The 130,746-nt window shown below is 44.2% G+C and overlaps 3 protein-coding genes across 9 annotated transcripts in view; all 3 read right to left on the reverse strand.

Annotated features, from left to right (window-relative positions):
- Positions 1–22,868, reverse strand: part of LOC137341792 (striatin-interacting protein 1 homolog) — a 30,923-nt gene extending 8,055 nt beyond the window's left edge. The window contains exons 1-12 of the mRNA XM_068005295.1: positions 22,739–22,868; positions 20,295–20,364; positions 15,986–16,060; positions 14,231–14,365; positions 12,947–13,067; positions 10,833–10,901; positions 9,871–9,977; positions 7,229–7,356; positions 4,419–4,601; positions 3,768–3,976; positions 3,281–3,346; positions 2,895–2,958 (exon numbers count right to left, since the gene is read on the reverse strand). Coding sequence (XP_067861396.1) covers positions 2,895–2,958; positions 3,281–3,346; positions 3,768–3,976; positions 4,419–4,601; positions 7,229–7,356; positions 9,871–9,977; positions 10,833–10,901; positions 12,947–13,067; positions 14,231–14,365; positions 15,986–16,060; positions 20,295–20,364; positions 22,739–22,837 — 1,326 coding nt within the window. The 5' untranslated portion in view covers positions 22,838–22,868. The remainder of the gene's footprint in view (positions 1–2,894; positions 2,959–3,280; positions 3,347–3,767; positions 3,977–4,418; positions 4,602–7,228; positions 7,357–9,870; positions 9,978–10,832; positions 10,902–12,946; positions 13,068–14,230; positions 14,366–15,985; positions 16,061–20,294; positions 20,365–22,738) is intronic.
- A 9,946-nt stretch (positions 22,869–32,814) lies between these two features.
- Positions 32,815–115,388, reverse strand: LOC137341748 (putative adenosylhomocysteinase 3). Of its 7 annotated transcripts, none has more exons than XM_068005205.1 (17): positions 114,968–115,387; positions 70,121–70,229; positions 58,481–58,624; positions 56,857–56,957; positions 54,936–55,038; positions 52,671–52,765; positions 51,478–51,584; positions 48,771–48,887; positions 47,535–47,598; positions 44,218–44,306; positions 42,186–42,256; positions 41,551–41,645; positions 40,721–40,819; positions 40,157–40,225; positions 36,261–36,339; positions 35,459–35,579; positions 32,815–34,674 (listed from the first exon to the last, which is right to left on the reverse strand). In XM_068005205.1, the coding sequence occupies exons 1-17, from the start codon at positions 115,274–115,276 to the stop codon at positions 34,668–34,670; spliced, it is 1,779 nt and encodes a 592-aa protein (XP_067861306.1). In that variant the 5' UTR covers positions 115,277–115,387; the 3' UTR covers positions 32,815–34,667. The 7 variants fall into 7 exon arrangements, with proteins under 7 accessions (XP_067861306.1, XP_067861309.1, XP_067861305.1 ...); XM_068005208.1 differs by having other exon boundaries at positions 58,481–58,609; positions 70,121–70,232; XM_068005204.1 differs by having other exon boundaries at positions 70,121–70,232.
- Positions 115,389–124,420: 9,032 nt separating this feature from the next.
- Positions 124,421–130,498, reverse strand: LOC137341750 (protein smoothened-like). Its single transcript, XM_068005212.1, has 2 exons — positions 130,332–130,498; positions 124,421–129,468 (listed from the first exon to the last, which is right to left on the reverse strand). The coding sequence occupies exons 1-2, from the start codon at positions 130,393–130,395 to the stop codon at positions 129,242–129,244; spliced, it is 291 nt and encodes a 96-aa protein (XP_067861313.1). The 5' UTR covers positions 130,396–130,498; the 3' UTR covers positions 124,421–129,241.
- Between the last annotated feature and the right edge of the window lie 248 nt (positions 130,499–130,746).

The following is a 130,746-nucleotide window of genomic DNA, read 5'->3' on the forward strand; positions in this document are numbered from 1 at the left end:
CAGCCATGATCTCATTGAATGGCGGAACAGGCTCGAGGGGCTGAATGGCCTCCTCCTGTTTCCTATGTACCGACCCAAACCCCACGGCATTTAAATCCAGCAACAAGTCTGTGCAAATTTCGAGGACTTAATTGTAATGAGCTATTTAGTATTTTGAAAATACTGCACCGAGTTTGTTTAGTAAAATGGAGCATTTCAAACAGTTTAAAAGCAGATTACTGTGCTGCTTTTGTTACTGTATAACAGAAAGAAACCCAGCCCTGCACCTGAGAATGAGCAGGGGGTTTAGCATTCAAAGCACTGACCGAACCGAGATTTTCTGCCAAATTAGAATTCCAACCAAGCACCTCCCACCCCCCCCAATCCCCGCTCCCCCCCCATTCTCTCACTCTCTGCCCGTTAAGATGTAAAAGATCCCACGGCAGTTTCTCAGTGAAGAGCAGGGGTTTTACTGGCTAATCATCTCTCCCACAAACACTGCACACCAAAACAGAACATCTGGTCTATTCGCCACATTGCTGTTTGAGGGACCTGGTTCTGAGCAAGACTGGTCTGCGACCTGAAACGTTATCTCTGTTTCTTTCTCCACAGATGCTGCCTCACTCGCTGAGCTTCTCCAGCGTTTACTGTTTTTAACTTTAAAACTAACTAATTGGCTGTGAAGTGCTTTGGGACGTGCCAGGGGATGTATAAGGCCCTTTCTCTTGTTCTCAGTTAAAGGGCCAGTGAGCTGGTTGCTGGCTGATCGAGAGGAAGTCGCTGGTGCCACGTTCAAAGGGGGGTCATTCTGACCTGGGGCGACAGTGCGGTATCAGTCGGCCGCCTGTTATACACCTCTCCCGATCGACTCCAACGGAAACGCAACTCAGGAGCGGTGTTTAACGAACGGCCGCTCCTGATATCGCCCGTTATCCATTTCTCGCGTGCGGTCAAAACTACCCCCAACACGTGCTCGGCTCACGGACACATTAAATTAATGCTGTTTGTAAACGCAGCCACTTTAAAACATTTCTAACACCAGGGTTGGGCTCTCGGCTCTGCAGATTCAGTTGATCGAGGACCAGTGGGATCAGAGCGGCCTTTCTTGCAGGTGAAGCCTGCACGACGCGAATCGCAACCAGACCGACGAGCCGCAAGCCAATCGGGATTGGAAGACTGGTGCCAACGGTTGCCAGAATACCGGGAATTTATTCCAAAACAAGTCTCAAAAAGGAGAAAACTGCTCAGGGAGAAATTCCACGGTGGATCGGGTGGGCGTGGCATTTGCTGCCCTCGTGTCCGAGCAAAATAAAGTCGCTCCAGAGGACTGTGCAGCTGCTGTGAATCTTCTTCTAATGGAAGAAGAAACCTGCATTTATTTAGCACCACTCACTCACTCAGGACGTCCCAAAGCCCTTCACAGCTAATTCATTATTTTCAAAGTGTAGTTGTTCGTTATATCGGCAAATGTGGCAGCAAAATTTTCACAAACAGGAAATGAATGATTAAAATTCTTAACTTTAATTTTATGTCGAAGAGGCAACAAGGAGATGTGTCTGTATGTTTGAGCTTCCTAAAAGACTGGTTTTATTTCCAGAAACCTGGCTTATCCTGTAGGATTTGCTTTTTTCTAAAAAAAACAAGTGAGGCCTCATTATCGACTTACCAACACTCCCTATATTCATTTTAGCAGCAAAAACATACTCTTGGCACGGAGCTGAAAGGTGAGAGAGAGTTCCCTACCGATCTCGGACAGCACTGCAAAGCAGGCATTGTCTTGTAAGGAATCTTCTGAACGTTCCTGCCCGCAAACAATATAGGAACTAAAAATAGCATGGCAGGAATGTGCAGACCGGTCACAGACAAAACACAGATTGAGAAAAGCATCTAGACCTCACGTGAGAGTGCTCGGTGTGGACAGGGGTCACAAAAATTTTCAAAGGGTTTAATTTCCCTTGCTCACACGCAGGCACACGCAAAAAAAAAAAATCACCAAACTTTAACAAAGATAAGTAGAGATGAGGGAGACAATTAATTCCACCTAGCTCATCCTGCCACATAAAACTAATCTCACCAACACAGCATCTAACTGCCTCCCGAATGACTCCAGAGTTTTCCCCACCACTGTCCCGCCTGGAAGACCATCTTACTGATGGATTCCCATCATTTCGCCAATCTAGGACTAATGGGAGTTGTTCCCGCCCAGCTTTTTCTTGTCACTTTTTTTTTGAAAGTAAGTAGCATGTTGGCTTGCTTCCAACCCAGGGTCTTTCCCTGAATTCAGCCATTCCCTCGTGAGGAGCGTCAGCACTTTATAGATTTCACTCCCGGGTACATAAACCGTCCACCCCCGGGCATTGATTAGTTTCCAGCCTGTGTTCGAACTCCGGGTAAGTGATGTCGGTGTCATTAAGTTTAGTCGTAGAGCCTCAGATGTTGGGTGATTTGGTTATTGGTGTCTTCTCTAGTGAGTACTTCCAGGAAGCAATCATTTAATTTGTTTTTTTTAGTTCCTCCTTAAGAGATATGCCTCCCATTTGTCTCCTTAAGGGATCCCAATATCACCACCTGAGAGAGAAAAGGCAGTTTAAGGTTTCAGGTATAGATCCTTCATCAGGACCGGAAACAGAGAAACGTTTGCAGTTTTGATGAAGAGTCCTCTCCTAAATTATCACCCTGCCTTTCTCCGCCAGATGCTGACTCACCTGCTGTGTGTCTTTTTCTTACAGCATTTTCTGATTTTGTTTTGCTAAAATATTTACGTCTGTGTGTGCGCGCGCACGTTTGTGTGTGTCTGTGTGTACGTGTCTCTGTGCGCGTATGTGTGCGTGTCTGTGGTTTCTTTTTGAAGAAATAAAGACTACATAATTCGGAGGATGCAGGTTGTGTCTGTGTTCCAGCATTTGCTCTCCTACCTGTTTCAAGGTTTTTACACTTTCATGGATGGGTCTGGGCAAACCCACTAGAGTATCAACGTCGCTGGAAACAGATAAAAGCACAACATTTTAAATCAACGAGTAAACAACACTTAAAATATTTGTCAAGTTGATCGTATTCACTATAAAAATACACATGTTATTTGGGAGCGAGCTACATACAGGTTCAACAGAGCTGGGAGCAGGTTTCTCACAGGGTAGAATCACAATCATAGAAATTTCATTACAGCAGGAAGCCATTTGGCCCATCACACTTGTGCTAGCCCTTCAACTGGAGCTCTCTACGCACGCGCGCACACACACAGATATACACGTGCGCACGCACTATATGTACATATATACACACACACTGTTTTGACACTCACTTCCCCAGTGTGAATCCGATGAACTTGCTTCTGCTGACTTCCAGAAAATCTTCAATGTCCTTCTCCCTGTCGAAGAGAGAGAGAGAAACAGAACTGAGAGACACGTCCATGTCGTTACGGCTTTAAGCTGGAAACGTGCAGCGTATAGTAAACGGCAGCAGCGTGTTCCAACTGAAGCAAATCAAGCATTTAAGAAGGAGCAGAATGGAGATCGAGGGGGGCGGGGTCTCTCGCGGAGGGGAGGGAAGAATGGAGGCGGGATATTTCCCTGGACTGTCACGGTGTCCAGTCAGCAGTGGCCGGGGAGCAAACTGTCCAGCACCTTTTGCTGCGAGACACGAGTACCTTCGGGGAACGAGTGGCCAGCGTGGGGAGGAGGTGAGTGTCGCTCACAGGAACTTACACAACCAAACAAAAAACAAGTTCTTAAAAAAAAAAAAATGCTTTTCCCGAGACGGAGCAAATACTTGGCGTTGATTATACAGACCTGACTTTAGGGGCCCAGGGCAGGCACCGGGGGAAGAACACTCTTTCCGGGGGCAGTCGGGGGGAAGGCAGGGGCTGGATCAGGGCCTCCCTCTCCAGCGGATCCACTTCTCCCTCAATCCCACTGTCACCATCATCGGCCTCGTCATCGTCCTCCTGAGCCTCGTCCCTCTCACTGTAGATATCCAGGCTGTCCTGCTTCACCAGAACCTGCCAGTGACACCTGACCATTAGTTAACGCCTTCCCCGACCGGTAGTTAGTTGGTTAGTGTGTGCGTGCCTTCCCTGACCGGTAGCTAGTTAGTTCGTGAGTGCGTGCGTGCGTGCCTTACCCAACCAGTAGTTAGTTAGTTAGCGCCTTCTCCGACCAGTAGTTAGTTAGTTAGCGCCTTCTCCGACCAGTAGTTAGTTAGTTAGCGCCTTCCCCGATCGTTAGCTAGCTAGCGCCTTCTCTGACCAACAGTTAACGAATTCCCTGACCTTTCTTTCAAGGCTGAGATTGATCGATTTTTGTTGGGTATCAAGGCAGGTAAGTGGAGTTGAGGTACAGATGATCTGATTGAATGGCGGAGCAGGCTCGAGGGGCTGAATGGCCTCCTCCTGCTCCCGTGAATCACGAGAGAGGATCGGCAGCTCCAAAGATGGATCTTACCCTCCTGCCCCTGCGGCCTCGCTTCTGCTGCTGCTCCAGGACGTCCATGGCCGAGGCTGGGGGAGAGGCCGCTCGCAGCGTCCGCATCACCTGGATACTGTTCTCCGGCAGCGGGGGGAGGCCCAGCTTTGCTCGCTTCTCCACTTTCAGGGCCTGGAGTTCCTCGAAGCCTCCGAGACAGAACTGGGGGCAAAGCAAAGTTGCTAACCAAACGAGCACATCCATCCAACACCACCAAATAACAACCTGAGCACCGAGAGGGTGGTGGGCAGGGGAATGTAACGGTACACGCTTTTAATTAATGTCACAAAACAAGGCCTTGGAGAGGGTGCAGAGGGGATTTACTAGAATGGTACCTGGGATGAGGGGCTTCATCTACGTGGAGAGACTGGAGAAGCTGAGATTGTTCTTAGAGCAGAGAAAGTTAAGGGGAGATTTACTAGAGGCATTCAAAATGATCAAGGCTTTTGATAGAAACTGCTTCCACTGGCAGGAGGGTCGGTAACCAGAGGACACAGATTTCAGATAATTGGCAAAAGAACCGGGGTGGGGGGGGGAGGGGGGGGGGGAGATGAGGAGAAATTTTTTTAGGCAGCAAATTGGTTATGATCTGGAATGCACTGCCTGAAGGCTGGAAGCAGATTCAATAACTTTCAAAAGGGAATTGGATAAATATATGAAAAGGAGACATTTGCTATAGGGAAAGGGACTAATTGGAAAGCTCTTTCAAAAATCCGGCACAGGCATGATGGGCCGAATGGCCTCCTTCTGTGCTCTACGATTCTATGAAGTACACTGAAAAGTTTTTTTCCTGTTCATATTATGCAGATACAAGTGCCTAGTTCATCTCATCTGCACATTATTCTGCAAAGACACAATAATACATAGAATTGAATCATTAACACACTTGTTCTCAATGTGTTCAACCTTTATTTGTAAAAAAAAAATAAAGACACAATTCATTTGTGGCCACTTCTCTGCACCCAGAAAAACTCCCTTTGCAAATCCTACTGGACACGGAGGGAGGTGCCGTGTCCAGACGCAAGGTCAGCACTGGTGGCTGCAGATAGAGCTGGGTTTCACTCCGAGCCCTACTTGCTCTGTTTCAGTGCCCGGGGCGGATTAACGCCCGGGCCCTGTGGGGCTTGTGTCCAGGGGCACCAGCCCAATACGGGGCCCCCTGGTAAAACTCACCATAATGCAGAAAAAACGCATACACCCGCTGGATCCATTTCATTTAAGCGTACTACACTGCGACATGATTTGTCTTATTATTAATGCAGCGTAAACATTCTATGTGCCTATTTCCACAGATGTTGTGATGTAATGGATCGGGGGGGTGCCCAGACCCCCCCTGGTCAGTGCCACACAAGCCAGGCTCGTACCACGGAGCCATCGGGGATTTAAGAGACATTTACGACGAGCGTAGGGTTTGTAGATACCCTTCAAGTTACAATTCATAGAAAGTCCGATTGTGGTGCCCACTGGATTGTATCGGAAAAGTTCAATGGCACAAGCACTGGCACTGAGTGGCACAATAAAGGTCACGCCAGCAATTCCCGGACTCCCGACGAGGAGCAGAACGAGTGGAGCTCCCTCACGTGAAGGGAGAGGCGAGGAGCAGCTCCCAGCTCAAGAGCAGGACCTGGTGCCCACTCAGTCAGGGGGGCCGGTGCGAGGGTATACCAGGGTACAACAACCTACACTCCCCACACGCAGGAAGCTGTCTCAAAGTGTTTCACACTCAGGAAAAGCAATATAGTGACTACTGAGCAGAAAATGGGGAAGAGAAAACAGAGGTTTAGGTTTGGGGGTGGGGTGGGCACAGTAGGAGAGCGGTTGCTGAAAGCAGAGGGGAGGTGGCAAGGGAAATTGGGAAGTGGGCAGTGAGTTCCAGAGGGGAGGAACATGGCAGCTGAATGAGCAGCCACTAACTGGTGGAGTGAGAGGTCAAGGGGGGGGGAAGGTGCACGTGACTCACTGATCCCGTAGGTAGGGTAGGGAGAGGCCCTGCAGGAATTTAAAGGAGCAGTCCTACGCCACACATCTGTGGTTCAGGATTCAAAACCCCAATCTGTGCCGAGTTAGTGGTAGTGACGGATGATTTGGCCTCATTGCCCTGCGACAGGCCTGGGTGGGAAAATCGGCCATGGCTCCCGCACCTGACGGCCACCCTGCTGGAAAGTGTCTGCAAGACGGACGTCGGGCGCGAACAGGATCCGGACTGGACTTGCCTGTGATGCTCTCCACGGCCAAGTAGCTTGCCGACCCTCACTGTCTGAGCCGACCAGTCGAGGGGAGCTACTCGGCCGAGATACCGGGAGGTCTGGTGCAGCCGTGGAACTGTGTCCCAGCAAGAATCAGCACCTTCAGGAGGTGGGGGGGAAAAAAAGAGAGGTGGGCGGGAGGGACTAGGTGGCTGCAGTGCGTGCACTATCCACAGGATGCACTGCAGCACCTCCCAAACCCGCGAGCTCCACCGCCTAGAAGGACAAGGGCAGCAGGTGCGTGGGAACACCACCACCTCCACGTCACGCGCCATCCCGACTTGGACGTATATCGGCCGCTCCTTCATCGTCACTGGGTCAAAATCCTGGAACTCCCGACCTAACGGCACCGTGGGAGAACCGTCACCACACGGGCCGCGACGGTTCAAGGCAGCGGCTCACCACCACCTGCGCAACGAGGGATGGGCAATAACTGCCGGCTTTGCCAGCGTCGCCCACACCCCGAGAATGAATTTTTTTTTTTTAAAATAGAGGGAGCAAAAAAACGAATGAGCACAGAGAGGAAACTGCAATGAGACCTACCAGCACCGTCTTCCACAGGAGCAGCAAAACCTTCTTAATGGGGCAGTGTGGAGTGTGCCCACTGCAGAATTTGTTAACGAGAGAGAAGAGGAGGACAGTAAAGGGCTCACCGTTATACACCGGGGAACCTAAGGAACAGGATGCAATTGATCAACGCTGGACACACATTATTTACCGCGTGAACTGTCTGAGAAACCCATTCATCGGAACAGGAGGAGGCCATTCTGCCCCTCGAGCCTGCTCCGGCATTCAATTCGATCATCGCTGATCAGCACCTCAACTCCATTTACCACTCCAATTACAAACACCATTCACGCAACACACGACACGATATTATTTACCAGGTGAACTATCCGAGAAACGGTCCCATTCATGCAACAGTCGCTCTATGTCACACGGAGACTCGCAAAATAGTCGGGGGCGGGAGAAGAGCAGGGAGATTTCAGAGGGACGGAGAGCGGTGAATCCCGTTGAAATTCACACCTGAACCATGCGGATATCCGGTTCCATCCCGTGCGATTGCCCAAAGACAACAGCAGCAATAAAAAGGAACCCTCGCGTCCGTCTGCAAGCCAGTGCCCTCATCCTGGCCTTGGCATCTGTATGGATTGTAGAAATGGCCTGGGGTGGGGGTGGGGGAGAGGGCGATATCAGCTCGCCATCCCATGACTCCTGCTGGAAGTGCACATGTGTGGATCATGGAAAGGACAGGATAGGACTCAGCTAACACGCCCTCTGTGGTCGAATAGCTTGCCAATAATCACTAAGTCCTGAATCACACCAGGGTATGGTTCTATGTGCCAATCAACCTCCAGCTCCTCACCAAAGTGGTCATTCTTCATACGTGAGCCCAGGCGGTGAACAGCCGGCTATTCGACTACAGGGTGCATCACCAGAGCCAAGCCGGATCCCATCTGCACCTGGTGCCCAGCAGAGGTCACTGGATAGTGATCAGCAGCAGGAGCCCTGGCTGACTATTCCCGCCCTTAACCCAATAATCGCACTGCAGTTTAATCCTCTTATTTTTTTTCTCTCAAAAGTCTACCTTTGCCATTTAACAACACGCAGGACCATGCTTAAAACTACACAGGAGCACTTTGGTACGCAGCACCATGCCCTGGTTATGTCTTCCCAAATTCTCTATACGAGTTTCTGGGTCAGCACCTCAAGAGAATACAAATTATATCAAAAATACATTCCAGGGCATCACTCGTTTTACAACTGATGGAACCGGACTTGGTCCCTGCAGTGGGCACCCTGCCTTTATTTTTAACTAGTTGACACAGTTTCGCATTTATCTCTCTCTTCCCCCACCCCCCAGCCCCAACACGAGCCTCAGCTTACACGTGTACACAGCGCTTGTCGCTTGTGGAAACATTAAAATAAGAACAAGCTGCAAATGCTGGAAACACACGGCAGGTCAGACAACACCGGTTTTTGTTGGGGGGGAAGCGGGGGGGGGTTGAAAGGGCAGGGGAACGATGATTCGGACGTGTACCGTGTTCCACTTTCATCGGAACTCACAAAGCTCCAGACGAAGCGTCTACCCCTGAAACGTCAATAATCTATCTCGTGGGAGGGGAATATTTTTTCTCTGCATAAACTCATCGTTATCTTGCACACTTCTGTACAACTGATGCTTCTGGACGACCTTGTACCTGAGCTTCCTCTGATGGTTCAGGGGGTCAGGCACTCTAAATGGTGATTCCGTTCATTGCTGTCAATGAGATGTTGCTGCCATGTTGGTTTATCTAATAGTTCGTATAGCCTTATTAGGGGTTACGGGGAGCGGGCAGGAAATTGGACATGAATTTAGATTTGAGGTGAGGATCAGATCAGCCATGATCTTATTGAATGGCGGAGCAGGCTCGAGGGGCCGATTGGCCTACTCCTGCTCCTATTTCTTATGTTCTTACAGCACTGAAGGAGGCCATTCTGCCCATCATGCCTGTGGCTGCTCTTTACAACAGTGACTACGCTTCAAAAGTACTTCATTGGCTGCAAAGCGATTTGGGACGTTCTGAGGTTGTGAAAGGTGCTACATGAATGCAAGTCTTTCTTGCCTTGAAAGAGCTATCCAGTTAGTCCCACTCCCCTGCTCTTTCCCCTTTCAGTTGGTAGCACTCTTACCTCCGAGTCTGAAAGTTGAGAGTTCACATCCCACTCGAGCCTTGGGCACGTAATCTAGGCGGGCACCTCAGCGCCGGTACCGAGGGAGCACTGCGCTGTCGGAGGCGACGTCTTTCGGATGAGACGTTAAGCCGAGGCCCCGTCTGCTCTCTCGGGTGGATGTGAACGATCCCATGGCCACTATTTCAAAGAAGAGCAGGGGAGTTCCCCCCCCCCCGGTGTCCTGGCCAATATTTATCCTTCAAAATCAACATCACTAAAAACAGACTGATCTGGTAATTTATCTCATTGCTGTTTGTGGGATCTTGCTGTGCGCAAATTGGCTGCCGCGTTTCCTACATTACAACAGTGACTACGCTTCAAAAGTACTTCGTTGGCTGTAAAGCGCTATAGGGGGTCGTGAAAGGCCCACAGAAATACACAAGTTCTTTCTTTCTATAAAAAAGTGAAAGCTATTAAGTGGAAGGTGAGTGAATTAATTCCCACCACGAGGGGGAAGTGGCCATACTCACTCAGTTCAGTCCGGAATCCATCTCGAGCCAAACTCCACTCCGGTTTGTCGTCCTCCACCTCCCTGCGCATGATCTCGACCATCAGGTACATAATATTGAGCAGCACCCTGGAATATCGGCCACGCACAAGAGTTAGGATTTTATAGAACTGGGGTCATATAAACACCAAACGGCAGAACACTAACTGGGACTCTCCGGGATGGTGAGGGAAGGGAATTCTCTCAATACCCAGTTGAAAAATACAGAATTAAAGCCCTTTCTTACTTCCATTTAAAGGGACCTCCCCGCTACATCAATCAGCGTGTACGTACACCACCCAGAGCAGGAAGTTTGACCGTGGTCAGTTAGCTGATCCGAGCTGGAGTGGGACTAAGACTGTCCTCGCTAACCTTCCCATTAGCGCGGAAGGAAGAAAATGGAGTCAGCAACCTCCTCACTCCGGACTGCGATCCGGCCGGAAACTGGTCAGGGTGAGGCCTGGCTGGGTTAAAGAGTCTGGCAACACTCATCGCCCACGGGCACACACGAATGTCATGGACTTGGGCAAAGTACCACAGAGTGGCTGACAGCCCAATGTGAGCACCCACCCCCCCCACCCCAGGAGAAGAAATAGACCCGAGACCCCTTTGGAGAGTAGAAACATCTGTAGGCAACAGCTGGAACATGCTTCCACAGAGCACAGTACCCAGGAATACATGTCAGTAACAGCTGGAACGTGCTTCCAGAGCACAGGAACACCTGTAGACAACAGCTGGAACATGCTTCCACAGAGCACAGAGCCCAGGAATACATGTAGCCAACAGCTGGAACATGCTTCCACAGAGCACAATGCCCAGGAACACGTCGCCAACAGCTGGAACATGCTTCCAGGGCAATGGAATAACAGACATATTTTCCAATACATGCTACCTCTTCTCATGCAGGGACTATTGTAATTCGGGACGGGTGTGTATGCCCCTTACCTCAGCTCAGTGCTGTCTGCCAGGGAGATGGCTGGTTTCCTCAGGGCACTGCTACACGCCTGAGTGTTACTGCATGTAAACAGAATCATAATTACATCCAGGCTTCCATTAACAAGGCAACAGTCAGAAACTATACAGTACATACAATAAAAGGTGAATCTTCATTCTTCCAGGGGCTGCCTTGATGGCTCAGTTTGGCATTGATCAAAAGGTCCAAGGTACAAACCCTGGTCTATTATCTGATCTCAGCTGGCAATAGTTCACAAAGATACGTACAAATGAAGGAGACCATTCCTCCCATCTAACTCATTCTATGATTCTCCCTATTACAGCATCTAACTTCATGAATGACTCCATCACCGCCCTGCCCAGAGACCACTCCAGGTACTGATCACTCCTTGTCTGAAGAAGTGCTTCCTAACATCACTCCTGAACTGGTCTTTCACCAATTTGTACCCAAGTCCCCTTTGTCCTACATTCCTGGTTTGGTTAATTAGCATTAACCTTTTCCAGTCCACTTGATATCATATAGACTTCATTTGAGACTCCCCGTCAATCACCTCCTTTCAAGGCTGAAGGTTTTTCTAACCTTTCCTTATGACTAGGGATCAGCTTCTCTGAACTGCTTCCAGAGCTTGAGTACTTCCCTGTGTCTCAGTGACCAGAATTAAAAGGCCTTGGTCAAGATAATGGCCTGACCAGAGGACAATACAGCTTCAGCACGAGAGCCTCAAACATAAAGTCTTCTGATCTGGCCATGTAGATCAGCATTTGGTTTCCTTTGTTAACGGCTGCTCTGTAAAGACTGGACATGGTCATGTTGAGTCTACTCTCACTCTTAGATCTTTGTTTCAGTCTCTCCCCATGACATTCATTATGTCCCCAAATTTCTCTTCCATTTAAAAGATCTTGCACTTGTCTGCTTTGAAGTTCCTCTGTCGTAGTTCTACGCACTTCTAAAATGTTGTCCAGGTTCTGCTGTAACTCCTTAGTTGCTTTACCAGACTCTACTGCCCCTATTGGTTTAGTATCTGTGAACTTGTGTTCCTAATTAAGGCCATTTATGTAGATCAGAAATAGTAGAGGCCCCAGCGCCAAGGAACTCCAGTCAGTACATCTCCTCAGTCCATCATCATCACTGCCCGCTTTCCTTCAGACAATTCCTTATTCATCTCCTAATTTTGCTCCAAGACTTTCATGTGGAACTTTATTAAAAGCATTCTGGAATCTAGGAATATTATACTGTTGGGCTTTCCAACATCCACTTGGTACGTCACTTTCTTAAACAAAAAGTCAAGCACCTTGGGTCAGTGCTGGCTGCCGTTAGCTAGACTATTTCCACACAGGTCCTCTACATTGACCCAAATGCCCAGTTCCATTATCTTGCCAGTTACTGATGCAAGACTAATGGGTCTGCAGTTACCCACGTTTGCTTTATCATTTTACTTAAAAATAGGTATCACGTTGCCTTGTTTCTAATCCAGTGACCCCCCCCCACTCCCGTATTCAGTGACTCCATCATGTGGACAGTCACTACTTTGCAGGTTCCATCCCTAGTCTCACTTCTCCCTTTAGATACAATCACCACCTGGGAATTCACTGGTTTTGAGCCTTCAGGACAAGGGATAAGAACGTCACACAGTGGGACGCTCATTATCCACACTCCTAACTATCCACCATCCTAATCATCCGTCAGAATATTTGTGGGATAAATCCTTGTGCAAGGCATTTCATTGGTCATTATTTATATTTCATCTTTTCCTCGTGAATAAACTACCTCATGTTTCTTTCTGTTGTTCCTACTGCACTTGTTTTCACTTCCATGCCCAGCATATTGATACACGAATGTATAAAATCCAAATTTGAGGCCACCCCAGTTGCCATTATCCACACTGTGGGGTGGGGGAGCCCTCTCCATTATGACAGAGGGCAGGCCCTCCATTATGGTGGAGGCCAGGAGATCCCGGGGGGAGCACATGGCCTGGCCCCGCGGTCTTTTTTTTTTTTTTGGACGCCCCTCGAAGTGGGCTGGTTTCCTAAATCGACCTCAGCCTGAAAAGAAATATAATCGAGCGACTGTTCATTAACACCAACCGGTACTCTCCGTCACTCACTCGATCTCCATATTGAGGAGCTCCACCAACGCCCCAAAAGTGCCCATCTCGTAGAGGAGGAAGACATTGTACTGGGCCCAGTGCACTGCTTCGGGGTCCGTGTAGCAGTCGTCAAACACACCTGCGGAGGGTATCGAAACAGACAGGCCAGGTACAGCAGGAAGGCGGAGAAGACAGTCCACTTTATCTTTTTTTTTAAAAACTTTGGGAGTGTTTTCTGTTCATTAACATAAATCATGTCATTGCTGTGGTGCGGGAATGATATGCAATTCTGGCACCCGAGGTCAGTGCCAACTGCTTTCAAGTTATAGGCAAACCGGATGCAAAGTTTCGTCTGCCACAAATTCAGGAGAACATTCTAAGCTTTCAGGACGTTTTACTACGTTAAAGGCGCTACATAAATGCAAGTTGTTCTTCTACATACGAACATACGAATTAAGAGCAGGAGGAGGCCATTCGGCCCCTCGAGCCTGCTCTGCCATTTGATAAGATCTCAACCCTACTTTCCCGTCTACCTACTATAACCTTTGACTCAGGAATCTCAGCCTTAAAAATATTCAATGATCCTGCCTCCACCGCTCTCTGGGGAAGGGTGTTCCACAGACTCACGACCCACTCTTGTCCGCTGCACCACTTAGTTTTACATTTCCCGTGCCAAGTGGTCTGCATCAGATTGGCAACTCACTGCACCTTGTGAGCCGTTTTCCCCCTCGCTCTGTGCTTGCTTAATATTGTGGCCCCAATTGGCCACTAGCAACTGAGTCGAGACCATTCCAATCTCCTTAAATTCTACCAGATCTCCTCCGGCACTGGGCGTGTAGAGACAGAGATTACGGGTTTGGAAGAGTGGTGGGTGCTGGGGTGTGGAAATGGGAGAGAGATGCACACCTCCACTGGGAGACTTCTGGAAAGAAGCTTGTTAGAGATTCCCCCAGAGACAAAGTCCGGCCTCAACACTGAGTCCTACAACTTTAGATCATAATCACCGCTCCCATTTGCTTAAAAACTATTAAATCGCTAACTTCTGATGAAAGGTCATCAACCTGAAACGTTAACTCTGTTTCTCTCTCCCAACAGATGCTGCCTGACCTGCTCAGTGTTTCCAGCATTTTCTGTTTTTATTGCAATGAAGTGTGTGTTGGTTGTTAGATCCTCGTGTTTTACACTGTTGGGTGAATCCATGCTGCCTGCTTAATTTTTCCACTAGATTTACACAACAGAACAGCATTAGTGCGGGAGGTAATTCAGCAAAGAAAGAAGTTATACTGTCACATCGCTAGTTACCTTGGGCCAGGTAAAGAATGGCTCTGGCAAACTTAAGTCTCTTCTCCCTGTTTATTACCTCCAATCCGTCCAGCAGTCTCATTAAGTAGGTCTTATGTTCAGCCTCTTCCAGCTCTACCCATTTCTTGCCCTTCCCTGCAAGAGACAAAAGGGCATTAAATTATGCTGACCCCAACAGTCGCATCCCTCGCCCCTCCCAAGGTTGAATAAACCTCTCTGGGTCCCCACCGATTCTCAGACTCAGCTCCAACCCAAATCAATCCATTCCCCAGTGGAATAACATGACCCCTAGTCTGCAGAAACTGGAGACCAACCATGAGAAAAAAAAGGCAAAAGAAAGACTGGGAGTGGGGGGAAAAAAGAGGGAAGTTCTTCATATTCAACTTATTCCTCCTCCCCACTCCCCCCCAAAAAAATGGCACAAAAAAGCCATGACAGGAACCTGCCATTTTTGGTCTCCTCTCCTTAGCCACTAGGATGATGTTAAGGGAGGGGGGGGGGGGGGAGGAAGAGGGGGAGGGGGCAGCTTCCCGCCCTTCACCCCAAATGACCCCATCCCCATCCACTGCAAGGGAATCCGACACACAGCCCAGCCTGGGAGGCGGCCCAAAGCCACCCAACTCTAAAATCTCTCTACTGCCAAATATACCACAGTTTCCAGATGGCAGAGCATTTCCGTGGAGTGAGATGACATAATCAGGTTTATCTGTGATGCCCTCTGCAGTCGAAGAGCCAACCAAGACTCTCCATCAACGTTGACCCTCGAGTGAAGTAACGGAGGGCTACAAGGGTCGGTGAGACTCTGCGGCCACAGAAGGGGTGAAATTCGGATTGGGGTGGGGGAGAAATGAAGCCTAGAGTTACCTGGTCCCTTGGTCGGCCTGTGCGTGTTTATTAAGCACATCTTAAGACTAACGGAAATGAGCTAGTAGAACCAATGTTGGACATGGAGCATTGCACTGGCACTCGGTAGGTTGTGATCTTACTGAACGGCGAGAGGTTCGGTAACCAGTCACACATTCAATGTCAAAACCTGCTGTGCATTATGGAGTAAAGCTCCATCACATTTATTCACCAGCACAGTGAGCACACTACAGGGAAATCGGCAACAAAAACATGACACAGAATGGATGCACAGAAAACGGAAACGTAATCGAATGGTTAAAATGGGAAACGCCTTGTACTAGTTCAGGAAACAGAAGATGTTTCCACTTGTGGGGGAGACCAGAACTAGGGGCCATAAATATAAGATAGTCACTCATAAATCCAATGGGGAATTCAGGAGAAACTTCATTATCCAGAGAGTGGTGAGAATGTGGAACTCGCTCCCACAAGGAGTAGTTGAGGCGAATAGCATGGATGCATTTAACAGGAAGCTGGATAAACACATGAGGGAGAAAGGAATAGAAGGATATGTTGATGGAGTTAGATGAAGAGGGGAGGGAGGAGGCTCGTGTGGAGCATAAACACCGGCACAGACCAGTTGGGCCGAATGGCCTGTTTCTGTGCTGCACGTTCTATGTAACCAATGAAGGACTCAGCCCGTCCGTCCTCAAATCCCTGGTACGGTTCAGACCATCGTTCACCATTAAAGGTTTTTGCAGATGACTGGAGTGTGTCCAGGCCAGGCTTCCCCAACCCTTTAATTCTGGGATATCTGTTCTCATCAAAATCCTGCTCAAAGGCGAGCTTTTATCCAGCGGGCGCGCTGCGGGGACCCCCCCTGGCCGCTCCCCCTTCGCGAGCGCCCACTACCGTGAATGGTGAAATCCTCTTCGAAGCAATCCCTGTTAACAGTGAACTCGGGCCCTTCGGTGTAACTGTACAGCTCTGTGGAAAGAGAAGAGGGAGGATTGTTTAACATTGTGACTGCTGGAGGGGGGGGGGGGGGGGGGGTGGGGGTCTCCTCCAAATGTCCACCTCTCAGGGGGTCCTTCTAAAACTAAGGTTTTAGTCAAGATTTGCTAATTCATGTTTTGGGTTCAGCAGAAGGCAGGTTTCAGAACCAGCTTCTCAAACACGTTTTTAAACATGGATTTCATCTTTCAATTATTTTTAAATGTTATTTTCCAAGGTTATGTGCATGTTCACTTGTTTCCAACCTCTGTTTGCCAGCTCACTACGCCCTCCTGCTATCTCCAGCCTTCTTCCAGTCCCAGTCATTCATTCCTCCCTTGTACACTGCAAAATGCCCTCTCTCCTCTCACCCCTTCCTTCCCATGCAGTGCTTCTCCTATCACTTTCCTTTTACCACTGCCCCAAGCTCAAGTCCCACCAGGATGGACCCTGCTCCTACCTGGGTATCATTTGCTGCGCCCACCCGCCACTGGTTGTCCTGAAGTAATGGGACCCAAGCCACCTCGTCCTCCCCTCCCAGCACACACCTGCCTGTTCCATTCCCCAGAATTAACTCTGCCCCGTTCCTTTCTCAACCCCACCCCCCTCTCACATTGATCCCCCTCGCTCTTGGTGAGCCTTCCCCGACTGATTGTCCACTCACTTGCAAAGGATGCTCTTCCCGACCGTGGCCTCATTGACGTCCTGGGCCTGGCTGAAACTGCGATCACTTGTCGAGACCACCAGCCTGGCTAAACACTCCACGTACCCCATCCAATTTGCTGCAGTGGGGGCCTGGCTTTCATCTCCAGGCCCCACCCGGACCTGCCCCTTTACTCTTGTACCTCCTTCTCCATTCAAGCACCTCACTCTTTACCACTCCCCACCCTCCCATCTTGAAGCCCTCGCGTGACTTCCCCACTTAAGTCTCTTCCCCACTTCCCTCGCTCAACCTTTGCACCGAGCAATTCCTCGTCCTCAGTGGTTGCAAATACACCTAAATTCCTCCTGCCCCCTTCTCACACCTTACTGACCCTATTCAACCTCATCCTGCACATCAGCGCTCTCCCTTCAACCCCACCCATGCCATTACGCGAGGCTTCATCACCTTTGGGGTCCCCCCACCAGCCAACTCCTGTTCCTCTGCCGTATCCATTAGAACATAAGAAGTAGGAGCAGCAGTAGGCCATTCGGCCCCTCAAGCCTGCTCCGCCATTCAATAAGATCATGGATGAACTTCGACCTCAACTCCACTTTCCTGCCCGATCCCCATATCCCTCGATTCCCCTAGAGTCCAAAAATCTGTCTATCTCATTCCTGAATATACTCAACGACTGAGCATCCACAGCCCTCTGGGGTAGAGAATTCCAAAGATTCACCACCCTCTGAGTGAAGAAATTCCTCCTCATCTCAGTCCTAAATGTCCGACCCTGTATCCCGAGACTGTGTCCCCTAGTTCGAGACTCCCCAGCCAGCGGAAACATCCTCTCAGCATTACCCTGTCAAGCCCCCTCAGAATCTTATATGTTTCAATGAGATCACCTCTCATTCTTCTGAACGAGAGAGAGTATCGGCCCATTCTACTCAATCTCTCCTCACAGGACAAACTTCTCCTCCCAGGAATTAATCAAGTGAACCATTCTTACATCTAATTACGGTAGTGTAGCGGTTATGTTACTGGACTAGTAATCCAGAGAACGTGAATTCAGATCCCACCACAGAAGTTTGGGAATTTGAATTCAATTCAAAAAATCTGGAAATAAAAAAATAAAACCTTTTTTCAGTAAAAGTGACCATGAAGCTGTCAACTTGTGGTAAAAACCCAACCAGTTCACTGATGTCCTTTAAGGAAGGAAACCTGCCGTCCTTACCCAGTCTGGCCCATATGTGATTCCAGTTCCACACCAACATTGTTGACTCTTGACTACCCTCTGAAGCAGCCGAGCCGGCCACTCAGTTGTATCAAATTGCTACGGAGAATAACTGCAGTCCAAGGTGAAGGTACCATCTCAGGGCATCTAGGGATGGGCAATAAATGCCGGCCTCGCCAGCGACTCCCACATCCTGAGAATCAATAGGACCCCCCCGAATATGATCCGAAGCCAGTCTGTGGAACTCATGAATTTTTGTCTCCAAAATTGAGGCTAACTACTTGGCTGTCTCCGCCTCGACACCCAGCTCCAAACTCTCAACATTCTATGGCTTCTCCCCGATCTCCACCTCAGTCTTCACCAGACTCCTCTCCTCCCCGGGACCTTGTGCGCCCTTTACCCCTTCCCACTCAGCTCCTGAGCCCTCATCGGCCTAACGCTCTCCAACCTCATCAACTGCTCCACTGCCTCGGGCCATGTGCCACTTATAAGTTTACCATAATCATCCTGCTCCTTAAAAAGTCTATAGTTGACACCTCTGTCCTCTTCGACAACTGTCCCATCTTAAACTTACCCTTCGCCTTTAAGGTTCTGAAGAGTATCCTCACTCAACTCCATGCCCACCTCTCCTTGTTCAAATCGGTTCAGTCCACTTTCTGACCCTCCCTCGACACAAAGTGACCGACGGCATTGAGTGCGACTGTGACGTGCTGTTCCACTTTGACCTCTTGTGTGTTTTACACCTTAAACATTCACTCCCTTCACCACCGGCGCACTGTGGCTGCAGTGTGTACCATCTACAAGATGCACTGCAGCAACTCGCCAAGGCTTCTTCGACAGCACCTCCCAAACCCGCGACCTCTACCACCTAGAAGGACAAGGGCAGCAGGCACATGGGAACAACACCACCTGCACGCTCCCCTCCAAGTCACACACCATCCCGACTTGGAAATATATCGCCGTTCCTTCATCGTCGCTGGGTCAAAATCCTGGAACTCCCTTCCTAACAGCACTGTGGGAGAACCTTCACCACACGGACTGCAGCGGTTCAAGAAGGCGGCTCACCACCACCTTCTCAAGGGCAATTAGGGATGGGCAGTAAATGCCGGCCTCGCCAGCGACGCCCACATCCCATGAATGAATAAAAGAAATACACGGTCAACCATATCACCCTCCTCCATGTTCCACATGTATGACACTGGCCTCATATGGTTCTATTCTACCCCTCCCAGCCAGCACATCTCTTGCAGTGGCTTCTTCTCCCACACCTGTGTGGTCACCTGTGGTTTGTTGCAAGGTTCCATCCTTGACCCCCTTCTATTCCTCAGTTATATGTGGCCCCTCAGCAATATTACCCATAAGCAAGGAAGCAGCGTCCGTATGTACGCCAACAATGCCCACTGTTACCTCTCCACCATGGGAGGGTGGAGGGAGTGCTGCACTGTCAGAGGTACCGTCTTTCGGAGGAGACATCACACCGAGGCCCCGTCCACCTTCTCAGGCGAATATAAAAAAGCCTATAGCACTACCCCGGTGTCCTGGCCAACATTTATCCTTCAACCAACAGATAATCTAGTCATTTATCTTACTGCTGTTTGCGGGACCTTGCTGTGCGCATGTTAGCTGCTGCACTTCCTGCATTACAACAGTGATTTGTATTCAAATCCCTCCATGGCCTCGCCCCTCCCTATCTCTGTAACCTCCTCCAGCCTGACAACCCTCCGAGATCTCTGCGCTCCTCCAATTCAGGCCTTTGGCGCATCCCCGATTTTAATCGTTCCACCATTGGCGGCCGTGCCTTCAGCTGCCTGGGCCCTAAGCTCTGGAATTCCCTCCCTAAACCTCTCCACCCATCTACCCTCTCTCTCCTCTTTTAAGGCGCTCCGTAAAACCTACCTCTTTGACCAAGCTTTTGGTCACCTGTCCAAATACCTCCTTATGTGGCTCGGTGAGGAATTTAGTTTGATAATCGCTCCTGTGAAGCTCCTTGGGACATTTTACTACGTTAAAGGCACTGTATAAATGCAAGTTGTTGTCGCTGTTTGCTACACTTAAAAAGCACTTAATTGACTGAAGAGCTTTAGGACGTCCCGAGGTCTTGAAAGGTGCTATATAAATGCAAGCTCTTCCTTTCTGAAAGGCGGTACACAGACGTGAGTTATTCTTCTAATCAAGCACACTCATTGTCTCCGATTACATCAGCCTCTGGGAGCACCATCTCCAAAATAGCACCATTAAAGAGAGACAGAATTCCCCACAGATGCAGAGACAAGAGCCCTATCCAAAAAAAAAGTTACATTCACGCTGATTAAAGAGGAGTGAAATATACAGAGTAACTCAGGCGCAAAACATCTTACCTGACAGTTCTGCAACAATGCTGTCTGCGTCTCCATATTCAAACTCTAGGTTAAGGGAATCCACTGAACCCTAAAAATTGGCAAAAGGAGGATTCGTTTGGTTTCAATTCTATTGTTATCATTGCAAACGTGCCACAACCCCGAGCAATAAGTTTAATGTAACTATAATTCAGGGAATAAAATGAATAAACAGCCAATCCTCCTGTGTGGGGCTGGCAAAATTAAAACTTGGTCAAGCAGAGATTAATTGCTGCCTACCTCTGGGATAAGGACATAAAGTGAGAACCGTTCGGCCCATCAAACCCATTCGTGCCACAAGCCACTGGTTTGGGATTTGCACAGGAGGATCCCATGTAATGTACCAGTGGCCCTGACCATGCACGATCCACTCTATCCAGTCCACGTCATCGCCAGAGGTAGGTTCTGGAAAGTTGCTCCCCGGACACCAAAAAGGCAAGTCACAAATCACCCCAGCCCATCTGTCTAACCTCACTTCCTACATTTCAAGGCCTAGCCTGTTTCTCCTGCTTAGCAATATTGAGTCACTTGAAGTTGAGGAGCTGGCAGAAAGCATCACTCAAGATGGCACAGCGTCATTTGACCTTACTTTAGCAAGCATCGAGCTCAGAGACCGGCACTACCCCCCAAGCAGAGGTTAGGCTAGATCGCTAGATTTTTGTTAGGTAAGGGTATCAAGGGAAATGGAGCAACCGCGGGTGAATGATGTTGAGGTGCAGGTCAGCCATGATCCAATTGATTGGCGGAACAGGCTCGAGGGGCTGAATGGCCTCCTCCTGTTCCTATGTCACTCACCATGACACATGCACACGGCACACATGGCACTGATGCAATTTATGGAATTACGTTGCGTGTTTGGAAATAAATGAGATTTTTTTTGTTTTGTTAAGTTGACTGCCTTCAAAATTTGACGACTACCCCACAATCTTCTCATGAGCCACATGCAGGCCCTTGTTCAGAACATAAGAAATAGGAGCAGGAGTGGGCCATACGGCCCCTTGAGCCTGTTCCGCCATTCAATAAGATCATGGCTGATCTTCGACCTCCTCTCCACTTTCCCACCCCATCCCCACTTATCCCATGCCACCCGGGGTCCCCAAAAAGGGACAAATGAGAAGTGACACTGATCTGTACCTCAACTCCATTTGCCCGCCTGCCACAAACACAAACTTTCACTCACTACCGGCTGCAGGAAACAAACCACCAACAGTTCACCCCAAGATCATCAATTTTAACAGCATGGTCTCCATGGGCAATATGCAATCTACAATCCATGCAATATGTAATCTTCCCATAAAATGGCAGGCCATCACAGGTTGGCACACAGGGTAGAAATGCCAACTGGAAAAAAAGTGGATCTAGGGGAAGACACGTTGGCACTCACCTTCTCTCAAACAAGCTCAGACGAGAACCCTTCCCTCAACCAACTCCTCATCTCCCCCTGCATTATGATGATCGCAGAGAACATGTAACATCTTCCCAAAGGTCAGCTGACTATCACATATTGAACAGGAACAGAGAGGTGGAAAGTGGAAAGAGAGCAGGTTAGAGAGAGAAAGGGGACAGGGAAAGAAGGGGATGAGGTATGAAAGAGGGACAGGTGAGGGGAGGCGAGACACACACATACAGAGGGGGGGGGTGAAAGGGAGCGAGTTGAGAGGGTGAGAGCGTCGACAGGAGGACATGAGAGAGAGACACACACGAGGGGGGGGGGGGGTGATAATGAAAGAGAGACACACAAAGGGGACAAAAGAGACGGGCGAGAGATGATGAAAAAGGGAATGAGAGATACAAGAGGGAGACAAAAGCGATGAGAGAAAGGTAAGAGAGACAGGCACACACAAGGGGGGAATAAAGAGACATGGGGGGGGGGGGGGGAAGAGAGATGAGAAACACAAATAGAGAATGAGAGAGACAGGGAGGGATATACTCCCCAGATACAGTACAAGACAGATTTTAAGTCACATTAATTAGCTTGGTTTCAACACTATTCACAGGGTAAGCTTCAGTTACAGTGAGAATGTTAGTAAATCTTCTAATACCCGGGTATATTTAAAATCTGAGGCTCTATCAGCATACAATTTTGAAAAGTTGGCCCAACCCAGTTTTTGTGTTTTGTTTTAAAAGCAAACAGAAAACTTTGGGCTTCTTACACAATTTTTCTTGAGAAAGTTGTATGGATCCATTTTGACCTCGTCACGCTTGTGACTGAGCGGCTGTTTCCATCGCCTTGTGTGAGTCTCTCTCTCTTCCCTCTGGGTCGACGTGTCGTGTGTGTGTGTGTGTGTGTGGAGCAGACCGGGGACAGCCAGCTGCTCCCGCCCGCTGACAGACACAGACACCCCCACCACCCACCCACGAGTTATTTTTAGCCGCTGTCACCTGTCGGTGTCAGTCTGCTGTCCGAGCCCGGGGTTTGCGCTCACCTCCGAGTCCTTGCGCTGGTTTCTGAAGAGCTCCTTTGCCCGGGGGGCCGAGCTCCCGGTCCCGGTCCCGGTCCCGCCGCCGGGACCCGCCGCTTCCATCCTCGGATACTAAAAACTGTTACATTCTGTAACCAAGTGCCAACGTTCGAGACCCCGCCCACTCTCTCCTCATTGGGCCATTCTCATTTGGAGGCGGGAGGTAGACGCGGATTCGGCTCGTGATTGGATGCGCGGGGTGTCAATCAGTCCCGTTGAGGCGGTGGGTTCTTCTCCTCTGCACTTTGGAACTGCAAACATTTTGTGTCAGTGAACGGAGCTGGGAAATCAATGAATCTTATTTTTTTTTGTCAGACCTGGGGGTTTTTTTCTCCCCCCCCCCGTCACTTCTGTGAGGTATAAATTTAGCCGGACTGGTGCAAGAAAATAGCCATGTTGTTTTCCCAACGTTAGGAATTTTACCAAAAGTTTCCCACCTTAACACAAGAAATAGGAGCTGGAGTCAGCCATTCGGCCCCTCGACCCTGCTTCGCCATTCAATAAGATCATGGCTGATCTTCGATATCAACTCCACTTTCCCGCCCGATCCCCATATCCCTTGATTCCCCTAGTGTTCAAAAATCTATTGATCTCGGTCTTGAATATACTCAACGACTGAGCATCCACAGCCCTCTGGGGTAGAGAATTCCAAAGCTTCACAACCCTCTGAGTGAAGAAATGTTTCCTCATTTCGGTCCTAAATGGCTGACCCTTTATCTTGAGACTATGAACCCTAGTTCTAGACTCTCCAGCCAGAGGAAACAGCCTCTCGGCATCTACCCTGTCAAGCCCACTAAGAATTTTATACATTTCAATGAGATCACATCTCATTCTTCTAAACCCCAGAGAATATAGAATCATAGAAGAATCAAGGAAATTTACAGCACAGAAGGAGGCCATTCGGCCCATCATGTCTGCCAGCCGAAAAAGAGCCATCCAGCCGAATCACACTTTCCAGCTCTTTGTCCGTAGCCTTGTAGGTTACGGCACTTCAAGTGCACATCCAAGCACCTTTTAAATGCGATGAGGGTTTCTGCCTCTACCACCCTTTCAAGCAGTGAGTTCCAGATCCCCACCACCCTCTGGGTGAAAATTTTTTTCCTCAGCTCCTGTCTAATCCTTCTACCAATTACTTTAAATCTGTGCCCCCTGGTTATTGACCCCTCTGCTAAGGGAAATAGGTCCTTCCTTTCCACTCTATCTAGTCCCCTCATAATTTTATACACCTCAATTAAATTTCCCCTCAGCCTCCTCTGTTCCAATGAAAACAACCCCAGCCTATCCAATCTTTTCTCATAGCTAAAATTCTCCAGCCCTGTCAACATCCTTGTAAATCTCCTCTGTGCCCTCTCTAGTGCAATCACATCTTTACTGTAATGTGGTGACCAGAACTGTACCAGAGCTGTGGCCTAACTAGTGTTTTATACAGTTGTAGCATAACCTCCCTACTCTTATTGTCTGTGCCTCAGCTAATAAAGGAAAGTATCCCTTAACCACCTTACCTACCTGTCCTGCTACCTTCAGGGATCTGTGGACATGCACACCAAGGTCCTTCTGTTCCTCTACGCCTCTCAGTATCCTCCCATTTATTGTGTATTCCCTTGCCTTGTTTGCCCTCCCCAAATGCATTACCTCACACTTCTCCGGATTGAATTTCATTTGCCACTTTTCTGCCCACCTGCTCAGTTCATTGATATCTTCCTGCAGTCTACAGCTTTCCTCCTCACTATCAACCACATGACCAATTTTTGTATCATCTGCAAACCTCTTAATCATGATCCCTACATAATCATGTCACAAAACACCTGTCGACCATTATCCTTTGCTTCCTGTCACTGAGGCAATTTTGGATCCAACTAGCCACTTTCCCTTGCATCCTATGGGTTTTTACTTTTCTGACCAGTCTGCCATGTGGGACCTTGTCAAAAGCCTTGCTAAAATCCATGTAGACTACATCAAACACGCTACCCTCATTGACCCTCCTTGTTACCTCCACAAAAAGTATAGGCTCAATCTACTCAATCTCTCCTCATAAGGCAACCCTCTCATCCAAGGAACCAACTAGTGAACCTTCGTTGCAAGACAAGTATAACCTTCCTTAGGTAAGGAGACCAAAACTGTACACAGTACTCCAGGTGTGGTCTCACCAGAGCCCTGTATAATTGCAGCAAGACCTCCTTACTCTTATGCTCCAACCCTCTTGCAATAAAGGCTAACATACCATTTGCCTTTCTAATTGCTTGCTGTACCTAGATTCATAGAATCATTTCAGCATAGAAGGAGACCATTTGGCCCATCGAGCCTGTGCCGGCTCTTTGTAAGAGCAATCGAGTTAGTCCCATTCCCCGGTTCTTTCTCCGTAGCCCTGCAATTTTTTTCCATTCAAATATTTATCCAATTCCTTTTTGAAAGCCACAATTGAATCTGCTTCCACCATCCTTTCAGGCAATGCATTCCAGATCTTAACTACTCGCTGCATAAAAAAGTTTTTTCTCATGTCGCCTTTGGTTCTTTTGCCAATCACCTTAAATCCGTGTCCTCTGGTTCTCGACCCTTCCGCCAATGGGAACTGTTTCTTTTTATTTACTTTATCTAAACCAGTCATGATTTTGAACACTTCTATCAAATCTCCTCTTAACCTTCTCTGCTCTAAGGAGAACAACCCCAGCTTCTCCAGTCTATCCACGTAACTGAAGTCCCTCATCCCTGGAACCGTTCTAGTAAATCTTTTCTGCACCCTCTCTAGACTTCAAATCCTTCCCTAAAGTGCAGTGCCCCAGAATTGAACACAATACTCCAGTTGTGGCTGAACCAGTGTTTTATAAAGGTTCAACATAACTTCCTTGGTTTTGTACTCTACGCCTCTATTTATAAAGCCCAGGATCCTGTATGCTTTTTTAACCACTTTCTCAACCTGTCCTGCCACCTTCAAAGATTTGTCCTTACATACCCCCAGGTCTCTCTGTTCCTGCACCCCCTTTAGAATTGTACCATTTTGTTTATATTGCCTCTCCTCATTCTTCTTGCCAAAATGTATCACTTTGCACTTCTCTGTGTTAAATTTCATCTGCCATGTGTCTGCCCATTCCACCAGCCTGTCTATGTCCTCTTGAAGTCTATTACTATCCTCCTCACTGTTTACTACACTTCCAAGTTTTGTATCATCTGCAAATTTTGAAATTGTGCCCTGTGCACCCAAGTCCAAGTCATTAATATATATCAAAAAAAGCAGCAGTCCTAGTACCGACCTCTGGGGAGCACCACTGTACACCTCCCTCCAGTCCAAAAAACATCTGCATGTTAACTTTCTGTGATTAAGGACACCCAAGTCCCTCTGAATACCATCTTTTCTTAGTCTCTCACCATTTAAAAAATATTCTGCTTTTCTATTCCTACCAAATTGGATAATTTCACATTATACTCCATCTGCCACCTTCTCACTTAACCTGTCTATATCCCTTTGCAGCCTCTTTGCGTCCTCCTCGCAGCTTACTATCCCACCTAGCTTTGTATCGTCAGTAAACTTGGATACATTACACTCGGGCCCCTCAACTAAGTCATTGATATATGTTGTAAACAGCTAAGGCCCAGGCACTGATCCTTGCGGCACCCCACCAGTTACAACCTGCCAACTCGAAAATGACCCGTTTATTCCTGCTGTCTGTTTTCTGTGAGGCTGACTGGCCTGTAGTTACTAGGTTTATCCCTCTCCCCTTTTTTGAATAGGGGTGTAACATCTGCAATCCTCTGGCACCACTCCCATATCGAAGGAGGATTGGAAGATTGTGGCCAGAGCCTACGCAATTTCCACCTTTACTTCCCTCAGTGACCTAGGACGCATCCCATCCGGACCAGGTGGCTTTTCTACTTTGAGCACTGCCAACCTTTAAAGTACCTTCTCTTTATTTTTATCCTATCCAATTTCTCTACCTCCTCCTCCTTTACTGTGACATTCGCAGCATCCTCTTCTTTAGTGAAGACAGAGGCATAGTATTCATTTAGTACCTCAGCTATGCCTTTTGCCTCCACAAGATCTCCTTTTTGGTCCCTAATCAGCCCCACCCTTCCTTTGACTACCCTTTTACTATTTATAGGTTTATAAAAGACTTTTGCGTTCCCTTTTATGTTACCCATTAATCGATTCTTACACTCTCTTTGTCCCGATTTCCTTTTTTAGTTCTCCCCTGTACTTTCTGTATTCAGCTCTACTGAATTACAAACCTGACATTTACCATAAGTCTCCTTTTTCTGTCATTTTAATCTCTATATCTTTAATCATCCAGGGAGCTCCAGTTTTGGATGTCCTTCCTTTCACCCTTGTGGGAATGTGTCTAGTCTGTACCCGAACCACCTCTTTGAAGGCCTCCCAGTGCATGTGGTAAATCTTCAAAGTTAGCTTTCCTGGTGGTGACAGTTCCACTGCACAGATCAGTAACCTACCGTTGGCTTGTCAACATTTTACTGAATTGTTCTTTCTTCAATTTATTTTAAAACCAGTATCCAATTTCTTTGGCAACCACCAGAATTATTGCTGCACAGTTGGAGGTGCTGTCTTTTGGATGAGATGTTAAACCAAATCCGCCCTCTTGGGTGGACGTAAAAGATTCCATGGCACTATTTTGAAGAAGAACAGTGGAGCTCTCCCCAGTGTCCTGGCCAATATTTATCCATCAACCAACATCACTAAAAAAAGATTATCTGGTCATTATCACATTGCTGTTTGTGGGACCTTGCTCTGTGCAAATTGTCTGTCACATTTCTTACATTACAACAATGACCACACTTCAGAAGTATTTCATTGGCTGTAAAGCACTTTAGGACATCCTGAGGCCCGAAAGGTGCTATATAAATGCAAGTTTTGTTTTTTTTCTCATAAAAAAGGGGATGGATAAACTGGCAACTACAGGTCAGTCAGTCTAACATTGGTGGTGGGGAAACATTAATCCAGGACAAAATTAATTGGCACTTGGAAAAATATGGGTTAATAAATGAAAGTCACCACAGATTTGTTAAAGGTAAATTGTGTTTGACTAACTTAATTGAGTTTTTTGATGAAGTAACTGAGAGGGTTGATGAGGGTAGTGCGGTTGATGTGTATATGGACTTTCAAAAGGCGTTTGATAAAGTATCACATAGACTTGTTAGCAAAATTGAAGCCCATGGGATTAATGGGGCAGTTCCTGCATGGATACAAAATTGGCTAGCTTCGGGACATAAAGCAGAGAGTAGTAGTGAACGGTTGTTTTTCAGACTGGAGGGAAGTGTGCAGTGTCCCCCAGGGTCGGTATTGGGACCACTGCTATTATTTGATATATATGTTAATGACATGGACTTGGGTATACAAGGCATTGTTTCAAAGTTTGCAGATGACATGAAAGTCAGAAATGTAGTAAGCAGTGACAAGGATAGCAATAGGCTTCAGAAGGACGTAGATAGACTGGTGAAATGGACATATGGCAGATGAAATTTAACGCAGAGAAGTTTGAAGTGATTCATTTTGGTAGGAAAAATGAGGAGAGGCAATATAAACTAAATGGTACAATTCTAAAGGAGGTGCAGGTGGTACGTGCACAAATCTTTGAAGGCGGCTGGACAGGTTGAGAAAGCAGTTAGAAAAGCATACGGGATCCTGGGCTTTATAAACAGATGTATAGAGTACAAAAGCAAGGAAGAAAGGTTGAACCTTTATAAAACATTGGTTTGGCCACGGCTGGAGCATTGTGTCCAATTCTGAGCACCGCATTTAGGAAGGATGTGAAGGCCTTAGAGAGGGTGCAAAAAAGATTTACTAGAATGGTTGCAGGGATGAGGGACTTCAGTTACGTGGATAGATTGGAGAAGCTGGGGTTGTTCTTAGAGCAGAGAAGTTTGAGACGAGATTTGAGAAAAGTGTTCAAAATCATGACGGGTTTAGCTGAAGTAAATAAAGAGAAACTGTTCCCATTGGCGGAAGGGTAGAAAACCAGAGGACACAGATTTAAGGTGATTGGCAAAAGAACCAAAGAACATGAGGAAAAACTTTTTTACACAGCGAGTAGTTATGATCTGGATCGTGCTGCCTGAAAGGGTGGTGGAAGCAGATTCAATTGTGGGTTTTAAAAAGGAATTGGATAAATACTTGAAGGGAAAAAAATTTGTAGGGCTGCAGGGAAAAAGCAGGGGAATGGGACTAACTGGCTGGCTATTACAAAGAGCCGGCAGAGGCTCGACGGGCCGAATGGCCTCCATCTTTGCTGCAACAATTCTACGATTCTAAGTTATGCTAAACCTTTATAAAACATTGGAGCATTGTGTCCAATTCCGGGCACCACACTTTAGGAAGGATGTCAAGGCCTTAGAGACAGTGGGGAGGAGATTTACTAGCATGGTACCAGGGATGAAAGACTTCAGCTATGTGGAGAGACTGGAGAATCTGGGGTTGTTTTCCTTAGAACAGAGGAGGTTACGGGGAGATTTTATAGAGGTGTTCAAAATCATGAAGGGTTTTGATAGTGTAAATAAGGAGAAACTGTTTCCAGTGGCAGAAGGATCAGTAATCAGAGGACACAGAGTTAAGGTGATTGGCAAAACAGCCAGAGACAATATGAAAAAAAATGTTTTACGCAGTGAGTTATGATGATCTGGAATGCACTGCCTGAAAGGGTGGTGGAAGCAGATTCAATAACTTTCAAAAGGGAATACTTGACGTGGAAAAATTTGCAGGGCTATGGGGATAGAGCAGGGGAATGGGACTAGTTGGTTAGTTCTTTCAAAGAGCCGGCACAGGCACGATGGGCCGAACGGCCTCCTTCTGCGCTTTATCATTCTATGCTTACTCGAGCATTGTGTTAAACGCACAAGGTCATTCACGGTGGCAGATGGCTGTGTCCGATATCTTCACTTTGTCCAAACATGACATCAGGTCCAGCACCATCGTCCAGTACAGAGACCATGAAGCTATTAAAGGGCAAAAATTGAAAAGTGAGCCTCCTGAATGCAGCCGTCTCCACGTGGTCCTGGGTGAACTGTTTGCGATCTTACCCTGATGCTAACGCCCAGCCTGGCACCTGTGCTCCACTAGCTCACTCAGTGTGATACCTCTGGCATTGTCTAAATCTGCTCAGAACTTTCTGCACAGCAACAAAAGGCTCTGCAACCACTTCCCCGCGCACCCCGCCCCAGCCAAAGCCGCACCCCAGTCATGAAATAAGCAGGCCTTCGCTCATTTATTATAGATCTGCTTCCCTACTCACATTGGGGCAACCTCGGAGCAATCTTTCAAATTCCTGGGGGATTGGGGAGGCAAAATCCCCAGTTTCTACTCCTAGGTTGCCCTTCCCAAATGGCAGGAGCTGGTGTCTATAGTGTCCATCAACTTCTAGATTTGTGAACTCGAAGCCCCCCGGAAGAGTTTTTTGTTCAAAATCGCACAACCAAGCCAACTCCCGTTTGATTTTTCTACTTTCATCAGCTACAATTCTACAGTCAGCTGTGGCTTTTAACTGGAGAGAACATCGCCCAGCCAATCTCCACAGTGTGAATTAGCAACCAGTTAGGCCCTCTACTGAATCAAAAGCAAAATGCTGCAGATGCTGGAAATCAAATAAAAACAGAAAATGCTGGAGAAGCTCAGCAAGTGAGGCAGCATCTGTGGAGAAAGAAACAGAGATAATGTTTCAGGTCGAAGACCTTTTGTCAGAACTGGAAGATGTTGAAACAGTTAAAAATTTTTAAGGAAGTGCAGAGCCAGGGAAAAGGGGGTGGGGGAGGAAAGAACAAAAGGGAAGGTCTGTGATAGGGTGGAGGGCAGGAGTGATTAAATAACAAAAGGGATGATGGTGCAAGGCAAAGAGGGTGGTAATGGGATTGGTCAGGAGTAGCTGTAAATGGCAGCAGCAGAACCATTACCAGCACTTGCTGTCCAAAAAAATGGGTACAGTGGTTATGATCGGAAGTTATTGAAATCAATGTTGAGTCCGGAAGGTTATTAAGTGCCTAAACGAAAGATGAGGTGTTGTTCCTCGAGCTTACGTTGAGCTTCATTAGAACAATGTAAGAGGCGAGGACAGAGTAGGAGTGGGACAGGGAATTAAAATGGCAAGCAACCGGCAGGTCAGGGTTATGCCTGCAGACAGAGCGGAGGTGTTCAGCAAAGCGATCACCCAATCTCCGTTTGGTCTCCCATAATGTAGAGGAGACCGCATTTTGTGCAGCGGATAAAATATACTAAATTGGAAGAAGTACAAGTAAACTGCTGTTACACCTGGAAGGAGTGTTTGGGGCCCTGGAAGGTGGGAAGGGAGGAGGTGTTGCATCTCCTGCGCTCGCATGGGAAGGTGGTGTGGGGAGGAGAGCAGGTGTTGGGGGTGATGGAAGAGTGGACCAGGGTGTCGCGGAGGGAGTGGTCCCTTCGGAATGTTGAAAGGGAGGGGAAGATACGTTTGGTGGTGGCAGAAATGGCAGAGGATGATACGTTGAATGTGGAGGCTGATGGGGTGGAAGGAGAGGTCAAGGGGGACCCTATCATGGTTCTGGAAGGGAAGGGCAGGAGTGAGGGCAGAAGTGTGGGAAATAGGACGGACACGGTTGAGAGCCCAGTCAACTACAGTCGAGGGGAATCCTTGGTTGAGGAAAAAGGAAGACATATCAGAAGCACTGGTGTGGAAGGTGGCATCGTTAGAACAGATGCGATGGAGAGGGAGAAACTGGGAGAAGAGTCCTTACAGGAAGCGGGGTGGGAAGAAGTGTAATTCAGGTAGCTGTGGGAGTCGGTGGGCTTATAATAGATATTGGTTGACAGAAATGGAGATACAGAAGTTGAGGAAGGGAAGGGAAGAGTCGGAGATGGACCATGTGAAGGTGAGGGACGGGTGGAAATTGGAAGCAAAGTTGATGAAATTTTCCAGTTTGAGGTGAGAGCAGGAAACGGCATTGATACAGTCATCAATGTACTGGAAAAAGAGGTGAGGGAGGGGACCCCACCAGCCTTCTACTGAATTTGTTGGCCAATGTTATTTTAAGTAAAAAAGTTTAAAATTGTTGAAAGGGTTAATAAAAGACTGTAGAATTGATATATTTAATCTTTTTTTCTCCCCTCTTCATTTCAACCTTCTTTTTTACCACACACCTTTCCTGAGCCTCGGCCACTCTGCATCTGGCTATCAGGTGTGCCGTGAATTAATTTGTCACCTCCTATTTCTACGTGGCAGTGAAGATGGCAAAGGGGTCACAACCCAATGGTTAATTGGAAACTAGTGCAAGCCACATTGTAAGACAACAAAAACATGCTTGGTCAAAGAGGTAGGTTTTGATGAGGCTTTTGGAAAGGAGAGGAAGCAAGGCAGAGGAATTTAAGGACAGCATGCAAGAAATGTGGGCCATAATGGCTAAAGGCTTTGCCAACAAAGATGGAGTAGATAGGTGTGCAAAGGAAGCCAGAGTTGAAGAGTAAAGGGCATTTGCATTTAGGGTTGGAGCAATCTGCAGAGGTAGGGACGGGCAAGGATCGAGAGATTTGTAAACGAGGATAAAGATTTTGAAATCAATGCTTTGGGGGGAGGGGGGGGGGGATGAGAAGCCAATGAAGGTTGTTAAGCACAGGGGTGAAAGGGAAGAGGGACCTAGTGTGGGATAGGGTGTGGGCACTGGAGTTCTGGACTTAAAAGCCAAGTGAAAATATTGGAAAGATTCAGCTTCTTGGTGTCTGGTTTACATTTTAGAAATTTGGAGTGGCAATCGTAGCCCCACTGGAGCTTTAAATCTTTAATTAACGACTCAGCGTCAGACTTACTCTTGAAGAGTTTGGAAAGCCTCAGTCGGTCACTGCTGGGGGTGAAGAAAGATGCCTCCTGGTTTGCAAAGGCACAACCCCTGGTGGGTTGGCTAGAGACTGTAAGCCCAAAGGAGGCGCCCAAAGGGCTGGTCTGTCTTACCCTCTGAATATGGACAGAGGAAGGGGTGAAGAGGAGGAAAAAGAATTTAAACGTGATTGGATACCAAAATTGGGCTCATTGGAGAATGAACGAGGTGCAACAAGGAAAAAATAACCCGATGGAAAACACTTTGAATTTATCAACACTTTATTTGGGTTTATGATTACAGATTCATTATTGCTCATCTACTACAATACTTGACCATTAATACAGTACTTAAAATAGTTACCTCAATTTTAAAACTCAGTTTGTGCAGGTAAACAGATGATTTTTCTTTTAAAAGTTGACTCATCTGCTCTTCCGAACAGGCTGCTGGTGTCCTTTTGTCCTCAAACTTTTATTTGTTACATATAATAATAATAATCACATTCCTTTCCCCACGATCAAAACAATTTAAAAAATCATAAACCACTAAAATTGGCTGGAATTCACATATAAGCAACAATTTTGGGGAAAAAAAACCAAATATAGCAGCTTGCAGAAATGCATAGGATCAAGATATTTGTTGGAATCTTAAAACAAATGTGGTAAACTGTTTTAAATAAAACAGCACATGTTTATCTTCACATATTCTGACAAATAATTTGTCTGGGAGCCATCGATAGGGCAAGTGATTTGTCAAAGAGTACAAAGAAGAAAAACCTAAAAAGTGCAGAGGAATGGGGCGACGTGAAAAGCTCTCTGAGAGCTGGGCACAGGTGCAATGGGCCGAACGGCCTCCTTTGGTGTTGCAAAATTCTATGGTTCCAACCGGTGACAAATCCTGTAACATTTCTCCATTTACTGCCTGGACAGTGACTTGCTGCACAAGTACAACTTGCACGAGAGTCCCAAAAACTGCTGGTTTGTGAGAGAGGACAAATCATGTGCCCTAGTCATCAGCTAACGGTTTGTAACAGTTAGTAGCATTTGAAGGTTCCGGGGATGGTGGGAGGGGGGTGGGGTGGAATAATAAGTTAAATCAAAAACCAAAGACTATCTTTCACTGTGTTCCACAATATAAATCCACCGATCTGCAAACAAATGCAGGTTTTCCTTTTAAAACGGCCGTTATTCCCCTCTTCCGTTTAAGAGCCGCCGAGCCAAAATGCAACTTTATTCCACTTGCGAGTCAAAAAGAGTCACAGAATAACCATGCAGCACACTTTTTTTTTCTTAAGAAAAAGGAGAAATAAGGGTGGGCGAAAGGTTTGCAGATTACCTGTGCAACTTTAGGCGATCCTGTCAGTCCCACAGACCATTCTAGGCTTCACACGCTCCACGACGGAAAGCTAGTGCCCCAGCTGAGAGTGGAAGAAGCTCACGCTCGCAAGAGGTGAGGCCAAGTATCAAAAACAGTGCCAGGGACTTGAGCGCTGTAAAGAAGGAATTTTAAGTGCTACACTACCCGACCAGTCACACACCATCTGGTGTGCTCGACCCAAATTTTTTTTTTTTTTAATTCAAAAACTGAACATAAATGACGTGAGTTATAGTTTGCGAATTCTCCAAGCTCATACTGCTAGGTTTTGTTTAAAAAAAAATCTTTGAGGAATTCCATAATGATATTCTAAATCTGAAGTATTTAACCATTTCTTTACCTTACTCTCTTTTCTCAACAAATTACAAATAAAAATAAAAAACTAACTTAAAAAAGACTGGAATATGTGCACCTTAAAATTTTTAAAACAGCTGACGGTTTGATTCTTTGTTTCCATGGTTTCATCTCTGCGGTTAACAGCTAGGATGTTACTAATTATTTATTTTAAAACACTACAGCAATAGAAGAAGAAAAAAAAAATCACATGAAACGGAAACACTTTTTTAATCTTCTAGTGCGGTAAAAACCGTCTGCTGGGATTATACACATTCTATTTAAATAAATAAATGACTAAATACCTAAAACTACTTAATCAAGGCCAGCTCTAAATCAGAGGTTTTGATCCTGTACAGTAGTGATGAAAGGCTCCTCCTCTTGTTTGTTGCTCTTATCTTTTTGCGTTTTAATACCTAGGACAAAAAACAAAAATCCAATGTATCAGCAATGTTTCATTCAATTGCTGGCCTTACTGCAATGTGGGAGAGAGGAGGCAGCCCTATACAAAGTTTTTTGCCCCTCATCTATGTAGCATTGTTGCTTTGGAGATCTTCTGGAGTGACAGGCTGAATCTTTCCTCTCCCTATTCTTCCTCCTTTGATGTTTTTTCTCTGTCTCTCTCACCTCCATGCAATTTCTCCAGTAACTTTGCTGTATCCACAGTTGCAATGGTGTAGCTATACTGGATTTGAAAACACTTCACCAGGCACTCGAGAAGAAGCGTTCCTCTGCACCGAACTCAAGCTGTGTATGACCTGGAGGTGCTTGCTGGGGCACTGTAGGAGATGTACTCTGTATAAGACCCATGCTGTAACTGACCAGGGAGTGATTCATAGTGTAGAGGGGGCTTTACTCTCAATCTAACCTGTGCTATCTTTCTGATCATAGAGTGTTTGGTGCTGGCCTAGATGCAAAAATTAATCATTGATAAATGCAAAAAATGTCACGAACAAATTGAGAGGCCATTGTGGATGTTAACTTATAAATCAGAAAATGCAGTGTGATCATCTCAAAAAAAAAGGTCTTTCTCTTCCAGATGCTGACTGACCTGCTGTGCATTTCTGGCTTCTCTCGATGAATTTATAAACAACTTGTTTCAATCACAGTTCTAGTCAGAATTTCCAGACACTTCCCATTAATAGCTGAACTTACCATACCGCAAAAACGGTAGTTTTAACAGTTTTTTTTGCCTCTTACCGATAATAGTTTGGCTTGAAAGGCCCGTTCTTGTTCAAACCCAAGTATTTTGCCTGCTCGTCCGACAGTTCTGTGAGATGTGCATCGAATGTGGGCAGGTGAAGACTTGCTACATATTCATCTGAAAAACACGAGTTAACAGTACATTCAGCAGCAGCAATTCCATAAAACAAATATAATGGAAAATTTTGAAGAAAAGCTATTTTCTTAAAATCAAAAAAAGTTTCAATAACTTCTAGACTGACAGCAGCCCAGTAACAGTTCAGTCCACAAAGCTTGCTTAACTGCCAACTGACCCGTAGGGGCAAAGTTGAATGGTTTTGGGTGGCCTGTGGAATAACACGGGTCACAAATCACCAGAGGACAAGCTCCTGATATCGGCTGTGTCACTGTTGTGGGGGTGGGTCAAGCAGTTTCCAAATAAGGATGAATTAATGAAGCAAGAGAATCCGCTCTTGCTCTCGCAGAATCAATGGGCAGTTACAGAGTAGCAACAGAAGCTGGTGAGCAGGCCCCTTCCCCACCCTCCCACCTGGGGTGCAGTGTACGGAGAACTAAAAAGGGATTTTTTTCCCCCTTGGGGCCAATAAATGAGAACATACCATGTAGAGGTTTCAGAATCAAATTATTTCTTGGTTATACGGAGTTCTCTTTTTCTTGATTCTCTTTTATCCGTTCAGTTTACTTTAATACACAAGTCTTTCAAAGCTGTGGAATTTTTGAATTCAATCCCTGGATCCGCTGCGCCAAGTCACTAAGAGCACGGAGTGCAGCAAATGTGCGTACACATTCTGGGACTTACCCATCTTCTTAGGCAACAAGTAAACGTCTTGTTTGTACCGTCCCTCCGGGGCATTGTACAGCTCTATCATTGCCAGTGCCTGAGGTCAACAAAGGAAATAAAATCAGAAAATGCTGGAGAAGCTCAGCAAGTCAGGCAGCATCTGTGGAGAAAGAAACAGAGTTAATGTTTCAGGTCGAAGACCTGTCGTCAGAACTGGAAGATGTTAAAAGAGTTAAAGTTTTTGGGCAAGTACAGAGCCTGGGAAAGTTTTCATTGCGAACTACCAGCATAACATCGGCCGTCTCAATTTCTCTATTCCCCTCGCTCACTCTAACCTACCTCCCTCTGAACTCGCAGCACTCCGTTCTCTCAGGTCCAACCTTGACATTGTCATTAAATCTGCTGACAAGGGCGGCGCTGTTGTTGTGTGGTGAACAGACCTCTACCTTGCAGAGGCTGAACGCCAACTCTCCGACACCTCCTCCTACCTCCCCCTGGACCCTGACCCCACCGCCGAACATCAAGCCATAGTTTCCCAGACCGTCACTGACCTCATATCCTCTGGAGATCTTCCCTCCACAGCCTCCAACCTCGTAGTCCCCCAACCCCGCACAGCCCGCATCGACCTCCTTCCCAAGATCCACAAACAGGACTGCCCTAGAGACCCATTGTTTCAGCCTGTTCTTGCCCCATGGAATTTATTTCCTCCTATCTTGACTATTTTTTCTCCCCTTGTGTAGTCTCTTCCAACCTACATCCGCGACTCTTCTGATGCCGTCCACCATCTCCATCCCCCACCAGGACGGCCTGCGGGCCCTCTGCTTCTTCCTTGAACGGAGGCCCAACCAGTCCCCATCCGCTACCACCCTCCTCCGCCTGGCTGAACTTGTTCTTACGTTGAACAACTTCTCCTTTGACTCCACTCACTTCCTCCAAGTAAGAAGTGTCGCTATGGGAACCTGTATGGGTCCCAGCTATGCAGGCCTTTTTGTGGGATATGTGGAACATTTCGTGTTCCAGTCCTTCTCAGGTCCCCTCCCTCACCTCTTTTTCTGTTACATTGATGACTGTATCGGTGCAGTTCCCTGCTCTCGCCCCACACTTCTGCCTTCACCCCTTCCCTTCCCTCCCAGAACCACGATAGGGCCCCCTTGCCCTCATCTTCCACCCCACCAGCCTCCACATTCAACGTATCATCCTCCGCCATCTCCAGCGCGATCCCATCACCAAACACATCTTGCCCTCCCCTCCCAGCATTCTGAAGGAACCGCTCCCTCTGCGACACCCTGGACCAAAGATTGATCAGGAGTAGCTGTAAATGGCAGCAGCAGAACCATTACCAGCACGAGCTGACTGAAAAAATGGGAGCAGTGGTTATGATCTGAAGTTATTGAAATCGGTGTTGAATCCGGAAGGATTCCATCACCCCCAACACATGCTCTCCTCCCTACAGCACTTTCCCGTGCGAGCGCAGGAGATGCAACACCTGCCCCATCACCTCCTCTCTTCCCACTGTCCAGGGCCCCAAACACTCCTTCCAGGTGAAACAGTGGTTTACTTGTACTTCTTTCAATCTACTATACTGTATCCGCTGCTCAACGCGGTCTCCTCTACATTGGGGAGACCAAACGCAGACTGGGTGATCAATTTGCTGAACACCTCCGCTCTGTCCGCAAGCGTGACCCTGGCTGCCGGTCGCTTGCCATTTTAATTCCCCTTCCCACTCCTACTCTGACCTCTGTCCTCGGCCTCCTACATTGTTCCAATGAAGCTCAACGTAAGCTATAGGAACAGCACCTCATCTTTCGATTAGGCACTTTACAACCTTCCGGATTCAACACTGATTTCAATAACTTCAGATCATAACCACTGCTCCCATTTTTACGGTCAGCTCGTGCTGGTAATGGTTCTGCTGCTGCCATTTACAGCTACTCCTGATCAATCTTTGACCTGAGACGTTATCTCTGTTTCTTTCTCCACAGATGCTGCCTCACTTGCTGAGCTTCTCAGCACTTTCTGTTTTTATTTCAGATTTCCAGCATCCGCAGTATTTTGCTTTTGACAACAAAGGAAATGTTCATTTCTACAGTTTGTACACAGTGAAAATACAGCTACAACAAATGTGGCTGGGTGAAAGTTACCTGATCTCATCCAGAGTAGCAACTGAGGCACAATACTTGGCCTCAGTGCCACTTTGGCTACAGCAATGGGGAAGGAATTGGCCAGGGTCCCTGATCGCTATTTAGACAAGTGTGTTTGTCGACATCGGGCAAGAACAGGATTGGACTCGGCTACAATCTCTCTCCCCCCACCATGATCAAATAGCCTGTTCATCACCTAGCCTCACGCATGAAGCATGGGTGAAGTACCAGAGGGCTGCCATCCCCGATGGAATTGTAGTATAGCAAAAGTCAGCACCTTCAGCATAGCAGAGGGAAATATCTGGGTGGGGAAAAACGTAACTACAATTTATAGTTCAGGTTAAAAAGTGGGGAATGGGAAAGAGAATATAGTAATGTACCAATGGGAGTTCAAAACTCAAAGCTTGGAAAGGAAGAACCAGACCAGCATTAAACTGGGGCAGAAGCTTTCATTCGACTGCCAGTTTACAGCCACAGGAATTACAGCCTCAAGGTTTCTAGTAGCTCTTCCAGCTACAATGTTTTCATCGGCAACACTGCAGAGTCCTTCCTTATCTAGTCCGGAGTAGAGGACCTTTCATTATCTAGCCACTGGCACATACACATGGATATCATAGTTACACTCAGGAAGCCCTTAACTGTTTACGCTGGAAAATAAGAACTCAGAGTTATGACTGCAATATTCTGCGTCTGAAATAAATACTTAACCAGTTTTAACAATCAATATGTTCCCCAACTACAATAAACAGCCCACAACACAAGCTTTGCATAAAGTACTGTGAAATTAAACAAAAGCGAGAAGGGAAAATTCTTCTTTTTTGTCTTCCGCCCCGTCTACGACTGAAGATACCAACTCACGCTGGGGTATAGTTGCTGGCTGTCCTCTAGGGCCTCAAACCAGTAACCGTTCTTCACATATGAGCACAGACGGTGAGTGCTGGTAGACCATTTTAAAGTGGAACCTATTATAGCCAAGCCAAATCCTATCCTCATCCAAGAGCAATTTTCAGCAGGGGTTTAACTAGAAAACGATCAGGAGTAAAATTACTTACTGAGATTTCTTCTCTCTAGCTCAGGGGCACTGAAGCCAATTGTAGTGCCCTTATTGTTATCCCAGCTGAGATCAGCTAACTGTGGTCCAGATAGCTTAATACCACAATGGACAGTACATTTACTAACTGTTATTTTGTGCCATCTTAGCACAATAAGATCTGGCAAACAGGTACAATGTGTAGTACGTATCGAGCGTCATACTGTGAATAATGCTGTGCCATCCCTGTAGAAGTATACATTTAAACAAACTGATCAATCAAACGGGATCAAATGGGTTTTACAGTTGAGACTCTGGTTGATTTGTTCAGCAGGGCTGTCATTGCTGCCAGAAAGCTGTTGACCCAAACCCGGGCAACCCACCAACCCCTACAGACTTCACTCCATGCAGACCACAATCCAACTCACTGCACAGGATGTTAGACGTCCGAGTCTCTCTGTTCTGGTGACTGGTACAGACCACAATTTACAAACACGCTGTGCAACACTTGCTTCAAAAGTTTCAAAAAATATGATTTTGGGAATTTGTCACTTTCTTTTTGAAATCTGTAATATAATAGCAATAAGTGCCTTTTGAATCAGTGTTGGAATTAATTTATTTGGTGAAGGCGTTCAGTGCACCTGTGTCACCCACTAGGGAGAATAAAACACAGGACATACCTACATCACCTGTTGATAATTCAGCATTGTAAAACACGAGCAGAATTTCCTGCCATCCCTTACCTGCGTGGTAGCAGTGATCGACAGCACGAATGTAGGGACTGTGGAACAGCTCAAGTTAAGCAGTCGTCCCTAGATTAAAAAGCAAAGTGGGGCACCGGGTTACTCAGCTGCAAATGCTTTCCCCTGAAACAAGATTGAGCACAGGACATATCTCAAGAGCCAAGGTTCAACTGCACAAGGTTACCTGTATTAATTTCTCAATTTTCATAACCAGATCATGTTGCCTAAAAGCAGCATTTTGTATCGGAAGATGGATACGGATGAAGGCGACCATTCTGCCCACCCAATGCCATCCATCCAGGAAGAATGTACAGTCTCCCCATTACAGCCTCAATGAGCTCCCCCTTGGTCACCTTTTGAGGAGGAATAGGATGGATTCTTACCCCCCCCCCACCCAATCCAAGAATCATCACCAGTATCACATTAGAGCAAATAAGTTAATGAATCAGATTCCAACCTGTAATAAGATAGCCTCCAGAGTTGGCACTGAAAAATAGTTGGACAGGTTTTAGCAAATTGTATAAACAAGTGGTGAACTCGTCTGTTTGCTTAATCCACGATTACCTCAGCTAGCAACACAATCCTCTTCCCATCTGGCCAAATGACATGATCCACTTGTGACCTAACACGCTCCCATGTGAGCTCTGGCGTTCGAAGGCTCGCCTGAAAGAGGAGGGGCGAAATAATGGAATTATTGTGGCAGCAATCCATAGCAGCTCTTCTCTCTGTGAATATTGGTCTGTTGGGAGGTTACATCCACACCAGCTCAGGGCATTTAAACTAAACAACCACTTGATAGGCCAGAAGGATGTTGGTATCCACGGAAATGTACCTATCAGGAGTCAGGGGCACCTTTGACTGGAGGGTGAGGAAGTAATTGTGGAAAATTAAGCAACATATAGGGATGTGCTTCACAGCTTACAGGTTCAGGACAATTTTATCATTAACTGAAATTTTGAGTTATTCTACACTCAATATGTATCACATCGGTCTCAATATTGGGATGATTTTGTTCAGTTATTCCACACCCAGTTATGTACCACATTGATCTCAGTATTGGAATGTCCTAAGGTGAGTTATTCTATACCCAGTTACGTTCCACATTGGTCTCAGTATTGGAATGTCCTAAGGTGAGTTATTCTATACCCAGTTATGTTCCACATTGATCTTAGTATTGGAATGTCCCAAGGTGAGTTATTCTATACCCAGTTACATTCCACATTGATCTTAGTATTGGAATGTCCTAAGGTGAGTTATTCTATACCCAGTTACGTTCCACATTGATCTTAGTATTGGAATGTCCTAAGGTGAGTTATTCTGCACCTAGTTACATTCCACATTGATCTTAGTACTGGAATGTCCTAAGTTGGGTTATTCTATACCCAGTTACATACCACATCAATCTCAGTATTGGAATGTCCCATGTTGCAGACGATACAGCCGTTCTTCATGCGATCCAGGTGTTCTCTGGTCACTACATTTTTGTTACCTAAGACAAGGTGGATGTCCAGCATTAAAACTCACAAGATATAGTTATTGAGTTGTAAATGCATTACATTGTGTATGTGTTATGGATGTTGCGACTGTCTGGACCTGGATGACTCAAAGTAGTGAGGTGCAACACATGGATTGTTCTTTGACACCTTCTGGTTATTTCAGCAGTGGAATAGGGAACAGTACAGGTAAAGCTTTGGTAAGCTCTCCTGGTTTCATGTTGGAGCACAGAACCTATGAAACTTCACTACAGCCGTAGGCTGATATTCCTGGCGTTCCGTTTTACAGATGAGCTACAACTAGAGAAATTTCTACAAAGGAATATTTAAAATCTTTCCAATGAACTTTAAAAATCTGAACAAACACATCATCTTCTCCTAACCAGGATTAAAGCAGTAAAAAAATAAATCAACCCGGCAAAAGTAGACTTTAATCAGTGAGTGGTCAACTGTAATTCCAACTTGTTATAAAGAAACTTCTGCTGGTTATATTGAACCTGTATCAACATTAAATAATGTGATTATTAATACTTTACCAGTGCAAGTAATGACAATGTCCACCTGTCGAATTACTTCATTCAATTTGACAAGTCGGAATCCATCCATACTGCAAAGGAAAGGTAGAACTGCATCAATGCACACGTGGGTTGAATCACATTGGTAAGCACAGAGCTCAGAAACAAGTCTGTCTCATTTGGTGCTTTTGCTTTTAAACATTGTCCCAGTCAGTTTTGATTGTGACAGAATGTGGGACACCATTTGCCAAATAACGAGTTGTGACTGGGGAGATGGTGCACGGCAGGTCAGAGGTGCGGTGCACGGCAAGGAGAGGAGTAGGAGAGAGGAGAATAAGCTGTGAGCCAGGTGAGGTTTTTTTCTGTAGCAGGAGTAAGAGCTGCAGGTTTACGACTTTGTACCTCTAACCATGTCACTCAGTAGCTGATGTTTGGAGGGGCACAAAAGCAGATTGGACATTCTCACATGCCAATTTCCCCTCCATGCTGTTGTTGATTGTCCGAGTGAAGTGATTGCAGATGACAGATTACATCAGTTGCTATATGGAGAATTGCAGCTGTGTTGCAGGGTCCTACCACATCACAATACAGTGCACTGGTAAATCGACATGCTGTGTCAGCAGGCTTGTTTCTCTCTTTCTGATGGTGATGATGCCTCATACAAATAGCCTCACACATGAAGAAAGGCCAGTGTGTTGGTAGGCTATTCGGCTATGGCAAGGATCGCTAGCCAGCAGCTTGGACTTGGAACTCTAGCTGACCTCCGCCTGTCCCCAACCTGCTGACACTCTAGGCTTAACCACGAAGAACGATCACTTGAGTGAGATACCTGAGGGCTACCAGTGACTATATCTCAGCAGGGTTAGCACACTTGCGAGAAAAGACAGTTTACATTTCTATATAAAGTGCTCGTGCATAAGACAACTTATTACTTTAAAGGGTGGAAGACAACAGTGGATGCTGAACAGGAGGGAAAACAGAAAATTTAGCCAGTGAGGCTGAATGAGAGAGTTTTTAAAGGAGGCTTTCAAGGCAGGGAGGGAGGTGACAAGGAGAAGAGATTTAGGGAGGGAGTTCAAGAGGGTAGGGGTGCAGTGGCTAAACACTGGCAACTGATGGTGAGGAGGAAACAAACAGCAACCCAGTGTTGGACGTGTGGAAGGTGTGCACGGGGAAATATGGCTGGAGATCACTGCTGAAGTAGGGTGGGACAAGGCCACGGAAGAATTTCAAAGTGAAGATGAGATGCGAGCTGGGATACAGGGAATCAGTGAAACACAGGAAGGATGGGGTGATGTGGGTGAGGACACGGGCTGCAACATCCTGAATGAGTTAAATGTCTCGGACCATCCTGTTCAATTTCCATGCACCTCATTTTCAAGATTTGGGGTCCCTGGAATCTCTTAAGCCTAAGAGAACTCACTAAAAAGGGCAGTGCTATCTCGATCTCTTCACAATTCCATCAAACTGAGGAAAGATTGGAAGGAAGAATAAGGCCAGTCCTCTATTTAAAAAGGCAACATACAAATAGTTTAAACTATACCCTACAAGATATAAATGTCAAAAATTACAGCGCATTCTTATCCAGGACCTGCAGAGAGAACCCAGTACAGCATTAAGATATCCTTCAAACAACTGTCAATTGAGGTTAAGTTCTGGTTAATCACAGCTTTGAACTATTCAGTCAGTTGTAATTAAACACTAGGACAAACTCACCTCAATCTGCCAGCCTTTCCAACAGGCACACAATTGTCTCCAATCGTGTTACTGCTAAAGACACTATTTGCAGTGACTGCTATTCAAGTTCTTGGTGTCAGGTTAACACCAGCTGTTGTCTACATTACAGACCTGCACTAAAGTGACTTCAGTGTGTGTGTGTGTGTGTGTGTGTGTGTGTGTGTGTGTGTGTGTGTAAGAAATCAAATGCAGATCTGTCCCAGTCAGAAGTAAGCAAATTTTCCGTAACCGGATTCTAAGTTTTCAATTCCTAATGTATGTCTCCATTACCAAATATATACAAATATACTCAGCCGTTCTAATTCCGGGTCCTTACCAGGCTTGCAGAGCACAAATTGGATCAATCTCTGTGACATACACTATGGACCCCATCGCCTTTAGGGCAGCACAACAGCCCTTTCCAACCTGGAAAGCAAAGTTTGAATGGGCTATGAAATGGGCAGAATAACCGTAGCCATAATTATAGCATCACTTACCCAATCAAAATCACTATAGGTAGTTCTTGCTGATTAAACAAAATGTTGCAACCATTTTGATGGCTTCTAGGTTTACAAAAGAAAAGCTCCATGCTGCAAGGCCAGTGGCAGGTTTCTTTATACTGGTTGTAAACCATTCCGTTAGGATGTTAAAGTTGGATCATTAAAAGGCCATGTAGTTCACCCGTTGAACCAGATACAAGATGTTAATCTTCATCTAATCTCAGTGTCAAGTCCATATCCCCCTACACCCAGCTAAACAGGAGCCAAACTTCACGCAGCTTCTACAGCTGCACTGGAAGGATACAGGTTTGAGTGGATGGACTTAATGTTTGTTGAAGATTTTCTTTAAAGCCAGCATATTCTCTTTCATCACAAAACACAAAAGTAACGAGGTGCCACTTGTTTTGCTACTTATATCTTATGAGACTCAGTGCTGCCCTCCAGAGGTCTATTCCTATTAGCTGACAGCTTCATGGTTCGTTCTTTAACTATGCACTTATGTGGATTCTGTTCCCCCGAATGCTTCTGGTAGTGCACTCCATATCCTAACAATCTCGCTCTTTGTTCTTAAATTTATGCTTTCTAGTTACTGACTTATCAACCAGTGAAAATAGCTTATCCTGCATTATATTTTGAATACCTGTATCAGATCTTCTCTTAACCTCTTTTGTAATGAAAAGATGTAAGGAATCTTACAACACCAGGTTATAGTCCAACAGTTTTATTTGAAAATCACAAGCTTTCGGAGCTTACCTCCTTCGTCAGGTGAGTGAGGGGTTCTAAAAACGCATAGCATATATTAGGCTGGGAGACAATCACAGCAATCAAAGGTGTCGTTGGTGTTCAGACAGGTTAGCCACGGGAAACATTACATCCCAGAGCCTCAGTTGCTCCAGTCTTTCCTTTTAACTAAAGCCTTGCATCACTAGTGTCATCTTTGTGAAGCTTTTCTGCACTCTGTCCATGGTCCTAACATCCATCCTAAAGTAAGGCACCCAAACTGGAAATAATATTCTAAATGCGGCCTAATCAATGATTTGTCAGGTTTTATAAATAGGGGTGTAGAATACAAAGACGTAATGCTAAACCTAAGATCGCATATACTTTATTTACAGCTCTATCAACTTGTCCTCCCACTTTTAAAAAAGACCACTTAACTTCTGCTTCCATTATGTACTCTTGATCGCTTTATGTGTTGCAGCCTGTAACATATCCCAGTCTCTGCATTATTCTATGTTGCAGACTGTAACATATCCCAATCTTTGCATTATCCTATGTTGCAGCCTATAACATATCCCAATCTTTGCATTATTCTATGTTGCAGACTGTAACATATCCTAGTCTCTGCATTATTCTATGTTGCAGACTGTAACATATCCCCGTCTCTGCATTATCCTATGTTGCAGACTGTAACATATCCCAGTCTCTGCATTATCCTATGTTGCAGACTGTAACATATGCCAGTCTCTGCATTATCCTATGTTGCAGACTGTAACATATGCCAGTCTCTGCATTATCCTATGTTGCAGCCTGTAACATATCCCAGTCTCTGCATTATCCTATGTTGCAGCCTGTAACATATCCCAGTCTCTGCATTATCCTATGTTGCAGCCTGTAACATATCCCAGTCTCTGCATTATCATATGTTGCAGTTTTGAAACATGCTTCCACTAAATCTACATCTGAAACATCAACTCCTCTGTTCTCTCAGCAGCTGCCTGACCTGATGAATGTTTCAAGCACTTTCAGTTTTTGTTTTGGATATTCAGCATCTGCAGCATTTTGTTTGTGCCCCCAATTTTCACTGCTCCTCCTCTCCTTTTAAAGTTTTACTATTTAGTGTCTATTTCCTCTCCTATTCTCCCTCCCAAAATGTATCACCTCACATTTCTCCGCATCAAATTTCATCTGAGATCTTTCTACCTAATCTATTTACCTGTCTGTGCCCTACTGAAGTGGTTTACAGTCAGGCTCACAGTTAACCATGCTCCCCACTTCTGTGTCGTCTGCATTTTGATACTGTGCTCCATACCCAAGTCCAGACTACTTATATGTTGGGTGGGTGTTGGAGGGGTGGCAAGAGAAGGGGATTAAATAAAAACTGCAGCATGTGCCTGTGCTGTCGTACTGATGAGGTGGTTCCTGATTTAAACATCACTGGACACATTTCGAGCACACTGTTGGGTCGAACAGAATGTAAGCAAGGATCGCATGAACTCTAGAATTCATGTATTTTACCAAAATACCATCATCTCACCCCAATTTTTTTTCATTCATGGGACGTGGGCATCGCCAGCAAGGCCAGCATTTATTGCCCATCCCTAATTGCTCGTGAAGGTGGTGGTGAGCCGCCTTCTTGAACGCTGCAGTCTGTGGTGAAGGTTCTCCCACAGTGCTGTTAGGTAGGGAGTTCCAGGATTTCGACCCAGGACGATTGGGAGTGCACATTAGTTTGGGATTTGGGAGTGCATATTATTTTTAGAACCAACTTAGGAACTAAAGAAAGAAAAAAAACTATATAACATGTAGACAAACATCAAGATAGACTTCAGAACAATGTTTTAGATGTTGGAACATAATGAAAACAAAATCAAATTTACTGCTCAATTTGTTTGCAGTCACATTTTCTCAGACTGCAGGAGTTAAAATGTCTATTTTAACTGCTGTGGTAAATGAACACCATAGGCTTTTGAAAATTGTAAGGGGAGCACTGGTGCCATCACCCTGTCATTTTGAAGTAAACAATATCAAACCCACAGAATCTTTGTGGCCTTTGCCTTTTTTGAACCTGCACATAAAATCTGAAATGATGATGATTTCATCAGAACTCCTGATATTTTAGTGTGGGAAATGGTTATAAATTGCTTCTCTCAGCTGCCTGAAGCTCAGTTATGGTTGAGAAAACAGATTTCGCTGCAGCCTGCCAATAAACGTCTACAAATGAACTGTTTAAAAGAACACTGATGGGAAACAGAACACACTACTGACGTCACAGTACACGCTATGGGCTGCTCAAAAGGAAAAGAATGCAGGTTTGAGGCTGGTTAACGAGGCTCACACTGATAGCACGTGGATCTCGATAGTTTAGGACAGCAGGTTGGTGGCTAGTTGAGTTTGAGAACCCCCTCCCACCCAAAAAAAAATAAATATTTACCTCCCCATATCCACAGACGACGACTTGTTTTCCTCCAAACATCACATCTGTTGTCCTCTTGAGGCTTTCATTAAAGATGCGAAATTCATACAATGAGCTCTCAAAATAACATAACACTAAGCAGAAATGTAAAATCGTTCACTCTTATGACAATCATCCATCTTCTTCAAAGACAAACCAATTAAGACCACAATTAAGTTCTTTATTAAAGATTTTTTAAAAACACACGTTGCTAAATAATTTTCTTTTTTCTTTCCCCGAGGCAGTAGACGGTGATCTGACCCCAAGCCTTTGCTGGTGCTGCTGAGAAATGGACAACTACTTCAAAGTTTTGTTCTCTTTCAGCAGAAAGGACTGAGTGCCCAACTCTGCAGCTCCCTCCTGACCTCCCCACGTGGAGCAAGGGGAAGAGTTAGAGGAGTGGAGGAGTATCCGCACTAGAATCCTCTTCCAAAAATCTCATTGGACCAGACGAGCAGCCAGTGATGCTCGTCCGCCCAGTAGAGAGTAAGATCGGTGAGAGAGGCGGAGAGAAATGTATACAATACACTAGCGCTCAGAGAAGGAATGTCATCTCTGGAAATAAATAGAAACCCAATGTTAATGGTGCACCTCACACCATCAGTATATACAGGGGTTAAATGAAGGTTTTAGTGCATTCTCTAGGAAATGACTGTTTCTAACTTTATCCATTTAACAGTTTAAAAACTGGAGAGAAGGTACCTGCTTACAACCTGAAGGGATTCAAACTTTAAAAAAAAATAAAAAGTCAGTCGTTCACTGAAGAAGTTACTTTTCACAACTTCACGTTTACTGTAATTTTTATTCACCCCCACCCCTCACTCCATGAATTTTTCTCAATAAAGAGAAAAGGCCGGAGACACAATCCCAGACCTCCACCAACTAGCAGGAGATGCATCAGTGCAGCCTGGCGCAGCTCTTAAAGCTTTCGCTCCCGATGGGAAGCCACCTGGATTCCACTTGGGACCTTCCCACAGGAGTACAGCTGAGAACAGGGAATCACAGGCACAAATTAGCTTCCTACCACTTTGAGGTTGAACGTTTAGTTTTCGATATCCTTACTTTTGGTCAGGGTGAGGACTTGAGCGCACGCTCATTCTAGATAACCGCGCTACCATTTTTTGGATCATTATTACACTATCAAATGGATTTAACAAACATTTCTGTTTATCTTATATAAAGCTGGTTTGAGGTCAGTAGTCTTTGATTACATACCCATCCAGTATGGACTCTCTACAGCAATAGAGATTATCAAATTTCTGCTTGGTTACAGAGTCATTTACGTTCATGGCAGGAACACAGAGCTTACCAGCTTTAGACAACTGGTAAAGTCTAAAAAAAGAAAGAGAGCAAAAGCAAAAGTCAGAAACCCAGAGCTCCAAAATTGGTTTATAATACATGTGATAAGCCAGATGGTTCAGGCTGGTTACTGTGGAAAAATAACATAAAACTCACTCTAAAGATTATAAAAATGATCACGTTTCTGCTTTATTCTGGACTATAGTGGGGGACAAGAAGTTCTTCCAGAAACTGTCAACAAACTGCCTCTCATTCCTCCTACTTTCTTCCAAGGTGCAGCAATACTGCCCGATTCAGTTGTCCGCTAGTCTTCCACTACATTAGTATTCTAGCTTGGACATGGGTTTATGGGAAATTTTTAATTCAATATCTGGCTCATTTGTAGAACCGGAAAACTGCAAGAGCGCTACAGTGGCTCTCCAATCAGCTAACGCTACTGAGACAGAAAAGTGAATCAGGTAGTACGATGAAACCCAATAAAAACCTGAAGACTTGAGACATGAGCGGCGTGTTCTCAAGGACCTTCCACCCAAACATGAAAGCAGAAACTTTATTTTTAGCCGAAATGAATCAGGTTGAGACTCTTGCATATCATCGATCCCCACTTATTTGGAGACTCCAGGTGCATTCAGTTGTCAACTCTGCAAGAGCCCCTTTACATTGAGATGGTATATTGTGCCACGCAATCACCCAATTACCTTCTGGAATTCATGCTTAAGGCCCATGCCCATTGAGTCATCAAAACCACTGAAAAATATACTTTGAAAGCTTTAATTGGTTAATTTCCATATGATGCCAGGAAAGAGAGAAACACAAGGGCACGGGTAAAGTTGTAAAGATATGGTTTCATGTATTTATTGTTTTCTCCCCTTGCCTTGTTTTAATTGTCTTGCCAATATTCACCCTTCCCTTCTTCACCTGAAGGCACAGACTCAGTGATGGTATCACAGCCTCCTGTTTCACTCTGGCACCTCGCCCAAGCATCCAACTCTCCAATGCTTGAGCCTGAACAGTGAACATCTAGCTTTATACTACAGGAGATAGCACAGCGAGGCCCAACCCAGTCTGAAGCCCAGTTCCAGCAGAGGTTACTGAGTAGCAATCAGGAGAGGGAACCCTGGCTGACTTCAATTCTTCACCAACTGTAGCGCCCCTACCACCAACCTGTCTGCAATCAGCTAACTCAGCACAGACAAGGAGATATGCACACAACTAACTGGGAGCTTCCTGGTCTGTTTGGGCCAGCTACTCACTGGATGAGTCATCTGGGCAGCACCCCCTTGCACCATCATCAATTGAGAGACCAGGCAAACGACTTTCTCTGAGGCATTTGCTAATTCCACTCCATCAATGTGATACCGTTCAAATGTATTGAAAAAAAACATGGAACAGTTAATTTTGTGATAATCAATAGATTGGATTTTTTACCTGTCTCCTTGCAACTTGACAACTGTTGGCATAGGGACTCTAGAAGACAGACTCTACTGCTTGAAGATGTGTTAATTTTCTAAAACATGCAATTATTTAATAGAATTAAAAATGCAAACACCGATCCCTAGTGGCCTTTGAGGTAAAAGCTCTGTAGGTGACTTTGTAAAGTCACTGTACAGTTGTACCAAACAAGCCATACAGGAGAATTCACTGGCAAACTTAGGGTTGATGTGGAGATGCCGGTGATGGACTGGGGTGGACAACCACACTGGCAACCCTAAGTTTAAGGAGTCTTACAACACCAGGTTATAGTCCAACAGTTTTATTTGAAATCACAAGCTTTCGAAGGAGGAAGCCTCCGAAAGCTTGTGATTTCAAATAAAACTGTTGGACTATAACCTGGTGTTGTAAGACTCCTTAAACTTAGGGTTGCCAGTGTGGTTGTGCATGCATTGGGAATTACACTTTGTTTCAGAGCTGGGATAATTTGACGGCAGCCCTAGAGTTTGGCTGAATCAAATAGCCTACATGCCTGCAAGGTAGAGTCACTGTTCTTTATGAGGAGCATTTGTTCGTTTGTGGTCCCACCTTGGGCGGTGGTCTGGGTATGTGTGGGAGCTGTCAGAAAAGAAATCAGACTGCCAGGTACATCTTGTGTACTCCAGAGTCCATACATTATCTGCCCCAATTGGCATAGGTCTCATCCACATTTGTTGTGGAAAGGGCTGTCCTTCACCACAGCAGGGAAATAAAGCTATCGATAACAGTTGTGCTAGTTTTTGTTTGGGGCGGGGGTCTGCAGAGATGGAGATGCCCAACATGCTTGCTGTGGCCCCTCAGACTGCTGCTCACAATGGTTGAATGTGGAATTTGCTCTTCTAGCAAAGCCCCTCCAAACATCTCTGCCCAGAAAGAAGTGGAATGTGAAAAGCATCTTTCAAGCTTGGACATTAAAAGCTTGTGGATTGTAGGAAGAAAGAAAGATGTTCCACATTTCTACGGAAGAAATGAGTTAAGAGAAGGAGATGGTGTGATGAGCCTCAATTTCGATACAATGAGGAGTCAGGGAGAAGGAAGAATACGTAGAATTACACATTTCAACGTTAGGAGAAACAAGAGAGCCATAGTAGTATCAATAAAACAGGGTCAAGGAAGGTTGGGTAAGCAGTTTGTATATTAGAATAACACTCACCTGTGAACACCAGTCACACTTTCTTCCACTATGCCCTTTATCTTCTTGAACATGTTAGGATACTTCTTGTAAATCCAGTGCGTGAGGTCCCCACCATCATCCAGGATCTGTAACAAAACACAAATTAGCAATGTACCCATTTGATAACCAGCACCAGGCCCAAGCACAGCGGTACAGGTCCACAGGAAAATTACTGCAGCTCTCGCCTTGAGTTTCAAAATCATGCCTAAGAAGGAAAGGACAGAAAAAGCAGCTGTTCCCCCCCACCCTCCCCAAATCGCACTCCCAGAAACTATTCATTCCACTGGCTTGTACAATCCATCCACTATGAACTCTATCCAACCTGTGTAATCTCCTCAGGGGAGGTTCTATAAAGATTTACAGGCACCATCTCCACCCTTCCCAAAAAAAGGATAAACGGAGAGCAATATCCACTCTTCCAGTATTCTCTGCCTATAGATACACAACCAAAGATTTAGTTTGCCTTTTTATGGCCTTATCTACCTCTGCTACCACCTTTAATGGCCTGTATATCTGCACACCAAGGTCCTTCTGCTCATCTAAAATCTTGCTATTTAAGTTACTGTTCCTTCCAGTATTCTTACTTCCAATTCACATTTCATTATATTGAATTGAATCTGCCCATCGTGCTAACCGTTCTATATTCTTTGCATCTTTCAGTCCTTGTCACAATGTGCCATTCCTTTCCCCCAATTTAGCTCAATCAATTCCCAATCCAAATCAATTATGTTTGCAGTAAATAAAAATAATCTGAACAGAGTGATTGTAGCAATTTGGATATTTTCACATCAGCAAGCCTCTCCTAGATTGCCTGAAAGGAACAGCTGAAAACTGTGGCCAGCGTCAAAAGTATCAAGGATAGGCTGGTAGACAGGCACAGGAACCTTCATCTCCCACTGCCTAAATTATTGATCGAACAAAATGAGTCTCATACACAAAGGAAATATTTTATATCTTTTAACTGGAATCAGCAACCATTCACAAAAAAAGTCTAAATATTTAACAATGAATTTAATGACTGCAATACTCTGCTATAGAAAAGCATACATGAGTGAGTCATCATTTTTCTAATTTATATATGCAAACTGATCAAACTTTGAAAGATTACATTACAGAGTGGTTCTTCATTAGCCAACATTCAAAATGGTTAAAGAGCAACAACCTGTCTTTACCATGTTAGGCTGCCATCCTTCCACGTTCACACAGCGATCAATGCACCACCAGAAATCGTCTTCTGATTCTCCCTTCCAAGCAAAGACTGGATAACCTGCCACAGGGGAACAATACAGGGCACCACAAGAAACAATTATTTTCAGTTATTGGATGGGAGAACTAATCCAAACACCCTTTTGGGCTATATTGATTCTATTCTTTAAACTGGGACAGAGGCCGCACACTAATAAGGACATTTACCAACAATGTTTCCTTGTCGGATCAAAATTTAAACAAAGAACAATGGATACCGAGGAGTGAGTTATGGCTGGAATCTATATATAGAAAATGAATACCCTGGAGCAAGCCAAAGGCTGGAATGTAATCTTAGGATTCAATGTTTTGAAAGATACTCAAGATTACAAGGCAATAATCTTAGATGGGTTCAGATGACATTATGAACTCAAAAGTGAAGCTCGAATGGTCTGTAATTAACATCTGAAACCCACGATTATTGCTGTGTAATCTTTCCCATATTCAAGTTATTTTGGGGATTCTTAGTATGGGTACTTTTATTCTATTCAGACTTTTTTTTGTTGTTGTCAGAAGCAGGTACCATAACAGACATGAACAGATGAGGCTCCACAGAGTTCATACACAATGATATTTTCACTGAGGGATTAAAAATATCGATTCAATTGCTGCAAATACATTGAGTAATAATCTGCACAATTGGATCATCAGAAAACAGGGCAGGGAAATCAAATTTTTATCCTTTCGTTACACCAGATGCTGCTCATTGGTGTTCCAGCACAAACTACTACCTTAGAGGATTGAAGATTATTTACAGAACAGCTTTCAGCTTTCGATACTATACACAGATTTAACATACCGCACCACCAATACAAAAATATACTCAGTGCATGACCAACTTAAATCCATTTTTTTTGCACCTCAGTAAGTTTGAAAGCGGACCCACTGAAGAATTTTCTTTTGAACTGAAAGGCTCGCATCAGGAGGCTCTCAGTTAGAGATCTTTTTGGTTATAAGACAAAAAGACAATGTCTCATTCTGTTAATGTGCAGCAACAATATGCATTTATGTAGCACCTTTCATAGAATGATACAGCACAGGAGGCCATTCAACCCATCGTGCCTGTGCCAGCTCCCACTCCCCTGCTCTTTCCACATAGGCCTGCGAATTTTTCCCCTTCAAGAATATATCCAATTCCCTTTTGAAAGTTACTATTGAATTTGCTGCCACCGCCCTTTGAGGCAGTGATTTCCAGATCATAACATCGCGCTGCCTAAATTTTTTTCCCCTCATGTCGCCTCTGCCGATTACCTTTAATGCAGAAAACATCACAAGGCACTTCACAAAGGAGGAATGGATGCTGAGCACCAGTGGAGTCAAGAGATACACCAAAAGATAGGAACTGAGGATGTTTTTAAAGGCAGGGAGATAGTTCCAAAGAATAGGGTCAAGACAGCTGAAGGATCTGCTACTGAGCAGAGATCTGTTTTTTAGCCAGATTTTTATTTTTGAAAGCCTCAGGATGCTTGTGATGAATACGCTTTTATTGTGTTCAATTTAACCAGAAAATGACACATCTCGGTAGGTTGGCCCTTCAATCTTCCGAGCTGTCCAAAAACACTGCCTGCTTGGAGTGCAGAGCACTCTTATTTTATCTGCGGCTAGCGCCCGCTCAGTGTTGGGGGCGACGCAATACTGAATGTCATTCATTCAATGTGATTTTTGAGTGCTGAAATGCTCTGTAATTGGGCACTGGAACAATAATCTTTGTAAGTGCTCTGGTGTATGGGAAGGTCAATGGAAAATTATAAAAATAAACAAGATATTTTGGAAAGGCTCAAATGAAATTGGCAAATGGATTATTTCTAAAAAATGGATTTTTATTTTTGTCACAAAAAGTTGCTGTAAAGGATTTTCTTTTTTTTAAAAATGGGAGGAAATATTGTGTACCATGTCTAAACTTTGTCTAAATATTTTACTAGCAATGTACAATCTTTATCCATTTGGAGTTTTAATTAATAGGGTATATTATGTACCCGTAGAACAACTGGATATCTGAGAGGAGCTGAGCCAGGTGGTCTCCAGTCCACCCTCTCAGCTGAGAAATGTTGTACGACAGAGAGGAATAGGAGAAGAGACAAAAGGCACAGAAAAAGGTATTGAATAGAATGGGGAAAATGATCATTTAGATATGCCAAAATGTGATTTAAAATGAATTCTCCCTCAAAAGATTCACCAAAGCAGGCCCTTACCGTTCTCAGCCAGAGCAGCAGCCACTTCATTCTGGGTGGAATAAATGTTGCAGGCAGCCCACCTGCATTGTGCGCCAAGGGCAGCGAGTGTCTCCATCAGCACCTGCAGCACCAGAAATTAAAACAAGGCAGAGATATCACGTAAAAGGGACCGGGACACCAGACCCTGCTCACTCGCAACTCTCAGTGAAAACAAGTATATTTAAACCTCAGGCTCAGCATAGGTACAACCCTGTGTTTTAAAGTTTACATTCCTTCCTCCTCCAATAAACATGATTACTCCACATAACTGCAGTCTGCCTCTGCAAAGCATCCTTCAGCACTTCTCGCTCGACCCAGGAGAAAACTCATTTACAATCGTTTCGATAAGTCTTGTTTAACAGATTGGAGGAAAGGCCATTCAGCCCATCTCGTTAGCCCTGTTCAGTGATCTCTCCGTGTATTTGCACACAATATGCTAGATTTCTTGTCCTCTAGGTTACTGGGTAGAAAAAATAACCGTATATATTCTAGTTACATCATAGAGGTGTTAAGAAAAAGCACTACTGTTGGTATGAGCTGCTCCTTGCATAATAATCAATGAATGTGAATTTCGGGATTATACTAGGGAGCCACTTAAAATGACAGAGATCATATTACCAGTGAAATTTGTATTTTGCTGGTAAAATTACCACTTGAGATACCAAGTAAAATAGGCTCCCATAAGATCCCAAATTTCTATCCAGTGACTCCTGCTGGAATGGAATGTGTGTATAGACATCCAGGACAGAGTCTGGCTTAGTTATCACACGTCTCACGGTCAAATGGTCTGCCAACACTCCCAAGGCTCAAACATGAAGACCACTTGGGTGGGCTTTCAAAGGGCCACTGACTGCCCCACAGAAATGTACCCAGCATGAATCATCAGCTTGAGAAAGTGATGAGAAAGAGAGAGAAAAATGGTCACATAGTTTGTGGCAGTTTAAGAACATGAGCCAGTCTATTATCGAGGATAAACATGTAGTGGTTAAAAGGTGTTGTACCCTCTGCTGTAGTAGTGACAGGTTATACATATACCACTAACCTAAATGCAGTCAAACAGGGATAATTCTAATCCTATCTAAAATAAAGGGAACTGTGTGGACATACTAGCAAATGTGTGCTGGTGGTGCCGTTTCCGATAGCTCAGCAATGCCACCTGCAGGAGCAGGTGTGATACTGCTGTTTGCCACATACATTTTGAAATTAAATAGTTGCAAATGTAAAACACTGAACTGTAAAAATGACGGACCGGAGATGAATGCAGCCTGATCAGTATAAACACACGGCTTCACAGATTTTACATGGCACACCTTCACAGCGTGGGATAAATGGCACAGCGTTCACTTTACCTAGTAAAGATCTACTGTGGGTGATCACAGAAAGTGGCACATGTGGAACAAAGTGCTGGCAGTTGTTTAACTGGTTCCTGCCTCCCCCTTGCCACTCTCTTTTGGACTCTCAACGCACAGGCTTTAGTATAGGAAACATCCAGTAATTCAAAGAGCAAAAATAAAGCTTTTTAACCAAATATGAGGAAAATTAAATTTAAAAGAGCTGGGAGATAGTTGATGGTCATGATGGCGAAGGATATCAGTACCGAGGAAGGAATTATTTTGTCTATTTGCACCGTGCATCACTAAATCGCATGTTTGAAGATCTCTGGACAATGCTCCTTAACTCTAACCTTAGAAGAGCATCCTCTGCTGCACCAGCATTATTTTCCACTTGCTATCCCATCTAAGAATTGGGTTCAGAAGACAAAAACGCATTTCACATAGCAACCTACAGAAAGAACTTTCACTTCATTAGGCTGGGCTGGATTGGAACAGCGTGCTAATTAAGCCGCTCACCACGCACACCCCTTATTTTAATAACTCGGGATTTAAAGTTGGATACTCACCGCAGTCTGGGCTGTAATGTGAGTGCAGCCGACTATCTTCGCTCCAGCTAATGGCTTTTCTCCCTGGGCTCGTTTTCTTAGAGCCATGAGCGCTGGCATCTCTGCACCAAAACAAGAGTAAGCACAGAATGAGCGATGAAGACCTCTCTTGGAACACTTGGTTGACATTATGCGTTTACTCTGGGAACTCTAAGTTATTCCCGGCGCATTTCTAATCTACAGCTGACAACAGAATAAAACAAGACTGAGAGGTTATGGTTAGATCACAAGTGAAAGTAACATTTAAAAAATGTTAAACGTAGGAAAGATTGTGATTTTGAACATCCTATCGAATAAAGCCGAACTTGCAGGGAGAGCATCGCACAACACTGAGAAAACCACCTCACACTCCCCTCTGCCATAACTCAACCAAACGGAATGTTTCCCTTACCCAGCAAGAATAGTGTATGCAAATTTCCAGTATCAATGTTAAAACTGCCTAATACGAACATATGGAAATGACGGGCAGGAAAAGACCAGCTGGTCCATCAAGCCTGCCTAACACTCATGATGCCTGGAGTACTATGACACTTCTTACCCCCCAGCAGCCATTCTAAACTCCTGGGAGAGGCAAACAAAGCAGGAAAAAAAATCAAGGGCCAATATGGGATAAAAACCTCTCGAAAATTCCTCTCGAACCCTCTCAGGCAATCAAAACCAGTCCAGGAGATCACATTGACCATGTGTATGTTATCTGTTAATCCACTTACCTTCTATATGATCCGATCTCTGCCCCAGCCAAGAACCAGTCCAGCTCCCTTTTGAAGGTATACAGAGAGTCAAGCACTCTCCACACCAACCAACAATGCATTCCAGAGGCTCACTACTTTCTGGGAAAAGAAGAACCGCCTAACATCCAGTCTATTCTTACTTATGCTTAGTTTAAATGCATGTCCCCATGTCCTTCCCAAAATGTTAAACTGGAATAATCGATCAATAGACTAGCCCTTTCATTATTTTACATACCTGAATACAATGCCTAATACTTTGCACCACTGCAGTCCCAGGCTTCTGTTTCAGCTAACACCCTGCCGGCTGTTTGCAGCAGTTTGGAAGACCGCTGATAAGCAGTGAACCCCAAAAAACTGTGTGTATACAATGGCCAGTATGGTTTGGTCAGCACAGTTTAATCCATAGTGGGCAGTGTATGGCACAGGACATGTTTTGAGTGACAGCCTCTCACTACATAGAGAATACTATCTGTGGGACATGCTACTTCCAAATAACTCAGCGTTCATTATCTTGTCAAAGTCTGAACTCCCGATGGTCATAAAGCAACAGTGTTTTTTTTAAATTGTTTCCTCAGGAGCAAACATTCACATGTATATTTTATGAAGCCGTTATACCTTTTGATTGCACAGTGCTTTGTGCGAGGAATGTATTTATATACCTAGGAATCTTGGCAAACCCTGTTGAGTTAGTAGGAAGACTTCAGCTAGCCTTCCTATTGCAGAGAACTCTTGCTCGCCAATGGCTGTCAAGTACACTTTGCCACTAATCTATTGTACTTCAAGAAACCAGCTCAAAACGCTATAAAAAGGATAAAACGCATCAGAATTGATGACTATATGTTATAATCTCTCACCTTGTTCCGCAATTTCAATCTCCCTGCGCCCAAAGTCAGCCTGTTTGATGTTCTTGATGCAGAAGTCACTGCTGGCCTTCGAATTTTTCTGCTGCTTGTCACGTGGTGATGTTTCATCATCTGAGCTATCTGTGTAGGATGCCGCTAGGGGCAAATGAGAAGCAGTGAACAATCAGCGCAAATATCAACACTCTCTTCTAGTACCTGCCCTGTTCAATGTTAAGCTGGGACAGGGGGCCGTGAACCTCTCCACAACTTCATTAATGAGGCTGTTCAGATACATTACTACAAAAAACAATTCTAAGAACACAGGGAACCTTACAAACTGTATAAGCAGTTAGTCCTGATTAGGCACTGGTACATGGGCAGTCTGCATGGTAGTGTGTCCACTATTTCAATCTTCTGGCTAACAACACTGCCTCATAGTTGAGACCCTGTCAATTAATGTGGACACAGGTCATGGAGTGTCGTCTCCAGCACCGATTCTCAAATATATTTGAATCAGTGCACTTTTACCAGAGCGCATAAGTCTGAGAGAAAGAGGAGAGCATTGGTAATATGAGCTCTGACTTCTTTAAATCCCTCACAGCATTTCAAATTTAATACACTTTTACAAATGAATAATCTTTAGTCAAAGCTCAAGTTACATTTTTGCTGAAAGGAGTAAACTGGTTAAAGGTGAAATATTAAAGGGGGAGTGCACTCTTATCAGTATCTCTCAGTCGCCTTTTGTTACTGCGTTTTGTGTCGCTATGGCTCTCCCCCGATACGACAAGAAGAAATTTTCCTCCAGTGATACATAACTGGGAATGGAGGTTGGTGGCCAATATCCCCATTACTCCCACACATCTTAATATACAGTTGTGAATTCTGAAATCAGCAACTAAACACAGTCGCCCCTCGTTGGATTGATCTTTGCTTCCCCACAACCTTCAATATACAAACACTGCTTACAGCTCCCTCACTAACAAAGAAACCTTAGAAAATACTGTACCAAAGCGTGCTTCATGAGGCATTTTAAAACAGTATAGTGCTTCAGGTCAGAGACCTCATATGCTGGTTTTACACTCATGTCAGGAAAGTCTCGGTAGGCATGCTGGGCTTGTCCTTTAACAAAGACCTACGGAGAGCTTACAGGTGGGATTGGCTCCCCACGTTTCCATTATAGAATCGGCTCCTTAATCCAGACAGAAGTATCGAGGGCTCAGAATGCCTTTAGATCCTGGAACCTGTATTTTTTTTTCCCCAAAAAAGATTGAATGCAGCCAACAGGGAGAAATATGTCTGCACTCCCAGTGTATAAGCACCTATGATTGGATTGGATAGAGTTATCAGCAGTAGTTCAAAGTATGCAGCTCTTTCGCATTTCAGTTGTGTTTTCAAACATACAGGGTTAATTTCACACAATTTACAAAGCCTCAACCACCAATAAAGATCATAATATTTTCATGAACCTGTACATCCATCACTGGACAGTGTGCTGCACTGCGTTTAAGGAATCTGTTGATTTTTTTTGACCGTCACATTTATTACCCATCCCTAATTGCCCAAAGCTGGTGATGGGGGTGGGCCTTCTCCTATGAATCGCTGCAGTTCTTGTGGTGACAGTGCTCCACGATGGTGCTAGGTAGGGAATTCCAGGATGTTGATCCAGCAACAATAAAGGAACAGCGATATATGCTCAAGTTAAAATGGTCTGTGACATGGAGGGAAATGTGGAGGTGATAATGTTCCCATGACATTGCTTCTCTTGACTTCTCGGTGGTAAAGGGTGCAGCGAAGAGAGGTGTTGTCAAAGTAACCTTGATGCGTTGCTGCACTGTGTGCTGTAGATCATACAAACCGCAGCCACAGTAGAGGAGATGATACAGTCCAGTAGCAGGGGCACCGATCAAGCAAACTGCTCTGCCCTGGATGGTGTCTATCTTCTTGAGTGTTGTTGCAGCTGTTCATATCCAGGTGAGTGGCAAGCATCCCATCAAACCACTGACGCGAGCCTTGTAGATAGTGGAGAGGCTTTAAGGGGTCGGGAGATGAGCCACTCATTGCAGAGTATTTAGTCTCTGCCCTGTCCCTGTAGCCATGGTGTTGATATGGCTGGTTCAGTTCAGCATTTGGTCAATGGCGACCCCCAAAATGTTGATGGTGGGGGACTCAGCGATGGCGGTGCCGTTGAAGGTCATGTGGGTGTGGCTGGACTTTCCCTTGTTTGAAATGGTCATTATCTGGCACTTATATGGCATTATTGTTGCTTGCCATTTGTTAGTCCAAAGCCGGATGTTATCCAGGTTCTGCTGTAGGCTGGCATGGGTTGCTTCATTTTAGGAGGAATTGTGAATATAGCCAAACACTGTGGAATCACCAGCGAACAGTCCCAATCCTGACATAATGATGGAGGGAATGTCATTGATGCAGCAGCTGAAGATGGTTGGGCCTGGGACGTTTCCCTGAGGAATTCCTGCAGTGATCACCTGGCCCCCGATAACCACAACTATCTTCTTTTGTGTCAGGTATGACTCCAGCCACTGCCCCCATTGAATTCAGTTTTTCCAGGGCTCTATGCTTGGTCAAATACTGCCTTGATTTCACTACAATAGTGTGACAGAGTTCTGTGGTTACATCAAAAGTAACTTTCAAAGCTGCAGTTCTCATTGCTCCTTCGTTTCACAAACCTAGAACCAACCAATGTAAATTATACACAACGTGGCTCCTAAATGCAACCTTCTGTGCAGGGGCTGCATGTATTAGCTAACAAAAATGCACTGCTATGAAGATGGATGTCTCCTGAAATCAATTCTGGTGATTGCTAACAGCACTGAGACACCTTAAAATCTACTTTTCATGGAGAGGGTGGGGAAAGAAGAAGAGTAAGAGAGCAATAAGCAACCAGAGTCTTCCTATCACCTAATGCAAGCTCCAACCATCCAGGAGTTAGTAATTGCATTCGAACTTCTAAATAAAAGGATAGAGTTACAGGGATGATGATCGCCAGAGAGAAAGGCCCACAGGCAGAACAACAAATTTAAAGAAAAAAAAATCACCAAAGTTTGAAGATGACGACATAATGGTATTTTAAAACATGCAACAAGTCTCTTTTAGAAATGTGACACGTTGAAACTTTTACTGTCTTTGATTGTTATGCAGAGAATAACTATATTTGGGAGCGATTACAAGTGGATTATCTCAAAGGGATGCAGAAGGCGTCATGAAGCCTGAGCCATTTAAGCTACCAAGCTGAACTCAAGGTTGCTGCCCTATAAACATCCTATACTGCGCCGTGCAGAGGCAGTTCCTCTTCTCAATTTCTCCCCAATCAATTCTCCGATGGCAGCTCGTGCTAGGGTGCAGTACAACGTCCAAATAGACATTCGTAACTAGAACCTGAATGCTGAACAACTACCTGGAGGCAATATCGTAGGAAATCCCGGTCCTGCCCTTGCCAAACATCCAGCAGGAGTGACTAGATTTCACACCCACCCCAAATGTAGTCCCTCCATCACAGTCTGACTAAGATCACCTAACTTGGCAAAGACAAGAGATCAAATCTTCAACCTTACTGGGCTTTATGGAGTTTTTCTCATTAGAACAATGCAGATTAAGGGACAATATGATAGCAGTGTCCAAAATTATGAAAGGATGGGGCACGATAGATAGAAGACTGTTTCCAGTAATTATGGGGTCTAGAATGAGGGGCCATAGACATAAGATTAAATATAAGCGATTTAGAACAGAGGGCAGGAGAAACTTCTTCACACAAGAGTTGAGGGGATACGAAATTCACTTTCAGAGTTAGTGGTTATGACAGAAACTATTTTTTAAAAATTCGTTCATGGGATGTGGGCGTTGCTGGCAAGGCCAGCATTTATTGCCCATCCCTAATTGCCCTAGAGAAGGTGGCGATGAGCCACCTTCATGAACTGCTGCAGTCCGGTGGTGAAGGTTCTCCCACAGTGCTGTTTGGTAGGGCGTTCCAAGATTTTGACCCAGTGACGATGAAGGAATGGCGATATATTTCCAAGTCGGGATGGTGTGTGACTTGGAGGAAACGTGCAGGTGGTGCTGTTCCCATGTGCCTGCTGCCCTTGTCCTTCTAGGTGGTAGAGGTCGCGGGTTTGGGAGGTGCTGTCGAAGAAGCCTTGGCGAGTTGCTGCAGTGCATCCTGTGGATGGTACACACTGCAGCCACAGTGCGCCAGTGAAGGGAGTGAATGTTTAGGGTGGTGGATGGGGTGCCAATCATGCGGGCTGCTTCGTCCTGGATGGTGTCGAGCTTCTTGAGTGTTGTTGGAGCTGTACTCATCCAGGCAAGTGGAGAGTATTCCATCACACCCCTGACTTGTGCCTTGTAGATGGTGGAAAGGCTTTGGGGAGTCAGGAAGTGAGTCACTCTCCACAGAATACCCAGCCTCTGACCTGCTCTTGTAGCCACAGTATTTATATGGCTGGTCCAGTTAAGTTTCTGGTCAATGGCGATCCCCAGGATGTTGATGGTGGGGGATTCGGTGATGGTAATACCATTGAACATCAAGGGGAGATGGTTAGACTCTCTCTTGTTGGAGATGGTCATTGCCTGGCACTTGTCCAGCGCAAATGTTACTTGCCACTTATCAGCCCAAGCCTGGATGCTGTCCAGGTTTTGCTGCATGCGGGCTCGGACTGCCTCATTATCTGAGGGTTTGCAAATGGAACTGAACACTGTGCAGTCATCAGCGAACATCCCCATTTCTGACGTTATGATGGAGGGAAGGTCATTGATGAAGCAGCTGAAGATGGTTGGGCCTAGGACACTGCCCTGAGGAACTCCTGCAGCAATGTCCTGGGGCAGAGATGATTGGCCTCCAACAACCACTACCATCTTCCTTTGTGCTAGGTATGACTCCAGCCACTGGAGTGTTTTCCCCCTAATTCCCATTGACTTCAATTTTACTAGGGCTCCTTGGTGCCACACTCGGTCAAATGCTGCCTTGATGTCAAGGGCAGTCACTCTCACCTCACCTCTGGAGTTCAGCTCTTTTGTCCACGTTTGGACCAAGGCTGTAATGAGGTCTGGAGCCGAGTGGTCCTGGCGGAACCCAAACTGAGCATCGGTGAGCAGGTTATTGGTGAGTAAGTGCCGCTTGATAGCACTGTCGGCAACACCTTCCATCACTTTGCTGATGATTGAGAGTAGACTGATGGGGCGGTAAATGGCCAGATTGGGTTTGTCAACATTCAAGATTAGATTGGATAGGTTGATGAAAGAAAGGGGGTTGAAGGAATATGGGAACAGGATGAGTAAATGTGATTAGGACTATTTGTTTGCATGGAGGGTAAGCGCCATCACAGGCCAGTTGGGCCGAATGGTCTTTTTCCGTGTTGTGACTTCTATGTATCACACTACATGGCGCATTTTACCACTGAGTGAGCAACAAGGACAGTTGTGTTCCTTTTTTGGCTAGAGGAGTGCAACAGACCTCTTGTAATGTGCTGTATGTTAAAGGATAAATGAGTGTTCCACCAATGGCCTTTTATCAATTGATAAGCCTACAGTTGATTTATCTGGGAATAGTGGCCAGTACTTTTATTTACCTAATGCCCAAAGTTATTGATCAGGATTATGCCATTCCCATTCAACTGTCAATTTAAAAAAAAAACATTGTCCTGTTCAAAGATAGGCTGAACAGAAAATAAAGTAAACAAGAATTTTTTTTTGTAAAAAGACACCATCTTTAAGACAGGGAGGAAAGAATAGTGGAATGGCTGTACATCGTTCACATTAAAACACTTTTTGACAAGATTTGCATTTGTGGTGTCATGTGGTAATCACAAAGAATCTTTTGTGAACATATAATCAAGGCAGGGTCACAGTCGCTGAGTTTCCTGCCTGGTCTCCAACAGATCACCTGCTCATCACACCATGGCCAAGATATAAACCCAGATCATGCAAATCCAAGGCATGAACCACTGGGGTCACAGATTACTAACAAGAGACAAAGTGGGGATCAACACCCTGTTTGGGATAGGGGGAGGAAGAAAGGGGAGGGGAGGAGACAGCAAAGCTTCTGCAGGTTGTCAAGTCTATCCAACAGTGGTATTAAACAAAGAGTCAACACATTTCATACTTAAATGCCAGGGAATGATTTGTAAACAGTGGATCAATTTTCTTAGCTTTTCAGAACTTGTGTAGATTCGAGCCTAAGCCCTCTGGATCCTTCCAACCCTGAGGAATAATATAACAACAAGCCTGAAAGGTTATTGCATCAACAAACTTTGGTTAAGAGTCAAGGCCCACTGATGTGCAGACAATCACCAAGCTTGGATTTTAAAAGCTTGAAGATTGTAGTAGAAAAAAAGTGAGGAAATTAATGAGTTCCACAACTTTTGAGGTCTGGGGGTGGGGGGGGGAAAGATAAATTACAGCAGGGGGTAGTGCAATGAATCGCGATTTTAATACAATGAAGACAAAGGGACAAGGAAGCCTGCATAGCGCCTACCTGGAGCATATATTTAGCCCCAATCTACACAAATTTCCAAGCCTCAATTTAAATGGTTGGAAAATCACGCCCAGAGCACCTCCAAGTTCCTGATATACACTCCTGGTGGGCAAAACTCTGCCAGAACAAAAGTCGGAAAATTATGCCTTATATCTCTCTCCCTCCCTCCCTAGGTCTGGGGCATTAAGGCCAAATGTAATACTGTAGTCCAACCAGCTCCCTGATATCAACCTACAGAGCAAAGACTGATTATCAAATTCAGGGGCACCCTGGCCTGTGTGGCTCTACACTACATGGTGCCATTAAGCACTGAACCAGCAATGGAAAGTAACATTTGGACAATGTTCAAGCCAAAACCAAAAAAAAAATGGTAATTGCTATGTTTTGGTGTTGGGGAGGGTGGTGGTAAAAAGAACATCAGTGAAAAATATAGAAGCCAGGACGGGGGAGTCTTTTTGTTCCTATAACAGCTTCTGGTTTTAATATTTCAACCCAAACATATGCCTCCTCAGTCCACTGGGAGAGGCAGGTGAAAGAGAACGGACACCCTACCCGCAGCCTCCCCTACTACTGTATCAAACTGGGCAGAAGGGATGAGGGAATGGAAAATGCACAATGGTATAGTGGATGATGCTGTTCTGAAGTTAAAGTTAAGGAACATTATCTGTACTATACCCAACTTGGGAATCATCAATTCCAACACTGGGTGCAAAGTGGGGATGAAATTCCATTCATCACCACTGGCATCCCTTATAATGAAGTGTGCATAGTAAAACTCGAGGAGATTTAAGAGCACTGCTGTCATACCTTACAAAACATTTCATCAGGACCTGGTCAGGTCCCCAAGGCTGGCAAACCCCAAGCTGACCAGTCTGAGAGTCACTGCCCTGTTTTACCCAAGCTTAAAAACAAAGTAACTTGCCAGGTTACAACTAACATTATTAGTATGTTCTCTGCTCATCCCACTACTTCAGAGCTTGCTTTCTCAGTGTGGGTTGTTACAGCCCTCTCCAATCTGCAACAGAAGGTCGTCTTTTAATCCTTTTTAAAGGTCACAAGAACCTGGTTAAGGTACGTGAGCACTTGTAAGTAAATAATTACTTTAGATAAGTTCAAAGAATGTGCTTTCAAATACAGGATAGCAGCCACAGATGTAGATGTTTCCGTTGTCCTTGCATTGTAAGATTAATACATACAGTTTGTGGTGCCATTCGACCTCCTATACACAACTGGGAATCAAATTAATCAAAGGATGGGTGGGAGAAAGAGGGACTAGAAGGTCTCAAACTTGAGGTTAGATCTGTAAATTATTCGAATTGATATTATGTAATAAGGCAAAGGAGAGATTACTGCACATTATAAAAATATAGCTTATTGTACAATGTTGTCATCCTTCACCTAAATAAACATACTTCTTGTCTGACTACCTCAGCATTAACTTCAGAGATCAGAAGTATAGGTAAAATGAAAGTAAAAAAGCTTCTTTAAGGAGTGAGTTGGCTTGGTTTCAAGGGCCTTACACTGTATTATGTATATAATTATACACATAAGCAATGATATCCCTTCTCAATTATCTCTGATGGCATTGTATCTGGGCAAATTATACTCCTGATCCATGCAGTCTAACAATTTAATGGTCACGACAGTTTTTTGTCTTGTAAAGTGCTACTTGAGATAATTAAACATTTAAATACTTTCTTACAACATAAACAGGCCACTTTACTCAAGGCAATCATCTTTTTAAAAATAAATGTTGTTTTTTCCTTGAAGTGACCTTCTCAGCAAATTCAACCTTCCACGTACTACACAAAGAGATTGCTTGAACTGCAATCTTCAAAGGGTTTACTTTGAAAAACAAGCAGCCATCAGGAATGTGCCACAGCAAGGCTGTATGGAAAAAATAAAGCACAATTTTAAAATGCCAAAAGGGGACAGAAGTTGGAATAATTTAAGTAAAAGGTTGCTTCCTTTGCCTTCATGGGGACAAGATAATTAGCACTAAGAGCTTCCCATAACTGTCTCCAAGACCTGCCCTGTTGACACCAGTGATGAGTAGACATAAACTAAGGCTTGCTGCACTTTTACCCTGTTGAATACAACACTCCATGTAAAGTAGCTAACATTCATAGTACTTAACATAGAATTTCATACCCTCCCCCACCCCATAAAGTTAATAAAAAGGTATGTTTTAGTGTGGTAGTGACCTATACAAACCAGGAAGCAACAGGGTTTGACCCCTGCTTTGTGCTGACTTAACTGATTTCAGTCATGCTGTGGTAGAAGCCCTACAATTGGTAGTGCCTTTGAGCTTTTGGGTAGGGGAGAAGAGGAGGATTGAGGAATTCTCAAGTGTGATCACTATCCAGCGAAAATGTGTCGATAGTAACAGCACCAGATTTGGCTGTGAAGCTCCTCTCTCTCCAGGTTAAATAGCTTGCCAACACTCACAGTCTAAGCTCACACATGACAAATGGCCACTTAGATGAGACACTGAAAGGCTGCTGGTGCCCACTGAACTATAGACCAGCATCTTCAGGAGAGATGGGGAGAAAACTGAAAAGGGAAATACCCCAAAAAATATAGATCTAGAAATTCTTGTTGATGATATTAATGGACAAACACTTAATGCATCTGTAGGACAGTCCTTGCCCTGATATTTTATCTCATTTAGCCTGTTTGTTTAAAATAGATTAACGCCTCCACTAAAAAAACAAAGCAATGTCACCTGGACGTGTTTAGCACTTGTCCCCTAATGTTGCTGTCAGTAATTTCCAGTTTTATTCATAGCAATCCTCCCTGTCCCAAAAAGGAACACAAAATTAAGTTCACTGTAACAGGGCACTATCTCAAGGTGGTTTATCTTCCCAGCTGCAAAATGGCTTCCTCTGTCTGTCCATTTTGAGATGAGATGCATTTGTCGCAGGTGAGTTTACGCTGGGACAAGTGATCGCTTTCTCGTACCTGTCTCTACGAACAGCTTCATTTTTTTCCAAACTATTTCTACCATCTGCTTACCATTATTTTGATTAGACATACCCATCAGTTCTGGAGAGGAAGAAAAAAAAGAAGCTGGTTAGTGGCTAATTCCATCGCTACAGAACAATGGTGAGATGCAGGCAGATTTGAAGCAAGCAGCAAGCGTTCACTTGGAGGTTAATGCAGTTCAGTGAAAGGCTGCGGTCAGATTCCGCAGTAATAATTGCAGTGCGATAAATCCTTAAAATCTCGAGAATAAAGCTGTTAACAGTATGTAGGCAGGGGGTAGTTATACCTAGAATTTCCTCTCAACAGTACAGCATTAATACACAGCACTGATCTATTTAATTTAATCCTTTGCACAGGCAACACACAGTGCTGAACATTTTTCAGATTCTTGCATTTATAATAAATGGAATGTTTCATTCAGGGGATATAATGAAAAAGGCCAAAGTCGTGGTAATTAGAAAAAAAATCAAAACAATACTGGGAGTGATTTACTTCAACCTGAAGCCACTCTGTATAGGTACACTGTATCTGCAGCAGTCCCAAGACCTGAAACTGCGCTGGGTGAAAACAGCAAGTAACTGTGGTATTTAGAAGTTGCATAAACACTCTTCCCAGGCCTATGGTAGGTCTATACTTCAACAACATTTGTAAAGCACCTGTAATGTAAAAAGGTTCCCAAGGTGCTTCACCAATGGAAATCAGGGAATGGATGCCTAGCCATAGAGTGTGACCAAAAGTTTGCCAAAAAGATGGATTTTCAGAAGATTTTTTAAAAAGGTGGAGAGAGAAATGCTTGGGAGGGCAATAAAAAAAGTTTGAATGAGGGCTGGGAGAGATGGAACAGGCTGATCTGTTCAACATTAGATAATTGTAAAGAAAAATCAAATATCTGACACCCATCCAAGATAAAAGTGGAATCAGGTTGAAGGGGGACTCAACCCAGTTGATCTTTGACTCCCTATCCTCTCCATTTATCTCTGCAGGTCCTTATTCGTGCACCTAGAGACTTGTCTAGGTTCCAATTGAAGCTACCTGGGATGGTATGACATCCCTTTCTTATGGCGACTTTAGAACAAAATTATATCAATGAGCACTGGTGTTTCCTGTGAACACCCCACCCTATCAACTCAAACCAATTTCAACTTGTGCCTTGCTGTCGACTGGTACTACAGAATAAACTGGATTCTGCTAATGTCCGGTACCTTGTGCATTTATGTTGGCACTGTCCCTGTATTTTTGGGAAGGTGTGAGATCGACCTATTTTCTACCCATGCCCCTGGACAACACACTGATTACTGAGGGAACAGACAGTTCACCATTAGGTCTCCAGCAATGCTGCTTTAGGCCAGCTGCTAAAAGGTGTGCAGGAGCGGCCCAGAAATGACTCGGCCTCCGATTTTCCCTCCTCCCGCCCCCTCTATAAGGAGGCCCTTGACCTCCATTCAGCATCTCCCCTCAACAAAGGAGCTGAGATCATAAACTCAAAAGAAATGGGTGAGGCAACTGAACCTGCACAGCACCATGCACTGATACCCACATGCTATGCCACTACTATACTTTCACCATCTGAAAACCACACAACAAACTCAGTTCAATTTTGAATCAAACACACAACTACTTTGCCACAGTTATGCTGGGATCAGTATTCTACTATCTGCAGGTTAGAACAACCAGCTTGTAAGTCTTTGCATTGCTGCCACTAAGTCTATTGATTCAATCGCAACAAAAATTTAAATTTTATACAGAAATAATTCAATTTCCCAAATGAAATCCATGCGCAAATTTTTGTGTATGTTTTTATGTCTTTTAAATACAGGGGAGTAAATGCTACATCACCTTTCCTGCCTCAGCAGAGGCAGGTAGTACCAATCAATGAGTTTGCACTGTTGCTGTACAAGGTATGGGAAACCCCATTTGGAGTACTGCGTGCAGTTCTAGTTACTGAGTTACAGGACGGTGATTATTGCCTGAGTGGATACAGCGAGCAATGACGATAACTTTGGGCATGAGAAATGGGATTTGGGGAACTGAAGTTGGGGATTTGTGAGAAGCTGGTGGGTGGTGTTGATCCATGAAGAGGGGACGAGCTTATTGCGATTAATGGCCTTTTCCTGTCCTAAAAATTCTTGTGTTTTCATGTGCATATATATAGGACGTCTTACTGAAGCCCTGGAAGCGCCTACCTGAGCTGTAGCTGTCCGTTGAGGATTGGGAGATTGATCGAGAAAGCGAGCGACGACCTATTTTTGTTGGACGTTTGTTGAACTCTTGCTTCTGGTCAGCAAACTGGATCTGCTATTCATAAGAAAAATGGAAAGGGTATTTACTGTAGATTGGTTTCAAGAATCTGGGATCAGCATGTTTACCGGTGTTAATAAACAACTTAAATGGGCAGCATGATAGCACAGTGTATTGGCTCAACCAATGCACTGTGCCATATGGCGGGTGGACGTGGGATCTGGCTAGCACTTCCCCAGCATGGTAAGTTCACAACATTGCTGTTACCATCAGGCGGGAAGGTGATGAGTGGAGGCCATTCTGTCACAAGAGAGGGCAAGATAATTTTTTCTTTTAATTATCAGGACAGTGATCCCCTCCTGCTCTTTCATACCTACCCACTGGTTACACAGCTGCATTGGTAGAGCTGCAGGAACAATTTTTCTGTTCTCCTTAATCAGCGAATAAACCAAAAAGAAATCCCGAAGTCATCAGTGATGGCGATCAATCACGAGGAATCCATGACATGTTGCCAGGTTAAAACAAAGATACGTTTACAGGATTACTGACCTCCCTGAGTATCAGTACAAATACTGAAAACTGCAATCATTTCAGATTTAAGTCATTGCACAGGTCTCCTCTTTTAAACCCCAGCCTTGGGTAATACGTACAGTCATGCTCCTCTCTCTCCCCCACTCCCCTCAAAATGCCTAGATGACAAAAAGGAAGGATGGGGAAGAAAAAAAATCAGAGATTCCACCTTTTGCATCAAGGAATGGTAGTGTATTAATAAACTGTTCTGTACCAAATGCATCGCAATTACTGTTCAGATATAAAAAGTTGCATTAGTCAGTGAAATAATACAACCAACCCCCCACCCCCAGAGACAATTCAGCAGCCAGTTTCCAATCATCTGTTGTTGCTGAACTATGACCCTGTGGTGAACAGATCCTAATGAGTGGAAAAACAGTTTAGTGACAAATTACATTTATGTAATGCTCCTTGCATAAAAGAATGTTTGAAGAGCACATTGCAAGGAGGAGAGGCAAACGCCAAGTAGGAAATTATGAATTTAGAAGGCAGGCAAAGTGCTTCTGGAGTGTGCTGGAGCACAGGAGATGATCAATAATCTGCAGCCAGAGGAACAAAGGGTGCAAGTTGTGATGTACAGCTGAAAAACTGATTTCCCGTATATGGTGAGGTAAGGCCATGGAGAGGTCTGAAAACAAGGAGAACAATCTTGAAGCTAATTTGGTGAGTCAGTGGAGCTTTGTGAGGATAGGCAGAGGTTGGGGGGAGGGGGGGGGGGGAGCTTTGTGAGGAAGAGGACTTGGGGAGCAGAGCCCTGGATGATCCAGAATTTGTGAAAAGCAGACAAGGGGAGGCCAGAGAGGGATTTATAGATAGGTTTTTGGACTCTGGGGGACTCGAGAGATTTGGGAATTGGGCAGAAAAATGGAGTTGAGGTTGAAGATTAGCCATGATCTGACTGAATGGAGGAGCAGGCTCTTAGGGGCTGTATGGCCTACTCCTGCTCCTATTTCTTATGTTCTTATCTTATGGAAGAATTACAGAAATCAATCCTTGAGGTGATGATGCGGACGAGTGTTTCAGTAGTGGCAAGAATAAGTAAGAAAGGAGGGCAAGTGAGTAATGTTTGGGAATTGCAACTAAACTACTGTAACAATGGGACAGCTCAGGGTTAAACAGTGCAACAAGGCTGCATATCAACAAGCTCAGCACGAGTGGGCAGGCAATAAGGTTGATGGACTTGGCACCAGAGTAATGACGAGATTCAAACAGATAGCTTCAATTTTGTCAACATTGCACCCTAGGATTTAGAGTCTTATTCAGACTCGATATCAGGCCAGCAATCAGATAGTACACAGCAACAGTCCTGGAGTCAACAGTCCACGGTTGGACGTTGGTCACTGCTACATTTGATCGCTGGTAACTGTATCTGCTATTACAGGGACTCAATAGAGGGGCCAAAAGATTACACAACAGATGCAACCACATTCAAATATACATCAAATTACAAGCAGAACTCGGTTATTCACAGGGTTCAAAGTTAACAGCATATTTCACAGAAAACCAATGAAGGAGCTGGCCTGGACCAATGGAGTGGTGATATCAACACCAATACATGCTCACAACACTGTGCTCCCACATGTAGAAAGCTGCTTGTGCAGGCTTCTCACAATCTATCTCCAACCAAGCTTGTGTGTGAAGTGCACGTTTACTATTAAAATGCATAATTTCACTGTTGTACAATATTTCCAGCGTACAGAAATAACACAGCATATTAATCCTGATTTAAATGAATCTACACAATACACCAAAAAAAACCCATCACATCACAAAGGCAGGAAAACCAAGTCCTAAATGTGCCATTGTGCCTTGTGTAGTAATGACACTGCCTCACTTGCGTTGACGTGAATCGGTTTCAGGTGCACATCAACACAAAAAGTAACAAGCTAACTCTGCTATGAGTGTCACCTTGGCTCACACCCAAATCAGAAAGCTATAGGTTCAAGACCCACTCCACAACTTCAGCACATAATTGGCTGACATTCTAGTGCAGTACTGATGGGGTGCTGCATTGTCAGAGGCATCATTCTTCAACTGAGACGTTAAACCACATAAATAAGCTGACCAAGTGAGGAAAAGGCGATATTAAACTAGGAAAGCTTGCAAAAGAAATATTGAGGAATAAAAGTTAATAAATTGGTCTGCCCAAGCCCCTGTGGCCAAAACAAAAACAGACATGTGGATATTGAGGGGAGACTCCAGCCTGGTACAGTGACATGGATATGGGCCGATGTTCTGCCTGGTACAGGGACACAGCAAAACACAACACAATCAGCTGCTGCTCCTGGTTTGTGTTAAGATAATTGTAAACCAACGTTGTTTTAGTCAACTAAGTGAGGAAGATATGTTGTTGACTGAAACTAAAATTAGAATTAAATTCTCATCAAAATTAAAAATAGAATAAAACTGAAAAGAGCTCCAGGATAGAGAACTGTAACTTACAGCATCATTGCAAGATACAGCACAAGGAGGCCATGCGGCCACTGTGCCTGTGCCCGCTCTTTGGTAGAGTTATCCAATTGGTCCCAGTCCCCTACTCTTTCCCCATTGCCCTGTAATTTCTTTCCCTTCAAGTATTTATCCAATTCCCTTTTGAAAGTTACTTTTGAATCTGTTTGCACCACCCTTTCAGGCAGTGCATTCCAGATCATCACAACTCGCTGCATAAAAAAAACTGCATCCTCACATTGCCTCTGGTTCTTTTGCCAATCACCTTAAATCTGTGTCCTCTGGTTACTGATCCTTCTGCCACCGGAAACAGTTTCTCCTTATTTACTCTATCAAAACCGTTCATGATTTTAAACACCTCTATCAAATCTCCTCTTAACCTTCTCTGCTCTAAGGAGAACAACCCCAGCTTCATAGTAAGTACAACATAGGAGGAGGCCATTTGGCCCATCATGCCTGTGCCGGCTCTTTGGTAGTTATCCAATTAGTCTCATTCCCCAGCTCTTTCCCCATAGCCCTGTAAATTTCTTCCCTTCAAGTATTTATCCAATTCCCTTCTGAAAGTTACTTTTGAATCTGCTTGCACCACCTTTTCAGGCAGTGCATTCCAGATCATTACAACTTGCTGTGTAAAAAATGTTTCCTCATGTCGCCTCTGGCTCTTTTGCCAATCACCTTAAATCTGTGTCCTCTGGAAACAGTTCATCCTTATTTATTCTGTCAAACCGTTCATGATTTTGAATACCCATCAAATCTCCCCTTAACCTTCTCTGTTCTAAAGAGAACAACCCCAGCTTCTCCAGTCTCTCCACATAACTGAAGTAACTCATCCCTGGTACCATTCTAGTACATCTCTTCTGCACCCTCTGAGGCCTTGACATCCTTCCTAAAGTATGGTGCCCAGACTTGAACACAATATGCCAGTTGAGGCTTAACCAGTGTTTTATAAAATTGTACTATTTAGTTTATAGTGGCTTTTCTCATTCTTCCTACCAAAATGTATCGCTTCACACTTCTCAGCATTAAATTTCATCTGCCATGTGTCTGCCCAGTTGACCAGTCTCTCGACGTCCTCCTTAGGTCTGTTACTATCTTCCACATTGTTTACCAGATTTCTGAGTTTCGTGTCATCTGCAAACTTTGAGAGTATACCCTGTATACTCAAGTCGAGGACATTAACATATATAAAAAAGAGCATTGGTCCGGATACCAAACCCTAGGGAAGACCACTGTAGACACCCCTCCAGTCTGAAAAACAACCGACCACTACACTCTGCTTTCTGTCCCTTTAATCCCATGGGCTTTAAGTTTGCTTACGTCTATTATGTGGTACTTTATCAAATGCCTTTTGAAAGTCCATTTCCATCAACCACACTACCCTCATCAACCCTCTCCATTACTTCATCAAAGAACTCAATCAAGTTAGTCAAACAAGATTTTCCTTTAGCAGATCTGTTCTGATTTTCATTTATTAGCCTACACTTTTCCAAGTGCCAATTAATTTTGTCCTGGATTACTGTCTCTAAGAGTTTCCCCACCACTGATGTTAGGCTGACTGGCCTGTAATTGCTGGGTTTATCCCTCTCCCTTTTTTGAACAGGAGTGTAACATTTGCAATCCTCCAGTCCTCTGGCACCAAGCCCATATCTAAGGAGGATTGGAAGATTGTGGCCAGAGCCTCTGCAATTTCTACCCTTACTTCCCTCAGTGGCCTAGGATGTATCCCATCTGGACCGGGTGACTTTTCTACTTTTGAGTATTGCCAACCTTTTAAGTACCTCCTCTTAATTTTATCCTATCCAATATCGCTACTACCTCCTCCTTTACTGCTACATTGGCAGCATCCTCTTCTCTAGTGAAAACCAATGCGATGTATTCATTTAGTCCCTCAGCCATACCCTCTGCCTCCACAAGATGATCTCTTTTTTGTCCCTAATCATCCCACCCTTCCTTTGACTACCCTTTTACGATTTATATGTTTATAAAAGACTTTTGGATTCCATTTTATGTTAACCGCTAATCTATTTTCATACTCTCTCTTTGCCCTGCTTATTCTCTTTTTTTAGATCTCCTTTGTACTTTCTGTATTATGAACGTACATTTGTCATAAGCTTCCTTTTCTGTTTCTTTTTAATTTCTATATCTTTAGGCTTCCAGGGAGCTCTAGCTTTGGGTGCCCTTCCTTTCCCCCTTGTGGGAATATGTCTACTCTGTACCCGATCCAACTCCTCCTTGAAGGCCTCCCATTGTTCAATTACTGTTTTGCCTACCAATTTTTGATTCCAATCCACCAAGGCAAGATCCCTTTTTAACTCAGAGATTAGCCTTCATAGAGTCATAGAGAGTTATACAGCACGGATAGAGGTCCTTCGGCCCATCGTGTCCGCGCCGGCCATCAAGCCCAGTCTAATCTAATCCCATATTCCAGCATTTGGTCCGTAGCCTTGTATGCTATGGCATTTCAAGTGCTCATCCAAATGCTTCTTGAATGTTGTGAGGGTTCCTGCCTCCACAACCCTCTCAGGCAGTGAGTTCCAGACTCCAACCACCCTCTGGGTGAAAAAGTTCTTTCTCAAATCCCCTCTAAACCTCCCGCCTTTTACCTTGAATCTATGCCCCCTTGTTATAGAACCCTCAACGAAGGGAAAAAGCTCCTTAGTATCCATCCTATCTATGCCCCTCATAATTTTGTACACCTCAATCATGTCCCCCCTCAGCCTCCTCTGCTCCAAGGAAAACAAACCCAATCTTCCCAGTCTCTCTTCATAGCTGAAGCGCTCCAGCCCTGGTAACATCCTGGTGAATCTCCTCTGCACCCTCTCCAAAGCGATCACATCCTTCCTGTAGTGCGGCGACCAGAACTGCACAGAGTACTCCAGCTGTGGCCTAACCAGTGTTTTATACAGCTCCATCATAACCTCCTTGCTCTTATATTCTATGCCTCGGCTAATAAAGGCAAGTATCCTATATGCCTTCTTTACCACCTTATCTACCTGTTCCGCCGCCTTCAGGGATCTGTGAACTTGCACACCAAGATCCCACTGACCCTCTGTCTTGCCTAGGGTCTTCCCATTCATTGTGTATTCCCTTGCCTTGTTAGTCCCTCCAAAGTGCATCACCTCGCACTTCTCCGGGTTAAATTCCATTTGCCACTGTTCCGCCCATCTGACCAAACCATCTATATCGTCCTGCAGACTGAGGCTATCCTCCTCGCTATTTACCACCCTACCAATTTTTGTATCATCAGCGAACTTACTGATCATACCTTTTACATTCATATCCAAGTCGTTAATGTAGACCACAAACATCAAGGGCCCCAGCACAGATCCCTGTGGTACCCCACTGGCCACAGGCTTCCAGTCACAAAAACAACCTTCGACCATCACCCTCTGCCTTCTGCCACTAAGCCAGTTTTGTATCCAAAGTGCCAAGGCACCCTGGACTCCATGGGCTCGTACCTTCTTGACCAGTCTCCTGTGCGGGACTTTATCGAAGGCCTTACTGAAATCCATGTATACCACATCCACTGCGTTACCCTCATCCACACGCCTAGTCACCCCCTCAAAAAATTCAATCAAATTAGTCAGACATGATCTTCCCTTGACAAAGCCATGCTGACTATCCCTGATTAATCCTTGCCTCTCCAAGTGGAGACTAATTTTATCCTTCAGAATTTTTTCCAATAATTTTCCTACCACTGATGTTAGGCTCACTGGCCTGTAGTTCCCCGGTTTTTCCTTACTCCCCTTCTTGAATAATGGTACTACATTAGCGGTTCTCCAGTCCTCTGGCACATCCCCTGTGGCCAGAGAGGTTCTGAATATATGTCATGATGTGGCGATGCCGGTGATGGACTGGGGTTGACAATTGTAAACAATTTTACAACACCAAGTTATAGTCCAGCAATTTTATTTTAAATTCACAAGCTTTCGGAGGCTACCTCCTTCCTCAGGTGAACGATGTGGAAATCGTTCTGAATATATGTGTTAGAGCCCCCGCAATCTCCTCCTTCCTCCAGTTAAGTACTTTTACGCTTGATTGTTCCTTGTCCTTTTCCATAACTATTCTAAATCTAATGATATTATGATCACTGTTCCCCAAATGCTCCCTCACTGAAACATGTTCCACTTGCCCCACTTCATTCCCCAGAACTAGATTCAGCACTGCTTCCTTCCTCATTGGGCTAGAAACACACTGATCAAGAACGTTCGCCTGTATATATTTCAGGAATTCCTCCCTCTCTTTGCCCTTAACACTTACTATCCCAGTCTATGTTGGGATAATTGAAGCTCCCCATTATCACTACTCTATAGTTCTTGCATCTTTCTGTAATTTGCCTGCAAATTTGCTCCCCTATCTCCTTCCCACTATTTGGTGGCCTATAGTATACACCCAGTAGAGTAATAGCTCCTCTATTGTTCCTTAATTCTAACCAAATAGACTGACTTTTACCCCTCAACTACATCATCCCTTTCCAGTATAATAGTTTCTTTGATCAATACTGCCAACCACCCACCCCTTTCTTTCCTTCCCTATCTTTCCTGAATACCTTGTAGCCAGGAATATTAAGTACCCAATCCTCCCCTTCTTTGAGCCAGGTCTCTGTTATTGCCACTATTTCATAGTCCCATGTGGTGACTTGTGCCTGCAGATCACCAACCTTATTTACCACGCTCCGTGCATTCACACACATGCACTCCAAACTCATCTTAGACTGCCTCGCATTTGCCCCCTGTTCTGCCCCCATTTACCCCTTGCTTTAACTAGACTAAAATTATTTCTTGGACTAAAACACTAGATAATAGTCCACAACCTTTTGGAACAGATGTTGAAACAGGTGGATAAAGTCTCAGTTATCATTTCAACACAGCTTTAATTGTTCACATTTCTTGTGCCTTGTGTGGAAATTGAAGCAGTTAACATGTTTTGAAATATAAATTTTAAGAAAATGCTGAAAAGACTAACAAAAATATCAAAAGCAAGAAGTAAATGTTCTGGCTAAAATATTTTCCAGGACTAAAATAATTAAAATTTGGGAACAAAATATCTGTTTAAATTCCTTCTGAACTCTATAAATATACTATGACGAAAACTCAGGATCCAGAGAACAGTCTAAAACTAAAATTAAAATGGTTTCTGGGACTAAAACAACATTATTGTAACCCACAAGGAGTTAGAAAGCTCATCAGAAAAATCTTTTCACTTAGACAAAAGTGGCTACATATTGAAAAAATGAAAGGTTTGGATTAATACTGCTACATTCCTGGACTACACAACATAACTATGAACATGTCCAAAAAGACCACCCCAAAAGCATTCCTCAACACATCTAAGCAATTTCAGCGAACCCAGTGTGGTTTCACCCTCCATACCTGCTTGGGAATAGGGTTAGAGGTTGCGTTGTTCTTCCCTTTGTTGGTTAACGCCTTGCTGTTGGACATGTTGGGTACACAGTGGCTCAGTCACCTGTGCTCTGCCTACCAATAATCAGTACCATGCACACACTTGCAATCCTGTTCTCCCCAGTCCTCAGAGCCTCAATTGCACTTTTTAAAACTTACCAACGTTGTTTTTGGTACCAGGATTAGAACAGCTTTTTAGAAAGTGAACTCCCAGACCAATTAACAATGCTTATCTGCAAAGAATTAATGAGGCATTTGTTTAGCTGTTAAATGGTTTTCAGTCTAAACAACTAATGACATTGTTCCACCAGCATCCATGAAATCTTAATTGGAGGGTTTTTTGCTTGCATGATGATCAGCTGCACTGCAATAACTTGAAATCATTGCTGGTACAATTTTATTAGTTTTGATCAAATTTATTTTAAAACTGGCAGATATTGTCAAAACATATTAAAAATAAACAACCAGCTTAAAAAACAGTAATAAAAAAGGTTTGTGTGCAAAGTGATTTGCCTCTCAAATACAAAAGGACTCATCCTAATTAATCAGCCTTGTAACAATCTTAAGGACCGCAAGCCAAGGGACCAACTACACAGGAAGCCAATAGTCCCCAAGAGTGCAGACACCTTTAAGCAATGTTTTAATGGGAGATGGAAGTTAATAAACTTTAGGGCTCGAAACAAAGTCAAGTTGGTTAACCAGATCAGTTCTCTCCTTCACTGTTCTCCAAAAAGTAGAGGGAGGGGAGACAGAAAGAAAAACAAACATTTTAAACAACAGTATCCAAGTCTATGAAGGGAATGAGCTTCTATTTGGGACAGTTGTACTGAGACCACAGCCTGGCCACTTTAAGCCAAGCGTGGGTCATCTGCAAAAAGGTCAAACTACCTAGGTCAAAAAAGGTCAAACTCCTTAACAGAAAAAACTAGAAGGAAAATAATGTAAATGCAGCAAGTAGCAGATTCAGAAATGCTTTTTCCATTAGAAAATCAAGCGCACCCATTACATTAATGGTTATCTTCCCAAGACTGAGAATTGGGCAATTCCGGCTCTGCCGGCAGGAGGAAGGTAGTGATCAAAGTAGGCATTAACCATAGAAAAGAGGTGCACTGTCAGGATGAGAATCAGATATCCAAACAAGAAGGTGGTTACCAGCACTTGTAAAAAGAATGATTCAATGATAATTGACAATAGATTTGGTACTCATAGTGTAATTTCTGCCTCAAGACTTAATCAAGGGGTTCAACACTTGGGAAAAATTGCGATCATAAAACATCAGGCTCTCCCCAGCAAAAACACCCTGAACTGAAAATTGAATCCTACTGATTCCAAGTACACAATACAACCTTTGTTAACTAGAAAGGATTATATGCCTGTAATCACATTTCACTTTTAAAACAAAATAGCAGCCGCACTGGGAACACAGTGAATAAAACCTACAGGCATTATCCCTCCTCTCCTGAATGTGAAGATTCTCGCAGGGGTAATAACAGCCTCCTTTCCCATCTCTGGCCATTCTTCATGTCTGAGTGCAGACAGTGAGTGCCAGGAGACTATTCAATGGCAGAGGGCATTACAGCCAAATCCAACTTCTCCTGACCTGTATTGTTAGGAGTAAAAAGCAGGGTTGCGGCTAATATTTCTCTCTCAGTATGTCAGTGACCTGGAGGTGAATTATAGCTTCCTAATTGCTGAATCATCTGAGATCAGCAAACTCAGCATAGACCAGTGATCAAACCTTTTGGTCTGCGCACCATACACAGATGTAACATGTAGTTCATGCGAGTGGAAAAGGAGAGAGATGGCTTCCATTTACTCACCTTCCCTCTTCCCCAGAGACTACAGTTGACATCAGACCCCTGCAGCCCAAAAAACTGTATAATCCCAATGCTGTTTTAAAAAATTGCTACGGATTACAGAAATATATTCCACTCTGGTTAACAAAGGCTGCGTTGTGTTTTTTTAGTGTTTGGGATCAATAGGGTTCAATTTTCGGTTCAGTGTGTTTTTGCTGCTGTTATGATCAGAATTGTTCCCAGGTCTTAAACTCCTGCTCATGATTACTATCCAGCAAATCCTGTTGAAAGTGTGCGTTAGATTAGCGTAGTATCAAATTTAACTGTGATGCTCCCAGCGTTTGAATAATCCAACACACGCACAATGGTCTCACATATGAATAATTAATAGCTACCTGGGCAAGGTACCAGTCTCTGTGGAATCACACCCCACACAAAGAGTCAATGTCTTCAGGAAGGGAGAAGACTAGCAAGAAAAACCCCACAGACTCTACCTTCAGAAACTAAATTAGCCATAAGAAAACATCCTCATCAAGACTCACTCCTCTCCCAATCAAATCCACAACCATTTGGCTCAGAGGGCGGTGACTTAGAAAAGCTCGTCAGTTACAGCTGCTCTTTCAGAATAACCATGACTACTACAAATATAAGTGAGTTATAATGGCTTGCGTGCAAGTGAAAGAAAGCCTGGAGCTCACTGCCACTGTTGAGAGAAAAAGTGTTAATGTGGCGTGCGCATTAATATTGCAATTCACATAAATGCTGAGCATTTGATACTTCTCAACGAGAAAAATTAAATTAATGAGCACACCTTATCACATGCTGTATACAACTGCACAACAGACAGCAGTGGAAAACTTACTTCAAAACACTTGGGAGGAAGTCTCCCATTAGAATTACCCACATTAATAATCATCATCTGAGTCAGGAGCTCTTATATAAATGCAAATTGTTGTTATATGTAGTGCCTTTATCACAGAAAAACACCCCAAGGCACTTCATTGAGGTATAAGTGAAAAATGGATACTAAGCCAAAGGATAGCTTGGCCAGAGAGGTGAGTTTTAAAGAGAGTCTTAAAAAGGAGAGGGAGGTGGGGAGGTTTAGGGAGGAGATTCCAGATTGGGGCCTGGGCACAGCCACCAACAAAGGGGTGGGGGATGGTGCAGAGAGAGGCCAGATTCAGAGGAACAGAGTTTTGGTGGTTTGGGGGTGGGGGGGGGGCGGAGAGGGAGGTTTGTAGGGCTGGAGAGTAAAGAGATACATGAGGTCAAGAACGATTTAAGCATGAGGATCAGGATCTTACATTTGAAGTGTTGGGGGACCGTGAGCTGATGATCGTCTGTAAGAACAGGGGTGATGGGTGAACGGGATTTAGTGCTGTATACAGTGGCAGAATTTTAGATGAGCTGGAATTTACAAAGGGTGGAGGATGAGAGGCCGGCAAGGGGAACATTCGAACAGTCGAGTCTGCAGGTGACAAAAGCATTGATGACAGTTTCAGCATTAGATGGGCAGAAATGAAAGATGCTACGGAGGTGGAAGTATGCTGTCTTTCTGATGGAGAGAATGTGGGAACAAAAGCTCCACTCAGGATGAAATAGGATGCCTATTTGCAAACAGTCTGCTTCAGCCTGAGACAGTATCCGGGGTAGGGGATGGACTCAGTTGCAAGGGTATAGAGATTGCGGCATGGGCCAAAGGCCTTGGCTTTGGTGTTCCCAATATTTAGCTGGAGGAAATTGCCTCTCAGCCAAGACTGGATGTCAGACAAGCAGTTTGACAGCAAGGGGCAGTGGGAGGGTTGAGAGGGGAGCTGGGCACCATCAGCATAAATGTGGAAACTGACCCCATGTCTGCAGATAGTGTTGCACACAAATGAGGGAAAGGAAGTGCCACCTCAAATCTAAAGAGATCCCGCTTACCTTACCCCTAAGGACGACAGTCACTAGTTAGTCACCAAGTGCGGATTATCATCCCTCATCAAATTTGTAAATGGTTGGTGATCTCACACCAAAATGTAAGAGGCAATGCACTGTGCAGTAGAAATAGCTGCATCCTTTTTAAAAATATGGTACAAAAATTTACAATTTGAAAAATTATTTCAATGGCATTGCGTGGCACAAACAGAAAGCAGGTGCCTCACTTCTGCAACACATTTTCCTTTACCCCGTGGTGTCCAGTTATTCTCTCCCATTTGTGGGGGAAGGAGGCACAATGCAGTTCTTGTCATTAAGCTTATTTAGCACATTAATATCAGACAAAAAAAGCTTCAACCAATACACTTTAATGTTAAACAATTTACTCCTTGTGCAATGTCCTTAATTCATCACATCAAATTGCTCTCACCCCCACATGTGACAAGATCGTAACCATCTGAACTGCAGCCTATTACTATATAGTTTAAAATGCTTTCTCAGACACAACCCAAAATCTATATTTGTACTGCTGGGTGTTTATCACAGTACAGGTGGATATGGTACAAACATTTCACCACCCCCACTCCCACTCTTTACAGAAATCCTATTAACACTGCAAAGTTTGGTCATTGACCATATATTAACCACTAGGTAGGTTATCATGGATAATTCACTCATATTACAGAATAAAACTTGTACGCTACAAGACTTTACATCACTCACCCTCCAGTGAGGGATTTCAAGAGCTGCAAAGGTTCCTTCCCAATCCTCCATCTCTCAAATTTGCTGCAAATCAGCCTTTGGCTCAGGTACAGAATTATTAACACCTCCAACAATCAAAACTAATCTATCCAGATCTAATTTTGCACAGTTTTTACAAACAAAATTAAAGACCTTTCCTCACAAAATGTCAGGCCATTTAAAGCTGGATTTTAGGACTCTTAAGTTTACGGGTTTGATTCTAGAACTACAGTAGGCAGCACTAAGAAGATTGGTGCACTTTCAGAGCTACTTAAAAACACACAAGTTTGAGCAAGTAACAAAGAAACCTATTCATTATAGAGAAAAGCTAAGTGTTACCTATGATTGGCAATGGCCATTTTACAACAAAAAAAGATCTGTCCTCTGCTTACTGAACCAATATTAACCAGCTCTCCCTAATAGAATTGTATTTATTCCATACATCAAAACTTTATTCAAGTTGCTTTGCAAAAATCAGACAAGCACAAATAAAAATGTTCCATAAGTTGACGTATTTCAAACTCCCTTCCCACCAACCACAAAGGTTCTTATTGAAAGTATTAGGGATAAATATTTTGAAGCAGTAACTTCTATCTGGCACCTCTTTCTCCCCCACCAAATGAGTCAGCCAAGGTCAGACATCAATCAGGTTCAGCTAGGTACATACAGCAATTCACCGAAATCAGACTCAGTAAAGCAGCAGTTAGTAAAACCTCAGATTTTTGCCTTGGCCCCTGCATACCATGAGCATTGCCTGATCGAGCACAGCCCAAGAGAGATTGGCAGGGCATCCGATCACCTGACCTATGTCAATGCCACCCTGTAATCACGAGCAGACATGTAAGGAACCCCAGGCTGATTCCTCTTCCAGGAAAACAGCCTTGCCTGCACTTCTGTAAATAAAATAGGAACGGCTCGAAAAAAAGTACACAAAATTAAATCTGCATTCAACTTCTAAAAGATGAAGGGGCTGACAAACCAATAGCACTGACATGGCCTTAGTGCAAAAATAATCAGTGATGTGCTTAAGTACAGCCCAATCTGCATACTATTATCTGGGTCCACACAACAGTTTGAAGCTGCGTTTATACTGCCTGCCACCTGTGCATCAATGCAAAGTGGTTCTGAGTGCAAATCAATGCCCGAGTGGCAGTACAACTCAGAAGAATACGGAACACACTAAAGCCCTGACATGCAAGGTGCCCAAACACCATCCAGGAGTTCCCATGCACTGCTGTAAAATAAAATAGCCTGTTGAAAGTAGCATTCTGAATTTGGGTGGGGTGAGCCAACAGTTGTGCATTCCTAACCCCAGTCCCCTGAAGTACGCAGTACAGTGACTAATATGATTGGCTCACTATTACAGCTGTCAGTCCCTCCAGTTGATTAATGATAAACTTACATTGTAGAAATGGTTGTGTAATCTTTGCTACAGCTCCCCGGAGAAGGAATTCCACTTACATAGTGGAGCAGTTTCTACAGCTTGATGGACCAAACAGCAGTTTTGTACTTCATGCGTTATGGTCTTGACCCATCTGGAGTAAATCAGGGTATATTATCCTATCATTTAGAAAAGGTCATTCAAACTCCTGATCCAAATTTCACAAAACAGATCCCACAACTTATTTCCTGCCCCAATATGCCCTTTCAAAAGCTGAATCTTAGATCCTAAAGACATACTTTTCATGCTGTTCACACTCCAATTTAATGAAAATCAAAAGGTATTAGATAATCTTTGCCAAGTAATTGCAAACTCTGACACAACTCAACTTAAAGACAAGAGACACCAATTCTGCAACTTCTTATCCACACCCAGCCATGAATTGCTGCTATAAATTTGTTCTGTAATTTCTAGTCACCTTCATTGTAAACAACACTCCTCTTTTCATACAATACAGTTGGAAGGATTTAAATGCTGTAGTTGACCAATTTTGTTTCTTTCAACAATTCTGTCCCTTTCTGAAAGAAGAGCGAGCTTTCATTTATATAGCACCTTTCATGACCTCAGGGTGTCCCAACATGCTTTACAGCCAATGAAATACTTTTGAAGTGTAGTCACTGAGTTAATGTAGACATTAACTTCTTGTTGGGGTCCTGTTCTATGGATGCTAGGTGCCCTCTAGTACTTCATGTGGCTGTTATTCGGGTGGGAATCTGGAACCTAAGTGCTGGTAAACTATTCAGCTACACCCAGTCCTACCCTCACTCAGCAGAGGTTGCTGGATAGAAATCAGGAGCAGGAACCAAAACTAATTTTTCCCGTCTCGCTGATCCAAAGTGCTGAGATCAGTTGCAGTTCTAGCTCCCCAACGGTTGTCTGGCTGAGAACAGCTAAAATCAGTATAGGCTAGGGATCAAACCATAGACCTCACTGGGCCGTATGACTCAGCAACTTATTGGACAAAATTGCTGAGCAATGGAGGTGCAGTTTTTAAAATAAGACTTGAATTCTAAAAACGTTTCCATCATTTGATCACAGCCTTCAACTGCAAGTTACTAGTTAGTTTACTTTCAATTCAGGGTCAGAATCTGGTTCTGAATTCAGGATAGAATGAGATCCACGCAAACTCTAAGAAAGCCCTTGCTTAAAGCACATTCATCACTCGATGAAGCCGGCAAATCCTATGGAAGTGATTTTTTACAATCTCAACTATTACGAGTTTTAGATAAAGTGTTATAATTTGCACATATACTGTATGTATTGGAATATTGTGACAACTCTGGTGTTTTAGAACAGGTTGTGCAAGCTCTTGCCTTCATGGCTCACATAGATGAGTGCATCATGAAACCTCAGGGCCACGTATAAAGTTTAACCGCATGTTCCCATGAAACTGAATATATTTCCAGTGGCTAATACGAGCAGCTTTTAGTGTTCTGATTTAAGATTTTCCCACCAATGAGGCAACATTCCTAAAACCAGTTCTTTCAATTTTATGGGCCTGGAACAGGACAAACCAGCAAATAAAAAATAAAAGAGCAAATAGGACACAGTTGCCTCGGACTCAATGACCAATTGCAAGGGCTCGGGGGCTGCAGGTTTGACAACCCTATTATAGAGCCTTACTATTCCCTGCCTTCCAAGAAAGTTCAATGCATGATTCACAAAGATCATCCAGTTTGAGCTTAATGAGGTATCCTTTTTTCAATCAAGCAAAAGGTCTCGTAACAGTCAGTTTTTTCCAACGGATGGTGTTGTTGCCCTCAGGGCCCCAAAGCACCTATTTCACTACACATTTTTAACAACTTGGTTTCTTATTTTTACCCCCCCCCCCCACCCCTTACTAAACCTACATAACCACCATAATGTCCAATATGTATATGGCACTGCACCAAGTCAATACCCATTAGTAATAAGTTGATTGATCAGATAATTTGAAAAATGTTCTGGTGAATAATGTAACTCCTTCAACAGGCCCAGAAACTTACGCATACTGAGGATTTTAAATTTTACTTACACACATATACTTGCACAAGCGCACACTTTGCTGTTTAAGTAGTGCAGATCTCTCACTAGTATGGCATTTTTATCAATGAAAGTCAAATAAAAGCAAAGATTTAATAAACCAATAAAAGTATGATGTAAAGCAGAAACTGGTATCACAACATACTTTGCAAAACACACTAATCAGTAAGAAGTTATTTTCTGAAGTACTCCAAATATTTTTTTTCTTTTCCCGCACAAATTCACAATTTTCAGAGTTACATTTCCAGCCTTCATTTAATTATCCAGTTAGGACAAGAAATCTTTTCCACATATATACTCACCTGCTTTACTTTTATATATGTCTCCTGCTCTTACTATAAAAAGGAGAGCTAACACTGCATATAAAAACACACACATTTTTCTATCCTCAAGTTAAACACATCTTTTCTCCATTCATATTCTTCTACCTCAAGCCATTGACATCTTTCTCCCACCAAGAGATTAGAATTACCTGACCTACGCCCTTGCCCATTGCTATCATCAATCCTAGTCCATTAATAACTTGCAGATGAAAGATGGTCAGTGTCAGTTTTCCTCCTCCGCCAAACAAAAATGGACCATTTCTATGTTGCAGCTGGATCTGAAGAACAGACAACGGCCATGCCAGGTGAGTGCATTTGGATGTTACTCTGTCATTGGAGCAAATCTGGACTTTACAGCCAGGAATCAGGACCTCATCTCAGAAGTACCTGGCTGTTTCAGCACCTCAAAGTCTCATTAAACAGCTAGTCTATACACTTCTGCTAAAAAGGAAAGCATAACATTTTCTGGTTCAGTTACAATCCCAAGAGCATACTAGGCTGTCATTGGATTTTGTTTAAGTAGCAACTCCCCTACATTCAAACTGCTTTAAAAAGAAAAATCACAATAGACACTGCAGCCAGTGCGACGAGCTACCTATATCTCATGTTACTTGTTCCAAGCTAGTATTGACCAATTCGAATGAACAAAATATAGATTTAAAATTGTGTTAATAATGGTTTAAAGAACCCAAATTTTAATGCAATTTGTTTCAGGCATTTTTTTAGGGGTGACAAAGGAGAAATAGATAAGACTACATTATTTTATAACACAATTTTATTTCATTTAAATAAATCCTACAACTCCACCAAATTTATATCCAGCTCAATTAATGGTCTTGGCTACAAATACCTGCTCAATGAAGTATTCGCCACGCACTGATGGGCCAAAGAAGGAGCGAACCTTCCTCATCCTTCTATTGCAGACAACTAATGAGATGTACTGTTCAGCTGCGGCGATATCAGGATACTGGAAAAGAATGTAAATACTCCACCTCTTTCCCAATAGGTGCGCCACCTTAACACAAGAGCAACATTTTAAGTCACAAACTGAACACTGTTTAAACAGTGCGGAAGCTCTGAAACGCACAATTAAAAAAAAAATCAGTAGATTTTCTTTTCTATTTGTTCACGAAAGAGCACATCAATATAACGACGGATGTTAAAAAGAGCAGTGAATGTGACTCACCTTTCCGATGAACAGATTATCCTGTAAATGTTTATCCCCCAAAGACAGCATGAAATCACATTTGTGAAAAGGCCTTTAATGTTGAACTGACCCCAAAGGACAGTGAATTTGATGACTTAGGGCCTGTGCATCAAGGTGCAACCCTGAGTCCCAGCTCAAGTCTAAACCAGCCATTATTTTATGCATTATAAAAATAATGACAAAATAACATTAAATTTTGAAGCAATGCTGTAGGTTCATATTTGGACTATGGATTAAAATGTCTAAATTTTGCCATTACCACAATGTTTTTCCAAATATGTCAACATCATTTAAGATAAATTGTTTACTGTGGATGGCAGGAAAGGAAGAGAAGTGTTCAATGCAAAGTATTTATTTCCTGATGCATCAAGCAGGTTCAGGTCAGTTGATTGTCCTCAATCTCTGAAAACTCAATGTTGCAGTGAGTGCAAAGCCCAGACACCTTAAGAATGCTGGTGATGGGGGGGGGGGGGGGGAGTGAGTAGAAAGCCAGTCATCCTTGGATCACTGCCAGTCAGCCAGAGTTACATGGAGAGTTCTGGCATGTCACTCTCAGATGTTGCAGGAGAATAGGGAGGTAAAAAAAGTGTTTTCTTAAATTGTCACACATGCTCCTCTTGATGGCTCAGTAAGATTATCCAGTGACTAGCTAAGCCACACAGTTCAAGAATCAGAGGTTTTAACCTCCTGTACCAAGTTAGCTGATTTCAGCCAGAACAGTGGTAAGTGTGCTACAATTAGCCTCAGCACCCGTCGATTAGAGAAGATAAAGAGAACAGGAAAGGTGGGGGGGGGGGGGGGGGGGAGGAAAGAGTGGGAGTGGAAAATCAACCAGATTTGCCACTCCTGGTCACTATACAGTGCACCCGGTTAGGGGTGTGTACATGTAGACATCAGGTCAGAACACCATGGGCTCATACAACCGGCGGTCAAAAAGTCCATTAACATTCACTGTCAAGACTCTCAGATACATGATGGGCACATGGGTGAAATACTGGAGGGACCAGGTGCCCATGAAACCACATCCTAGCAAGAAATCAACAACTTCAGAAGAGATGGGGAGGAGAGAAAATTGGCAAGAAAAAAAAATCACCCTCAACTAAGCATTTTTGCAGAATTTTTTAAAAATTCAATCTTGGGATGTGCACGTTGCTGCCTAGGCTGACATTTATTGCCCATCCCTAGTTGCCTTGAAGGTAGTGGTGGGCCTTTTTGAACCACTGCAGTCCATGTGGTGAAGGTACTCCCACAATGTGTTTTGTTATTCTTTGTAGCAGTTTGATGCAACTGAGTGGCTCCCTAGGCCACTTCAAAGGGCAGTTAAAAGTCAACCACATTGGTGTGGGACTTGAGTCACACATAGGCCAGACTGGGTAAGGTTAGCAGGCTTCCTTTCCTAAATGACATTAATGAACCAGTTGGGTTTTTATGGCAATCCAACAGCTTCATGGTCACTTTGACTGATATCAGATTTTTATTTCCAGATTATTTGAACTGAATTTAAATTCTAAAAACTGCCATGGTAGGATTTGAACTCACATTACTAGCCCACTAACATAATCACTATACTACCATACCCCATCAACTTCACCTAGCGTTACTTTCACAATTAAAATTAGAATCTAGTCTGGATCCAGGCAGGAAAACTATGCTCATGTCCATTTGCCCCGGCTGATCTTGGCTTGAAACACCAACTCTCATAAAGCTGTCTGCTTCGAGCAGCGGGACATGTCACAGTTCAGGCTTTCTTCCAGGCGCATTTTTTCATGTTTACAGCTACATGACAGTGCCCATAAGCTGACCAAGTGTCTTATGAATCAAAACCTGCATCTTTGTTCTGTGATGTATATGAGTTAACATAGCCTATGTCTACCAATTAATCATAAATTACAATAAACTGCTTACTGGAGAATACATGAAGATGTCTACTACTTTCTCCTTTCACACCAGAAGGCAGAATAATCTCACAACACTAGGCTGCTGCATATATGCTAAAACAACTTGTCTAGAAAAAGACAGCATAGAGTATAGCACAATAATATAAAAAGAACTCCACATGCTTCTCTATCTATCTTACAAGGGGTGTGCACTTCTTGTCCACAAACCTTACTTCTTGGTGTCACAATTTTTGATCATGTTTTTGCATCAACATTTTCCATTAACATTTTCAGTCAACTGTCATGTTGCAGTTGCAGCCCTTCCACCACTGGTGGCACGGCAGCACCTCCTGCTCCCATCACACAGCTACACTAGTCAATAGCAATAGGCGTGAGTCTTTTGGTCTGCTGCAGCCTCTGCTTTTGCAATTAACTGAAGGTAGCTCCGATTTTGATTTTAATTTTAACTTTCCTTACCTGTCTGTTGCCCTCCAGACTTGCTTGCCCTGCTTACATTTCTGTCCTGCTGCTGGCCTTGGTGCTTCGACCCTCCTCGCCCCTAACCCTGAGCCCCCTCCCCCGGTACCATTTGCAGCTTCTCCCGGCTGCCCCACTGCTTTTTCCAGAGTCTCTCCATGATCTCGTATTTCCTCACTTACTCACAGACCTTCACATTTTATTATAAAATAAATGTATCTCTGTGATAGGATGGGAAAGTGGAGATGAGGTCGAAGATCAGCCATGATCTTATTGAATGGTGGAGCAGGCTCGCGGGGCCATATGAACTACTCCTTCTATTTCTTATGTTCTCTTTTGAAAGGTTATTTTCTATAGATTATGTAAAGGTGTCATTGGGTATCCGCTGCCTCCGAAGCCCTTTCTCAGCCTGCAACCTGTTTTTAGCCATGACTGGCCCATTGTACAGCGCTCCCCAGTCCCAGGCACTCGACCAGTCCCCGGCCCATTTTAGTCCCCCTTTCATCGTTGGTACCTTGCTGCTCCTGCTTATATTTACAGATGCTGACACCACTCCCCGACCCATTCCTGCTCCACACCGGCCACAAGAACCTATACCTGGTGAATGGTGCAGGCCTTAGCACCCAGAGAGTAAGACTGCGATACACATATGTTTGCTTGGCAATCAGGAAGATGGTGGTGGTGGTTTTTTCCAAGACGGAAGTCTGTGCAAGTAAAATATTTAAATCAACACAAAATCATTACAATTACAGTTGCTTTAAAATGAACTTTCCAAGTGGTATGAAATCTACAAGTTATCTCACATTTCAGATAACCTGACCAAAATAACAATTTTGCCACTAGACAGAATCCATTCACACTCATACAATACTTTGCAGATTACAAAAATACTTTCTGGTATTTTTCCAAGGACAACAATTTACTCTTTACAAAAATGTCTAACACAAGCTGACTGGATGTTGGCCAGGATTGAAATACTGAGAGTGAGTGAAGAGAAATTAGGAAATTTACCCATTCTAAACAACTCAGTATGAAGACCTCTTTTGTAAATCCTTATTTCGGCTCTTATCGTTTTAAAGTTCCACATTGTAATTGGGATGCTAAGTGCAAAACTCATTATGGGTTCAAACCAGGACAAGAGAAACAAAGCATGCTGTAATACAGAGAGAACAGTGAACTGATTTTTAATTCACCCCTTCAACCCAGATTTTCATACCAGTCTCCCATCATCACCCAATATTCTGTAAGCCATTTTGTATCACATAGTATTACCTTTTTTAAAATCCATTTAGAAGTACAAATGTACACACCAGGAAGGTTCCTGGTCTGCAACAAATTTGCTACTCTCAAACAAGAAGCTACTAGTGGCCTCAGCATCCTTGTGCTAAAGGGAAGGTGGTGAAATAAAATCAGCCAAGCTTCGCCACTCACATTATCCAGTGACCGCTGTATAAAATGGACATGTGTGGACATTGGGCGAAGGCACAATTGGGCTCAACTGTGATGCCCCATGACTGAGTTGTCTGCCAATATTCACCATCAATCCTCGCTAGCAAAGAACCGCAGTTGTGAATGGTGGTCGACAAAATTGAACAACTAATGGGGGGGGGGAGGCGCCGTGAACATCCCCATCGTCAATGATGGCAGAGCCCAGCACTCGAGATCAAAACACAAGGATGAAGCGTTTGCAACTATCTTCAGAGAGGAGTGCCGAGTGCATGATCCATCTCGGCCTCCTCCTGAGATCCCCATTACAGAAGCCAGTCTTCAACCAATTTGATTCATTCCACATGGTATCAAGAGATGACTGAGTGCACTGGATACAGCAAAGGTTGTAATGTTGAAGACTTGTGCTCCAGAACTAGCCGCGCCTCTAGCCAAACTGTTCCAGTACAGCTACAACACTGGCATCTACCCGACAATGTGGAGAATTGCCCAGGTATGTCCTGTCCACAAAAAGCAGGACAAATCCAATCCGGCCAATTACCATCCCATCAGTCGACTCTCAATCATCAACAAAGTGATGGAAGGTGTCATCGACAGTGCTGTCAAGTGGCACTTACTCACCAATAACCTGCTCACCGATGCTCAGTTTGGGTTCCGCCAGGACCACTCGGCTCCAGACCTCATTACAGTGTTGGTCCAAACATGGACAAAAGAGCTGAATTCCAGAGGTGAGGTGAGAATGACTGTCAAATGCTGCCTTGATGTCAAGGGCAGAGTGTAGCATCAAGGAGCCCTAGTAATCGGGGGAAAACTCTCCAGTGGCTGGAGACATACCTAGCACAAAGGAAGATGGTAGTGGTTGTTAGAGGCCAATCATCTCAGCCCAGGACATTGCTGCAGGAGTTCCTCAGGACAGTGTCCTAGGCCCAACCAACTTAAGCTGCTTCATCAATGACCTTCCCTCCATCATAAGGTCAGAAGTGGGGATGTTCACTGATGATGGAACTGAACACCGTGCAATTTGCAATCCCTCAGATAATGAAGCAGTCCGTGCCCGCATGCAGCAAGACCTGGACAACATCCAGGTTTGGGCCGATAAGTGACAAGTAACATTTGCGCCAGACAAGTGCCAGGTAACAACAATCTCCAACAAAAGAGTCTAACCACCTCCCCATGACATTCAACGGCATTACCATCAACAAATCCCCCACCATCAACATCCTGGGGGTCACCATTGACCAGAAACTTAACTGGACCAGCCACATAAATACTGTGGCTACGAGAGCAGGTCAGAGGCTGGGTATTCTGCGGCGAGTGACTCACCTCCTGACTCCCCAAAGCCTTTCCACCATCTACAAGGCACATGTCAGGAGTGTGATGGAATATTCTCCACTTGCCTGGATGAGTGCAGCTCCAGCAACACTCAAGAAACTCGACACCATCCAGGACAAAGCAGCCCGCTTGATTGGCACCCCATCCACCACCTTAAACATTCACTCCTTTCACCACTGGTGCATCGTGGCTGCAGTGTGGACCATCTACAAGATGCACTGCAGCAACGCGCCAAGGCTTCTTTGACAGCACCTCCCAAACCTCTACCACCTAGAAGGACAAGGGCAGCAGACGCATGGGAACACCACTGCCTGCACATTCCCCTCTAAGTCACACACCGTCCTGACTTAGAAATATAATCGCCGTTCCTTCATCGTTGCTGGATCAAAATCCTGGAACTTCCTACCTAACAGCGCTGTCGGAGTACCTTCACCACACGGACAGCAGCGGTTCAAGAAAGTGGCTCACCACCACCACCACCTTCTCAAGGGCAATAAATGCTGGCCTTGCCAGCAATGTCCACATCCCATGAATGAATAAAAAAAAAACTTGCACAAAGTACTGGAGGGCTACTGGTGCACGTGAAACTATCCAGCGTGAGTAATTGCATTCAGGAGCTGTTGAAGCAATTACATATAGGTACAATATTGGCTTGTTTCCAATCCATTGGGACCTCCCATGACTTCAGTGACTCCCTCATGATGACCGTCAGCACTTTGCAGATTTCTTCCCCGTCTTACTTAGCACCCTCGGGTATATCTGTGGGGATTTATTGGTTCTGAGCTCTCTAAGCCTGTCTGAGACATGCATTCAGGCAATCTCAAAGTCATTACCCTTAGTTGGACTTCCTACGATCAAGTGTCAGCTTGTAACATGCTTGCCTCTGTGTCAGTATTTTGTGGGTTTACATTCCAAAGCTTAAGGACATAATCTGGGCTACCACCTCCATGCAGTACTGAGACAGTGCTGCATTGTCCAAGACATTAAACAGACATCTACTTGTTCAGGTGTATAGAAAAGATCCCATGGCATAATTTGAAGAACAGCGGAGAGTTAGTGTCCTGGCCAACATTTCTCCCTTGAACAACACTACCAAAAACAAATTAATTTCATCATTCATTTCATTTGCTGTTTGTGCACTCATGCTGTGTGCAAATTGGCTGCCACATCTGCTTACATAACAACAGTACTTCAAAAAGTAATTCATTAGATGTGAAGCATTTCAATAAATCCCGACAATGTGTAAGATGCCATATAAATGCAAGTTTTTTCTTTCATCGGTGGCATGCTACAAATACTTCCAGGAAGTAGTCAGTTATTATGTTTATTTTTGTTCCTCAGTTTTAGCCCCAATTCCAACTTTAAGGGATCTCAATTCTTTTCCAATAATCCTCTAACTGCAAGAATGTCTTACTGTTGCTTATGGCTTCTACCGCTCTGGATGCTGTTCTGAATGCCTTGTTTTACATTTTTTGGAAGTTCCTGTATTCTTCCAAGTTGTTTCCTCTCATTTTTCTTTAAATGCTTTGTAGAACTTGTTTTTTTTCCCATTTCTTTCTCACTATGTTGTTTTATTAATGATGTGGAGATGCCGGTGATGGACTGGGGTTGACAATTGTAAACAATTTTACAACACCAAGTTATAGTCCAGCAATTTTATTTTAAATTCACAAGCTTTCGGAGATTTTCTCCTTCCTCAGGCAAATGTTTCAAGATCTTGAAACATTTGCCTGAGGAAGGAGAAAATCTCCGAAAGCTTGTGAATTTAAAATAAAATTGCTGGACTATAACTTGGTGTTGTAAAATTGTTTACAATTGTTTTATTAATGCACTTAGTGCCACATTTCTTTTCTTTATGTAAGGAGTCGCACAACACCAGGTTATAGTCCAACAGCTTTATTTGAAATCACAAGCTTTCGGAGCTTAGCTCCTTCGTCAGGTGAAGAGATGCATATAGGCACAGCATATATAGTCAGAGAACAATGCCTGGTGATTACAGATAATCTTTCTAACTGCCCTTTATCACACCTCGACAGAGAGATAATCACAGCAATCAAAGGAGTGAATGGTGTTCAAACAGGTTAGTCAGGGAAACATTACATCCAAGAATACTGAGGTGGGGGTCACAAGGGGTCAAATGTAGCAGATCCTGGGGTTTGTATTCAAAACAGATAACTTTTTTTTGCTGGAAATCGCAGCAGTCCATCACCGGCATCTCCACATTACGTTCTTTTCTTTATGCATTGTAGTACTAGGTACATATCCTCCACGCTTAACATGAGCAACGGGTGGCCCACAGTCCGAATCCAGCTCGCGAGTTCCAATTCAGCCTGCAGTTCCCTAGTTTCCTATGCATGCTTAGTAGCATCACAGGGAGCTTCTTCACAAGAATGACTTGGCAGAGTGGCTTAAATATCCTGGGCTTAGAGGATTGGAAAAGACTGCTAGGAAGAGCAGAATGGTGAGGAGTCTTTTGTGGAGGGGATTTTTAGCATTTGGATTTGGATTTGGATTTTAAATCATATGCAGCCCACTCAGTGATTGTGTCATGTGGATCCAGCCCATGCCCTCAACCCCCACCCCCAACTCAAAAAGGTTAGATAACCCTGCTTAAAGATAGTCTATTTATTCTCAGCGGATTTTCTGTAGTACTGTACCATTTATCCCCTCCACAGTCAATTTATTTAAGCTCTTCCCTCACTTCCTTGAAGTCGGCCCTTTTAATAGAATTAGTCTGTAAACTGTAGTAATTTTTGGAAGTTTAACTATGAAGCTTTAAGATTTTAATAATAAAAATCAAATGGATCATACATTAAAGATCTTGCTAGAGTACTCCACTATCTACTCAATACTTTTCCCCTTCCTCTTGCTTAGTGCCCCATGCCATTCACCACCCCTTGTTGAGATGGTGTGCAGGCAACTTATGCCCAAAGCCTCTGCTATTCTCTCTGCCTCATGGTCAGCATTGCACATGCTTTAAAAAACACATCACATTGAAATAAAATTTCAGCAAGTCCTATCGACAGATGTCCAAATAAACCCATTAGCCTCAATAGTTTCCTTACTCCAACACTACCTACCAATGTTTAGACACAAGCTCATGGTCTCTCAAAGCACTGCACATCACATGTATGTAAACAGACAATCTTAACAAAATAGATGTAATGCATTAAGTGTTGCCACAAGGACCTTTTACTGCTAGAGAAGTTACAAAGAATCACCCTGCTTCTCTCTCCAACAAAATAATTTTTTGGGAAATACTTTTGTTTGAACAGGGTGTGTTGATTCCTTATGGATGGAACCTACACAATTGAAAATGAAGCACCCCAGGTTTATTATCTACTCATTAAAAAAAAATTGAGTTATTTACTAACAAGAATGCAACAGTCTGTTCCTCTTATATTCTAATTCCTAAACCTGGATATATAGTCTACCAACTCTACATAGAATGAATTGTGAAAGAAGGTATTCTGGCAACAATTCAGCAACTACACTACCACTGAATAGTTTATATGCCACAAGTGGGCTGAACAGTTTGCTTATTAGCAACAACATTTTCCAGTTCTTAAATCCAGTTTACCCTGACTCTCACTTCACTTTGTTCTAAAATGCTGCATTAGAAAAACAAGCTAAATCACTGCATTTACTCTTTGTTTACAGCACTGATAGAAGATAGAGCTGCTACTGGGGTGGATTCTATTATGACTTCATATAACTGCTGCTATTCAATAAATGGATGTCTATTCATAAAAGCTGAATTATCAATGCTACAAAGGAAGCAATTAACACAAGAGCTTTTGCAATTGTTGACATCTTTCTTAGACAAAATACAAAATGGTGTGACAATAAAAAAAAACTGAAATTACATCATTAGTCAAGTGTATTCTAGCTATGGAACAGTTGATGGACTGGAACATGTTAAAAAGCTTCCATGCAAAAGAGATTTCTATTAATGAACAGCTGCTTAGACTTTGTTGGTTAACTCTTACAAGCTACTTTCTTAGAAATTTCTACAGTACTTAAATTTGTGACCAAAGTTTCATCAAGAAGTTTGGTCTCTTGTGCAATAGGCAACTTTTAAAAAGTAAATCAAAGTAAAGAAAGAACTTGCATTTATATAGCACCTATCATGACCTCAGAACGTCCCAAATCGCTTTATAGCCAATGAAGTACTTTCTGAAGTGTAATCACTGTTGTAAGGTAGGGAAGCACAACAGGTTATTTGTGCACACCAAAATCCCATAAACAGCAATGAGATAAATAACCAGATCATCTGTTTTTAGTGGTGTTGTTTGAGGGATAAATATTGGCCAGGACACCTGGCCCCTGCTCTTCTTCGAAATAGTGCCATGGGATCTTTTACATCTACCCGAGAGGGCAGACGGGGCCTCGGTTTTACGCCTCACCCAAAAGACGACACCTCCGACAGTGCTGCATTGAAGTGTCAGCCTAGATATTTGTGCTCAAGTCCATGGAGTGGGACTTGTTGAGACAAGTGTGCTATCAATTGAGGCACAGCTGACACCTGCAGATGGTATTCGAGTAAATTTCGCCAACTGAATAGCTCCTCCCCCTCCAGATACTAATTCTTTCTCTTGCTCGTGGCCTGAAAGGTAAGTGGGAATCAAGAGACAGTAAAACAATCTTGGAAAATTGGAGATGTTGATCTTCCTCTCTGCCCTAGCACCAGCTGTTCAGAAGGAAGCAAACTGGATAAAGCACAGTAGAGGCTCTACTTTCCTCTGTTTTAACAAAAACTAGATGTGTATAAAGTGAGAAACACTGCTTTCTTTACTCTGTGTCTACTTTTTTTTGCTAAAATTAACAAAGGAAAACACTGACAGTCAAAGGGAAATGTGACCGATAAAACTGTTTATTTCACCGCTGGGACAGTAATCAAATTTAACCTGTCTCCAGACACAAACACCTTGGGATGTTTTTGCTATGTTAAAGGCGCTATATAAATGCAACCTTTTGTTGATGAGATAAAAGCTACCGCTATCGGCTGTAAAGAACCCAAGTAGAATGAGTCTGGCAAAGTCTTAACACGGTGGTTGGCAAGAGAACCAAAGGCGACATGAGGATAAATTTTCTTATGCAGTGAGTGGGTATGATCTGGAATGCACTGCCTGAGCGGGTGGTGGAGGCAGATTTAATCGTGGCTTTCAAAAGGGAATTGGATAAGTACTTGAAGGGAAAAAATTTGCAGGGCTACGGGGAAAGGGCGGGGGAGTGGGACTAGCTAAATTGCTCTTGCAGATAGCCAGCACAGGCTCGATAGGCTGAATGGACTCCTTTTGTGCTGTAACCATTCTATGATTTGTAGTCGACATGGATCCACAGCACAAAACTGCCCAGAATGTGGCACTAAATTGACAGGTGTCCTTGTACACAAATCACAAAAAGTTAATGTGCAAGTACAGCATGCAATTAGGAAGGCAAATGGTATGTTAGCTTTTATTGCAAGGGGCTTGGAGTACAAGAGCAAGGATGTCTTGTTGCAATTATATAGGGCTCTGGTGAGACCACGCCTGGAGTACAGTGTACAGTTTTGATCTCCTTACCTAAGGAAGGATATACGCCTTCGAGGGGGAGCAACATCGGCTCACTAGATTGATTCCTGGGATGAAAGGGTTGTCCTGTGAGGAGAGATTGATTAAAATGGGCCTATATTCTCTGGGGTTTAGAAGAATGAGAAGTGATTTCATTGAAACGTATAAAATTCTTAGAGGGCTTGACATGGTAGATGCTGAGAGGCTGCTTCCCCTGGCTGGAGAGTCTAGAACTAGGGTTCATAGTCTCAAGATAAGGGGTCGGCCATCTAGGACTGAAATGAGGAAAAATTTCTTCACTCAGAGGGTTGTGAATCTTTGGAAATCTCTACCCCAAAAGTCTGTGGATGCTCAGTCGTTGAGTATATTCAAGACTGAGATCAATAGATTTATGGACTCTAGGGGAATCAAGGGATATGGGGATCGGGCAGGAAAGTGGAGTTCAAGTAGAAGATCAGCCATGATCTTATTGAATGGCAGAGCAGGCTCGAGGGGCTGTATGGCCTACTCCAGCTCCTATTTCTTATGTTCCTACGTTCTTTCTTATCTCATTAGGCTGGATGGTGTGGAAAATAGAAACATTCAATCTAGTGCACTAGAGGGTGCTCTTCTGAAGGCCATGCTCCATGCAGACATCAGATACCTAAAACAGAAAAATATATTCCATTCACTATTAACAGACTTCACCTTCATGTGGAAGGATCATAATGAAGCAATGGATGCATATTCTGGCAAAGGGACTTCTTAATGACATGAAATATAAGCACACATAGTTATGCAGGGAGGAAGGGTACTCACATGCAAATATTTTCAGCAAATGCAACAATAGAAATTCAGATAGAGATAGATTGATAGATGCAGTTTTTTTTTTAAAGTGGGAAAGAGAAAGAACAAGCAAAAACAGCTACCAAACTGTGATGTTGACAAGCAATTCACATGTAAGGCAGAATGGCGACTGGTCTGGATGGGCAGAAAACTGCAGAAAGCCAGTATTTGATACAAGATTTAGATTTAGAAAATTTGTAGTCTGTAATCTCGTGCACAAACCCTGGAACACACAGAAAGTTTGTTGTTTGGACATAACTGAAATTTGCATGCAAGTAGATTTTGTGAAATTCCACAGCTTAGTGCCTAGACAGATGAAGGCACAGTCTCCAATGGTGGGGGATGCACAAGAGGCCAGAGTTGGAGAAACACAGAGTTCTCAGAGTTTGTAGGGCCGTAGGAGGTTACAGAGATAAGGAGAGGCGAGGCTATGAGGGGATTTAAACACAAGGATGAGAATTTTAAATGTGAGGCATTGGTGGACTGGAAGCCAATGTAGGTCAGCAAGCACAGGTGTGATGGGTGAGTAGGACTTGGTGTGGGTTAAGTTTTAGGCAATAAAGTTTGGGATGAGCTGAAGTTTATGAAGGTTGGAGGATGGAAGGTCAGCCAGGAGACCAATGGAATAGTTGTCTCTGAAGGTGACAAAGCATGGGTGAGGGCTTCAGTAGATGGGGGAAAACCAGGTGATGTTACAGAGGTGAAAGTAGGCGGCCTTTGTAATGGAGACGATATCGGATCAGGAATTGGGCTTGGGATCAAATAGGCCGCTGAGATTGCAAATAGTTGGCTTCAACCTGAAACAGTGGCCGAGGATGGGTATGGAATCAGTGGCAAGGGTATGGAGTTTGTGGCAGGGGCTGTAGACGATGGCTTCAGTCTTTCCAATGTTTAATTGGAGAAAATTGCAACTCGTCCAGGACCTGATGTTGGACAAACAGGCTGACAACATAGAGGCAGTGAAGGAGTCAAAAGAGGTGATGGAGCTGGGTATGTTAACGTATGTGTGAAACCTGATGCCATGTCTTCGGATGATGTCACCGAAGGGCATCATGTAGATGAGGAAGAGGAAGAAGCCAAGGATAGATCCTTGGGGGTGCTCCAGAGGTAGCAGTGCAGGGACAGAAAGAGAATATTGCTGGAGATGCTCTGGCTATTATTGGATAGTTAAGAGTGGAACCAGCGAGATCTGGTATTGGATGTCTAAACCAGTTCTGCTCCACACACACAAGTCTGCGCCCCTTCGACTTCAGGAAGAAAAGATGGGGGCCATACCAGGGAAACGATCAGGGTGGAAGAAAGTAAAGGTTTTTACTGGGAACATGGGTATCAAAGGCAGAGGTGAGTGAGTGATTGAGCAGATCAACAGCTACAAAAGTATCATGGCGAATGGAAGACCAAAGGTTAGACAGTTGGGAATTTGAAGTTGAAGTTGTAAGTGAACTGGGGGGTGAGGGGGAAAGAGTTTTTTCCAGCAGCAGATGCAGAAGAAAGTAGGGTTGGAAGGGGTAGTTGGAAGGTCGATAGTCATGACCATGGGAGTGGAGAGACCACAATAGATGGCAAGAACGAGGAGGTGGCCATGAATATAGGTAGGAGAGTTAGTATGGAGAGAGAGGTTAAGGGAGGACGGGTGGGAAGTGAAATCATAGGAGAGAGGCAAGGTGACTTGAGATGGAGATTGAAATTATCAAGGACGAGAAGTTACTCAGTGCAGAGACTGAGGGAGGAAAAGAGGGAGGTTGTCTCTGAGAAACATGGGGCTTGGGGGGCAGTAATTTTGGAGCATTTTAAAAAAGATGCGAGAGGGGCAGAATAAGGCAAGGCGCTCGAAAGAGGAGAAAGCGCCAGAAGAATAGGGGAAGTATAAAGGAAGGTGTGAATTGCTGATAAGGGCCACACCGCCACCACGGTGCTTTGGGCTGAGCAGGTGGTGGAAAATGTAGCTAGGTGGATGTTAATTGTATCCATATGATTTATGTCAATTAGTGTTAATTGTATTCAGGTGGTGTGTATCAATTGGGGACTCTCTTGTCTCCATTTATATATGAGAGCTTATCTAGGGTGTGGTGTGGGTGTAGTGTGGATCTCTGTGAATAAAGGCTTGGAAGCAACTGAAGATCAGGCTCTAGTATTCTATCCTTCACCACCTGGCTATCCAATTTATTACAGTGTAGAGGCTTCAGTAAGGGGCAAGGTTTTGCCAACTGTGAACCAAGTTTCCGTCAAAGCCACGCTATCAATGCAGTCATTAACAATAAGGTCATAGATGGCGAGATTCAGATGAAAATGAAGTTGCATGTGTTTTAATCAACATAAGTTGGCTATTATTTTTGTCCCTGTAATATAGTAATGGGCCTGTAGTTTGGGAAAAAAAATCAGAGCTTGGGAGTGCGGATCTAAATTAGCAGTATGTTTAAAATATTGTTTCTCTCCCCCACCCCCACCCCTTTTCTGTTCTGCGATTATTCCTAAAACCTGACAAAAATCCAGTGACACTTAGCAGATGGTATATAGAATGCTGCATGGTTACTGAGCTTATTTAGTTCATTAATATCAATATGCTTTAGTAAAAAATGTACTTAGATCAATATGCTTTAATGTTGTGCGATGTCAACATTCATCGCCTCCAACTGCTGCCATCTGTAGTGACAGACTTGTGACTATTGGCAGTCCACTTGTTTTATGCACCACAGAATACTTAAAATTCAACTGGAAAGGAAGGGAGCAATTCACCCTATTTTTCAAAATCCTGTAGGTTTTAGGAAGAGTTAAAATAAGCCAGTGCATCTAAATACAAACCTTAAAGGACCACAATATAGGGTACAGTTGGTAAGCAGATGTGTCAAACAGCAGCATCCAAAACTGTACAAAAAAGACACTTTTAGTTATGCTAACCACATGACATTCATTCAATGAGCAAAGATATTTGGCCTCTCGGTGATCCTGTATAATTAGAGTGCACATAGTAGGCAAATGTTACATTACTTCCAAGTCCTCTACAGACAAAAAGGATAGGATCAGTGGATAATTCACAAGTTAATTTTATCTGCAGTTGAAGTGATAATTTACAAAGAAAATAAAAAACCTTCTGGTTTGAGGTAAGAGGTCAGCATGCTCCCAGGCCTGTAGCAACATGCCTTTATAGCCAGGCACTGGGAGATCGGCAAGAGAATGGTATGGAAATATGCTTGTAAATTCTTGCTCCTTTTCCTATGGGAGAATGTCCAATATCCACATCCCACCACTCCCCAGGAAACAGGAAAGTAGTCACATGGGGAACCATGTGCATAAACCTACAACCTGCCAATATCCAAAATCAAATAAATTTTTGAGTCATCATACTGCTCATCATGAGACTTGCAACAACAGTCCAAAATCAAAACTATGCTGACATTTCCTTAGTTTGTTTTTCCTCCTCCTAAAAGAAATAAATTCTTGCATTAAATTTGCTGGCAGTGACCATTGAAGAATGTGTTAATAAAGTTAAATTAAGCTAACAGCCTGTAAATCTGAAAAACAAAAACTAATTTGTAAATCCATTTCATTGTCCTGTCAATATTTCAAAGTCATAAAATGTTTGCATTAAAAGCTCAAAACTAGATGCACTTGAAGTATCCGACAACTGTTGAAGTTATTTATAAAACTAAAAGTCATCCACACATTTGATAAGCCTGCCAATAATACTCAATTTGTTTACACTGTGCAATTTAAAATGATAGAGAAAAGCTGTTGCTATATTTCTATCCTGTGGGTTATATAAAGTCCAATCCAATTTCTCTCAACTGAGTATTCCTAAAGATTAAGTTGAATGTACAACGGTGCTACTACAAACCATCTTTAGCATAGCAAAAGTAAAATGGAAAAAATGTGGAAATAGTATGAGGTGCTTTAGTTTAAAGCTATGAGAAACCCCTAGCTCTCTCAGTCCCATCATGGCTAATAATAGGCCTTACAAGAATTAATTCCCAGCTAAATTCACACCCCTCCCTCGACAATATTTGGGACTGGGGTCCATAATGGTACAATTCAAAGAAAAATATGCTGTTATTCTTTTTTAAAATTACTAATTCCATAGAATTAAATGCTCAAATGGAAAAATATAAACAAAACAGTAAAGCCAGTCAAGAATTACAAAATTATAGCCTCAAGAACTTTATCAGTTTGAATCATAAGGGACCATCCTCATATCAACTCTCTGCATTTACATTTATTTGGGGACACAATACTGCCATCAGGATAAGCTGGTTTCTGCTATGTGAACAAGGGGAGCCGGTGCACAAACAGCATTCACCCAGAATTCAAATTACAGAAACACTAGATACAAAGGCACCTCGTTACAGTGGTTAACTGACACTCAAAGCTAATTACAGTAGACTTTACATGAGAAAGCCATTTGGTCCGTCAAGCCAGCTCCTTTCACTGATTATGTGCATTTTGTCTATTTTAAGCTCTGCCCAACTTAACGTAACTTCCTGCGGGAAGATTCTGCAAAGTTTCTGCCTGCTTCTACAAAGATATTGAGCAAAATTCTAAACTATCTATTTAACCCTACAAGCTACTTTATTCATTCTTAATCATTGCTTTCCATGGCATGTCATTTCCATGGTCCCAGCAGCTCGAGAATTCTCGTTTCTTCCCCCTTCCCCCCCGCCCCCCTTTCAACTCTAATAAACTTGCTTAACGTTCAATTTTCAATTATGGCAAAGGGTTACACTTAAAACATTTACTTGTCTTTTCTCTTTACAGATGTTGAAGGGTCTTGCACCACTGTATTTCCAGCACTTGCAGATTTTTTTTCTCTTCATCAGGAACCTGTGTTCCAGAGTATTTCCCTACCCTAACTATACTTCCCCTTGCCCTTTCAAGTGTACTTTAAACAGATGCTGAACTCCTTTAAGAGTGAAGTGGATAATCAGTGAGTCACAATTACAAATAATTCAACAAACAGTTATACCTGCTTAATGAAAGCCAAAGGCAACCTTCTATCCTGAACAGGTATATGAGGCTCTTACCTAACAACAGGAACCTTCTGTATTAGAACATTCTGTAAATTAACAAAGCAGTCTTCCACTCCCAGAATAGCTATCAGTGTTTCCTAACTAAAGCAAATAATCCTTTATACAATTTGTAATACATTAAAAGACTTCATTTATAACTCATTCTGTTTACCGTGTGGAAGGCCAAGTGAAGATGATGAACTACTCACAGGAAGACCTGAATGGGAATAGTGACAAATGGCAGACAGCCGTGTGAGCTAGCAAAGGGCCAGCACAATGGTGAGGTCTGGCATTATCTGCGGCCAGTCCAATTGTGACTGATTAATTTATAACTTAGGTGACAACGATCAAGGAATACCATCAGGAAGCAGATTATGCAACGAATCCAGGGTCCTCAGTAGCAGAACTGGATTAAATATTTACTCTATACCTAGGCAGTCCCTTGTGATCATTTTGATTGAAACATTTCTATTTATTCTGGATTGTATGGCTGGAAACTTTCAGTTCTTTGTCTGCTTAATATTAGCAGCAGTGTGAAGTAGTACTTCAAAGTTGTCTTAATTCTTTACAATTCCCCCCCAGTTTAATTTTTAAACAATACCAATGGCGAAACTCAATCTTTTAAGGTCACTGCTCAGCGTGCTAACAATCCATTATAGGACATTTTACAAGATTACACAAGTCAGGCCAGAAGGGAGCCCCTTATCAATTGTGCCAAGAATCTACAAAGTGTTTTGAGGCGAGAGGTTCTGAAACCAAAATCCCTCACTTCTCATTGTACAAGGTGATAAGACTTCAGGTAGCCCCTATTCACAGAGCAATTAATTTTCAAAACAGTCCTTGATAAATTAGCAATTTTACCCCAAGGATGTCAGTAATGGTCAAACAAAAAAATAGTATGAAGGTCAATAAAGCACTACCTGGAAGTCTCTATAAACTATTACTCATTTACAGTATAAATCCTCCCCAAACACCCTGAAGATTATTCATCTTTTTAAACTGCTGTGAATGTATTGCTGAATGAATGAGATTTCGGGAAGCATTTCCATACAACGGTCATGGCTATATCATGCCGTACTGGTGATTCTTAAGGAAGATAGTATTGATATAATTCACCATAGATAACAGCTGTAGATTGTTCTACAAGCCTGGAAAGACTGTTCCAAATACTGCAACCCTTCCATCAATCGCCTTCAAAATAATCTGATACAAGGTTAGCTCAGATCACTTGCAACTTTTAAGCAAATGCTACTTAACTCCGTCTCTCCTGAATCAGTCATAGGTGGATGTCCCAAATGAGTCAATATTATAGTCATCATTACTATGCGTTTCACCTGTTAGTGTTGCTGAAGAGTCAAGAATTATAAAAAGATTGCCATAATAGTTCACTGGGTAAATGCACTATGTAGTGTGATGCTGAACGATGCAGACCAGGAAGGTTCTAGATCCAATCCATGCTAAGTTAACTGATTTCAACCAGGCTGATAGAAAGAGAACTAAGGTTGGCCCTTGCTGCGGTCAGAAATGGTCAGTGTTATTTAATGACCTTCCCTCCCACCGGAAATACACACATGGACCTCAGCCAAGGACAAACGGGGAGTGCCATAATTATGTTTTAGTTTAAAATGTTTGGACTACAGTTTTAATTTAATTCTTTCTCCCTCCAGTAACATATTAGAGATCTCTAGAATCCATTTATACTGTCTATATTCCCTGGTAACTTATTCCACAAATCTATTACCTTTAGTGTAAAAATGTTCTGCATGACTTCCCTTCTTACTCCTAATTTTTAACTTCTGCTCTGATATTTGAAACCTTTGCATAATGTACAATTTCCTGGATCAACTTCGAATAATCCTTAAAATGTCAGTTTGGTCACCTTGAACTATCTCCTTTTACAAAAATAACAATATTTTCTAATAATATAGATATCTGATACCTCGGAGTGAACTTGGTTAATGGTCTTGGTACCGTCTGAATGCAAATTTATTTCTATAACAAAGTAACCAGCACTGTAAACAGTACTCAAAATAGGGACTATCACAAAATGGGTGCCTGATACTATACAACCTCTATTAATTTGTATCCAATCCCTCTGTACCCCCATGCCTTTTTTTTTACTGCAGTCAAGCACCAGGCTAAGTTTCCTAGAAATATCCACAATAGATCTCTTTCCTGATCAGCACGCTGCATAACTGCTCCATTTAATGTAATTTGATCCCTCTTCTGGTTCCTTGCTCTCTCTCTCCTCCATTCCCAAAAAGTTACCTCAAAGAAACTCAAGTTTCCTCTTTAGTCCCTAACAGTTCTCCATAAAGCCCAAGTCCATCCAAGACTTAAATACTGCTCCCATATCGAGGGAGATTCCACGAACACTTTATAGGCAAGTTCTCTCTTATCATTGCAACACTTCATGGCTGAAGGCACAGCGAATGGTAGGGCAAAGGAAGTGCAGGATGCATAACAGGCCAGAGTTGGAGGAACGTAGTTCCCGTTAGGTTGTATGGCTGGAGGAGGTTACACAGATAGGGAGGGGGCAAAGCCATGGAAGGATCTGAACATGAGGATGAGAATTTTTTGTTGTTGTGAGGAAAGGTTCTCTCTTATAATCCCTGGGTCATGCTATGTTTAACTAGATATTGGGCAGCAAAAAGGTGCACTCTAGATCATAAGAGGGCACAGGATCTGCTTACAGGAATAACCCAAGACAATATCTAACTCAAAAACCTGAAAATGGTGACAGCAGCTTTGCTAGAAGGCCTTGGACCCTCCCCACAGGCGCAGGAGGGTCCACAGAGTCCATCAAACTAACAGTGAAATAGAAACAGAAAATACTGGAAACACTCAGAAGGCCAGGCAGCATCTGTTGAGAGAGAAACATAGTTATCCGTTACAGGTCAATAACCTTGCATCAGAACCCAGTGCGTTGTTGCACATTACTAAGCCACATAGATCAGGAAAGTCCCAGGTTCAATCCCTGGCTTATGCACAGTTACCTAATTTAACCAGTGCTGCTCAGGTTCTCTGCTCCTGATCACTATACCATGACCCCTGCTTGAAAGTGTGCATGTGATCATCAGGTATGGACAGAATCAGACTCAGCTGCAATAACCCCCATGGATAAGCAGCCTGCTGACTGTCATTGTCTAGGCTTACACAGGAGAAATGGCCACGTAGGTATAATACTAGAGGACTGGTGGCACCCATAGAACTGTGGGTGGCATAAGAACTGGCATATGTTTCTGCCTTCAGAAGCGTCAGGGAGAAAAGGTAAAGAAATTGCGGAAAAGTGGGAGTACAATCCTTCCAACATTCCAGTCTACACAGCATGGCAATGTTGAAGGAACAAAAATTTTCGATGACCACTACAATTGGTGGTTTTGCAATGTTCTATCACAATTGCTCTTAAACGTGAAAAAGGAAACAAACGAACTTGCATTTATATAATGCCTCTCATGTGCTACGCCCCAAAGTGCTGTACAGCCAATGAAATATTTGAGATGTAATCACTGTTGTGATGTGGACAAATGCAGCAGCCAATTTGCAGACAGCAAGCTCCCACAAACAGCAATGACAAACGGCCAGATAATCTGTTTTAGTGGTGCTAGTTGAGGACACCAGGAGAACCTCTCTGCTCTTCTTTAATAGTGCCATGGGAATTTTTATGTCCATTGGAGAAGACCGACAGGGCCTCCAACTGTGCAACACTACCTCAGTACTGCACTGAAATGTCAACTTAGATTTTGTGCTCCAGTCTCTGGAATGGAGCTTGAAGCCACAACCTTCTGACTCAAGAGGCCAGAGTGCTGCCACTGAGCCAAGGCTGACACCTTCAAGATGAGGCACAAGGTCTATCCAGGTGAGGTGGGCTAAGGTTTAAAAAGGGAATCATTTGGTGTACTTCCTACGAGCTACTATCACACCAAAGCAGAGCCTGATACCTTAATAGTCTATTTTCTTGTTAATTTCAGAGTGAAACAGGCGTGCTGTTCATTGTCCCCATAACTCTACTCCGTCTCACTCCTGATAATTAAAATCTTCGGTACAGCGAGTCTCCTCTCCCATTTTGAAGAGTTCCATTCAAAAATGATGCTTTAACTTTACTGTATGCATCAGTTGTGGGGACTGAGGGGCTATGAGGATTGTTTTTTGGTGGAGTTTGGCCAAACAAATTTGAGAATCACTGCCCTAACACATTACATACAGGTAGGATGTGGGCCCATGCTGTGAATCCCCACAATGCATGTTCCTGATCTGAAGGGAGGCAATATCTACATAGATTTTTAAAAAAGTTTTGAAAATAGCCAGAGCACATCTGACTTAGCTCAAGAGCAGCTTAAGCAGAAACCTGCAACTGGCAAATTCTTCATTTTGTAAATTAGTTCCTTCGCCATGCCACATCCTCCCCAAACAAGGTGGGTGGACAGGGGAACTATTTCAAGACTTTAGCTAATGCTTACAGGTACAAAAGTACATTGGGGTGAAATGCCTGAAAATCATTTCTCTCGTCCCCCCCAAAAAAATTAAAGGCTTCAAGCAAACATTTCATCTTCTCTCTGAACTAAGATTTCAAGAACCCTTCACATAAACACAATCACATTCTATGCTGCAATACATTAGTACACGAGCACAATGTGCTATCCACATGCCATTTAATTCAGTTTGTGCTAAACACATAAAATACTCGACTGAACAAGTTTCTAAAAGATTTCAAAACATGCTTTACCACAATCATTAGTCTCCCAAGTCATCTGATTCAACCAACTGAATCAGCAATAAATCGAATTCTGGTAGGAATTTATGGTGTTATGGTACAGTGTATTATTTCATTGCATTTACAAGTAGTTGGTCCAACAGTACTTTCATAAAACATCCTAAGTTCAATATGGCAGAAAGATGAGACAACAGCATCATATTCCTATTCTGGCTGCAAACAAATTATCAGGGGTTTCCCCAATGTTTTAGCAGGGTTACAAACCGAGCAGCTGAGCTCTACAGAACAGGAAGGTCTGAGATGGCCTAAGTTGATATCAGCTGAGGCTGAGTATAGCACTGCAACTGGGCTTGGGAGGAAAACTCCACAAAGGTTCCCTCCCTGATCACTACCCAACAACCTGTGCCGGGAGTGCCCATGTGTGGATGGTGGGGGAAGATAGGATCAGGCTCAGTTGATCAGAGTAGTTTTAATAATTTGTCTTTCCTTTTCCAAAAAGAATCTCTCGTTAAGTTACTTTTCTTTGGTCTCCTTTCATCCCCCCACAGATGAAAAAGCCTCTACTAGAAAGGAACTCTATCCTGTTGCATCCAATAACTCTGTGTCCAGGTTTCCCAGTAAAAATTATGCTTTGTGCTCAGTTGCAAGATAATGACCCCAATGAAAACCAGGACTTCCTCACTCACAACAAATCTACAAAAAATGCAAAGACAAATCACCAGCAGAGATGAGTAAATTAAAAACTGATTTGTGCAAAGACATTCCACGGAAACTGTAGGAATGTAATTATTTTTAGGCCAGTTACCAGATGACAGCCAATGTGCCCACTGACAAGGTATTCAGTGATTGAGCAACACATCAGTCAGTTGATGTGTTTTGGCAGGTGGCTGATTGGAATTCTTTTTTTTCCCTTTGATTAGATACCAGATCGTTATAAACAGAATGGCTGGTTCGAAAACATTTAAACAACCTGATTGGACATGCTAGAGAAGAAAACTGATGTGCCCAAAAAAATCCCTGTATGGCAGATAGAAGATTGAGAACAGCAGCATTAATGCACATGACCAAACCAGAACAGAGCACAACATAAACTGTCAGCTAACTGTAACTATGGCATAGATATGGTTTATGGATGTGAACTTTATTAAAGTATTACAACACTATTATAAGTCTTATAACACTTTTCAATGATTCTGCATTATGTTTTTATGCACAATCATCAAATGAAAACAATATAAATGACAGCAACTGATATTGAACTGAAGGCATTTGATTCCATTTGAAGACCTTTATAATAGAAAACTGCCTCCCTGATTGACAGTAGAACATAAGAAAGGAATTTTGCAGTTCTCAAGTGGAAAATACTTGAAAGAGCTCTGTATCTATTACAGCACAATGTTCTGAATAATGTGTCCCACCTGGACCTTAAGCAAGTCTGGCTGCTACTGAATCAGAGTTTCCCTACAGGCAGAAGAGGAAGATCACCACCTACACTACAACGTTGCAGTGTATTACAGTCAACGGGGCAGCACATGGCTGAGATTGCAAATGAAGTACTGAAATTTGTCCTAATTTAAATAACTATCAAGTTAATCAGACTGAAAATGATTATAAACACAATTCCCAGACTGCATATTCTGAACGAGCTATTGTTTTAAGCAGAGAAACTGCACGTCCCCAGACACCCTGATCCAGTTACAAAATGCATCAGCAAGCGAGTGCTATCTTGCCCACACCACAAAGTTTTTCATATGTACCCATTTTAAAACCTGACCACCTTTAGCATTTGTCAGCAAAAAAAAGTTTTGCTTAAAATGTTAAATATCAGACAGGACATTCTTTCATTGGTTGGCCCATGTGACCTTTTTAACAGGTTCAGCTCCAACCGTAGCTTAGGCATTCTCATGAAATGACCACTAGGCAGCTGCACCCTTTCTCCAGCATGCCTTCAAGGCAGCCAGATACAATCCTACTGTTCATGCCATGATATTTTGCATGCCTTTGACCCCGCACACAGCAAGAATTTCAAACATTGACCAATTTGTTGACATATGTGGAAATAATTTTAATGACCATGAAAGCATAAATATTACACACCTGTAACTCAGTCCCATCTTCAAAATTCAAAACACAAGGAAAAATCAGCAGGTATCAATGTTTAGCTCAGTGATTCAATAAATGATTTGAAGAAAAAAAATGTAAAGCTGTCGCTGCTGTTCAGAAAGAACAGATGTTCTTGGAGCTTCAGTTCAATTCAGAACATGTGGTGATACTATTAAAATACACCTTAATCTCAAAGGCAGCAGAAAAAGTGCTTATTCCAGCTATTTCCACACACAAGACATTTTTCATATCACACCCAACACTGACTTGTCACATCCAGAATGTTATTCAGAGGACAGAGTGGGAAACCATGGGATACTGCAACACAAGTCCTAAAGCCATTTCATGATTGTAGATTCAGTATTCATGAGTTCTCTTACTTTTCCATTTCTGACTTGTACTTCCAAGGCTTAATGCCAATGGAGGGAAGCAATAAAAATACATCTTGCTCCATGTAATAAATTCTCTTTCGTCCTCATTACTTTCAATGGAGGAAAGTCATGCGTCACCATTTACATAAATGATTTGGACTCGGGAATCAGAAGCACAATTTCAAAAATTTGCGGACAACACCAAATTGGGGGGGGGGGGGTATAGTTAATACTGAGGAGGACTGCAACAAAATACAGGAAGACATTAATAAACTTGCAGAATGGGCATGTAATTGGCAAATGAATTTCAATATAGACAAGTGTGAGGTGGTATATTTTGGTAGGAATAAGGAAGCCACATACTCCTTGGAAAATAAGAGCTTAAATGGGGTAGAGAAGCAGAGGGATCTGGGGATACAGATAACCAAATCATTAAAAATAGCAACGCAAGTTAATTATGCCATAAAAAAGGCAAACAAAGCATCGAGGTTCATTTCCAAAAGGGTAGAATTGAAAAGCAGGGCAGTTATGTCAAACTTGTATAGAACCTTGGTTCGACATGGAGTAGTGTGAACAGTTCCGGTCTCCATATTATAAAAAGGATATATAGGCACTGGAGAAGGTGCAAAAAAGATTTGCAAGGATGACACCAGAACTGAAAGGTTGTAACTATCAGGAAAGACTGAACAGGTTGGGGCTCTTTTCTCTAGAAAGAAGACTGAGGAGTGACCTGATGGAGGTCTTTAAGATTATGAAACGGTTTGATAGGGTAGACATAGAGAAGATGTTTACACTTCCAAGGGAGACCACAACTAGTGGCCATAAATAAGATAGTCACTAATAAATCCAATAGGGAATTCAGGAGAAACTTCTTTACCCAGAGTGTGGAATGCGCTACCAGAAGTAGTCAAGGCAAACAGCATGGATGCATTTAAGGGGAAGCTGGATAAGCACGAGGGAGAAAGGAATAGAAGGATATGTTGATGGAGTTAGATGAAGGGTGGGAGGAGGCTCGTGTGAAGCATAAACAACGGCATGGACCTGTAGGGCCAAATGGCCTGTTTCTGTGCTGTGAATCCTATGTAATTCTATGTAAGCAAAAATTTGTGCCTGATTGATACAAGGGTCCAACATAAAAAAGCACTGTACAAATACTGTTGCCCAAGACATTTTTTGAAGCACATTTTGTACATCTGCTTCACTCAGTCACACAGCTTGCAATCCATGCTCCATCTCAAAGCCCTGGTAACACATATCAGCACACCGTATATGAAGGTGAAATTACATTTCAACTTAGCTGTGACAGATTAAAATTCCATCCTACATCTCTGACCAACTGTCACGATTAGCTCATTCCCACACTGATTTTCAGGATGATATGCATTAACATGGGATTGCTGGACAATGAATCAAACATTCTTGACTTCAGAACAGGACAACAGTATCATTTTATTAAAATAGTGCACTCAAATGAGGTAAAGTTGCAAAACACTGGGACGGACTTATACTCTAAAAGAAAAACACAATCTGATAATAAGTAAGCTTTGAAGTCAGGTATAGTGCCAGCTCATCCAGCACAATCATTTCCAAGCACAAACTACCTGGCCTGTGATTAGCCAGAGATGCAGAATGCCCGGTTAAAACTGTATAAACAAAAATATTTGAAATGTCATTTTTGGACAGATAGCTGATCATTCCTAAGGGAGGACTCAAATAATAGCTAAAAAGAAAACAAAACTGCAAGTCTGAAAAACCTGCTTGCCAGACATCCCCATAAAGGAATATTTGCACTTATTAGAAATAGTTAGAATTATAGAATCATACTGCACAGCAGGCTATTCGGCCCATCGTGCCTGTGTGGGCTCTTTGAAAGAGCTATCCAGTTAATCCCACTCCCCCTTGCACTTTCCCCATAGCCCTACAAATTTTTCCTTTTCAAATATACATCCAATTATAGTATATATCATAGCATGTTACAGCACAGAAGGAGACTATTCGGCCCATTGCACATGTACCAAGTCTTATAAAGAACTACCCAATTAGTCCTACTCCCCTGCTCTTTCCCCATAGTCCTGTACATTTTTTCCCTTCAAGTATTTATCCAATTCCCTTTTGAAAGTTATTATTGAATCTGCTTCTACTACCCTTTCAGGCAGTGCATTCCAGATCATAACAACTCTTGAGTTAAAAAATGTTTCCTCAGGTCACCTCTGATTTTTTCACCAATCACCTTAAATCTGTGCCCTCTGCCAGTGGAAACAGTTTCTCCTTATTTCCTCTGTCAAAACCTTTCATGATTTTGAACACCTCTATCAAATCTCCTCTTAACCTTCTCAGTTCTAAGGAGAACCCCAACTTCTGTAGTCTCTCCACATAAATGAAGTCCCTCATCCCTGGTACCATTATTCTAGTAAATTCCCTTTTGAAAGGTACTATTGAATCTGCATCCACCACTCTTTCAGGCAGCACATTTCAGATCATAACAACTCAGAGCTTTAAAAAAAAAACCCTGGTTCTTTTGCCAATTATCAAATCTGCATCCTCTGGTTACCAACCCTCCTGCCAGTGGAAATAGTTGTACTGCTTAATAAGCCAGTGAGACCAGGGTGCTGCGACACCAAAATGTCACTGAACTGGTTGCAAATGGAGAGAAGGGTAATTATCTCATGTGGATCTATCCCCATGTGTGTGATAGAAATGTCATCCAATGAGGCCTCTGTTTATAAAGCAGATTCAATAATAACTTTCAAGAGGGAATTGGATAAATACTTGAAGGGGAAAATCTGCAGGGCTATGGGGAGAGGCAGTAACTTGGGACAGCTCCTTCCATACAAACGACACATGCACGAAGGGCAGAATGGCCTCTTTCTGTGCTGTATAAAAGGTGGGAGATGGGAGGGCTGGAGTCAAAGGTGGGCGGCGGATTGATACGCGTGATGTCATCACTATGCACACCCTCCACCCCCCCACTGTGGCGCGCGCGCGCGCGCGGGGGGGGGGCGGCGATCACTCGTTCAATTCAACCGAGCTCGACGGTTAACCTTCCGCCACGGAGGCAAGAGCCTCCCGACAATAGTCAACCGCCGCCCCCCACAATATATTAATTCCCCTTTCCCTTCAGATTATTGTAGATACTGAAGTGAAAGGCCGAGAATTATAAGGAGTTGAGGGATGGATGTCGAGAGGGGGAGGGGGGGGGTTTTGCCGGTCAGGCTCAGTTCACCTCACCTTCTTCACGGTCCGCGGCGCCTCCATGACGGTGCCGTCCGCGTTGAAGGTGTCCCCGTTCTGTGCGGCCTCGATGCGTTTCATCGCCGACTTGGAGTCCTTCGGGGTGGTAGTGGTGGGCAGCGGGGGCAGATAGTGGTGGTGGTGGTGGTGATGTTTGGTTTCTTCCGCCGAGGTTGTCGCCGTTGCCGTGGGCTCCCCGTCTTTTGTCTGAACGCTGCCGCCCTCGGCGTTCACCTTATCCGAGGCCACCACAGCCTCCTTCAGTTCCACCTCGGCCATTTTTGCCGTGACCACCTGAAGCGACATGTTAATTTTTTCTCCTAACTTCCCTTCGCTCTAAATACACTCGTTACTCCCAACTCTGCCTTCTCTCCACACACTCGCTGCACCAGCAGACCCCCTCACACTGCGCATGCCCCTCCCCTCCACCTTGAGGAGCCGCCTCCTCCTCCTTCTCTCCCCCCCCCCCTGACGGAGCTTGTAGTTTTTCCCGGCCGCACCCCCGCTTCGTTTCTACAGATGGAACCTGCCAGCGAGACTACATTTCCCACAATGCGCCTCACTGGTCGCTAAGATTCTCGGTCAGTGCAGTTCTTCTCACTTCCTGTCCATGCAAACGCGCGGACGCAGGAACTACACATCCCAGAATTCCCTTCGGCGACGCCTCTACGCATGCGCGCCCTTGTTGCAGTGCAACATGATTCGAATTGTAGTCTTGATGCGGTCTGCGCCCACGTGCTTTACCAAAAAGCAAAATGCTGCGGATGCTGGAAATCTGAAATAAAAGCAGCAAATGCTGGAGAAGCTCAGCAAGTGAGGCAGCACATGTGGGGAAAGAAACAGAGATAATGTTTCAGGTCAAAGACCTTTCGTCAGGACTGGAAGATGCGAAAAGAGTTCAAGTTTTTAAGCAAGTCCAGAGCCAGGGAAAAGGTGGGGAGGAAAGAACAAAAGGGAAGGTCTGTGATAGGATAGAGGGCACGAGTGATTCAATGACAAAAGGGATGTTGTGATGTGGAGATGCCGGTGATGGACTGGGGTTGACAATTGTAAACAATTTTACAACACCAAGTTATAGTCCAGCAATTTTATTTTAAATTCACAAGCTTTCGGAGGCTACCTCCTTCGTCAGGTGAACGATGTGATTTCACATCGTTCACCTGACGAAGGAGGTAGCCTCCGAAAGCTTGTGAATTTAAAATAAAATTGCTGGACTATAACTTGGTGTTGTAAAATTGTTTACAAAAGGGATGTTGGTGGTAATGGGTCAGGTTAAGAAACAAAAGATTGATCAGGAGTAGCTGTAAATGGCAGCAGCAGAACCGTTACCAGCACTCGCTGACCGAAAAAATGAGAGCAGTGGTTATGATCTTAAGTTATTGAAATCAGTGTTGAGTCCAGAAGGTTGTAAAGTGCCTAAACAAAAGATGAGCTGCTGTTCCTCGAGCTTACATTGAGCTTCATTGGAACAGTGTAAGAGGCCGAGGACAGAGAGGTCAGAGTAGGAGTGGGAAGGGGCATTAAAATGGCAAGCGACCGGCAGGTCAGCGTCATGTTTGCGGACAGAGCGGAGGTGATCAGCAAAGCGATCACCCGGTCTGCGTTTGGTCTCCCCAGTGTAGAGGAGACCACGTTGTGTGCAGTGGATACAGTATAGTAACTTGAAAGAAGTACAAGTAAATCGTTGTTGCACCTGGAAGGAGTGTTTGGGGCCCTGGACGGTGAGACGGGAGGAGGTGAAGGGGCTGGTGTTGCATCTTCTGCGCTCGCACGGGAAAGTGCCGTGGGAGGAGAGCAGGTGTTGGGGGATGGAAGAGAGGACTAGGGTGTCGCGGAGGGAGCGGTCCCTTCAGAATGCTGGAAATAGGACGGACACGGCCGAGAGCCCCGTCAACTATACTGGAAGGGAATCTTTGGTGGAGGAAAAAGAAAGACATCGGAAGCACTGGTGCGGAAGGTGGTATCGTCAGAACAGATGCGACGGAGAGGGAGAAACTGGGAGACGGGAATCGAGTCCTTCCAGGAAGTGAGGTGGGAGGAAGTGTAATCAAGATAGCTGTGGGAGTCAATGGGCTTATAATAGATATTGGTTGACAGCCTATCGCCAGAAATGGAGATAGAGAAGTCGAGGAAGGGAAGGGAAGAGTCGGAGATGGACCGTGTGAGGGCGAGGGAAGGGTGGAAATTGGAAACAAAGTTGATGTAATTTTCCAATTTGGGGCGAGAGCAGGGAACGGCACCGATACAGTCATCAATGTAACAGAAAAAGAGGTGAGGGAGGGAACCTGAGAAGGACTGGAACACGAAATGTTCTTCGTATCCCACAAAAAGGCCTGCATAGCTGGGACCCATACAGGTTCCCATAGCGACAACATTTACTTGGAGGAAGTGAGTCGAGTCACAGGAGAAGTTGTTCAACGTAAGAACAAGTTCAGCCAGGGCGGAGGAGGGTGCTGGTGGATGGGGACTGGTTGGGCCTCCGTTCAAGGAAGAAGCAGAGGGCCCACAGGCCGTCCTGGTGGGGGATGGAAGTGCTGCGAGTTCAGAGGGAGGTAGGTTAGAGTGAGTGAGGGGAGTAGAGAAATTGAGACGGCCGATGTCACGGCCAGTTCGCAATGAAAAGATCAAGAGCGGGTAAGAGACCAGAGGGACCCACGTGCTTTATGGTTGCCCAGGGTGTTGTGAACTAGTCCACGTCTGTACAGTGAGTGGCTGGTGGAGAGGTATCCTCTGTGGCTGATTTCAGAAAGGTAAAATCAATAAGCAATTAATTGTTACACTTAAAATATAATGGGCTCCTGGGAAAGAATCCTTAGAAAGAATTACTTGCATTTATATGGAGCCTTTCACAATCTCAGGACCTCCCAAAGTGCTTTACAGCCAATTAAGTACTTTTGAAATGTAGTCACTGTTATAATGCAGATAAACGAGGCAGCCAATTTGCGCACAGCAAGGTCCCACAAACGGCAATGAAATAAATAACCGTCTTTTTTTTATTGATGTTGGTTGAAGGATACATATTGGCCAGAACATCGGGGAGAACTCCCCTGTTGTTCTTCAAATAGTACAATGCGATCTATTACATCCACCTGAGAAGGCTGACAGGGCCTCGGTTTAACTACTCATCCAAAAGATGGCACCCCTGACAGTGCAGCACTCCCTCGGTACTGCACTAAAGTGTCAGGAAGATCCCAGGTTCAGACATAGTGCAATACTTTTAAAGATCAAGACTCAGGAAGAACCCTTTTAGAGTTGGAAAATTGTTTTGTTCTGGAGTATTGTGTCCAGTTCTGGGCACCGCACTTTAGGAAAGATGTGAAGGCCTTAGAGAAGGTGCAGAAAAGATTTACTAGAATGATTCCAGGGATGAGGGACTTTAGTTACGTGAATAGACTGGAGAAGCTGGGGTTGTTCTCCTTGGAACAGAGAAGGTTGCGAGGAGATTTGATCGAGGTATTCAAAATCATGAAGGGTCCAGACAAAATAGATAGAGAAACTGTTCCCATTGGCGGAAGGGTCAAGAACCAGAGGACGTAGATTTAAGGTGATTGGCAAAAGAACCAAAGGTGACATGAGGAAAAACGTTTTTACACAGCAAGTGGTTAGGATCTGGAATGCACTGCCCGAGGGGGTGGTGGAGACAGATTCAATCATGTCCTTCAAAAGGGAACTGGATAAGTACTTGAAAGGAAAAAAATTGCAGGGCTACGGGGATAGGGCGGGGGAGTGGGACTAGCTGGATTGCTCTTGCATAGAGCCGGCGCGGGCTCGATGGGCCGAATGGCCTCCTTCCGCACTGTAACCTTTCTATGATTCTATTTCTCCTTTCTAGACTGTTGCCAAGAGACACTACACTGGGCACCAGCAGCCCTCTGGTACCTCAGTCAAGTTACCGTCCTTTGCGTGTGAGCCCAGCGACTGTCATGAGGAGCATCACAGCCCCAGCATCATATCCAGCGGGAGTCATTGGTAAGATGCATGCTTTTTGTCTGCTCTTGCACGCAGCGTGAGATCTGATCGTGGGCCAGACCACTGAGCGCTCGCAAAGTGATAAACGTGTGAGCTGCGCTCCCGCCAAAGTTACAGCAGCCGATCGGGAGAACTCCAGAGGAAAATCCCTGCAGGCCTATGTTTTCTGACAAAAGGGGGAGTTATCAATGAGCAGTCTAATTCACCAGCTGATATTATCTCCAATGAAGACAACACCTTTGTTGCCATAAAAGCAAAATTGTGCGGACGCTGGATATCTGAAATAAAAACAGAAAATGTTGGAAACACTCGACCAGTCAGGCAGTGTCTGTGGAGAGAGAAACAGTTAATCTTAGTCTTTAATACCACATCTAATGCTCCTTTTGTGAGCTGGGTTTTTATCTGTGTCAGCAGGTAACCTCTGAGGCAGTAACACTATAAGGCGCACTTTGTCAGACATCTCGCGTCAGCTTTGACGTGGCTGATATTGTATTAGTGGATCAGACTGTTCCTTTCCGCAGAGCATTGTGTGTGTATTTTGGCAGCATTTAAAACTCTCAGCATCAAGAATGACCTTTCAGTGTGTTGGTTGTTACTGTCTCACTGCTGAATGTCACAGTCAGCACTTGTTATTATGTTTTTCTTATTTACAGATGGTGTATATTTTATTTTTAAAAGCTAATATTTTTCACTCCCCACGTCTTCCCGTCCCTCCTGAAGTTAGCGACCTCTGACTTCATCGGCAACATGGCCATTCTTCATGTGTCAGCCTAGACAACGAGTGTTGGCAGACAGTTCCACCCCGCGCACACCGTCCCACACCCCCACAAACCCCACATCCGCACGCACGCACACACACACACACACACACACACACATACACACCCTCACCCTCACCCTCACCCACACACACACATATATGAATAGGAACCCTGGCTGATTTCCCCCCCCCCCCCCTTAACCCAGAGGCACTGAGCTGGCTTGGCTCAGTTTGTAGCGTCCCTGCCTCCAAATCAGAAGGTCTGGGTTCAAGCCTCACTCCAGGATTTGAAGCTGAGCCCTTTCATATCCTCACATGTATATACACACACACACACACACACACACACACACACACACGTGCACATTTTGCAGCTTGCGTCCCTGGATAGCAACCAAGAGGATTCCTGGTTGATTTCCCCCCACTTTAGACAAAGGACACGGAAGGTAATGGTGGCAATGCTGCTGGCACCCAAGTTGAGGGCAGTACTTACCGAAGATTGAACCTGGGATTTCTGGGTCTGCTTGGCTCAGTAACTCACTTGGCAGCTCATTTACCTGCAGTGGGGGAGGGGGGTACTTAGGAATTTTTAAAAGCCTGAAACAGTAGATGGGCGGTTTCCTGAATGTGTTAGTCCTGAGGCCGTACTAAATGTGATCTGGTTTACCTGTCACTTGTTGGTGCTTATCAACAATACACCGTTTTAAGACATTAGTGGATTCCTTTCTGTTCATACAGTCCAGAAACATACTTCCGTTAACTCAATGAATAAACAGCTCTCGTTGACTGGGTCTTCCATTATCTGTACACATCATCCGTATCTGTGGCACTTTATCTTGAACTGTGTCACCAGGTTAATAATCACAGGTTCAAAGGACTTGGGGCTCACACAAGCTGTTTGGTTAACGGAGGCACAACATACCTATTAGTTGATATGTGTGTGCTGTTAAGTATGCCTGTTTCCATCTGGGCTAAGTTAGTCGCAGTGCTACGATTATTAATTCATCCCGGTAAATATGGGCAAGGTATCAGAAGGCATGGAATGAGAAGCGGCCCTTCTGCCCATCTAGTCTGCCCCTGGACTCTGTAGATTCTATCCTGTCATCCACTCTCCCTTAACCGTTCAATCTCCCGACGGGCCGTTCTATATAAAAACTCTCCAATTCCCAAACAAAATTCCAGACTATCCATTTATCCACCCTCCAAGACAACTCCAGCCCACTGTTCTCTAGACAAGAGCCAACCCCAGGTTACAGCAGGGGCTGTTGTATCCTGTGGAGTATTTGAATATCTCAGTCTGAAGCTATTCCCAGTCGGATATTAATCCAGCTCGCCATCAAACCTGGACATCATGTAGCTTCCACACACTAATGAATTACCTAAGGCAGGGAGATATCGAGACACTGCTCCCTTTAAGATGATGTGGAGATGCCGGTGATGGACTGGGGTGGACAAATGTTACAACACCAGGTTATGGTCTGTTGGACTATAACCTGGTGTTGTAAGATCCCTTTAAGATGTTTACAGCTTATAGGAGTCATCTGATCAACTTCTCCCGCCTGTGCTGTTGACTCCTATTGGGGCCCGGTTACACCGTGCTTCAGTAATCAAATGTAACTCCAGAGTATCTCCCCAACCTTCCATCCTACTTTCCTCATCCTTGTCTAGATGCCTTCCATGGGATGGCACCACAGTGGTCTCAGGAGTTCGGGAGCGATTAACGTCCAGACGCACTCAATCTAGTTTCTGGCCAGATATTTATGTACAGTATCCGTTTTGTAAAGGACTTAAATCGATACAGCAGTAAGATTTACCCCCACCTCCAAGAAATGTTATGAGACTGACTGGCTGCCCTTGAATTATTTCATATCGCGGAGCAGCTGTGAGGTATGACTTTTGCAGCATGACAGATCAAACAACAGGCTGTGTTCCCTTCAAGCACGTACTTCACAAAATCCCACACCACACAGACGTTCCCCCGGCAACCGCCCTGCACTAATGAGCAGGAGACCCAATCCTACTAATTAAATACGATCCCTGTACTCAATGGCTAGGAAAACAAACCAATGTTTGCTGCCTTGAAAAAGGTCACTGTGTCACGCCATTTTAATCTATGGTTGAGGTGTCAGCGTAGCTCAGTGGGTAGCACTCTGGCCTCTGAAGCGAAAGGCTTTGAGTTCAAGTCCCACTCCAGAGACGCGCGCGGGCAGCACAGCAGAGTAATCACCTTCCCGGTGTGTCGGCTGGGGCTCAGTGGGTAGCACTCCTGCCAACTTTGTGGATTCAAGCCCCATTCCAGAGACCTGAGCACATAGTCCCAGTGCTGTGCTGAGGGAGCGCTGCACTGTCGGAGGTGCCGTCTTCCGGATGAGACGTTAAACCGAGGCCCCCCTCTGCCCTCTGAGCTGGATGTAAAAGTTCCCACTATTTCCAAGAAGAGCAGGGGAGTTCTCCCCCAGTGTCCTGACCAATATTGATCCCTCAACCAACGTCACTAAAAGAACAGATTATCTGGTTGTTATCGCATTGCTGTTTGTGGAATCTTGCTGTGCGCAAATTGGCTGCTGCGTTTCCTACATTACAACAGTGACTACACTTCAAAAGTAATTCATTAGCTGTAAAGCACTTTGCAACGTCCTGAGGCGCTATATAAATTCAAGTCTATTTTTTCTTTTCACAGGTTGGATCCCTGGTCTGCTGAGTTAGCTTAACACTTGCTCTTTGATCACAAGCAAAGCTCCTTTCGCAGATTGTGTAGAATTACGGCACAATGGACTGGTTCACCCATTCATAACGTGTGAATCCCATGTACACAATCCCATGGTGAAGGGTTAGTAACCGCAGCCTCTAAACCCACATCTATATTCTCTTTACAACAGCACCATCTCCTGGTCCCCCGCCCACTGTGTTTCAGGATTGTCACTGCGGAATTCTCCTCAATTGTCTGTTTTTGCTGTTATTAGTTCACGCAGGCACCCGGGAGACATAACTTGAAACGTCCTCCTCACAGTGCTTCTATAAAATAAGCCACTGTTTAAACCTGTTGTATTTTGGTGTGTTTACTGGAATAATTCTGGTGAGTTTGCCTCTGTATTTTGGAGGATTTGCTGGTTTAAATTTGGGCAACTTTGCTCGTATATTTTGGTGAAGTTAGTGTATTTTGGTGGGGTAATTTGGTGAGGTTGGTGTACTTTGCTGGTGTAATTTGGTGAGGTTGGTGTATTTTGGTGGAGTAGTTTGGTGAGGGTGTATTTTGGTGAAGTTAGTGTATTTTGGTGGGGTAATTTGGTGAGGTTGGTGTATTTTGGTGGTATATTTTGCTGGTGTAATTTGGTGAGGTTGGTGTACTTTGCTGGTGTAATTTGGTGAGATTGGTGTATTTTGGTGGGGTAATTTGGTGAGGTTGGTGTACTTTGCTGGTGTAATTTGGTGAGGTCGGTGTATTTTGGTGGAGTAGTTTGGTGAGGGTGTATTTTGGTGAGGTTGGTGTACTTTGGTGGAGTAGTTTGGTGAGGGTGGTGTACTTTGGTGGAGTAGTTTGGTGAGGGTGTATTTTGGTGGAGTAGTTTGGTGAGGGTGGTGTACTTTGGTGGAGTAGTTTGGTGAGGGTGTATTTTGGTGGAGTAGTTTGGTGAGGGTGTATTTTGGTGGAGTAGTTTGGTGAGGGTGGTGTACTTTGGTGGTGTATTTTGGTGAGCTTGCCCATATATCCTGAGAACAAATATTTTGGTTGGTTGTTGGTGTATTTAAGGGGTTTGTTGGCACATTTTGGCAAGTTGACTGATCCATTTTATCCAGAACAATGTCTCAAAAGGTAAATGTTGCAAAAGATTTCGGTGGTGGGTGGGTGAGGGTCCAGGAGATGGTGCTGTTGTAACGAGAATAGAAACATATATTAAGAAATTTGAATGAACTTACATTTATATAGCACTTTACAACCAATTAAGTACTTTTGAAGTGTAGTCACTGTTGTAATGTAGGAAATGCAGCAGCCAATTTGCACACAGTAAGATTCCACAAACAGCAATGAAATAATAACCTGATCTGTTTCACTGATGTTGGTTGAAGGATAAATACAGGCCAGGACACCAGGGAGAACTCCTTTGAATAGTGCTGAGGGATTCTTTACATCCACCCGAGGGGGCAGACGGGGCCTCGCTTTAACATCTCATCCGAAGGATGGCACCTCCGACAGTGCAGCACTCCCTCAGTACTGCGCTGGGAGTGTCAGCTTGGATTACATGCTGAAGTCTCTGGAGTAGGACGTGAACCCTAGTCCTTCTGACTCGGGCGAGTGTGCTATCCACTGAGCCACGGCTGCCACACAGACCAGGAAGGTCCTAGATCCCACCCTGCCCTGTGTTCTGGACTAAATGATGGGTGGGTGCAGTAGGGAATCAGTTCCTGCTACTGATCACTGTCCCGTCAATCCTGCTGGAACGCACGTGCATGGATGTCGGGTAAAGACAGGGTGAGGCTTAGCCATTACGCCCACTGTGGTGGAATAGCAGGTGGACACTCACTGTATTGACGTACATACAAATAATGGACCCTCACGGCAAGGTAGCGGGGGTGGGGAGGGTGTTGGAGGGAAGGGGGAGGGTGTCGGAGGGGAGGGAGAAGGTTGCATGAGGAACTGCTAGCCCAGCAGAAATGACCTCCTTCAGTAGAGGGGGAAGAAAATTAGGAGAACAATTTTTAAAGAAGCACAATTTGATCAATTCCTGGTTTAAAAAATGTTTTTATTGTAAAATTGTTTTAATCGGGTGAAAAACAACATTTTATCATGTAGACGTCACACTAAGGAATTAAGAAAGTGTTTAAAATGACCTTCTTTCCCCCTACACAATATGTATCCACTCTACAGACCACTATATACACTGATTACAAGTTTAAAATGGCTATATATGGTACAAAAATAACCATTTATATTTCTATAAAAAAATATCAGTCTTCAACATTTTACAGAACCAGACTATTACTTGGCAGAGAGGGAGTGGGGCTGGGGAAGGGGAAGGGGTCAGGCCCCATTTACAGAACAGACAGACACTCAGGATCTCTCTATGCTGGCTGTTTGTGGGGTTCTCAAACATACAGAAGCTGGTTAATCTCCAGGGGGGTCATTTTGACTTTGTGCGATTGTGTAAAATGGGCGTTAGAGCTATTTTATTACAGCAAATTGGGCAAATGGGGCTTGCTGGCGCTCTCGAATTGTTTTGGGGCCCAGTTGCTAGTGGAAGGGTAGATCACAGCCAAAGCCTGGTTATAATCGGGCACAAATTGCCACTATAATTGGGAAATCTTAAGACAGGGCTCGAGGGTAGCAGGTGGAGGAAAGGGAAATGGATTAGGCTGGACTGAGGGAGTTTTACTTTGCATCTGCTACCTCCTTTACTGACCCGAGAGTCGTCAATGGTGACACCGGGAAAATACAGACTCCCTTCCTCAGTACTGACAGCTCATGTACACAGCACAAATATTCATCAAATTGAAAAATAAAAGGAAGACCTTTTAAGTACACGGTGGGATATTAGTGCATTAATGGTGACTGTGATCGTCTGCTCCGCATGGGTGTTTAACCCGTTTGAAATAAATGGATTGGTGCCGCTGTTAAAATAGCAGACAGGAATTTCAGACAAGCACATTGTCTGAACACCATTAGCTTAGAGTGTAATCTCAAGGCTGGAGAGATCTGTACCAACATCACCAAGGTTTGACTGAAGTGCAGAATAATCAAGAAACTAGAATTTCACCATTTTGAAGTGGGTGGGGCGTGAGGGGGGGAAAATGAGTTGGTGTGAAGGGGGCAAGTCACACACCCGAATTCCTAACCAGCACTCCCGGGAAGCAAAGCTCATTCAGAAAACTTGACCGTTCTTCATTTGCTGTACGATGGGATCCAAAGCAGATACTTTATTCCCCAGCAACTCAGTATCTTGTATTTCCAACTTGGACACTTTCAATACGGTCTTCTGATTCTTGGAGAAATGCTGCTTATCCTTTTGTGTATATAATACAAAGTGTTTTTTTTTCACACTAAAATCATTGTCCTCTATCGATATACTTCTCTCAGAATTAACTGCAATTCTGATACATAATCTGGTAAAACAAAAATACACACACACAACCACAGAAACCGCACTGCAGTGTTCATCATTAAACAAACTATTTATGCCAACAGTCATTTTTGCAACAGAAAGTAGTTTTAACAGCCTTTGAAGTACATTTTGTCTTTTCTCTCCCATCCCTTTTCAGCGTGATTCTGCTACGCGTCTCCTGAAGGCTGCAGGACTGTATCATTTCTCGGTCCTTTTCAGCCGTTTATGTTATCGATCCACTTTCATCAGCAAAACACAACGGACACGTTTAGCCTGTTCGGTCTCCGTGCTGCAAAGTGGGGCGGATCCGTCCCGAGGCCAAGATTGGGTGCTCAAAGGCACCGCATTGGAGAAGGTGCTGGCAGCGTGACTGGCTGGTTACCGCAGCCACTTCACAGAGTACGGTACCGCATGTAAGGAGATCAGACGAAGACAATAGACCGTTTGACTAAGCTGCTGAGACCCTGATCTTCCCTTTATACTGGAGTTATTGAACGTGGAGCCTTGCCATGTTTATACACACTGATAACCGGCCTGACTTCTAAAGTGAGGCTGACTACATGGAAGGACAATTCTAAAAGTGTCCCCCCTTCAATGTCTTCTTACTGAGTCCAACTGAGAGGGGTTACTCGCAACTCAATGGCAAGAGGCAGTACAACAACAACTTGCTGTTACATATAGCACGTTTACATAGGAAAACATCCCAAGGCGCTTCACAGAAGCGTTAAGCAGACAGAAATCAAAAGTCGAGCCAAAAATGGAGATTTTAGGAGGGGTGACTAAAAGCTTGGTCGAAGAGGTGGGTTTTTAGGAGGGTGTTAAGGGAGGAGAGAGAGAGAAGTAGGGAGGTTTAGGGAGGGAATTCCATAGCTTAGGGTCTAGACGGCAGAAGGCACGGCTGCTAATGGCGGGGTGAAGGGAATGCAGGATGCACAAAGCCAGAGTTGGAGGAACGCGAAGTTCTCAAGAGGGTTATAGGGCTGGAGGAGGTGAGGCCACAAAGGGATTTAAGCACAAAGTTGAGAATTTTAAGTATGAAGCGTTGGGGGACTGGGAGCCAATGTAGGTCAGCGAGCACAGGGTGAGCGGGACTTGGTGCGGGATAGGATGAGGGCAGCAGAGTTTTGGATGAGCTGAAGTTTTCGGAGGCTGGAGGATGGCAGGCCGGCCAGTAGAGCATTGGAATAGAGCACAGTAATAACAGGGTCCGGGGATGGGCAATGTGCTCTGTACAGGTAGCTTTAAACTTGTAACTTGGGCTAAAATCAACCCACTCTTAGAGGCAGAGGATCTTCAGAAGTGAAGAGGAGATTGGGGGAGGGGGAATGATAAAGGATGGTCATGGAAAGAGTTACAAAGGACCAGGAGCTCATTAATGAGTTGCTTGAGCAAGAAAAGGTAAGACTGATCTTTTCATTCACTTCACTATTCGGACCAGGAAGGGCCAACAGCAAGTGACCGTATCCAGCTAACACTGTGCAACACTTGCAATATCGACCACATTCAGACACACAGCAGACAGACAACATTTTTAAAAATTCATTCATGGGATGTGGGCGTCGCTGGCGAGGCCGGCATTTATTGCCCATCCCTAATTGCCCTTGAGAAGGTGGTGGTGAGCCGCCGCCTTGAACCGCTGCAGTACATGGGGTGAAGGTTCTCCCACAGTGCTGTTAGGTAGGGAGTTCCAGGATTTTGACCCAGCGACGATGAAAGAACGGCGATATATTTGCAAATCGGGATGGTGTGTGACATGGAGGGGAACATGGAGGTGGTGGTGTTCCCATGCGCCTGCTGCCCCCTTGTGTAACTTGGCCATTACTGTGTAATGGGCTGGTGCCCAAGTACCTTAGACCGTACAATCATCACTGACCTGGGACCTCAGGCAGGTTTGGGATCATCTTGACACCATTGCCACTTTCAGGTTGTCATGACTAACATTCCTCTTCCCTTCAAAGCAGATTGGACTGATAGCTGCCTGGATCAAACCCTGACACTTTATTCCATCAATCCGATCAAAATTGTTTTTTTTGAAAAACATTCTCAATCTTAAGATGTTATGTTATAAAAAAAGAGAAAAACCTCATGGAACAACAAAGCAAGTCTTTGTAAAATAAATCACATCAACGCTCTAACTTGACGCTACGAACAGTTAAAAATTTGGAAGGTGAAACTCACTAGCGTTAAAAACCCCTTGCGGTGAAGTTATTAAAGGGAGAGCCCCAGTGTACAGTTCAACGGTTAGTCAACTGGCTGGGGAGTCAGTGACAAGGGATCATCAATTTTAAATTATCTCAGAGAGTGAGATCAGGAGAAATATCTTTATAGAGAGGATTGGTGGAGCTTGGAAACGCTTTATCACAGGGAATGGTTAAGGGAAAGACCACTGCATCTTTTAAAGGAAAATTGGATAAGTATTTGAAGCTGGGGGAGGAGTAAAGAGCAGTGGGATTAGTTTTGGATTGCTCTGGGAAAGGGACAGCATAGACCCGATGGGCCGAACGGACTCCTGTACTGTAACTTTCTATGGTACAATTTGTTGGGCCTGTACAAAATCCAACACACGACAAGGTATGGTCAACAAGCATCTAAACTTCTGAGAAAGATTAATCAATAATGCCAGTCTAGCAGAGCACAAGGAAGTTATTTGCACTCTCAGCCATTCCCAACCAACTCACAGAGTCTCAGCTCCGAAAAAGTCTCCAATAACTTTACCAAATTGACACGTCGGGTGGGTTTGTTACTGATGTTCTCTGCGGCCTGAGGCATTAAAATGGAAGGCCACTTTTCAGCAGATGGTCCCTCGTGTGATGGGATGCAGCAATCTCTTTCAGATGGGTAGCAAAGTACTTCCTATGGTTTCCACGAGTTCATTTGAACAGTAAAGTTACTTGCAGTTGCTAGCCAATCACACTCCTGACTGTTCAGTGAAGTACTTTCAATGGTTTCCACAAACTCGTATTGAACTACAGCAGATATTTAGCAAAGTCCCAAGTTGCAGTCGGATGGTGCCTTAAACAATACCAACAATGGCCCACAGTTCAAAAATCAGAATCGGCATCCATCAACTCCGCATCCACTAGATTTGTTCTCGAATGTACAGGTGCAACAGCAGTCCTTCTGCCCTGGGATCGGGGTAAATGGGGGATATTAATGACAGGCAGTCCACCCAGCTCCATACTGGCAGAGGGATGAGCGAATAGGCGATTGCACGGTCTCCGAGGGGGACGGAATCGATCGCCATGGGAAAACCCCAGCTCATCCGGCAGCACGTCGTCAACCGAAAGAGGGTTTGCGATCAAATTCAGAGGCGCGTTGCGCCTGTACTCCGAAGTGCTACCGAGCGCTCCTCTGGGAAACCTCCCTTCGTGGGAGCCCTGGGCGACTCCGTACTCCGGGAAAGCGCCCGGTAAAATATCCTGAACGTCGGCTGGCTGCACAGCTTTAGAGACCAAGCTTTTTTTGCCCGGGCAGCTTGGGCAAGCGCGGGACGGTGCTGGACGCCCTCTCCGTGCAGTAGCCCATGTCGTGCGTCTCATCCGTAGGCCCCAGTGCTCCGGCGCCTTTCTTCCTCTTTCTCTTCTTCTTCTTCTTCCCGGCTTTCTTCTGGAGTTCTGGGGGAATTTCGGCCTCGATGATCCAGAGGTTCTTCTTGTTCTCATCCGACGGCACTGGAATGGACCGAAACACACACACTCACTCACAGTCAGATAGGAATTCTGAGCCTCTCACTGTCTCTCAGTTTCAAGCAGATACAAAAACAGTTGCAGCACAATCCACTTGAAAGACGGTGCTGCCCCGCTTTGGGAAGCAGCAAGAGATCCGTCCATTGTGGTGCACTCCTTGTGGGAATTTTAATTTATCAAATGAATTGCAATAGAAAGTTGAATTGGAACTGCTCCTTCATGAAGCCCAGAAGGCCCATGACATGCCAAAACAACTGGACCTAATTAATAAGGAGGTGGGGACCAAAATACTCCTTTGTAAGGTTTGCTCCGGGTGCTATTGCTGACGTGACCACCGTTTGTATGGATTCAGTGGTCAGCCTGGAAACAGATGACCGTGGCTGCTCAAAATATCAGAGCCGGCCGCTGGTCAGTGACGGAAGTGATCCAGAGGTGACCTCACCTGGATCACTGCTGTAAGGAGGCTCTTGGGACCCGAAGGCAATGCAATTGAGATTGGGAACTCAGCACTGGGTGAGGAGGGGGGGGGGGGGAAATAAACCATGGTGGGGGGCAATTTTAACCTATCCCACATGTCGGGAAACTGATGAGATTGGGTGCAACGTTGGTTTTACACCCCCTCCCGATTATATTCCCTATTGGTCAATATTTGGGGGGGGGGGGGGGGTGGGGTGGGGGAGGAGTGTTAAACCGGAGTTCACCCGATCCCAGTGGGGTTTTCCCGCCCGGTGAGTACCCCCACTGTCTTCTCCACACACTACAGCTGTGTAGGTTTAAAGGACTCGCGGTGGGACGAACGATTTATCGGTTGACTGATTCGCGTTTGTTTATCCGAGTGGTAAACTCACCTGGCGTCCCCACCGGAGTAACGGAAATGTCCTGAGGTAAAATGGCTCCCCTCCTGGCCACCATCTTGGTTACATGTTGAGCCCAGGCAGACGAGAGATCAGCAGACGGCTCGTTCAGGTCGAAGTTAATTCCAGCTGAAAACGCACGATGATTTTCAGATACTGATTTCTCCTTCCTTTCCTCCCCGCCCCCACTCCTCCTCGTCCAACGGGTGTTTCATGTAAAGCTTCTTGCCTCCCGTACCTCTAACTGAGATTATAAAACTTAACGCACAGAATCAGGAACCCGGTAAGTTTTTTAAAAAAAAGGTATCTATTTTCATCTATCCTAATGGCACTGAGGTAAAGTCACCGTCTGTGAACCACACAGACCAGGAAGATTTTTTAGGTTCGATTCGATTTTTAAAATTCTCAA

This window comes from Heptranchias perlo, chromosome 24 (assembly GCF_035084215.1).
Source record: "Heptranchias perlo isolate sHepPer1 chromosome 24, sHepPer1.hap1, whole genome shotgun sequence".
Lineage (NCBI taxonomy): Eukaryota > Metazoa > Chordata > Chondrichthyes > Hexanchiformes > Hexanchidae > Heptranchias > Heptranchias perlo.

What these genes read in the sequence shown, in the direction of transcription:
- LOC137341748 (XM_068005204.1), bottom strand. Translation starts at nt 115,276, where the DNA reads ATGTCGCTTCAGGTGGTCACGGCAAAAATGGCCGAGGTGGAACTGAAG. An exon ending in TCGTCTGTGGATATGGGGAG is followed by an intron (nt 44,307 to 47,534) that starts GTAAATATTTAT and finishes TTTGCTTTCCAG; the next exon opens with GTTGGAAAGGGCTGTTGTGC. An exon ending in ATTTGTGCTCTGCAAGCCTG is followed by an intron (nt 42,257 to 44,217) that starts GTAAGGACCCGG and finishes TTTCCTTTGCAG; the next exon opens with TATGGATGGATTCCGACTTG.
- LOC137341750 (XM_068005212.1), bottom strand. Translation starts at nt 130,395, where the DNA reads ATGGTGGCCAGGAGGGGAGCCATTTTACCTCAGGACATTTCCGTTACT. An exon ending in TACTCCGGTGGGGACGCCAG is followed by an intron (nt 129,469 to 130,331) that starts GTGAGTTTACCA and finishes GGTCCATTCCAG; the next exon opens with TGCCGTCGGATGAGAACAAG.